This window comes from Lissotriton vulgaris, chromosome 5, assembly GCF_964263255.1.
Source record: "Lissotriton vulgaris chromosome 5, aLisVul1.2, whole genome shotgun sequence".
Classification (NCBI taxonomy): domain Eukaryota; kingdom Metazoa; phylum Chordata; class Amphibia; order Caudata; family Salamandridae; genus Lissotriton; species Lissotriton vulgaris.
Window position 1 is genome coordinate 396,338,027 of NC_141693.1, and position 144,179 is coordinate 396,482,205.

The window sequence follows — 144,179 nt, forward strand, 5'->3', positions numbered from 1 at the left end:
AAGCTTTTTTACATTTTTTATTAATAAGATGTTTTTTCAATTGATTATTAACATGTTAATTATGGAAATAAATGTAATAAAAAATGTTGAAGTGTTTTGTTATTGGTGTGGTGTTATAGGGTCTGAAATAAGATAAATACATTTATGTTTTACATATTTTTTTGTTTGTTAATATTTGCTACTTTTAAATAATTATTTCTTATAAATGAATTTATTAATTATTTTTATATATTATTTGTAGGTTTTTGTTATATGTAAATAATATTATAATATGTCTTCTTTTCATATATTTCATATATTTAAATTTATATTTTTAAAATATTGCTTTTTATTTTTATGATTTATTAAATTGTGTAATTTTTTTGCTTTTTTTCAACTGTTTAAGTATGATTCATAATTTTTGCCCCTACGCTATGCAACACTTTTCCTACTGTTGCACTCACTGGAGTGGGAATACAAAATGTTATCCCACTGCTATTCAACACTTATCCTACTGCTGCATTGAGTGGAGTGGGAATAGTAATTTTTACCCCTCCACTATCCAACACTTTCTCTATTGTTTCATTCTTTGTAGTGGGAATAGTAATTTTTACACCTTCACTATCCAACATTTTCCCTACTGTTGCCTTCACTGGAGTTGGAATAGTAAATGTAATCCCTCCTCTATCCAACTCTTACCCTACTTTTACACTCACTGCAGTGGGAATAGTAATTTGTATCCCTCTGCTATCCAACACTCTTTGCATTGGAATAGTAATTTTTTCCCCTCCGCTATCGCACACTTTCCCTACAGTTGCACTTACTGGAGTGGGAATAGTAATTTTTACCCCTCAGCTATCCAACATTATCCCTACTGTTGCACTCTTTGGAGTGGGAATAGTAATTTTTCCTCTCCACCATCTAACACTTTCCCTACTGTTGGCTTCACTGAAGTGGGAATAGTAATCTTCACCCCTCCGCTATCCAACATTTTCCCTACTGTTGCACTCAGTGGAGTTGGAATAGTAAATTTAATTCCTTTGCTATCCAACACTTACTCTACCTTTGCCCTCACTGGAGTGGGAGTAGTACCCCTTCGCTATCCAAACCTTTCCCTACTGTTGCACTCTTTGGAGCGGGAATAGCAATTTTTACCCCTCCACTATCCTACACTTTGCCTACTGTTGCACTCTTTGGAGTGGGAATCGTAATTTATTCCCCTCTATGATCCAACACTTTCCCTGCTGTTGCTATCACTGAAATGGGAATAGTAATTCTTACCTCTCCACTATCCAATACTTTCCCTACTTTTATACTCACTGGAGTTGGAATAGTAAATGTAATTATTCCACTATTCTACACTTTCCGTACTATTGTACTTATTGTATTGGGAAATGTTAGTTTCTTGTTTTTTATTTATAGTTTCTTGTTTTAATTTATTATAGAAGGTTTATTTTAGATTATATATATATATATGTCCACAAGTTTCCCAAGATTTGAGACTGCACTCAAAAAACAGGTGAGTTTCCACTCTTTATTTTCAAGGAATGCAGCTTTTCATCCCCTCCTGCCATCCCTGGGCTTACGCGTTTCAAATCCCTTCTGCTTCTCATCAGGGGCCATGTTTTCAGGCACTTCACGATGCTTCCACCATTTCCCCCCCCCCAAAAAATATATATATTTATATATATGCTGCAAAGCTCGTCTACTCCACAACTTCTCTCCAAAAGACTTGCAATGAGACGAGGTAGACCCAGTTTGGTGCTTCTTTTTAATTTATTTCAAAAAGTGCGACCACATCATCACAACGCTTTTTGGAAGCTCCCTGTCTTGATCACATGACAACAGTGTCGTGGGATACACCTCCTTTTAAAATGACAGTGCTTGAATAGACATAGAAGAAATATTTTACAATTGTTTATACTTCTTTTCCATTTTGATTTCAAAGCATTACTGTGCTACAAAAATACATGTAAAATACAGTTTCCCATGATTGCTTCGAATGCATTGGTAAAAAGGGTCCAGTTATGAATGTAAAATACATTGTTCAAATACCGAATGTTGGCTACCACATTTCGCATTCTAAACGGTATTCCATTTTCCGAACCCCGAAGTAAATCAGTCTCAAATGTTATTCTCCTAAATGTCTAGTAAACATAATACTACTGTGCATCCCCAGAACCCTAAACAAACTAATACTTCAACTGTGTTAAAAAGTAATGAATTAATAACCATAAACTTATATAAATCGTGCCCAACAATGACACCCTTAGTGATTACTTGGTTCCTTAACATATATCTGAAGCATTTCATCAACCAAAGGCAAAATGTACATAACAACATATTTGACGTAGAGACGGTATTCCCACAGGCTTAACTTGATAAAGGCTTTTTTCAACTTCCATAGAATGATTCCCACAATTGATAAACCCAGTATTCTATTAAAATACTAATAAATTCATTCATTTAGTTGTTAATATTCCATAAATAGTTGTTTTATAAAAATCCTATATTATATATAAAATTATATATAAAAATACCTCTCTCTAAAATATTCTTGAAAATTGTACAAAAACTATTAAAATATTTACATAAAGACATTTCATGATACTAAGAACATTATTTCATCAACAGTATATAACCACATTATCTTACGGTTTCCTTTGTGCAATCCCCATGGGAACTAATATAGTTTAACTAAAGGTTATTACTCCAAAAATGTATACAGATCCTCACTCATATTCAGACCTTTAGGCTGTTTGGTATCTAATGTTAGTATGTAATGTGTTTCTAGCCGGCGTAACATTCCTTCCCTGTCACCACCTCTTCTCTGTATTGGGACAGTATCAATCAAATAGTATCTTAAATCTTTGGGTTTTCCTCCATGTGCCTCTTGAAAGTGCCTTGCTACAGTGTAGTTGGGATCATTGTTGTTTATCGCCCTAATGTGCTGCAGGATTCTCTTGTGGCCTGGTAGCTTTTTGCTACCTACATATTTTAGGTTACAACTGCATTCTAGTATGTAGACCACATACTCACTTTTGCATGTTAAGTGATATTTTATGGTCTGAGGTTTTAGGCTAAAGGCTGTCATATAGGATGTTTTATTTACGCCATATGTACATATCTTGCAACTAGGGCATTTGTAAAATCCCTTCCGGGCTAATGACCATCCTGTATTTTCCCTGTATTCAGGGCTACTTTTTACCAAGACATCTGCCATGGAGGTCACCTTTCTATAGGTTATTGCCGGATATTCAGGGAGACATTCACCAATAACAGGTTCATCTTTAACTAGGTGCCAATTGCGCTGTACTATTTTGCGCAGTTCCCTGTGTTGTCGATTGTATGTCATTATTAATATGGGGGTATCATCAGGTGTTTCTATCCTTCCCTTGTTTTCAACCACAATGGTATCTACTGTCCCCAGAAGCTCTTCCCTAGACTTCAATCTCGACTGGATGATCGCTGCATCTATTGTTCTGGCACTATAGCCCCTATCCAGAAATCTGTTCTTACTTTCCTGTTGGTGTTTCTGCAATTCTCCCTCATCACTACATATTCTACGCAGCCTGAGCATCTCCCCATAGGGGATGCTGTGAATAAGGTGTGTGGGGTATGCACTAGTTGCATGCAGCAGAGTATTCCCTGCTGTTTCCTTTCTGAATAATGTGGTGTTGATTTCATTGCTATCTATATTGACTAGCACATCCAAGAAGGAGACCTGACAATTACTGATATGAGATGTGAATTTTAAATTCACTTGATTGTTGTTGATACATTCAATGAATGTCTCAGCTTCCCCTAAGGTGCCCTTCTACACTATTATCAAGTCATCAATGTACCTTAACCAGGATACAATCTTGTCCTTATAAGTGTAACTGTCCTGCCTTTTAAGGACCAGCTCCTCCCACCAGCCCATAAATAAACAGGCATAACTGGGGGAGAAGCTGGCCCCCATGGCAACCCCCTGAACCTGTCGGTACATTTGCTTGTTAAAAAGGAAGAAATTGTGCTCCAAACAGAATATTAACATGTCCATGAGCATTTTGTTATGCATTGTAAATTCCATTGATCGTTTTGCAAGAAAGTATTCCACTGCTCTTAATCCATCTGCATTTCTAATACATGTGTATAGAGACGAAACATCTATAGTTATTAAATAATAACCATTTTCCCACCTTACTCTGCCTATTTTAGATAAAAAATCTCCAGTGTCTCTTACATACGATTCCAACTTACACACGTGTTCTTGCAGAAAGAAGTCAATGTACTTAGAGAAATTTTCTAGTGGGCCGTCACATGCCGCGATAATTGGCCGACCTGGTGGTGTTTCTTTGTATTTATGGATCTTTGGTATGAAACAAATCACCAGCGTTTTTGGATATTCTTTTTTTAGATATTTGAATTCTTCCATATTTAGAAGACCAAGACTTTTCCATGCCAGCAACTTACTACACAAATCGTCCTGCATATGTTTATGTATATATTTATATATATATATATATGTCATGAACATAAAAGAGGGCTTTTCCTGCCACTACCCTGAAAACTTTATTCGTCCTCCTCTGAAGAAGAAGGCAGCCGCCTTCGAAACGCGTCAGGACACAAGACGTATCAGGCTTGCATCACCAACCCTGTTCCTGTGTTTCTCAGCTATCTAGCAACTATTGTGAGAATAAAGCCTTGCACAGAAGCCCGAGTGTGGTTGGTGTTTTCTACACTCTAAGCGCACATATCTGAAAGGTCCCATCACCTTTCTACTCCGCACCCGCCTGAGAAGAGTGTAAGACGTTCTGATGGGGATAGGAGCGCTGTAGTGAAACTGCATCACGTTGAGCACCGCCAAACAGCGAGATGGAAAGAGCCCGTAATGGTGAGCATCCAGCTTGTGGGGAGATGAATCTATCTTTTCCCCTGCTCAAATTCCATGACGCTGCCCGGCTGGCGAGGGGTTTCCAGTCCAGGGCTGTTTTCCGACAATTGTGAATCCAGGACTCGGACGCCATAAGCGACAAGGCATCACTTGCAGGAATACAAGTACCATAAGGCACGGCGCCCATCCAGGGGCGTGTCATGAACATAAAAGAGGGCTTTTCCTGCCACTACCCTGAAAACTTTATTCGTCCTCCTCTGAAGAAGAAGAAGGCAGCCGCCTTCGAAACGCGTCAGGACACAAGACGAATCAGGCTTGCATCACGAACCCTGTTCCTGTGTTTCTCAGCTATCTAGCAACTATTGTGAGAATAAAGCCTTGCACAGAAGCCCCGCGAGTGTGGTTGGTGTTTTCTACACTCTGAGTGAGCGCATATATATATATATATATATATATATATATATATATATATATATATATATATATATATATATTGTTTTTATATTTTTATATAATTTTAAAGTTTAAAAATTCAATAAAGATAATAGTTAATACATTATTTTAAGTAAATACATTTATATGTATAAATTATTATGCTTGTGTGTTTATATTTTTGTAATTACGTTTATTTGTTATATTGAGTTACAATGTATGTTACATTTAATTTATTTTGTTAAAAATAATATTAGTATTTAATATATTCAATATATATTATTTTATTTTGTATATATATTTAGATCAATATTTTTTACATCTATATTTTTTACCTCAATATTATGGAGTCAATAATTTTGTACTTACTTGTTAAGGTATCGGAGTCGATATTTTTGCAGTCAATATTATTTTCTTGATATTTATCAGTGTACCCTATTTGTGATGTACTGTCAGTTTGCCACCTGACAGCTTCTTGCCTTTGTGCCCGCAACGACAATCCGACAAGGGCCATGCTTCCATGCATCTGAGGGATCGGCTTCTTGAGATAGCACTGGTGCTACACATGCACTAGTGCTGTCTATATTACAAAAGAGGTCGCACAAGTATCCTGGCCCCTTCTGTAATACCAAAGTGACCTAGAGGTGTGCAAAGCAGGAGCAAACGCCCATTGCACCCCCAGGGCACTTCCGCAATACGTCCCCTAGTTGGGATGTCATGAAGGGTCAAGCCTTTGATACTCGCAGTGCAGGCTTGCTCTTCAGTACATTGTGTAGAGGAGTGATGTTGATAGGTCGCACTGAACTGTACAATAATTTAATCAATGTTATAATTTTCATGACTCGCTGATGTGTTCATTATGGCCATTTGACAATAGAGTTATACAACCAGCCAAGTCTCTGAGGTAAACAAGTTGGACTGTAAAGGTGCTGTAAACTGTCTCACTGCAGACAGGCAATGTTTTGTATCTGACCATAAAAAGTGAATTTTTTTAGATACCACGAACTAGCACTGTATCACACCAGCAGCATCAACCAATTCAGACCAGACCACATATCTGTGGATAAACCAAATTAACCACAGCAAAAAAGCAAGATGGATACATTTGGAAAAATATACAACGGCTGCCCAAAGCACATTGAACTCAAAGCCATCCTTGGTGCCTCAGAAATGCAGCCCTGAACCCAACCACTTTGACAGAATTGATACTACAGGATTGACCTTTGAGATGAAAATAGGACAGGTGGCTGCAGATATAGTTCCCCTGGGACAAGACCTGTGCAATGCAGTCAATCAGGTTACTGAGCCTGAAGGTTGCATTAGGAATTTAAGGACATAGTTAAAGAGCTACAATCCATGGTGGATCAGTTGGCAGAGCCATCCAGAAAACTAATATGAGGTGCACGCAACACAAAAGGATGCTGTTTGAGTAATAATCTTTGCTTGATGCAATAGAGAGCACCAGCCCAAAAATGTCCCTGTGGAACCTGAGGATGTCAGTTATAGAATTACAAGCGGTTTATTTAAATTCTTCCAGTCAGGCAACAGCTTTTTCTGAGTCAGGACTGACCACTTTTTATCCCCAAGAGCTACGTTCCACATATGTGAGAATGTGACTCTGGCTAGACTACAGTCTTTTTAGCTCAGTGGGTTACAGGCAGTGCTTAATTTGAGCCAGTGGTTTCCGGTGCCCGGCAGCAGCACTTAATTGGCAGCACCGACACTTATGACAGTCTGCCATATGGTGGGCTGTTTATCTGATTTAGAGTGAGTACAACAGCAGTTGTTTACTAATTCAATATACATAAAAAATTACTATTACCTGCCGCCCATGCTAATCTTATAGCTTGAGGGCCTGGAATAGTCTGACATGCCACACTTGTACGAGTGTGATGTTAAGTAGCAGTTTTGCTACTTACATTGGCAGCGCTGTCAGGGCACACAGGTGTTTACAAATTAAGCACTGGTTAGAGGGGAACGGATGCCACCATTACAAATAACCCTGGGTGAAGCACTACGCTACGCTCGCGGAATTTGCGAAGTTTGCGCAACTTCGCACTACGCGAGCTGCACGTAGCACAGTGCGAACACGCGTAGTGCAGCGTAGCGTAGTGCAGCGCTCTTTTTTTGCTTGCTCGCGGTCCTGAACGTCATGTTCGCAACCGCGAGCAAACAAAATGACATCCCGGCGAGGTTCTCAACGCGGGGAGGTAAGGTTTCTCATTGTGAGTGGTTGTGCATGCTCTTGACCGCTCTCAATGAGAAACTACCAGTTCGCGTTGAGAAAGCTGCAGCTCGAGTAATAATCCACTCGAGCAGCAGAAAACTACAGCTCGCACTGTGCAAGATGCCGTTTTCAATGATTGCACAGTGCCGGTCTCTTGTCTGCACTGTGCAATCATTGAAAACGCATCTTGCACAGTGCGAACATGCTACTACGCAGCTCGCGTAGTGCTACGTGAAGTTCCCGTAGTGCGAAGTGCACTTCGCGTAGCTTCGCGTAGAGCTACTTCGCGAACTACGCCCACCCTTAATTACAAACCAATACCAAAATGCAGGAACGGAAAGTTCAAGCACACCAAAAGACAGCTGTTTTCAATAGTTTCTAACTGACTGGCAAGAATTTGAGTGCCACAGTTAGGGAAGAATCATGTATCATGAAGTATCATGTATGTATTTAGGAAAGTATGTGACCATAAGTCGCTCTAAACAAAGTAACACTGCCGAAGAAAATAATTTTTCCTAGGTGCTAATCAGATTATCTGCTAAAAGATTACATTCACACACTCAGTTATCAAAGTGAGTGTTAGTGGTATGATTTAGCAAGTCATTTTAACATTCCCAGGACGTTCATGTCTAGTTTTTAAGCAACATAATTCACCTCTAGACAAAGGTATCCTTAGCAACAACAAAACTTTCCCAGAGTTACAAACGCCCAAAATCCAAAATGCTCAATACCTGTCGCAAGTGAGTGTCCTCTGTCTTCTTACAAAATGAAAAACTCCCCGTTTAGTTTCTAACCTATAAAGATATCTTTCATTCTCAGCCAACACGTGGCCTTGTCCCCTCCAAGGGAAAGGGAATCACAAAGCCTCCATGGTATTCCTTCTAAATTGGAGGCCAGGTATGTCCCATTGCTGCAAATCCTTTTTTTCCCAATCAAAGGCTGAAAATGAACATGCAACATTACATTTTGTAGGAGGGGGTGGGCACAATCTGTTTAACACTCCAGCACTCAATTTGCTCTGATGCAAGCAACACTTTTTTGGAGGATGCTGGAGATGCTGCCCAAAGTCTTCTCAGGTCTCAGTACCACTCGCTGGGTGCAGGTGTATCAAACAGAGCCCCTCAGCTCATTAGCTCAAGGGAGTTTTTTCAAATAGGAGGGAGGTGAGCGCACACTGCCTTACACTCCAGCACTCAGTTTGCCCAGATGCATCATAATAAATGTAGTGCATGATAACACTTGCCTCGGTGTCAGGCTTTTGTTTTTCACCCTTTGTGGTGCAGCCAGTGCTGTGTATTTCTAGACACGTGTTTCAGGATAATTTTCCCTCTTCAGTAGAGAGCTACACTTTTTTGCGGGGTGTTGGAGATGCTGCCCAAAATCTTCTCAGGTCTCAGTACCACTCACTGGGAGCAGGCGCATCAACCAGAGCTTGTCAGCTCGTTAGCTCAAGGGAGCATTTTCAAATAGGAGGGGTTTGTGTGCACAGTGCCTCACACTCGAGCAATCAGTTTGCCCCAATGCATCATAATAAATGCAGTGCATGATAACACTTTCTTTGGTGTTGGCTTGAGTTTGTCACCCTTCTTGGTGCAGCCAGTGCGGTGTATCTCTAGACACGTGTTTCAGTATAACTGTCCTTCTTCAGTAGAGAGCAACACTTTTTTGTTGGGGTGCTGGAGATGCTGCCCAAACTCTTCTCAGGTCTCAGTACCACTTGCTAGGCGAAGGTGCATTAACCAGAGCTCGTCAGCTCGTTAGCTCAAGGGAGCCCTTTCAAATAGGAGGGGGGTGGGTGCATACTGCCTCACACTCCAGCACTCAGTTTGCCCCGATGCATCATAATAAATGCACTGCATGATAACACTTTCTTCGGTATCAGGCTTTAGTTTTTCCCCCGTGTTGGTGCAGCCAGTGCTGTGTATCTCTAGACACGTGTTTACTGATGACGGATGATATCCAGAAACACGTGTCTACAGATTTACAGCACTAACCTGCACCAACATTGGTGGAATACTCCAGTGAAATTTGAAGTAAGCATGTACCATGAACTGCATTGTCCAGAATGCTAAGGAGTAAACTGTTCTCGGAGATGAAGCAGTGTGCTCCCACCCCTTCCTGTTTGAAGAGGCTCCCTTGAGCCATTGAGCTGATGAGCTTGTGGAGATGCACCTGTGAGCCTATGAGAGGCACATAAACCTGAAAAGATTGCGGCAGCCTGCTCAGCAACCCCAAATAAAATATGTTTTTATCTGTACTGATGACAGATGAGATCCAGAAACACGTGTCTACAGATTTACAGCACTACACTGCACCAACCTTGGTGGAATACTCCAGTGAAATTTTAAGTAAGCATGTACCATGAACTGCGTTGACCAGAATGCTAAGGGGCGAACTGTGCTGGGAGGTGAAGCAGTGTGCTCCCACCTCATCCTGTTTGAAAAGGCTCCCTTGAGCCATTGAGCTAACAAGCTTGTAGAGATGCACCTGTGCAACTGTGGGAGGTACTGAGATCTGAAAAGATTGTGGCAGCTTGCTCAGCACCACCCAAAAAATGTGTTTTTATCTGTATTGATGGCAGATGAGATCCAGAAACATGTGTCTACAGATTTACAGCACTAACCTGCACCAACCTTGGTGGAATGCACCAACCTTGGTGGAATACTCCAGTAAAATTTGAAGTAAGCATGTACCATGAACTGCATTGACCAGAATGCTAAGGGGCGAACTGTGCTGGGAGGTGAAGCAGTGTGCCCCCACCCCTTACTGTTTGAAAAGGCTCCCTTGAGCCATTGAGTTGACGAGCTTGTGGAGATGCACCTGTGTGCAAGTGAGAGGTACTGAGACCTGAATAGATTGTGGCAGCCTGCTCAACAACCCCAAATAAAATTTGTTTTTATCTGTACTCATGACGGATTACATCCAGAACCACGTGTCTACAGATTTACAGCACTAACCTGCACCAAACTTGCTGGAGTACTCCAGTGAAATTTGAAGTAAGCATGTACCATGAACTGAATTGACCAGAATGCGCTCTGTACAGCTTCATAATTGCCCCGCACACTCTGCTTTAGCAGAGAAACAGCTGTGGCAATGTGGAAAAACAATCCTATCCCTTAAAAAGAACACATTTTGCAGAGCCTCTTCAGTATTCTGTAGACAGTCTTGAGGCTCAAAGACAAGGGCCCTGATTCAGAACTTTGGGGGTAAATTCCAGTGACTACTGTAGAATAATAAGTTTCAACATTAACTGCTTGCATATATTACCACATCCTGAAATTATACGCTGACAGTTTCACAGAAAAAAATATCGACATTTATTTGTAAAATAGCTAGAGTAAAGGTCAAACACATGAACATTAGTCAGATAAATAATGATACTGCATGATATTCCACTGTTTAATTAGTCAAACCCACAAAGAAGCATTGATATTTCCTAGGTGGTATTTATCACACCTAGCAAATATACCCCACTCCTGAGTACGTTAATTTGCCAAGTGTCCTAAACACCACCAATTTTCTGCATGATACATATTTAGAACCCAGATGTTCAGAACAATATTTGCGGGGTACAACAAAAAGATGGATCACCTTGCAAACATATTTTGATGTGAGGCAGGTAGAATTAGACATGCTGGCCTTAAGCCACATATGCCTTAAATGCCTCCGATGACAATGGATTTAACCCAGATCTTTTGACTCGGGGAGAATGTTTGCATTGTCAGCATTCCATTCATCATTTGTTTGCTGTAACACTTTTTGCCCTAAGTGGGATGGGTATGCCCAGACATGGGTCCCTTGCTCACTGTGCCACAGGATTCAAGCTATCCTGGCTGAACAAGGGTGACATACCCTGAAACTGTTCCCAGGATGCTTGTTTCCGGTCCAGGGAGGACCTGGCCTGGCAGTTCGGTCTGGACTGTTCCCATGAAGCACAGGGTCAAGACTGATTTGCATATGGCTGGGTCCACCTGGGGTGGCGTACTGGGCAAAAGAACAATGGATTTAACCCAGATCTTTTGACTCGGGGAGAATGTTTGCATTGTCAGCATTCCATTCATCATTTGTTTGCTGTAACACTTTTTGCCCTAAGTGGGATGGGTATGCCCAGACATGGGTCCCTTGCTCACTGTGCCACAGGATTCAAGCTATCCTGGCTGAACAAGGGTGACATACCCTGAAACTGTTCCCAGGATGCTTGTTTCCGGTCCAGGGAGGACCTGGCCTGGCAGTTCGGTCTGGACTGTTCCCATGAAGCACAGGGTCAAGACTGATTTGCATATGGCTGGGTCCACCTGGGGTGGCGTACTGGGCAAAAGAACAATGGATTTAACCCATATCTTTTGACTTGGGGAGAATGTTTGCATTGTCAGCATTCCGTCCATCACTTGTTTGCTGTAAAACTTTTCGCCCTAAGTGGGATGGGTATGCCCAGACGTAAGTCCCTTATTCACTGTGCCACTAGATTCAATGTAGCCTAGCAGAAGAAGGGTGACATACCCTGAAACCGGTCCCACAATGCTTGTTTCCAGTCCAGGGAGGACCTGGCCTGGCAGTTTGGTCTGGACTGATCCCATGAGGCACAGGGTCAAGACTGATTTGCATATGACCGGGTCCAAACTGGGGTGGGGTACTTGGCTAAAGAATGATGGATTTAACCCAGATCTTTTGACTGGGGGGAATGTTTGCATTGTCAGCATTCCGTCCATCATTTGTTTGCTATAACACTTAAATTCCTCCGAAGCATGAAACAGTTGGGGCCTCATTTACAAGAGGCCTCTGCCGCCGAATCGTCACTTTTTATGACTCTCCGGTGGTGCAGCCCTCTCAATGAGATCTAGGAGGTAACTCAAAGCCACCCTGGGTGGCTTTGCATGGCAAGGTAAGGAGGCATTATTTGGGCATTGTGGTGGGTTTTCTCTTGCAACACCCACAGATTTTCACGCATACCCAGATTTACAAGGAGCTGTCAACCTAGGAATGCATCAAAACCGTGCGCCCCCCCCCCCCCCAGGTGAGAGGTACCAAGGAAAATAACTTTATCTATTTCCTTTTTTTCCTCTCTTTTATATGTGTGCTGCATACGATTTTATGTAGTTCCAGTTTCACAAATCTTAGTAAATCTGTAATTGCATGAAAAAGTCCATGGGTGTACTCCACCCATGAAACGCATTTCACTAAGAAATAATACAAAAGACAGCACAAGTTGCTAAGTTTCATTACATTGCATAACAAAAACACCCAAGGCCATGTAAACCAAGCTTTGTGTATCCTAAATGTGTGGCTGGGAATGGCTTGATAAACCCAGAGTAACACAATGCAGTGCAAATTACTGTGTTGTATCTCTCTGCCTGAGAGAGGCTTTCCATGGGGGTTCCCACATATCCACCCATGGATATTGGCACATTTACAGATTTACCATTACTGGTAAACAGGGGAATGCTTCAAAATGCTACACCTGCCCAGGTGGGACATTACAAGGAGAAATATTGTTCTTTCTCCTCGTTTGTTCCTCTTTCCATATATGCTGAATTATGCGACACACATAGAAAGAGGAAAAAGCCTCAGAGGATTCTTTTTGTGCAGGAAGGTGTCCTTTTCTGCACATAAACAATCCTATCTGCAACGGTGCAAGGGTGCCTGCATTGGTGCTAGTCATCCAAAGGGCACATGCACAAGGAAGGGACAGGAATGCATTGTATTATCTTAAACAGGTCACAATCCTGCCCTTTCTTTTTCACACAGTGCAGCAAGGTGAGTTGCTGCACTGCATGAAAACTTCCTAAATATTTCCCTAAGCAAATATCGGCCTAAATATTATCTTTGCATGAAGCAACAATCGAGATACGAGTTTTTTCCACAACCTTCTTGGAAATGGTATTTTGCATTTGCCAAGAAACACCTGACAAATAAGGATGTTTTGAGAGGCATTCACTCATACTGTGGCCTAAGTTTATGGTATGGATGGGAGTATAACAATGGTTAGTGTTTCATACCCTGAAACTCTAAAAATATTACCTACTCTAATGCTGTGAATATTGTTTCTATTCGATGCATCATTTGCCACCATAATATCAGAAGCATTAATGCAGCTAGCTAAACTTAACCCTCAATGGTTTCTTCATTCTGCTGGTATTCTGTACCATGTCTCCTTTAACAATTATGCATTAAAATTGCTTTTTTACTTTTAGTTGGCTGTCACATTTGTGAAAATGAAAATGTCCTAGGTTGTCAATTACTGAATATCCTGGGTAATGCATTATATATTTCATTTGTCCCTTGTGTAAGATAATTACTTAATGGCTTACCGCTGAAATTGAACCGTTGTCATCTGTCTAAAAATGCATCTTTGTATAAAAGGAGAAAAAGCAACTTCTCATCTACTTCTGTTACTTATGAGCAACTCTTTTAAGCATCACTTTATTTTATGTTTTCATCAAAGTGAAAATACATCTACTTTAGGAATATGTATGTCTCTGTCTTACTCACACTTTTTCTCTTTCTCTCTCCAGCTCCTTTTTTCTCTCTCCCTCACACTCTCCTTTTCTCTTGCCCTAGCTAAATTTCTCTAAGGCCTTGGAGTGAATTTAATTATGGCTGAGTAATCAAAGTAATTTTTGCAGTACTTTTTGACACAGAATTACCAATAATTACATAAATACACCATCTCGCATAAATCTAATTAATTTTGGGAGAAAATAAGCACAGAAACAGCATTCTGCGATACATGTAGTTTTGCATTTAGTGCACTTTTCTTAGCGCAAAACGAATCCTTGCCTCAATTTTGTATGCAAGGGTGCATTTGGCTGTAAAACAGCACAAAATCCGAAGACTAAGGGCCCCATTATGATGGCGGGCAGATTTTGTCCGCCCGCCACTGTAACGGTAAATGGGACCGACCAACAGAGGTGCAGAGATCCCGCTAGACCCATTAGGAAGCAAAATCCACCCTGGTGGTCACATTCCACTTATTTTACATTGTGGCAGGTGGTGCTGTAAGCAGCACCCCCGCAATGTAAAATATGCATGTTGTGCATTGGCATGAAGAACGTGACAGGCACCGTGCGGTGCCTGCCACCTTGTGTATGCCAATGAAGGGGGGGTACCACAGGTACCCCCCAAGTGCAACCCCTCACTCCGAGGGCACGTAACAGGCCCCTTTCAAATTGCACATCATGATATGGATGGCATTGCCTGCAAGGCACTGCCACCATATTGTCTGCCTTTTCCCCCCGGGCGGCAATACGACCGGCTGAAAAGCGGCATACGGTCTTTCCGTCCACTGCGGTACCCCTCGCCATACTAATATGGCGGGGTGACACAGGTATATTTGGCGGGCGGATCGCCAGCCCGGCGGTGGCGATCCGCCTGTGATCCTAATAGGCTCCTAAGTTAGGAAAAGAAATTGAGGTGATAGTCATGTTCTGTTTCATTTAGCGCAGTTTCTTAGCACAAAATGCATCCTCAGTTCCATTTTGGACGAATGGGGGCATTTTTGCGTTATGAAAGTAGAACTAAAAGCAAAAAATACTCTGCTTGTGCAATTCTGCGGAATCTCACATTATTGTGCAGTAATTCAGTGTAATAAAATTACAGATACAATGACAGAAAATTACCCGAGCTGCGTCCACCTTTAAATTTCTCTTGTTCTCTGGGTGTCCTTCTCTTTATCATTCTGTGTTTGTCTCTCTGATAATGCACTGCTGATGACGGCACATATTACATCACTCATGACTTGGTCAGTGACATCATTTTAAAAATATGTAGGGGGGCTACGCACGGCCATTTGATGTGCCAGCAACCACATCCCGCACACCCCGGCCATGTATTTATTTAAATTTAAAAAGGGACGGGGGCACTCCCTTAAAATTGCTCTCGCTTGCTGAAAGCAGCACAAAATTGCTTTTTGACAGAGGAAGCTGCATGTTCAGTAGCTCCCTCTGTCCAAAAGCAATGCCGGCTCCCACAGGACGCTGGCAGCCGGCAGGGACTGCAGGGTTTCCAGACTCCTCCTCCAGTCCCCAACAAAGTGTCTGGCTTCCTTGGGTAGGACCAGGGCTCCCAGACTAGAGCCTGGGCCCCGGAGGTAAGGGGCCAAAATCGACCCAAGAGGGGGGCCACAGGGCACCCCTCTTAAAAAATAAATAAATAAAGTGGCAGGCTCCTGGGATTGGGCCCCCGGACAAAAATCGCCAGGGTAGAGGTTCATGTGCCCCCCATCCCCATTCTAAAAATACCTGGACCCAGAGGATGGGGACCCCGGGGCCAATGTTGGCCCAGAAAGCAGATCCACTTTCCTAAAAAAAGTAAAATAAAAAAAACACCCAGCAACTCGCCGGCGGCCCTGCCTCACTCCACGCTCAGAAAATATGCCTCCTGGTGCTCTGCTGGTTGGGAGATGAAGTCTCCTTAGCTCTGGAGGGTCATTGGGGCAAAAAAGCCCTCATGTTATGTCCATTAACTCCTACATAGCGGGATTGCAGTGAGGTTGTAAGAGGCCATGCCCCCTTCTCCACCACTCTGCAAATGCACCTCCTGGCACACTGCTGGTTGGAGGATGAAATCCCTGTGGCTGCTGAGGGTCCTTGGGGCTAACTACTCCTACTGTTACCTACATTAACTTTCACACAGTGGGATTGCTGAGCGGTGTTTGGAGTCCACGCACGCTTTCTCCATCACTCTGCAAGCGCACCTTTTGGTGTGCTGCTGATTGGCGGATGAAGTCCCCTTGGGTACAGAGGGTCCCTGGTGCACAACAAGCCCTCCTGTTACCTCCAATAAGTCAGTCCACATAGCTGGATTGTGGAGAAGTCTTTGGAGGCCAGCCACGCCCCTTTTCCCACCACTCTGCAAATGGGGCTTTAGGTGCGCTGCTGGTTGGAGAATGAAGTCCCATAGATTCTAGAGTGTTCTTGGGGGCCAACAAGCCCACCTGTTGCCTTCAGTAAGTCCCACACAGGCAGATTGCTGAGAGAACTTCGGAGGCCACACCCCCTTTTTACACCACCCTGTAAACATGCTTTCTGGCACACTGCTGGTTGGGATGAGGTCCCCTTGGCTCTAGAAGGTCCTTGAGTGCAAACTACTCCTCCTGTTGCCTCCAGTAAGTCCCATACTGCAGGATTGCTGAGATGTTTTTGGGGGCCATGCCCCCTTTCTACAAGTGGGCCTCCTTGCACACTGCTGGTTGGAGGATGAAGTCCCCTTGGCTGTTGAGGGTCCTTGGGAGCCAGCTACCCCTACTGTTACCTCCATTAACTCTCACATAGTGGGATTGCTGCAAGATTGTCAGAGGCCTCCCTTTTTTTACCACTCTGCAAACGTACCTCCTGGCACTCTGCTGGTTGGAGGATAATGTCCCCTTGGCTGCTCAGGGTCGTTGGGAGCCAACTACCCTCACTGTTACCTCCATTAACTCCAACACTGTGGAATAGCTGAGAGGTTGTCAGAGGCCATATCCCCTTTTCCCACCACCCTGCAAATGCACCTCCTGGCACATTGCTGGTTGGAGGATAAAGTCACCTTGGATTATAGGGTTCCTTGGAGAGATGAACCCCTTCAGTTACCTCCAGTGAGTCCCAGACAGCGGGACTGCTGAAAGATGGGAGGAGGCCACGCCCCCTTTTCCTGCCATGCAGGAAACACAAATATTAGTTAAAAAAATCTTAGAAATTCGCTGAAAAAAACAAAACGTTACAGGGAGGTTATCGATAGGAATTAATATTTAAAAATTTTTTGAAATTCACAGAAAAAGTCAAAGGGTACAGGGATGTTATAGATTGGAAATAGAATTAAAAAGACATAGAAATGTATTGAAAAAACTAAAGGTTATAGGGACTTTATAGTTAGGCTCAGGTTTCACACATACAAACCAGTGAAATTCAGCAGTTATAGTTAGCTGAGTTGAATTAACTATAACTCACCCCTGCAATGCTCTGCTTATGAGCTCACATACTACATCTTTTATGACATGGTCAGTGACATCAGTGATAACATCACTGATGACAACTTTAAAATAAAAAGGGCAGTCCCCGGGGGTTGGGGGCCCCTTGGCTGAAAATGGTCCCCTTCTTTCAAATAAAATAAAAAAAGAGAAAAGAAAATGCTAGGACCCTGGGGATGGGTTCCCTGGACCAAAATCGGCATGGGCAGCCCCATTCCCCATTTTAAAAAGGCCTGGCCCAGGGGATGGGTTCCCAGGGAAAAACAGCCCAGGGCAGGGGGGCAGGTAACTATTTTTCTTAAAATAGAAAAATAATTAAGAAAAAAACCTTGGCAAATCGCTCAAGGACTCACCCTCTTCCCCACCACTTCTGGTGTGTTTGGTCCGAAGCTCGGCGGCCATCTAGGGAAACCTACAAAACTCAGACATTTCTGAAAACTAGACACCCAGGGAAGTCCAGGGTTGTGTGACTTTTGTGGATCCCCAAATGTTTTCTTACCTAGAATCCCCTTCAAACCTCAAATTTAGCTGAAATAAAACACATTTCCTCAAATTTCAGTGTGGAAAAGATGTGAGATCAGATCACTGCACCAGCACAAATTTCCCATCACCCAGTATTCCCCTGAGTCTCCCGGTAAAAATGAGACCTCATGTCTGGGGTGGAAGCATTACAATGCCCATTCAGGGCCGCCTCCACCCCTAAATTTACATAAAAATAAATTCTATTGTTTCTAGTGGGCTTCCTGCCCCCCAGCAGGGACAGATCGGGGGCTACTACCCCATCTGCCTCCCGGGGAGGTAGAAAGACTGAAAATGGCCAAAATATAAAGTGTGGAGCAAAAGCCCTGGCCCAAGGGGCCGCTCCCCCTCCCTGATGTGTAGTGGACGGACCCCTGCTTGGAATTTGCCCTCCTGTGGCACTCCCCAAGCAGGGATCCACTAGGGAAGGGTACCATTAGATAGGGGTGATTCTTATCTTTCCAACAATACTCCTTCCGTGTGTTTCTGTGCTTAGGGGGCTGAGATAGCCCCATGAGCACTGAAGCAGGGAAACTGAGATGAGCTGATCGGCTCATTTCAGTTTCACTTTCAATGTAATGACGTCAGCGTGCCATGTGCACTGATCGTCATTACACTGAAAATATAACTGCCTCGGATGGCTGGGAAGCTCTTACCCAGCTCCAGAGGCTAATGAAATAAAAATGGAAATCCCTTTGCTATTTACAGCAGCAGGATCTCTTGCTGGTGAGCAGAGGACGTAACGGTTACATCCTCAGCACACCAGGGCCAAAGCCAAGGACACTGTCAGGACTGGCCAGTTCAGCACAAGGAAACTAGTATTAGACCACTTTGCAGGCAGTAAGAATCCCTGTTACCTGTATCCAAGAATTCATAGATCTATTCCAGTGAGGCAGGTGGCCTTGTTTCTTCGAATGCTGACTGTGTTTGAAACACGGAATTACAAGATGGCCGCCCACTATGGTGGGTGCAGTTACGGGTCTAGTGTATCGGCAGGAGATTCTCCACAGCTGCCTTCGCGCGCACTTCCTAAGAGCGCTGCACACTTTAACTGAAGTTCCCACTGAAATGAAATGCCGGCATTTGTAAAGCACACAGCTACCTCCACCGGAGGTGTCCCGACGCTGCCGTATACTGCTTAGGAACCCTTCCTAGCTTTTTCCATGTGAAATGTCCACTTCTGGGCACCCCCGAAGTGAAGCCAGGCATCCCAGTGCTGCTGGGGCCGTTGTGCAGATTAAGCCAGCTATTGCCCAGAGTTGCAGAGAGGGACCCATGATTAGAATAGGCACGAGGCGAGAATTATCAGGTCCAAGGAAATTGAGCCCAAGACCCGCCGAGGCGGGTATTGAACCCTGGTCCCAGACCAGACCTCTGCATCAGGGTCTGCCGCTCTAACCATTTGAGCCACACTTCTCCACTGAGAAAGGCAGCATTTCCGGACTTCATTGCTTTCTCTCCTTTCCAAGGATTTTTTTTCGTTTTGACTGCGGAAGGAGTATTGCTCTGGAGGTTGTGTCACTCGCTCCAGTAACTGAGAAGTCTAAGAGTAAGGTCACAATTCGAGAATTAAAGAGAACAATGAAGTTTGCCACTTCCCGTCAGTGAGTACTTTCAGTGGTGGTTCAGTGGGAAGTTTGCTTCAGGGATTCTCAATCGACATCGACATTCTCTGAACTCGCTGAAGTAATTTGATGTAAAATAAGCTACGAGGACAGTTCATTTGAGCATAGAATTTACCTCAAGGTACTTATGAGCAACCTGAGAAAACCAATTAGAAGGACTTTACAGAGTACTTAAAGAAAGTGAAAGGTGAAGCTTACTCTCAGAATCAGGCTACATTTGCGAGTCAAGTTGGAAAAACAAGTTCTCTAAGAGGAAGATACATTGCAACTGAATTTCTGCTAAAATATATTATTCAAATAAGAATACATGCATGTAGACATAGTTATATAATATACATACATATATATATATATATATATGTATGTATATATATATATATATATATATATATATATATATATATATATATATATATATATATATATATATATATATATATTACCTACTGGCGGTCGCCAGTAGGTATATATAGTTAGGATTTTTTCTCTATGGGATTTTTGAAAATTCTATGTCTAATAACTTTGGCGTTTGAGGACGGAATTGGCTGAAATTTTCAGGAAAATGGAACATTTTGTTTCTGAGCAGCCACTGACAATTTGGGGGGGGTTTCATCAAGGGGGGGGCGAGAAAAAAGGGGGGTCCCAAAACGCATTTTTCCCATGTTAATTTCCATAGGGCGGTTGGCCTCACTTTTAGCTCGAACGGCTGAATGGATTTGCACGAAACTTGGCAAAATTGTAGGGACTGTTAGCCCGATGTGCCTTTGCTAGGTCTCAATATATGTGCTGCAGTGGATTTTGAGTAATTTAGGTTCAAAAAAAGATATATATCTGGGCGGAGCCTAACCACACATCTGATCTGATTGGCTGTCAGCACTTCATCCAAGAAGTGTTGGCAGCCATCTTGGGACCAATATACATGATAGCACCTCATTAAAAAGCATTGTAGTTAATAGAGGGTTTTAGGACTTTAGTTACATTATAAATCATTTGTTGATGGTACCATACTCGTTTTAGGAATTGTGGTGGGTTCTAAGGTGATTTTACCATGTGAAAAAACCTTCTGCTGTGATATCATGAATATTGTTTGAAAGAAAACTAATATCTCATGATTTTCCCACAGTGGTTTGGAAGGGGATCTATAAGCTAAACTGAAAGCATATTTTCTGTAAATTCACATTATCTTTCTCAGTCATGTGAAAATGAAGTCTGACATTCTCAGTAAAACATGTACATCCAACAAGGACAGAGACTGTCAGTTGATTCCTTTGTGTTCTACTGCAGCCTCCTAGAGTGTTCTAAAGAACAACTAGAGCGCTAACAGTCCTACTTATTACAAAGGTATGGCACACCTGAAGCCATCTTGATTGGAATAAAGTGGTAACTCTTAAAACATGTAATTTAAAAAGAAACAACATGAGGGGGTATATTTTGCCATAGAAAGTATGATTAGTGCTGCAGAATGAAAAAGTAGGGCACATTTTGAGTGACTTCTCAAATCCTTTTCTATTTCATTAAAACATTCTGACATGCAGTCTCCCAAAATGGCCACCAGAGACAAAAGAGCCCAAATGTAGCCCAAATATCACCCAGATGTAGCCCAAGTATAGCCCAATGACAGAATGTCCCAGAGTGTTCTAAAGAACAACTAGAGCGCTAACAGTCCTACTTATTACAAAGGTATGGCACACCTGAAGCCATCTTGATTGGAATAAAGTGGTAACTCGTAAAACATTTAATTTGAAAAGAAACAACATGAGGGGGTATATTTTGCCATAGAAAGTATGATTAGTGCTGCAGAATGAAAAATTAGGGCACATTTTGAGTGACTTCTCAAATCCTTTTCTATTTCATTAAAACATTCTGACATACAGTCTCCCAAAATGGCCACCAGAGACAAAAGAGCCCAAATGTAGCCCAAATATCACCCAGATGTAGCCCAAGTATAGGCCAATGACAGAATATTCCAGAGTGTTCTAAAGAACAACTAGAGCGCTAACAGTCCTACTTATTACAAAGGTATAGCACACCTGGAGCCATCGTGATGGGAATAAAGTGGTAACTCTTAAAACATTTAATTTAAAAAGGAACAAAATGAGGGGGTATATTATGCAATAGAAGGTATTATTAGTGCTGCAGAAAGAAAAAATAGGGCACATTTTGAGTGACTTTTCAAATCCTCTTCTATTTCATTAAAAAATGCTGACATGCAGTCTCCCAAAATGGCCACCAGAGACAAAAGAGCCCAAATGTAGCCCAAATATCACCCAGATGTAGCCCAAGTATAGCCCAATGACAGAATGTCCCAGAGTGTTCTAAAGAACAACTAGAGCGCTAACAGTCCTACTTATTACAAAGGTATGGCACACCTGAAGCCATCTTGATTGGAATAAAGTGGTAACTCTTAAAACATTTAATTTAAAAAGGAACAACATGAGGGGGTTCATTTTGCCATAGAAAGTATGATTAGTGCTTCAGAAAGAAAAATTAGGGATCATTTTGAGTGACTTCTCAAATCCTCTTCTATTTCATTAAAAAAATTCTGACATGCAGACTGAAACATGCACTTTGAATACCAGCAGCAGACGTCCCTGGTGAGCAGTAGCTTTACTACAGTGATCTAATGTGCAACTAGAGTGCTAACATTCAGAATTTATGGCAAATGTGTGACACATCTGAATGCCTTCTTGATGGAACCAAAGTAAACAAGCATTGAAAATGCAATAGATCTCGCCCTCGTTTAAGTTAAAGCCATTCTGTTTGTAATGAGGTTGCTTTTTAGCTTTGCTTTTATTAGTGTTTTTTCAACTTTCATGTAAATAACATGCATCTGTATGCATATAAGTATATGTATGCATGCATTTATGTTTGTATTTATATAGATATACAGATGATATATGTTTATATATGTATGTATATATATATATATTCACTGAAAAAACCATAGGCTATAGACCATATATAGTAAGGAATTAGCATTTACAAAACCTTGAAAATTCACTTAAAAAACCATAGGTTATAGACCATATATAGTTAGGAATTAGCATTTACAAAACCTTGAAAATTCACTGAAAAAACCATAGGTTATAGACCATATATAGTTAGGAATTCGCATTTACAAAACCTTATTTTACTCACACAAAACCATTGAAATTCCATATATAGTTAGTTGCACTAACTATATATCGCGCACCCGCAATCCACTGCTGATGATGTCACATATTACATCATTCATGACATGGTCAGTGACATCACTGATGACATCACTGATGACATCTCAAATGACATCACTGATGACATCACTGATGACAACATCCAGTGACTGTATGTTTCTGTAAAGTTAAAATATGTCTTACATATTGAAGAATGAGTGGATGTATAAGTGTCTGGATGAAGGATTTAGTAGGTGCATGACTGACTGTATGAGTGAGTGATTAAATGTGTCTCACTGAGTGCATGGGTTAGTGACTAAACTGTCTTAATTTGTGCATCAGTATGTCTGTTGTTCTGTAAACTGTTGCATGTGTTGATAAGTAGCTATATGAGTAACTATATGGGTTATTGATTGGTTGCCCAAGTTTTTGTATGGGAGACTTAGTATGTGTGTGGGTGGCTGGGAGGTGTATGACTCTGTGCATAGATGTGTGAGCAGTTGATTCACTAGATGTATGGTTTCAAAAGTGCATGTGGAAACAGCTGTATGTGCGGTTGACTGTGTGCATGAGTGTATTGGTGAGTGAATGGATATCTCAGTGCTACATGTCAAAGTAAGTACATATGTAAAACACAGTACATGTGAGAGTTGACATATATAAATAACTGTGCATAAGAGCCAGTGAATGTGTGAGTGGCTGTATGGATCATTGTGAACTTGTATCAGGGATTGTATAAGAGAGTAAATATGTGTTAGTATATGTTTGAATAAGTAAAGTTTGTATAACTGTATAGTTGAGGAAATGGAGGTGTGATTGATTCTTTGCATGACTGACTAGGTGTGTGAGTAACTCCATGGATGAGTGACAGTCTGTGAGTGTCTGTTTACACTGATTGTATCTAAGGTTATATTAGAGTCTGAAGAGGTTCATCGTATTATCACATGAATGATATCATCAGTGATGCGATCAGTAATGTCAAATGAGATGTCATCAGTGATGTCATTTGAGATGTCATCAGTGATGTCATCAGTGATGTCACTGACCATGTCATGAATGATGTAATATGTGACATCATCAGCAGTGGATTGCGGGTGCGCGATATATAGTTAGTGCAACTAACTATATATGGAATTTCAATGGTTTTGTGTGAGTAAAATAAGGTTTTGTAAATGCGAATTCCTAACTATATATGGTCTATAACCTATGGTTTTTTCAGTGAATATATATATATATATATATATATATATATATATATATATATATATATATATATATTACCTACTAGCGGTCGCCAGTAGGTATATATAGTTAGGATTTTTCCCTATGGGATTTTTGAAAATTCTATGTCGAATAATTTTGGCGTTTGTGGACGGAATTGGCTGAAATTTTCAGGAAAATGGCACATTTCGTTTCTGAGCAGCCCCTGAAAATTTGGGGGGGTTTCATCAAGGGAGGGCTGAGAAAAAAAAGGGGTCCCAAAACGCATTTTTAACATTGAGTTTTCCATAGGGCGGTTGGACTCACTTTTAGCTCAAACGGCTGAATGGATTTACACGAAACTTGGCAAAATTGTAGATATGGTTTGCCCGACGTGCCTTTGCTATGTCTCAATATATGTGCTCCAGAGGATTTTGAGAAATTAACGTTTTAAAAAACAGATATATCTGTGACAGCGCTCCAGTTAGCGCTCTGGTTCGCGTACCTGACGCGTAACGGAACTTTGCGAAGCGAAGCTGATTGGCTCTCCGGTGTCTGTCAACATTCTAAACAGTCTGGACCGGCCGCCATCTTGTCTCTCGGTAGGTTTGAGAGACAAGAGGAGTAGAAAAACGAAGGGGGAATTTAATCAAAGGGGGCAAGGTAGACCCCTCTTGACCCCCTAGGAATGATGTTGGGGTTATTAAAGGGTCCCGTGGGGAAAATAAAAAAAAATTGATTTTTCGCGGTAGAAGCACTTCCCGGTACGCGAACCGGGTCACTCACCGGTAGCGTAACGGGAGTTCGCCATTTTGTGTTTCGTTTTAATTAAATCACAAGATGGAGGAAAAACAATGTGGGAAATGGGTATAAGGGGGCACGGGAGACGTATCCTGACCCCCTAGGCTTTCTGAGGGTGGCTGAGGAGGCTCATATATGTTGGAATAAAAAAAAATTGAATTGCGCGGTTAGCTGCCTGTACGCGAACCGGGTAGCGAACCGGGAAGCGAACATAAGTGAAAATTAGTGAAAAAAGGTACATTCGAAATTTGGAAAGACTAATTATAGTTAAGGTAGCTCTGAAAAGAGCTTTTGTGTTCTGTGTAAGTTCTAGGTACTTATAAGTAGGTACCAATACACAGTCTTAAATTTTGTATGAAAACTCTGTTGCCCTCATCTGAAAAGTGCACACCATCTCCTCTGTAGATATCTTGCATGTTATTGTTGTAGATGGTGCCCATTCCATGGTCTCTCATATAAGCTGAAACAGACTTATTTACATGCTTCCTCGCTTTCTCAATTTATGGACAAAATTGATTGGACCACCTCCATTTCTGTCTTTGGCATATATTGGAATATACCAAGGCACTTTGAGGGAAAAGTGCCATTAATTGCTCAAAGGTGTCCTTTAAGAGCATTTCCAGACCTACCCCAGTCAAAGTGCCCAAATCATTTCCTCCACAGTGCATTATTATGAACATTTAACTTTTATTAGTTCCACTGCTTCATTTCTTTAACCCTCAGTTTCCTGCCTTTGCTACTTCCCTCATTCCTTTTTCTACTACTTTTTTTTACTCTACTCTTTCCACTCCTGTTCTCAGTCCCTCTTTAAACAGTATCTTTGTGTTACTCCCTCTAACTGTCTTTCTTTTAACATTACTTTCAGTTTACTTACTCTTCTTTTTAAAAAAAAATAAAAAATGTTGAGTTCGCTCCCGGTTCGCGTACCGGCGCGTGAACCGGGAAGCGAACAAAAATAAATAGAGGTTGTCAGAGTGCTAAACATTCTAGCAATTTCTTATAAAGGGGAGGTAGTTCTGAAAAGAACTTTTTTTATTATTTTTGTTGTTTTATATTTTTTTTTATAAATTTTCTGAACATTTTGGTTTTTTTTTGTATTTTTTGAACGGTTTTATATTTTTTTGTTTTTTTTGATGGGGGAGAAACAAAAATGATTCATTATGAAGGGCTCAACAGGAGCAACAAAAAAAAGATAATTTATTTCCCGGGACGTTTTGCACATTTGTGATTCTCAATTGCTTTATTAATTAAGTTTATGCTGCTCTCTCTGAAGCAAATGAGTTGTCCACAAAAAATGCAAACATGCTTCACACTTGCAAATTTCATTTGGATATTTGGGACCATCTCCCTCGCCTCTGGTCCCGACACTGCCTCTTCATTGGTGGATGTACTGGCCACAGGTCGGGGGTTATCCACCAGATCACGCAGTTGTGCAGCACTGTAATTTATAGGGTGCCACCTTTCCATATGGCGATGCATGGTATAATTACCAAAACTGTATTTCTTGTCTGTTCCTCTAGACAGTTCATCTTTGCAAACCAGGCAGGTAACATACCGGGCATTTACCTTTTTTTGTTCCGTGGGTATTGAAAAAAATTGCCAAATATAACTCTCTTTAACATGGGATCTCCTAGGCTCTTCAGGTAAAATCCTTCCTGTCCCTTGCTCCTCTTCCTCTTCTTCCTCCTCTTGTTCTAGGATGACCTGAGGAGTTGGTCCTCTCTTCCTAGGAGGTTGTGGTGGTGGTGGGGGTCCACCAGCTGCAGCAATCATTGAAGCCATTTCTCTGGTATTGAAAAAAGGTCTTTCTCTCATAAAAATGAAAGTCAGAGTGAGAAAAAAAGGTGGGGCTTTCATCATTTGGGAAAGAAAATGTTCTAAACCAATGAAAAGTGTTATTTTTAGGTCATATGGCCAAGCCTTCCATCATTAGGAAATCAAAAGTAAAATGAACCAATGAAAAGTTTTATAAACAAGTCACATGACCTGTTATGCTTACGTTAAGCGCTCCGCGCCGCGCCCCGGATCGCTTCCGGGGCGCTGCGCTTCGCGCCTCCGTTCGCGTTCCGGAGCGCTTCCGGGTGCACTAACATGGCGCGTCATAAGACGCATTACGCGGTAACGTAATACGTCGCGCTTACGCGACGCGACACGATGTTGATTTCTAACGCAGTAGTTGCGCTAACGGAACGTTTACCGATTCGCGGACCGGATCGCGGAACAAAATAAAGCTAACGGGAAGCTGCCCGGTTCGCGGACCGGCAGCGAAACAAAAAAAATAATTAAAAAAATATTAAAAAAATATATATTACAAAAATATAAAATATATTTTTGAATTAGAATAAGAATACATTTTACAGCTTTTGATATTTGCTATTAAAAAACCATTGAAATTCACTGAAAAAACCATAGGTTATAGACCATATATAGTTAGGGATTAGCATTTACAAAACCTTGAAAATTCACTGAAAAAACCATAGGTTATAGACCATATATAGTTAGGGATTAGCATTTACAAAACCTTATTTTACTCGCACAAAACCATTGAAATTCGCATATATAGTTAGTTGCACTAACTATATATCGCGCTCCCGCAATCCACTGCTGATGATGTCACATATTACATCATTCATGACATGGTCAGTGACATCACTGATGACATCTCAAATGACATCACTGATGACATCACTGATGACATCTCAAATTACATCACTGATGACATCACTGATGACATTTCATTTGACATTACTGATCACATCACTCATGATATCATTTATGTGATAATACAATGAACCTCCTCACACTCTAAAATAACCTCTGTTACACCCAGTGTAAAATACAGAGTATCATTTTTGGAACCATTGACACACCAATACCAGTTACTACATACGCACTCACTGATTCCTACGTCTACACACACATTCACTCATTCACCCATACAATCACTCATACATACAGTCACTCATTATTACAACACTATCATATGCACTCATACACCTACGCAGACACTCACACACTGCCACTCATCCATAGAGTTACTCACACACCTAGTCAGTCCTGTAAAGAATCAATCACACTTCGATTTCCTCATCTATACAGTTAACCACAGAACACCTTACTTTTTCAAACATATACTAACACATACTTACTCTCTTATACAATTACTGATACAAGTACACATTGATCTGCACAGAGTCACACACCTCCCAGCCAGCCACACACATACTCAGTCTTCCATACAAATACTTGGGCAACCAATCAATAACCCATATAGCCACTCATATAGCTACTGATCAACACATGCAGCAGCTTGAACAACAGCAGACATATTGATGCACACTTTCAGACAGTTTAGTCACTAACCCATGCATTCAGTAAGACACATTTATTCACTCACTCACTCAGTCACACACCTACTAAATCCTTCATCCAGACACTTATACATCCACTCATTCTTCAATATGTAAAACATATTTAAACTTTACAGAAACACATAGTCACTGGATGATGTCATCAGTGAATATATATATATATATATGTATATGTATATATATATATTTTTTTTTTCACTGAAAAAACCATAGGTTTCAGCCACGTTATAGTTAGGAATTAGCATTTAAGAGAGATTTCACACACGTTATAGTTAGGAATTAGCATTTAAAAAACCTTAGAAATTCAATAAAAAACTATAGGTTTAACACATGTTATAGTTAGCTGGATATTTCACTCATGCAAAACCATTGAAATTCCCCCGTTATAGTTAGTTCAGCTAACTATAACTCGCGCGCCCGCAATGCACTGCGGATGACGTCACATATTACATCACTCATGACATGGTCAGTGACATCACTCATGACATCACTGATGACATCTCAAATGACATCACTGATGACATCACTGATGACATCATCCAGTGAATGTGTGTCTTTCTGAAAAATAAATATGTTTTATATATGTTTTTCTAACGGTCGATGGAAGAATAAATGTGTAAATAAGTGTCTAAATAGATGTTTTTTTAAAAAAAAGATTGTATAACTGACTTATTAAGTGTATCTTAGTGAAGAGGTGTGGTGCCGCGGCTAGGGTGACTGACTCCGGAATCTGGGGATCACAGTTCAATCCCCGGCACCGGCGGCAGGTCAGCCAAGCACCATGTGACTCTGGGCAATAGCTTGCTTAATCTTCCCGATTAAGCAAGGGTCTCTAGGCCCCCAGGGCCTAGAGACCCTTACGGGTGATTTTGCACTTCACAAATGTGGATTATAATACATGTATTAGCGAGTAATGTTTAAATATGTAAATATCTGCATCAGTGTCTCACTTTGTGTATAAGTGGCTGCATGGGTTGGTGACTAGCTACATGAGTGTCGATATGGGTTATTAGTTAGTTTTTAGAGTATCAGTATGAGTGTCTGTATGGTTTGGTGGGGGGTATTACTTACTGCATAGATGCATGAATGAATGACTCACTGTTTGTATGTGTTTTGAAGACAGCATGTGCGCAGGACTGTATGGGTGTATGAGTGTGTGTATGGATGTGTTAGTGAGTGAATTACTGTCTCAATAGTAACTTTATGAGTAACTACATATGTTTTAAACTAGTATATGTGAGTATTGATGTATATAAGTGAGTATATGTGAGAGCTAGAGATTGTAAGAGTTCCTGTATAAATAAGTATGTGTTTCTGTAAGTGATTGTTTAAGAGAGTACGTATGTGTACGATTCTGTAGAAGTAAGTGTAGTGGTGGGTGTATAGCTGTATATGAAGTAAATGGATGTTTGATAGTTTATTTGCATGTGTGAGTATGTATGTGAGTAACTCTATGGATGAGTATTTGTGTGTAACAGGATGTATAGGTGTATGAGTACATATGATGATTGAGTATATGTATGAGTGACTATAGAACTGTTAGTGAATGACTGGATGTGTATGTAGATCTTGGAATTACTGAATAGGTTGTTCTAACTGATATTGGTATCTCCATTTTTTAAATAATTTTAGTTTCTATTTTTGAATGTGTGTATCAAGGGTTATGCGTTGAGAGGAGGTCTGCCACTCTTTCACAAGGATGATGTCATCAGTGATGTCATCAGTGATGTCATTTGAGATGTCATCAGTGATGTCATGAGTGATATCACTGACCATATCATGAGGGATGTAATATGTGACGTCATCAGCAGTGCTTTGCGGGCGCTCGCAAGTTATAGTTACCTGAACTAACTATAACGGGGGAATTCCAATGGTTTTGTATGAGTGAAATGTCCAGCTAACTATAAAATGTGTGAAACCTATAGTTTTTTAGTGAATTTCCAAGGTTTTTTAAAAGCTAATTCCTAACTATAACGTGTGTAAAACCTATGGTTTTTTCAGTGAATTTCTAAGGTTTTTAAATGCTAATTACTAACTATAACGTGGCTGAAACCTATGGTTTTTTCATTGAATTTCAAAGGTTTTGTAAATGATAATTTTTAAATGTATTAATTGTTATATTTTTTATACTGATTTCATACATTTAAAAAAAAACATTTTAAAGATATTTTATTTTTTAAATTACATTCCATACTTTTAATATAAATTGAAAAAAAGGTTTTTAAAAATATTGAAATTTTAATATTTTTTTGTATTTAATATTTTTTTTAATTAATATATATATTATATATCAGGCAATGATATCCTATGGAAGGAAATTCAAGTTACTGGTAAGTACAGTTAAATTTACTTTTCAGGAAAAGTAGTGAGCTAGATTGGGGATTTAATTCCTCTTCAATCCTGAAGTCCCCTGTGAGCCAACTAGTCCACCAGGTACCTCCAGTATGCGCCAGGCAGCTATGTTGCAGAGAGGTGTTCAAAGTGCACGCCCCCTTTTTACAACACTCTGCAACACAGCTCTGGAGATACCTGTTGGAGATACGTGTTGTACTAGTTGCCCCCTAGGTACCCTCTGGATTGAACAGGAATGAATTCCCCAACTTAAAACGCACCTCAGGGCATGTTTGCACTCACATCACCTCAAGCCCCGCCTCCTACCTTCACCACTGTGCAAACGCGCCCTGTAGAGTGTTCTAAGTTGGGAGATTAAGTCCCCTTGCATACTGGGGGTCCCTGGAGGCCAACTAGCCCACCTGGAACCTCCAGTATACACCAGAAGGCTGCGTTGCAGAGAGATGTAATGAGGCCACACCCCTTTTTACACCTCTCTGCAACTCAGCCCCCTGTCGAGTTTGCAGAGGGGGAACTAATTCCCTTTGCATATTGGTGGTCCCTGGGGGCCAACTAGCCCACCAGGAATCTCCAGTATGCGCCAGGGGGCTGCATTGCAGAGAGGTGTAATGAGGCCACGCCCCTTTTTACCCCTCTATGCAACGCAGCCCCCTGGCGTGTTTGCTGAGGGGGAACTAATTCCCCTTGCATACTGGGGGTCCATGGGGGCCAACTAGCCCATCTAGCCCATCTGGAACCTCCAGTATGCACCAGGGGGCTGCATTGCGGAGAGGTGTAATGAGGCCATGCCCCTTTTTACACCTCTCCGCAACGCAGCCCACGTGCACGTTTGCAGAGGGGGTACTATTTCCCCTTGAATACAGGGGGTCCTTGGGGGCCAATTAGCCCACCAGGAACCCCCAGTATGTGTCAGGGGGCTGTGTTGCTTTGCCCCCACACTTCTTTTTCACGATACCCCCGGGATTTGGTCCCCCCGGGGGGTAATTTGAAAAAAAGCAGACCGGGTTTAAAAAAAAACCATTTTGGGCCTTGGGGGTCCTTGTGGGACCACCTGAGCAGGCCTAGGGGGTCAGAGTGTTTCTACCCTGCCCCCTTTTTGCGTTCTACATGTTTGTTTTTCTGCTTTTTTGTGCCTTGGTCTACCAAGCACAAGATGGCAGCCAACTCTTTGTGGTTTGGAGTGTACACAGCCAATCAGCATGCAGCTCGTGCTCGGAAAGGTACGCGTACGTGCCTGTACGTATGAGGGCCCATACGCGGACCTCTACGCGTACGTACACGTACCCCGTGTTTTAAAAAAAATAAAATATTTGGGGCCTTGGGGGTTCTTGTGGGACCCCCTGGGCAGGCCTTGGGGGTCAGGGTGTTTCTACGCTGCCCCCTTTGCGTGTTTTGCGCACTTGTTTCACTGCGTTCTTGTGCCTCAGTCTACCGAGGCACAAGATGGCTGCCAACACTTTCTGGTTTGGAGTGTTGACAGGCAGTTGCCAGCCAATTAGCATGCAGCTCGTGCTCTGGAAGGTCCGCGTATGTACGCGGCCCCGTATGCGGACAGTACGCGTACGGTGCGTGCCTATAGATATACTTATGATTTTACTTATGATTTTCTCAGGAACTACTGAACGGATTTACACCATTTAACAAAAAGCTTGATCTGCGAACCGAACTCTACTTTTTGACCAAATTTGGTGTAATTCCGTTCCGCCGTTCGGGCTGTAGCCCTGGCTAAAGGTCCTATGGAAAATTGAAGGTGGAAAACAGGTTTTGGGACCCCGATTTTTTCTCGGCCCCTGCTTCACGAATCACCCCCAAACTTTCAGGGAAGGAGCAGAGCGGAGCAGGCCATTTTCTTGGAGAAATTTGCGAACATTCGTCCACGGGCGCCAACGTTATTCCAAATAGAATGTTGCGGATATCCTATGGAAACTAGGTCCTAACTATAACTACGTACTGGCGACCACCAGTAGGCAATATATATATATATATATATATATATATATTCACTAAAAAAACCATAGGTTTCACATCAGTTATAGTTAGCTGGAAATTTTACTGACATGAAACCAATGAAATTCCACGTTATAGTTAGTTGGACTCACTATAACTTGCGCGCCTGCAATGCACTGCTGATGACGTCACATATTACATCACTCATGACATGGTCAGTGACATCACTCATGACATCACTGATGACACCATCCAGTGAATGTGTGTCTTTATGAAAAATAAATATGTTTTATATTTGTATTTGTAAAGGACGATGGAAGAATAAATGGTTAAATAAGTGTGTAAATGGATGTTTTTTTTTTAAAGAATTGATTGGTTAACTGCCTTATTAAGTGTATCTTAATGAATACATATATTAACGAGTAATTTTTATATTTTTAAATATATGTATCAGTGTTTCACTTTGTGTATAAGTGGCTGCATGGGTTGGTGACTGACTCACTGTTTGTATGTTTTTTGAAGACAGCATATGTGCAGGACTGTATGGGTGGATGAGTGTGTATATGTGTGTGTTGGTGAGTGAATGCCTGTCTCACTAGTGTCTTTACGAGTAACTACATATGTTTTAATCTTGTATATATGAGCATTGATGTATATAAGTCAGTATATGTGAGAGTGAGAGATTGAAAGAGTTCCTTTTTAAATAAGTATGTGTTTCTATAAGTGATTGTTTAAGAGAGTAAGTATGTGTAAGTTTCCTTAGAAGTAATGTGCTAATGTATGTATAGCTGTATATGCAAATAAATGGATGTTCAATAGTTTATTTGCATGTGTGAGTATGTGTGTGAGTAACTTTTGTAAGACTGTCGGTGTGTAACAGGATGTATATGTGTATCACTATATATGATGAGTGAGAATATGTATGAGTGACTATATAAAACTCGGTGTATGAGTGGATGTGTATATAGATGGTGGAATTACTGAATTGGTTTTTGTAACTGGTATGGGTATCTCCATTTTTTTTTGAAAATGTTAGTTTCTATTGTTTGAATATGTGTTTCAATGGTTACATTACACTGAAAGGAGGTCTATCAGTCTGTCACAAGGATGGTGTCATCAGTGATGTCATGAGTGATGTCATTGACCATGTCATGAGTGATGTAATTTGTGACGTCATCAGCAGTGCATTGCAGGTGCGCAAGTTATAGTGAGTCCAACTAACTATAACGTGGAATTTCATTGGTTTTATGTCAGTAAAATTTCCAGCTAACTATAACTGATGTGAAACCTATGTTTTTTTTAGTGAATTTAATAGGTTTTTTAAATGCTAATTCCTAACTATAACTGGTGTGAAACCTATGGTTTTTTCAGTGAATTTCATTGGTTTTTTAAATGCTAATTCCTAACTATAACTGGTGTGAAACCTATGTTTTTTTCAGTGAATTTCAAACGTTTTTTAAATTCTTATTCCTAACTATAAGTCTCACTTTATAAATAAGACTGTTAGCACTGGGGGGAGGAGCCAAGATGGCGACCTGAGCGGACGTGCGATCGCTCGGCTCCGCCGGCTCTGAGGACCCGCGCCTCCATCCTGACTGTTATCCTGGGAATTCTTCCGTCAGAAATGTGCGGGACACGGTGCTGATCCGGACGGTGTCCCTCTGAACTCTCCGCCCGCCCGGAGTCGCGAGTTCTGGGGGGATCGTCTCTGCCACGGGCCACAGCCTGCTCCTCCGCTCCCGCCGGACCTCGCGAGCCCCGAGGGAAAACTCTGTTGCGGCGGCTGCCTACGACGAGGGAGTGCTTTCGCCAGACTGCAGCTTGGTCCATGCCTGCGCTCCTTGCCCTGCCGAGACCACACAGAGCAGCTCCGGCACGCACTTGAAAGGGTTCGTACGGTCCCCTTTGTTTGTGGCCGCCATGATGCCGGTCGGCTTCTTTCCTAGCTGGGCTGGATGCCGGTGAGCTTCACTCGGCCCCGTTTGCTTATCTTACCACCGGCTGCCCCTTGATTCCGCGGCGCACGGGAGGGGGTACAGTTTGTAGCAGGGAAAATGTTCATTTCCCGGTCGGGGCCCCGGACCCCCGTTTCTCCCCCTCCCTGCACCCCGTGGACTGCCGACAAGATGGCGATGCCTGAACACCAGCGCGGTGAAGATGGTAATGTGCTCCCTTCCTGGAGCGGCGAGCGCGAATTAGCACAGGGGACCGTGCTTGAACCTTCCAACGTGAGTGGTGACCCACGTGAAATGCAGCCGGAATGCACCTACAGGGACGTGATGAGGATCCTGTGTGAGGTGCGGTTGGAGATGCGGCGCACCTACAATGTGGTTTTTGAGGCACTTGATGCATGTGTCCCTGCTGAAAGCCGAGCACGGGGGGCTCACTCCCGACAAGACCCGGGACTGAATTTGTTGCAGCTTGCCAGCCCCTCGCTACCTCCTGTTGCTACTGTATCGATCGAGAGACCCGCTGCTGGAGCATCTAAAGATTTGTTGCCACTAGTCGATACTGTAGCTGCAACAGTGTTTCCCCTTTGTTCTTCGGCTGGCCGCCTGCCTCGTGCACCAGCCTTGCAGCGCAGTTCATCGCCAGTCTATTCACCTGCCCTGTCCCCTGCTCCTTCTTTGCACAGTATTAACTCGTCGTCCCGTGGCTTTTGTCACCTGTATGCCTTGGAAGTGCATTTTAGTGGGGGACTACCATCTACGGGGGACAGGAGAAGCTTCCTCAGCGCTGATGCACCTCCCCCATCCTTGAGGCGGCCATGTTTCCTCGTCGAAGTGGACTGCAACGGACTGCCAAATTGGTTGGGTGACAGTATACCTCCTAGGTCGGGCCAGGGGTAGGCGATCCCCTTGCTGCATTGCTATACTGGCGGGTGGAGGAAAGGAGAGACTTGATTGTGTATGGGACGCTGAGTATTATTTGCTGTAAAATGTTTAATGTGCCGGCGGAGTCCGAGCGTGTACAACGTGGCCCTCCTCCTTGATTGTTCTTTTATGGGAGCCCAGGGATGGACTTTTTCTCCTTACTCCCTATATCACTGGTGACTTTTTCTTCCTTTCCTTCTTTTCTTTCACTACTTTTCTTCCCTTTCTAAATTTCGGTTTTTTTTGGGCGACAGACACTCTGCTGGGGGGGGGGCAGGCCGTAGCCTCTGCATGTGTGTAGGGTGGGGGGTGATATTTAGTTTTCGTTAAGTTTCTATGGTGCCTATATATGATCTTCTTTTATAATTTTTCCTTTTTTCTGTCCTGAGTCTGCGATAAGGGTGTCGGGGGTGCGGGTAGTACTGTGGGTGGTGCGCAAATGCTAGCTACCTCTCCTGTTGTAATGTAATGTGCTGCCGAATTGGTGGGAACTTCCTTCTTATTGTTGTTATTTTTTGATGCTGCCTGCCCATGTAGTGAAGTAAATGTATGGACTCAGTACTCCTTGGTTCTATTCTTCGCTGATTTATTTTTAGACTAAAAATCTTAAAATTTTAACCTCATTGCTCCTTTCCCTAGCGACAGGACTCTGCCTAGTGTAACTGTTGTTAATTGACGCAATATTGCCTGCTGGCGCTGGGGTACCGTATTGTTTGCTTTCTGTGCACAGACGTATTGTGGCCGGCCCGACGGTTGTAGGCCCGTATTTGTATCATCCTTACTGCACAATAAAGGTTTAAAAAAAAAAAAAAAAAAAAAAGACTGTTAGCACTCTAGTTGTTCTTTAGAACACTCTGGTACATTTTGTCATTGGGCTACAGTTGGGCTACATCTAGCTGATATTTGGGCTACATTTGGATTTTTTGGTCTCTGGTGGCCATCTTTGGGCTACATTGGGCTACATTGGGCTACATTTGGGCTACATTTTGGCATATATATAGCCCAAAGTAGCACAATATATATTTTATCAAAGTTAATTATCGTAAAAACCACTTAAGAATAAGGCTACCAGTCCCTACAATTTTTCCCAATTTTTTTTTTTATTTTTTGCTTTGGAGCGCTCCCGGTGCGCTTCCCGGGAGCGCCCCGAAAAGCGTACTTTTATAAAGCGCCCCCGGGCGCGCTCCGGGGAGCGTCCCGTAAGCGCCAATATCGCGAACGAAAACATGATCATGACGTATCGCGTAGCCGCGTCCGCGTGATATGCACGGCGTAAGCGCACCCGGAAGTACTCGAGCGAATACGATCGCGCAACGTAAACATCCGACGCGCTTATGCTACGCGACCCGGAGCGCCCCCGGGCGCGCCCGGGGGCGCGTAGCGTAAGCGCGTCGGGTCATGTGACCTGCAAATAACACTTTTCATTGGTTCATAACAGTTTTAGTTTCTTAATGATGAAGCCCCTGGTCTTGTGACCTGAAAATAACTCTTCTCATTGGTTCAGGACAGTTTTTTTTCCAAATGATGAAAGACCCCACCTTTTTTCCTTATTCTGACTTTGTCCTTTGACTGAGGAAGACCTGTTTGTACATCTCTGTACCTTTTTGATCTTAATAATGGCTTCAGTAGCAGCAGCAGCTGGTGCATCTGCCCCACCACCACCACCACCACCACCAACAGGACCAGCTCCAGATTATATTGGTGGTCAAGAAGAGGAGGAGGAGGAAGAGGAAGAGGAGGAGGGGAGGAGAAGATGGCTGCCTGAAGAAAATACCCCATACAAACCCAAGCCACACATTGTATGGGAGTTTTTTTCAATCCCAGAGGGCAAGAAAAAAGTGAATGCGGCCAAGGTAACTTGCCTAATCTGCAATGAAGAACTTTCACGGGGCAACCCAAACAAAAAATATTCATTTGGTAACTATACCATGATTCGTCATATGACCCGAAAGCACCCAAACAACTACTCTCGTGCAGAGTTCAGGGAACTGGCCAGTAACCTCCCCCAGTCGTCAAGGACCACCTCTCAAAGAAACCAACCCACTTCATCGGGACCAGAAACATCAGAGATGATGCCTTGTATTCAGCCAAGATTTGCTGATTTTAAAATCACTTGTTCTGCATGTGGCAAGCTTATCGCCTATGGTGAAAAAAGCGTAAAGCTCATCGTCCTTGCAGGTGATAATCACAAGTGCCCCAAAAAGAAGTAATTTTTTGGGTTTTTTGTTTTTTTGCTCCAGTTGAGCCAGTTTCAATTCCCTTTTTTTGTTTCTCCCCCTAAAAAAATACAAAAAAAATATAAAACTGTTTTGAAAAGCCAAAAAAAGTACAAAATGTTCAAAAAACACAAAAAAATATAAAACAACAAAAGAAGAAAAAAAAAAGTTCTTTTTAGAACTACCTCCAATTTCTAAATAAAGGCTTTTTTTTATAAACTCTGTCATCTTTTTCCCTTATAGTACGCTCCCCGGGCCGCTCCCCGGTGCGCGTACCGGGCGCTACCCCCGCGCAAAACAAAAAAAAAATATTTTAAATGCCCCGCGGGGCCCTTTTATAGCCCCCACATCAAACCTAGGGGGTCAAGGGGGGTCTACTCTGCCCCCTTATGGTCATTTCCTTCTTTGTTTTGGCCACCTCTCGTGTCTCGATCCTACCGAGACACAAGATGGCGGCCGCTCCAGACTGTTTTGAATGTTTACAGACACCCGAGAGCCAATCAGCTTTTCGTGCGCACCTCGCATGACGCGCCCGGTGCGCGTACCGGTGCACGTACCGGAGCGCGGCTATAGATATATATATTTTTTTGAACCTTAATTACTCAAAATCCACTGGAGCACATATCTTGAGACATAGCAAAGGCACATCGGGCTACCAGTCCCTACAATTTTGCCAAGTTTGGTGGAAATCCATTCAGCCGTTCGGGCTAAAAGTGAAATCGACCGCCCTATGGAAATTAACATGGGGAAAACGCGTTTTGGGACCCCCTTTTATCTCGGCCCCCGCTTGACGAATCTCCCCCAAACTTTCAGGGAAGAACTGGAACGCCGCGAGGCCATTTTGAGGAAATTTTGAGGCAGATTCGTCAACCGGCGCCAAAGTTATTCCAAATAGAATTTTGAGATTTAACATTGAAAAAAATCCTAACTATAACTACCTACTGGCGACCGCCAGTAGGTAATATATATATATAAATATATATATATATATATATATATATATATATATATATATATATATATATATATATATATATATATATACATACATATAATTGTTCTTACCAACTAGAATAGAGCTCCGTTTTCTGAAAGACAAGAAGAGCAGAACATTAGAATTCAATTTTAAAGATGAGAAAAGTGAAATCATAAAGACAATCATAAAGCTGAATAATTGGAATTACAGGTAACAGGGATCAAATAAGAGATGTGATTCTCATTAAGTTAGTTACAGTATTTACATGTGTATTTTCGTTTCAGGAGACTATCAGCTAATGTGCAACCGTTCAGGGAGGTGCAGGAGACATCATTATTATTTCCAAATAGTCAAACATAGAGAGCAGCAAACCACTGTGGAAGTACAGGTAATTTAGGAAGTTACTAGAAGTGGGTTTTCAGTGTGCTTTTGTAGTTGTTACATGTTCTATTTGGTTACAGGATATCTTGAGGCCGCAGGACTCGAGGCCAGTCCAGGAACCATATGTAGTTAAATACTATTTACCGATTCTAAAATACCGAATTTTACCGATTCGGTATTTTACAATCGGTAAATGGTATATAGGAATTGATTCGGTAATTTTTACTAAATCAGTAAAATTCGGTAAATACCGATTTACTATTTACAGATTCGGTATTCCCCATTCATTCCCATGGGCCTGGAGGCCCATAGGAATGAATGGGAATTACCGATTCGGTAAATACTGAATCGGTAATAGGGGGAAGACTTACAAGGGTGGCAGGGTGTCACATTGACACCCTGTTGCACCCCTGAATAGTGTATGGGTGAACATGTGGCACATATACATGCACTAAGGGCATGTATGTCTGCAACATGGCACTTTTGGAAAAGCACAAATTTGCTTTTTCACAGGTTTTCGATATTTACCATCAACTTGTAGTTGGTGGTAAATAACGAATCCTTAAATGACAAATGCACTCACTTGAGTTCTCCCTACAATACGGATTCAGTAATTTTCAGAATCGGTATTTAAGAATTCAGTAATTTACCGATTCCTTAAATTACTGATTCGGTAAATTACAGAATCCTTAAATTAGGCCCCTACATCTCAAATGCCTAATATCGGTTGGTAACAGCCGAAATTCGGTAATTTCGGCAATTACTGACCAGTATTGGGCTACCTACATCTGGCCCCAGAAGAGGTGAAGCAGTGGCAGTCTCTCTTTTCTTCCCAATCCCCTTTTCCCGCTCTTTGCTGCTCATGAACCTTGAAGTTCGTGGTAGTGGAGTAGGGGATTGAGGAACTACCATCTGCTCCTGTGGAAAATCCAAGTTCAGGTTTTGGTACTTGACAGACATAATCATTACTTCCTCAGCATACAAGAGGTTAAAGAAATGGAAGCATCACAGTGAAACAATTTAATGGTGTTCAACAGTATCCAACTGCAGAAGTCAAGAAAGACAAAGAAAGGGGGAGGGGCACCTGATCTATAAGTAAGCCATCCCGAATTGTTACCTATATTGTTAGAAATGTTTACCATGAGATATCGTTATTTACTGGCTTATCATACTCACACAGACTATTGCAGTTTCAACCGCAAAGGTCAAGCAAAGCACCAAAGGGACACCTTGCTCGATAGGTAAACAACATCTGTTCGCTTGGTATGCTATTCAAAAACAGTTTGTCAAAGGATAGATACCATTCATAATAACTAGTTATGCTCTTGCACAATAACACCAAGAATTCACCAGAAAAACAAACCGAGCAAATAAAACATCAGATTGCAAGTTCTACTTACTTAATATACATGAATATGGTCACATTTCACATCAGGTGAGTTGAATTCTCGGGGTGAAAACTGCCAATTTCTTCAAATTGCTAATGTGAGCAAATTCCTTTGATACAGAAATTTGAATACAACATAAAAGAACGGATATGTAAGAACGTCAAAAAAGCTTACAGAAATAGTATGCAGGCCAATAGTTACTATCAGCTAAAAAAAGTTATTTGGTACAGATCGGATGACAACTAAACCTTCATGGCAGATATCTTTGATAAGAAGCCATTGCCCTCACCCAACTGATATATATTGTCTGTCTGATTGATGCAAAACCCACAAACTGTGTTTAAAAAAAAAACAAAGAGAGAAAAATGACGATCTAGCATGAAAAGTGTTAGGACAACTTTTATTATAGACACCGTGGGCCTCATTTATGAAAAGTGACGCATCGCTGCGTGAAAACAGCGATGCGTCACTTATCACTGCGCACTCCTTGCGACACCAATGATGCGTCATATTTAATGTATGACGCATCATGTCGCAAGGACTTACAGATACGTCAGTATTTCTGACGTATCTGTAAGCGCAAAAGTGACGCATTGCTGGAGTGTGTCACAAAAGTGACGCAACTCCAGCAATGGGTCCTTTCACATGGGGAAAGCCCCATGTGAAAGGGCTTGCGTCAGTCTTGCCCCTGCTGTGAGGCAGGCGCAAGATTTTGATGCAACAGCGTCCTAAAAGTGACGCAGTGAAATCTCATAGATTTCACTGCGTCACTATTACGAGGCTTTTTGCGGGGGAACGCCCCCTCTGCATACATTATACCTGACGCAGGTATAATGTGGCACAGGGGTTTAAAAAGTGACGCATCTACCTAGATGCGTCACTTTTTAAATATGGCGCAACAAGGCGCATTTATTACGCCACTGGTGCGTCACAAAAAGTGACGCATCGGCGGCGCAAAACTGACACAAGGCCTCATAAATAAGGGCCCGTGAGCTCATAAAAGCTATTGTTGCTTCAGATTCTAAAAGAAAATGTTTAGGTAAAGCATTTAAAAAAGATTTTGTTAGCTACATCCTAAGTGAATTAGGCAAAACATTTTAACACTAAAAGAACTAACCACAGCAATTACAAGGATATAGTAATTCAACAGAAAATTATCAGGATCGAACCCCAGAGAACATAGATCAGCGGTTAGGGTTACTTACTATTGCTCAATTCTAACTCTTCTTGTCCAACAGTGAAATTAATGAAGTTATTGCTTATAAGAAAATACCCATTGTCACTCAATATCAACGCTTCTCTCAGAAAGATTGTCTATAGATTGCGTCCCAGATTAGAATATAGATGTGAAGAATGATCATAGTAGCATAAGTCTCACAGATAGTGTCTGTATTCAGATGTATAAGAATATGCAATTGTTTTCAAAGAATTGCTAAATTATATATTTAGACAGTAGGTTCTAAGCATAAGTAATAGCCTCTGCTCTCTAGGCTTGAAGTTGTTGTCTAGGTAGTACTGTATAAATTAAGATGAAACGCTATCAAATAATAAAGTCATTGCGACTCCTCAAAGTAAGAATAAAATAAATCATATACATAGATAATAACCTATGCTCTCTTAGTTTTTAATTTTTAGTTTGGTAATATAGAATTTATGATGCTGAACTTCTATTGGGATGGGGCACATGGCCCTCCTCTCGAGGCAATTTTGGCCCCAGGGACCCCATTCCCTGGGGCCCGGCCATGTTTACCTGGGATCCCGGACCCACACAGGGCATCCAGTGTGCTTTGATGGGGACCGCAGTGGGAGACTGAATGCCCCAGCGATCCCTGTCATCTCCCCCCCTCCAGCAGTAGCCGGGATTGCTCCTGCACAAAGGAAGTTGCTAAACCGTGGACATCGATTCACAAAAAACCCAGGGGGTAACGGAAGTGACATCACACATCATTTGACCTTTTCTTTGACTCACATACACATGCTTACACTTACTAACACAATCACACAATTTCGCGCACATAAACAGACTCTCACATGCATACAACATACATTTAATAGCATTTTTTACTTACATTAGCTTCCAGATAGGGTAATATTCCAGCTAATGTACTCCATTTTGTATTACACTAATAGTGACAATTATTATTCAATATTTGTATAACAAAAAAATTGACAGAAAACCAGGCTAGTTGACCTCCAACTGCCATCCAATAGAAGAGCTGTCCCTGTGTTACAGGCACTGAATTTGCCACCTCTGAGGCCAGGGGTTGCAAAACCAGTGCCAGTGGTAGCAAGGGGGCAAGCCACAGATCGCAGCTGCGACCCCTGGCAACCCCTAAATGATGTCCATGTGCTAAATATGCAGATCCCTGCGTGCAGGACGCGCCAGATCAGTAAGGCGCTAGTGAGCGGCAGTGCGGCGATTGTATTTGTGAAACCTGCACCGAAATATACTTTTTAAAGCCTGTATATATTTTTAAAATTTCATTTTAAAATTGGTCCCTACCTGCTCCCCTCATTTCCAATCTGAGCCCGTTCCACTACGGCCTGTGCCGGTTGTGTGGAGGGCGTGAACAGACCTGTGCTCGGCCCCCCGAGGGTGTCGCACTTCCGGTAGAGGCAGGACCTGCGCCCTCATAGCCAGCATGCCAGCACTCCCGCAATGCGGACGCGCCACATCAGTAAGGCGCTAGCGAGCGGCAGTGCGGCGATTGTATTTGTGAAACCTGCACCGAAATATACTTCTTAAAGACTGTATATATTTTAAAAATAGCATTTTAAACTTGGTCCCTACCTGCTCCCCTCATTTCCAGTCTGAGCCCCGTTCCACCACGGCCTGTGCCGGTTGTGTGGAGGGCGTGAACAGACCTGTGCCCGGCCCCCCGAGGGTGGAGCACTTCTGGTAGAGGCGGGACCTGCTCCCTCTTTGACGTCACACCAGCACTCCCGCGCAGCGGTCGCGCCAGATCAGTAAGGTGCTAGCGAGCGGCAGTGCGGCGATTGTATTTGTGAAACCTGCACCGAAATATACTTCTTAAAGATTGTATATATTTTAAAAATTGCATTTTAAACTTGGTCCCTACCTGCTCCCCTCATTTCCAGTCTGAGCCCCGTTCCACCACGGCCTGTGCCGGTTGTGTGGAGGGCGTGAACAGACCTGTGCCCGGCCCCCCGAGGGTGTCGCACTTCTGGTAGAGGCAGGACCTGCGCCCTCATAGCGGACATCCCAGCACTCCCATGCAGAGGACGCCCCAGATCAGTAAGGCGCTAGCGAGTGGCAGTGCGGCGATTGTATTTGTGAAACCTGCACCGAACAATACTTCTTAAAGCCTTTATACATTTTAAAAATTGCATTTTAAACTTGGTCCCTACCTGCACCCCTCATTTCCGGTCTGTGCCCCATTCCATCACGGTCTGTGCCGGTTGTGTGGAGGGCGTGAACAGACCTGTGCCCGGCCCCCCAAGGGTGTCGCACTTCCGGTAGAGGCAGGACCTGCGGTCTCATAGCCGGCATGCCAGCACTCCCGCACAGCGGATGCGCGCCGCTGGCGTGCCAAAGGCACGCCAGAGGAAAGCCAGTCAGCGCCCGTCCGCGCCTGTCCTACGCCAGACACCAGAACCCCTGGTTGTTGGATGGCACAGATGCCCTCTTACTCCCGAGAGGACCTGCTTGCCCTTCGCACCTGGGCTCCTTGCCTGACCATCTCTGGCACCCAGATGCCCCACACATACGGTGCAACAAATGCGGGTTTAGGGCCACAGAGGTCCACCAGACACCTCCAGAGTCTTCTAAGCCTACAAATCTTAATGTATATAGCCTGAAATGTAGGTCCCTGGTAAAACACCACAAAGAAATACTCGAGCTCCTCATGGACCGTTCCCCGGACCTACTAACCGAGACCTGGCTAACCAGCGACTCGATTGCCATCCTAGCTCTGTCCCTTCCGACAAGCTATACAATGCTTATCCAGAAAAGACCCAGTGGTAGGGCGGGCGGGATAGCTGTTATATCCAAATCTGCCTACCCTTGCACTCTCTCCCCCATGATTATACCTGACTGCGAATGTGCTCTATTTAAGATCAGGATATCAGATAATTTCACTTTCACTGGGCTTCTTATCTACCACCCCCAGGGCCGGCGAGCACCTTTCAAGAAACCCTGACCCTAACCATCTCTACCCTTGCCTTGCAGACAGCCAACATTAGTATATTGGGAGACCTAAATCTACACCTGGAGCGCCTTGACTCACATGACATCACTAACTTCCTGGGAGACTTGGAAGCCTGCCAGTTAACCCAGTTAGTCAAAGGTCCATCACACCTGGCAGGCCACTTGCTTGATCCTGTGTTCTCCAACATTGAGGGAATCAAAGTCCGTGCCCCCCTTCCTCTTATCTGGACGGACCACTTCCTCATCCATATTTGCATCAGCACATTAACCACCTCTCAGCAGAATCCCTCCCCCCACTACTGGAGGTGCCCTTGGCATAAACTGGACACTCCCAGTTTCGAGTCCAGCCCTAAATCCTCTCTCCCAGATTGGCCCAGTAATCTGGAGGAAGCAGACAAAGCTTATTTATTTATTATTGCATTTCTTGAGCGCTCAGCTACCCGTAGGTTTCCCGGCGCTATGGGTGTGAAACAATATTAAAGATGAGAAGGGAAGGAAATCAACGAACTTACATATTAAAAAGCCAGGTTTTGATTCCCTTACGGAAGGTAAGGAGGCACATTTCGGAGCGCAGAGGGGGGGGTAGAGAGTTCCAAAGAGAAGGCGCCAGCAGAGCAAAAGAGCGACCACCCATTTTTGCTCTCTTGATGCGTGGGATCCTGAGCTTATTCTGGGTGGAGGACCTAAGTGTACGAGGTGGAAGATATTGCTGCACCAAAACAGATAGATAGGGAGGGGCTTTTCCTGTCAGGATTTTATGCATAAAACATAAAACCTTGAATTTAACCCTGCTCTCAATCCGTAGCCAATGTAGGTTACGCAGGTGGGAAGAGGCTGAGGATCTGGCGGGTAGATTGCAAATCAGGCGGACCGCCATATTTTGTAATACCTGGTACTTCTTAGTGACCTCCTTACAGGCACCTAGAAGTAAGATGTTGCCGTAGTCCAGGCGTGAGATGACAAGAGCCTGGACTACAGATTTCAAGGTGTCAGCCGGCAGCATCCATGAGATTTTCCTAAGCCACCTGATGATGGTAGTACAGGTGGCAGAGACTTTCACGACATGCTGCCTGAAAGACAATTGATTGTCCAGGAGGACCCCGAGGTTACGGGCAGATGAGGTTGGAATGGGGGGAGGGCCCATCTCCGGTGGCCAATGATGTGGGCCCCAGAGCGAGGTGTCGGAGCCAAACAGGAGCAGTTCTGTTTTCTCCCCGTTTAGTTTTAGTTTATGCTCCAACATCCATGCCGCAATCTGCTTTAGTCCAGTTTGGAGAGAAGAGAAAGGGAGATGTTTGTTGGTGGAGAGAGAATAGATGACCTGAGTGTCATCAGCGTAGGAGTAAATAGAGAGACCTGCCTGTTCCGCCAAAAAAGCAAGGGGTCTCACATATAAATTAAAAAAGAGAGGACTAAGAATAGATCCCTGAGGGACACCGTGCTTAGAGGGAAAGATAGAAGAGATGGAAGTAGAGGAAAAAACTTGAAACGAGCGATTAGATAAAAAGTTAGAGATCCAGGCCAGGGCAGCACCATCGACACCCACCTCTCTCAGGGTGGACAACAAGATGGAATGGGAGACGGTGTCGAATGCGGCACTCAAGTCAAGCAAAATGAGTGCCACCGTCTCCCCGTTGTCCACTTTCAGCCTGATGGATTCCGACACACCAAGGAGAGTGGTTTCAGTCGAGAAGCCAGCCCTGAACCCGGATTGTGAACCATGAAGAAAGTTAAAGGACTCCACGTGAAGATTAAGCAAAGAATTGACATGTTTCTCCAAAATTTTAGAGAAACATGAAAGCAACGAAATAGGGCGGAAGTTAGAGGGGTTGTTAGGGTCTAAGTTGGTCTTTTTTAATAATGGGACCACCATAGCGTGCTTCCATTCGTCGGGCACGATCGCTTCAGAAAGGGAGGCGTTCAAGACTTTCAAAATAATAAGGAGTAGGGAGGGATCCAAAGAACTCAGGATTTGAGGGGGCATAGGGTCGAGCGGAGACCCAGATTTTATATCCTGTAAATACTTTTTTAAAAGCGGAAGGGAAATGGGATCCCAGGCAAGAAGTTTGGGAGGCATGGGGGTACTACAGAAGGATGTAACAACTGGGGAGGTATCTACAGGTAAGACAACATGAGTGGGCACAACGGGAGAGAAGTCGAAAGTATCATAGATCTTCTCGATCTTTTCGACGAAGAAGTTGGCCAAAGCTTCACACTGGAGGGTGTCAAGAATGGGGGCCTTGGGTGCAGCAGAAGCCCCTGACAGCTCCTTCACGATTTTGAACAGAGCCTGGGGTCTATTCTGTGCTGTAAGAAGCGTGGTGTTCGCGAAGGAAGCTCTCGCACTATCACATGACGTATGGTAGATTTTAAGAGCGGCCTTATATTCTGCTTTCTGACCTGCATCATAATTGGAGCGCCATATGCGCTCCAGTTTTTTGCATTTAGATTTTTCTAGGCGGAGAGCGTCAGTAAACCAGGGTGCCGGTGGATGAAGAATATGTCGTTTGTTCTTTTGCATAGGGAGACAAGAGTCCAGAGCATTAATCAACCAGCATTTGATAGAAGGAAGTTCCTCTGTAGACAGGTTCATAGACAGGGGAGGCTTGGAATTAGAAAGACACAGATTGAGTTTGTCTGCATCTAGGCGTTTCCAATTCCTACTGTCTTTAAGGGGATGAGTGGGCATGAGGGGGTTAGAAGAGGCCATTTCGATAGAAAAATTTACAATAAAATGATCCGACCAGGGGACCTGTAATGAGGATTGATACGAAATGGTCGAAAGGTTGGAAATGATGGGGTCTAAAAGGTTGCCGGCCTTATGAGTAGGGTCAGAGTTGTGGAGATGAAGATCTAAAGCTGCCAGATCCTGTAAAAGACGTGTGGAAATGGCACACGAAGCAGAGTTGAAATGAATGTTAAGGTCTCCAATGACCATAAAATTATTGGATTGAGCCAAAAGTGGAGCAACAAGATCTGGGAGGGAGGAAGCCCAGTTACTCGCTGCGCCAGGGGGGCGATAGATCAATGTGCCGGTCAGAGTGAAATGTGGAGTAAGTGATAGCTTAAATAGACCAGCTTCACAATTGGGGAACTCAAGGTCTTCCCATTTGCAGGAGAATTCTCTCCTAAAAATGATGGCAATTCCCCCACCCTCTTTAAGAGGCCGGTTTCGCCCAACATAGGTGTAGTCATTGGGGAGAGCCATGGCGATGTCAGGGCCAGAGCTATCATTTAGCCATGTTTCCGTCAGAAACATGGCAGCTGGACTAACAGTCTGTAAAAGATCGAAAATGTCTCTTTTATGTTTTACGAGAGAACGACAGTTACTGCTAATAAATTTGAAAAAGGGGCCGGAGTTGGGTAATTTGGAAGGGGGAGAACTGCACGAGGAGGCAGGGTTCCAAAAGGTGGAAGACATAGAGTCTAACCGCGAGGGGCAGGATTCCAATAAAATATTACAAGAGGGACAGGGGGTGGATCAACAAGTCACTAGACCGCTATATCCCCCCAAAAATGTCCCGGCCCAAACACGAGCAGTCGCATCCATGATACTCCGAGATACTAGCAGCAATAAAAAAGCACTGCAAGATTCTCGAGCGTGCCTGGAGGCGATCCTACGACCCTCTAGCAAAGAACATCTATAGGTCAGCCACTAAAGCATACCACAAACTCATACAAAAAACAAAAGCTGAATTTTACACTAATACAATTAATTCCAGTCCCAATCTGTCCAAAACCATCTTTCCCTGATAAAAAAACATGACTAAAGTACCATGCAAAGATCTGGCCTGTTTCTTCATCAATAAGGTTGAGGGGATATACAACTTGCTAGAGTTTAGAAGGTCTACCTAGATTCCTGGCCATCCCTCCTGTTCACTTGACCCCCCTCACTCCCTACAATCCCTCCCATCCCTGGCCCATAAAGATCTCAAACTCCTGGCAACAAAGGTGAAGTCTGGGTCACCCGATGACCTTGTTAAACCTGACACCTTTAGGCAATTCCAGGACTCCATTCTGTATGAGGGACGGGAATTGATCAACAGATCACTCCAGTCATCTATAATCCCCAGGTCATGGAAACATGTTAAAGTTATCCCTCTGTTGAAGAAGCCCACTCTGGATTCTTCTCTCCCAAAAAACTTCAGACCCATTTCCCTTCTGCCGTACCTGGCCAAGGTGATGGAAGCACATGTGAACTCCACTCTGACCCGTTACCTGGAAGCTAATGGGATCCTAGATGAGTCACAAAACGGCTTCCGGGCTAAGCATAGCATGGAGTCCGCCCTCCTGGCAGTCATGGAACAACTGAGGGCCTCACAAGACCCAGGGAACACCTCAGCACTGATCCTGTTTGACCTGAGCGAGGCGTTCGACACGGTCTCCCACGAGATTCTGCTCAAATGTCTCAGTGAGATCGGGGTCAGCGGCGGGGCTCTGGCTTGGTTCGCGTCATTCCTATCCGACCGCTCCTTCCAGATTCATGCTCCACCCTATTCATCTAGTGAGTTCCCTCTCTATTGTGGCATTCCTCATAGTTCTGCCCTCAGCCCCACGCTGGTTAATGTGTATGTCCGCCCCTTGGCCCTCCTGGCTAAGGAACGAAAGATCAAAATGATCTCTTATGCGGACGACATGCAGCTTATTTTTACCTTCTCTAATAACACTGTGTTGAACCAGGTAAAATTCCAGGAAGACGTCCTGGCCATCTCGAACTGGATGACGGAGAATTATCTCCAACTTAATTCCATCAAAACGGAGGAGCTCCTGACTGGCAGTGACTCACAGAAGTGGGACTGTCAGTGGTGGCTCCCGACAATGGGCTCACCCCCGATACCTAAGGAGGTAGTCAGGAATTTGGGGGTCCTAATGGACAACTCGCTATCTTTTGAGTTGCACGCAAAAAAGGTTGCTGGTACCTGCTTCGGCCGCCTACGCACCCTCAAACCCATCTTGGGCTTCTTCGAGCCACCCACCCATCAAGTAATAGTCCAGTCCCTGGTCCGATCCCACCTGGACGATTGTAATGGACTAATGCTTGGAACCAACAAGACAGTTACTGAAAGACTTCAAAGGGCTCAAAACGCAGCTGCCCGCACTCTCTTTGCCCTACCCAAACAATGTCACACCTCACATCTCTTACTTGGCTGCATTGGCTGCCTGTGAAACAAAGAATTCAATTTAAAACCCTCTGTTTAACCCACAAAATCCTGCAGGGACTCTGCACTTTCTCCGTTCCCATATGTGCCTTACGCTCTGCAGGCCTCCACCTTGCCCGCACCATTAGGAAGCGCAAGAGCAGAGCAGGTGTTCGACACCGTCTCCCACGAGATTCTGCTCAAACGTCTCGGTGAGATCGGGGTCAGCGGCGGGGCTCTGGCTTGGTTCGCGCAAGAAAGGTTGCTGGTACCTGCTTCGGCCGCCTACGCACCCTCAAACCCATCTTGGGCTTCTTCGAGCCACCCACCCGTCAAGTAATAGTCCAGTCCCTGGTCCGATCCCACCTGGACTATTGTAATGGACTAATGCTTGGAACCAACAAGACAGTTACTGAAAGACTTCAAAGGGCTCAAAACGCAGCTGCCCGCACTCTCTTTGCCCTACCCAAACAATGTCACACCTCACATCTCTTACTCGGCTGCATTGGCTGCCTGTGAAACAAAGAATTCAATTTAAAACCCTCTGTTTAACCCACAAAATCCTGCAGGGACTCTGCACTTTCTCCGTTCCCATATGTGCCTTACGCTCTGCAGACCTCCACCTTGCCCGCACCATTAGGAAGCGCAAGAGCAGAGCTGGTGGCTGGTCCTTTAAGTCCATGGCCCCAGCTCTTTGGAATTCCATCCCACTTGAGGCATGCGCCACACAAGACCACTGGCTCTTTCAGAAACAAATTAAAACTTGGCTGTTCGCCTCCATTTAGGGAGGTCAGCACATCGGCTGCAATATAATGTTCTCACTTTGCCGTTCACCCTGCTGCGCTCCACCGGGTGGTATGTCTACAAGCGCTAGGACGCCCTGTTGCTGGGGCAGCCATGCGCTATATAAACAAAATTAACATAACATAACATAACATAACAGGAGCAATCATTCCCCATGACAGCGGGCAGGAAAACAGATGAAAACTCTACTTCCAGTAAGCAGGAGTGGTATGACAGCTCCCGTTTGCTGGGAGCAGAGTTAGTGTGTGTTTTACTTGGCGGGAGCTGTTACAGCTCTCACCAAGTGAAAGCAAACTGCTATGTCCCGGGGGAGGGCACCCTAGGACATAGCATGGTCCCTAGCGCCCTTAATAGCTTCAAAAGGGGTGAAGCATGGCTTCTCTTCTCTCGAATGGAAGCCAAGTCCCAATCTGGCTGCCAACACCTCATGGCTGAGTGTTGTCAGCCAATCAGATATCAGCATGGGGACTGTCAGATTCTCAGAGGATCCACGTCCCTAACTATACAAATGTGGGTTTCCTTTAATTTGACGAAAAGTACTGAATGGATTTACACCAGATAACACAAAGGGTGCTTTCTGGACCAAGAGCTACCTTTTGCCAAATATGATGTAATTCCATTCAGCAGTTCGGGCTGTAATAATAATAATCTTTATTTGGAGGTAGTCACATTCATATAAAATACATTAAGAAAAGTAGACAAGCCATAAAACACATCATCAATATAGCTAAATATCAATCTAAGTAATGTGCAAAAAATGCAAAATCCATTCAAGGATCAACAAATTTCTGGATCTAAGTGTTCCTCTTAAGAAATTCATGACTGCAAAGAGTGTATAACAATTAGGCAGCAGCTGCAGGTACATTAAGGCAACACAGGCTTGTCTAAAACTCATAGCTTTTAAAAGAGGTTTAAGATACTATCTCCTGGGGTAATTAAAATATTTACTTAGGCGAACAAAATGTAAGGTATCCTGTGGAGCTCTATTGTTGCAGCCAAAGGGACCTCTTGTCTCATCATGTAAAATAAAGCCAGCCGACAAAGCTAAAAGATGATTGGGTTAAATCTAAAAGGAATTAATAAAAAAACTACCCGAGGCATTTCTTAAAATACATAGATATTTCTCCATACCATGTACTGATTTTAAAAGAACGTGCCCTCTTACCGCTGGTTTGGTAAGCTCAGTATTTTCACAGGCGGCTGTGGTATATTTAAAAAATAGCTCCTTCACTGTACTTAGGTCCTGAGAATTCACTGAGTCAGGTTTTAAGAAAATATTGGTCCTGCCAATAGCAGAAAATAACTCTTTGACATAGCGTAGCCAAGGGATTTTTAGTGCATGGTCTACTGATAAACAATTTAAGACAACCGAATGGTTGAGGGCCAACTCATTGTTTGACCAGATTTTCACCCAGCAAGTCAAGGGTTTTACTGCCTCCATATCTGATATAAAGTTTAATCCTAATTCCTCATGTACGGAGAATGATGAGGTACCATGAATAACCTTCAGAATTTGTTTCAGAAACTTATTTTCTACATTTTGAAGTTTATTGGTAGCAATGTAACACCAGACCTCACTTCCATACAGAGCCTTGGACATGTAAAAGAACTGATAGAGCTTTATATTCACACCCGGGGACCAGGTACCTAGTCTGTGGGCATAACTAGCTATGGGTCCCATGGATGTATTCATATCGCCAAATTCCCCCTCTACCAACTGTTTCCAGTTTAATTTCTCATCAAATAAAATTCCCAAGTAAGGGAAGGACGGGCCGTGACTAAAGTATGGGCACCTGATTTGAATGTCTTAGAACGGGTGCCCCAAGGGCCAACTACCAAAATTTATGACTTTGTGCTGTTGGCCGACATGTCTGACCCATTCATAAAGGCAACAAATCCATCAATCCGGGCCTGTAGGCCCATTTGTATGCATGCCATCAACACTGCATCATCGGCATAGGGGTTGATTTCCTGCCCATTTGAGGGCAGTTTGTCTGTAAAGATGTCAGGGCCACCTCTAAACCATTAATATAGTTTGGGCTGTAGTCGTGATCAAAATCCGTTTAGGAATTAACATGAGAAATTGACTTTTTTTTTACCTCCCCCGTTTCTCGCCCCTCGCTTGACGGATTGCCCCCACACATTCCATGCACAGCTGCAATCACTGGAACACTTTATTTGGAATGTTACATGACGATTCGTCAAACAGCACCAAAGATACAGGCAAGTAAAACATAACTTTTTTTTAACTAAAACTATCTAGTGGCAACCACCATTAGGCTACTAGGTTGTTATAGTTAGGACTGCTTTTCCATAGAAGGAGTGTTTTTTGGTCTGCTAATAACTGTGACACAGTTTGACGTATCTTCACAAAACTTACTCCCCCAAAAATTCATCCTACTCAGCTTGTTCCTGGAAAGTTTCAGGGTGATTCGTCGAGCAGGCCTGAGAAAAAAGTTTTTCCCCCTACATTTTTTATTGATTTCTTTAAGTTATATTAAAAACTGCTGAATGGAATTAAGCCAAATTCAACAGCAAGCTGTATCTTGTGCCGCAGATTGTGCTTTTTGTGATTTGATGCAAATCTGTTCGGTAGTTTTGAGACATTACAGGTCCAAAATATTTGTGTATTTTGGCAGTTGGGCTTGGGAGAGTCCAGTGGGTGTTACATGAGAGCACAAAATCAGAAATGGAGTCTATGATTGGTTAAGAGGCTCAGGAGCTTCTCTATCCCATGAGCCACGCGAGCGTCTTGATTGGCTGGCTAAAGGATTGTAAAAAGTAGGAAGGAATAGGTGATGTTTGGATACACTCTGCTATACACATGTGTTACTGTAGGAAGGAGTCTTCCTGGAGATGATGTTTATCAGAGTCCACTATTTACGTCTGTCGGCTTGATAAGAGTTTTGAGAAGATTTAAGACCTAAAATGTATACTATATATACACATAGTAGGCCCAAACTCATCTGTGCACACCCATCATAAAAGAAAGGGGTGTTAGTGGGGAGGACATCACCTGAATGCATCATATTAAGCACACCTGTCATCTAAAAGAGAGATTTCAATAGAAAGGTGAGTCTTACTTCCCACACCCTACTATAATCTGAGTCTTTCCATACTGCCTACTAAGGCCACCTGTCATCTGCAAAAGAGGTCTGGAAGCAGAAGCTGTGACTACTAGCACCTTACTACACACACTTCGAATCTGAAAGCGAGGTCTGACAGGAGAGGGCAGTCCCTCTTCATGCACTACTATTCACATCCATCATCTGAGAGGTCTCAAAGGAGAGTCCAGTCTATGTACACAAACTGATATCCACACCCATCATCTGAGAGAAAGGTGTGAAAGGAGAGGCTAGTCCATGTGCACATCCTATTACGCAAAGCCGTAATTTCAGAGAGAGGTCTGAAGGAGAGACCAGTCCATGAACACGTTCTACTACACACATCCGTCATCTGAGAGAGGAGTTAGACAGGAGAGGGCAGTCCATGTACACACCTTAATGTGCATCCCCGTCATCTGAGAGAGAAGTCTGAAAGGAAATGCAGTCCCTCTCCACTCACTACTATGCATACATGTCATCTGAGAGAGAGGTCTCAGTGGAGTGGCCAGTCTTCCTCCACACATTCTACTATGTACATCCATCATCTGAGAAAGAGGTGTGGAATGAGAGGCATGTCACCCCCCACACATTACTACAGTAACCTATCATCTGAGACACAAGTCTGACAGGAGAGGCCAGTCCATCTACACACATTATTAAGTATGCCTGTTCTCTTAGAAAGAGGTCTGAATGGGGAGTCAATGCCCTCCCCACTAACTACTATGCACACCCATCTTCTGAGAGTGTGTCTCAAAGAAGAGGACAGTCCCTTCACACACCCTACTATGCACACCTGTAATGTGAGAGCGAGGTCTCAATGCATGGCTCTCAATATATCCCCACAATTCCATAATGGATTGCATTTTATAAAACTAAATACACTGTTACTATTCTTGTGTATATCAATTATACACACTACATCAGGATATATTCAATGCAAATGCAAAGTCCATTAATAAAGTACAATCTAGTGAGAGACTCATGTGAGCAAACCAGGAAAGACTGCTTCCTTGGACTGCACATAAGGGATTGCCTTCCTGGCTCTTGCCAGAGTCTTGCAAGAGCTTTGTAGAAGGCAAAGAAAAGGAAACAGAGTATAAACAACATAGACCATGAAACAATAGGGTAGATCTGAAAAGAGCAGTTTTTGTTACCGGTTTTCAACAAGCATAGCATTTATTTATATTTCTAGCATTTCTGTTATTTTGTTTCTATTTGAAAACCTTTTTAATAGGGCAGAACAAAAAAATACAATTTGAAGGCTGAAATGAACAGCAGCAAGAGCTCCTTGAAAACAAAAAGGAAAAGATTTTGGAACTAAACTGTTAAACAAAAACAACTACTGCCTAGGGGGCACTTGTAATCTTAGACAATCTTCTTCTGGGCAGACGTGCTTGTCTCTGATTAAAATATGATCTCTTTACAGAAACAGAAAAATAATGCCTCATTCAGGTTATTTTCTGCTTGTGCACTTAGAACCTGTGCAGGCACAGTATCTCCAGGAGCAAATGATGTGGAAGCCCCTACAGAGTTGTCTAGCTCCACAACTCAAGCCACGTCTGCCCATGCAAGCCTTTGTGGATGCATAGATCTGAAGTGTCTACATGCCTGTGATATTCATGCTATATTATTTATTTCTGGTCCCCCAGCTGAACTCCTTCTTACAAAGTTTACAGATGATGTACTTTGCAGAAACTTCCTTGCTCCCTGGCCTCATAAGAAGGGATTACGACACCAAGGATTCTGTTGGAGGCTGTGGTGGCTGTGCTGGTGCAGGTGGTCCAGGCTGCTCATCAGAATCTGTTAAAGACATTGTTGTGTTGAAAGACAACTAGGAAAGGATACTAAGCCAGACATACCTCCCCTCACAAAAATCCAGTAGTGAAATAAATAAAAAAAGGATGGGATCTTCTTCTCCGAAATAAAGATTTCCATATGAGCCAATCACAATGCTTCCTTAGGGTGTGCGTTCTGTCCCGGACATCCTATGAGAGACTTGTGGGTGTCTCACGAGATCGTAAAAAAAGTAATTGCTTTATATCGTCAATAGAACAATGCATAATAATGTTTTTTAATGTAATCAACATGTCTAATGTTGTACTTTTCTCAACATTGCAGGGAAACACTGCAATTAACTTCATTCTAAATGTATGATCTTGCCAGTCCTTTGCGAGAGCTGAATAGGAAGTACAGCCCTACAGAGTCCACATAGGGGATTGTGCATCCAGCTCCGGTGAGCGTCTCGCGAGAGCTGTCCATTTAAAAAGAAAAAGATCCAAACATTTTATTATTCATTATTTTATCATAGATGAGCATTAAATAATAAATGAGTACAAACTACTGTATACAATAGATTACAATTAAATTTAAAACTCTACATTCTTGTGAGTGTCTCAAAGGCTGCTTGGAGGCTCTTGCTAGAGTGATCACAACTCAAAAATAGATTGCTGATAACATGTCTCATTATGGGAATTACAAGAAATAAGGGAATACACAATCATAATGGCAGTTAACTACTATTTTACTTGTCTATGTCATTTTGTACAGCTTGGGTCCAGCTAATAGATGTAAGTGTTTACAAAACACATGTTCTCCAAATGCACTATAGCTGTGTAGAGATATTGAAGACATTATAAATGTTTGCATTAAAGAGAAACCATCTTGTAAGTGACAGCTGACTTGTATTCATTATGCTTCACACAATGTTTTGGTTCTGCAGAAAAATCTTCAAACAGGAGAAATATTCGAACTAGTAGATACTAACCTTTGTAAGGAGCCTTGAGTTATCAGAGAGAATCTTGTCACTTGATAATATAGGGCTTGATTACGATGTCGGTCAGAGTTGTTTCTGACCGACACCATCACGGTCTCAGACCGAACGACCTCTGGCCAGCGGTCCCGACACCACAAATGCAATGTGACCACACCATACCCCCATTTCTCTATGGGAGCTTGTGCTGCGACCGTAAAGCAGCTGTAGCAATAGCTTCCATAAAGAAATGGGAATATGTGCACATCCCTGCACCATGTGGCAGGCACCGTGAGTTTCATGGGGGCACCATAGGTGTCCCTTCGGGCCCCAAACAAAGGGCCCAGGGAGAAGGGGACCCTGCTAGGGGCTTTAGGACATGCTTTTTATGCCAGAAAGCTCGGCTTGGAAAGCCTGTTGAAAATCAACATCGTAATTCTAATGGCAGAAATGCCGTCATATGGGATTATGTTGTGGTTTCGAACTAGTCGACGGGCTCTTGGAGCTTGTTGCAATCCAACCAGAATGACGCCCCGGCTTAAATTTGAACCTCCTGGATTGTCGGAAGTGAAACAGAGATTGGAGACTTTCCAAATCACTTTGTAATAGGGCCCTTAGACTTAACATAGAGGACTGTGTGCAACAGGTAATAAGATATATATGTGCCCTAGTTTTGCTATAAAAGATGAGCTATTGGTAAAATATTCGCCACAGTATGACGGGTGCAGGCAGTATGTTCTTTAGCATCTTCAGATTATGGCATTTTTTTTAGCAGATAGTGTTTTTGGACAACGGTTGCAGAGAGTACACTGTTCTTAGTAGAGTTTTTTTAATACTCTGTGGTCTATTTATCATGAGAGTTTTACTGTCTGCAAACAGTTTGACACAGAGTAAACTCTTTCCATAGAGATTTTTTTTTTACTGCACTTGCTTTTCGGCTCATATCGACTTTATTTCATAAAATCTCTTCAGTGATTGTCAAAGGTATAATGCAAACTAAATCTGTATGTAGTGGGGTACTTTTTTTAACTGGCATTCACTATTTTGGTTTTCTCTCAACAAATGTATAATCGTTGAACATTGTAGTGAATGATGGTTTCCCATATATATGTGGTTGATTTTTAATACGATCTATGCTAACTCTACAGTGTATGGTAACAGGCTTAATGTTGCATATCATTCTTGGTTTTGATGCCTAAATGAGATGTATCTGGGGTGGTAGAAGTAATGGATGATAATCTACTGAGCTATTTTATACTTACTTTCAGACCTCTAATGGCATCGTAATTTATAGAGCAATGTTTGAGAAAATAAAGTTTGGATGATGTCATCAGTGATGTAATAAGTGATGTCATCAAAGATTTTATTTCAAATATCATCAGTAATAGCATAAATGATTTCATAGAACATTTAATCAATGATGTCATATGTGGGGTCATAAGCAGTGCATGGCGCGGTGTAAGTTAAAGCTAGTGCTGCTAACCATACCTGCTGAATTGCTGTGTTTTTTTAGTTCAAAACATTAATGTTGTCAAAGAGAAATTCACCTAACGATAAACAGTACTTATATATATGTATAGCAAGAACACAGGAGAGTTGAGGCAAAATATTGCACCTGTTGATACAAGTGGCTTTATAGTATAACAATGGTGCTCAAAAAACAGGAAGTACACCCCTCTTTACTTACAATTGAGCAAGAAACCAAATAACATCGAGACAAAATTGGAATTAGCACCTATCTGAAAATATCATAGCTCTTTTTAAATTCAGTAAGTCCAAAGAAAGTGATGCAAATAGCAGGTCCAGGATCCACTTGTAATCAAGATGCTTTCTTTATTGAGCAATCCAAACAATTAAAATCCAACCAGTACAAACACGATTCTCTTTTAGCCAAAGCGTTTCGTCTCAGTCGAGACTTCTTCAGGGCTCAAGAAACAAAATTTGATAGTTTGAATGTATCTCACTCTCAGTAGAATGTAGTTCAATCACATATATCAGTTACATATCAGTAATAATCTGTAATCGTCGAAGTAAGCGAAAATAACAAGAATGGGCGTGGTGGCCAGCAGCAAATAACGACGTGTATGCTCATGGAAAGTCACCAGTAGGTGTGATAGTTAGGACCTATTATCCATAGGAAAATCGTAACATTCTATTCCAAATAACTGTGGCGCCGGTTGACTAATCTTCGCAAAATTTTCTAAATTTATGGCCCGCTCCGTTCCGCTCCTATTTTGAAAGTTTTGGGGTGATTCGTAAAGTGGGGGCCGAGAAAAAAGGGGGTCCCAAAACATGTTTTCTCCATGTTAATTTTCATAGGAAATTTTAGACACAGCTACAGCCCGAACTGCTGAACGGAATTGCACCAAATTGGGCAAAAAGGTAGCCCTTGGTTCTTTTTGTTAAATGGTGTAAATCCTTTCAGTAGTTGCTGAGAAAAAAACAAAACATATTGATATATAGAGGAGCGGAGGGTCAGAGCATCCTGCCGGTCACGAGCTGCATGCTAATTGGCTGTCAACACTTCAAACCAGGAAGTGTTGGCAGCCATCTTGTGCCTCGGTAGAAACACCCTGACCCCCTTGGCCTGCTCAGGGAGTCCCAGAAGGACCCCCAGGGACAAAGAAAGCAATTTCTTTTAAATCGCGAGGTTCGTGCTGGATCCGTGGATCCGACCACAAAAATAAAGAAAACTAAGCTTGGGCTCCCATGCTTAGTTTAATTTAAGTTTCTGGGTGGGGCAGGTCCAGGGGGCAGGTAAAACATATGTGGGGGGGCCCCAATCCCCCCACACTCCGGGGACCACCACCCCCGGGGCTTTTCAAAAATATTTGCTGGGGCGCATGGCCCCCGCAGCCCCGAGGCTTCTATTTTAATCTGTGGGGGGTCTCTAAGGCCCCCCCAAGCCCCAGGGACCGCCACCAGCTGGGGATTCTTTTTTAATTTGTGGGAGGCCCCCCTAAGCCCCGGGGACCGCCACCCCTGGGGTTTAAAAAAAAAGATACTCCTGTGGGTGGGGGTGGGGGGGCTACACGCCCGGGACCGTCAACTCCCGGGGCACTAATCTTCTAATTTGTGAGTCCCTCCCTGTTTGCTGCTTTGCTTCAATGAAGCGAGAGATGGGAAACCTGCTCTTGCTTCAATGAAGCAAAGCAGATTGCTTTTCCACATGGGGAGCTGTATGTTAGCAGCTCCCCATGTGGAAAAGCAATGCCAGCTCCCACAGGATGTGGGGAGCCGGCGGGACCATGGGGGATTGGGGACCCCCCATGGTCCCCAACAGATAGGGCTGGCCTCGGGGGATGTGGTCCTCGGGGACATAAATGGCCCGGGAGGGGGGCCACATGGCGCCCCTCACCATTATAAAAAAAAACACTGAAAGGCCGGCCCCGGGGGATAGGGTCCCCGGGGCCAATCATGTCCCCGGGAGTGGGGCCATGAGGCCCTCTTCCAATTTAAAAAAAAAATAGGGGCCAGGCCCTGGGGTATAGGGTCCACAGGGCCAATACAATAGGAAAGGAAGTGGGGCCACACAGCCCCTTCTTAAAAAATTAATTTGAAAAAAGACAGGCAACATGCCGGAGGCCACAACCCCTCCCTGCAGCACTCTGCAAACGCGCCCCCTGGAGCGTTGTAAGATGGGGAACTATTTCCCCTTGAATACTAGGGGTGCCTGGGGGCCAACTAGGGACCTCCATTATGTACCAGGGAGCTGCGTTGCAGAGAGGTGTTCAGAGGCCATGCCCCTTTTTACACCTCTCTGCAACACATCTCTGTGGCGCTTTATGGAGGTACCTGGTGGGCTAGATGGCCCCTAGGGACCCTCAGGAATGAAGAGGAATTAGTTCCCCAACTTAAAACACTCCACAGGGCATGTTTGCACACGTCACCTCAGGCCCCACCACCTTCCTTCACCACTGTGCTAACGCGCCCCCTGGCAAGTTGTAAGTTGAGGAATTAATTCCCCTTGAATACTGAGGGTCCCTGGGGGCCAACTAGCCCTCCAGGTACCTCCAGTATGCGCCAGGGAGCTGTGTTGCAGAGAGGTGTTCAGAGGGCAGGCCCCTTTTTACACCTCTCTGCAATGCAGCTCTGTGGCGCTTACTGGAGGTGCCTAGTGCGCTAGTTGGACCCTAGTTTCCCTCAGGATCAAAGGGGACATAATTTCCCAACCTAAAATATCCACAGGGCATGTTTACACTGTGGTGAAGGGTGGGTATGGGGCCTGAGGTGACATGTGCAAACCTGCCCTGTGGTGCGTTTTAAGTTGGGGAAATAATTCCCCTTCAATCCTGAGAGCCCCTAGGGGCCAACTAGCCCACCAGGGGCTTCCAGTAAGCAGCACTGTGCTGCGTTACAGAGAGGTGGTCCAGGCTGTGCCCCTTTCTACACCTCTCTGCAACACAGCTCTGTGGTGCTTACTGGACATACCTGGTAGGCTACTTGGACCCAATGGACCCTCAGGATTCAAGGGGACTTTATCCCCCAACTTAAAATGGCCACAGGGCGTGTTTGCACACATTCACCTCAGGCACCCCTCCCTTCATCAGTGTGCCATCTCGCCCAGCAATGCACTGCTGATGACGTCACATAAAACATCACTCATGACATCACTGATGACATCTCAAATGACATCACTGATGACATAATCCAGTGAATGTGTGTTTTTCTGAAAATTAAATATGTTTTATATATTTATATCTTAAGTTCGATGGAAAAATAAATGGCTATATAAGTATCTAAATGGATCAAAAATTGATTGGATAACTGGCCGATTAAGTGTATCTTAGAGAATACATGGGTTAGCGAGTAATGTTTAAATATGTAAATATCTGTATCAGTCTCTCACTTTGTGTATAAATGACTGCATGGGTTGGTGAGTAGCTACATGAGTGTCTATATGGGTTATTAGTTGTTTTTTTGAGTATCAGTATGAGTTTGTGAGTATCTGTGTGGTTTGCTGGGGGGCAATACTTAGTGCATAGATGCATGAATGAGTGAGTCACTGTTTGTATGTGTTGAAGACAGTATATGTGCAGGACTGTATGGGTGAATGAGTGTGTTTATGAATGTGTTTGTGAGGTAATGACTGTCTCAATAGTGTGTTTATGAGTAACTACATATGTTTCTAAACTAGTATATGTCAGTATTTGTGAATATAAGTGCGAATATGTAAGAGTGAGAGATTGGAAGAGTTCCTGTATAAATAAGTATGTGTTTTTATAAGTGATAGTTTAAGAGAGTAAGTATGTGTAAGTTTCTGTAGGAGTAAGTGTGGTGGTGTGTGCATAACTGTATATGCAAGTAAATGGATGTTTGATACTTTGTATGCATGTATGACTATGTGTGTGAGTAAGTCTATGGATGAGTGGCGGTGTGTAACAGGATGTATAGGTGTATGAGTACATATGATGAGTGAGTACATGTATGAGTGACTGTATAGGACTGTTGGTGAATGAGTGGATGTGTGTGTAGATCTTGGAATTACTGAATAGATGTGTTGTAACTGGTATTGGTATGTCCATTGTTTTGAAAATGTTAGTTTGTATTTCTAAGTGTGTGTCAAAGGTTATATTAGGGGGACAGGAGGTCTGACACTCTATCACAACGATGATGTCATCAGTGATGTCATTTGAGATGTCATCAGGGATGTCATGAGTGATGTCACTGACCATGTCATGAGTGATGTATTATCTGACGTCATCACTTGCTTCAAACAAGGGTTCCCTGTCTACACAAATGAAACAAACCCCTAGGTCAGGGAAATTGCACAATGGAAAAAACAACCTAGGCGGAAGTCTTAAAATGCCTACACAATGGTTACAGGACACAACCAAGAAGGTAAGGGGGGGGGGGGGGAAGGTTAGGGCCGCAGTTTCCAATAAAAATTATACTAATTGTATATATACTAAATAGATTTTATTTTTAAACAAACAGTATAAAACCGCATATATTTCAATACAAAGTAAAAATGCAATTCATGAACAAAACAACGTAATAAAAAACACATATAGATTTCTTTTGTAAATTCCAAAAGGTGGTGTGTCAAGTTGAGTGTCAGTTATCTGACGTCATCAGCAGTGCATTGCGGGTGCACGAGTTATAGTTAGCTGAACTAACTAGAAGGGGGAATTTCTATGATTTTGTATGAGTGAAATGTCCAAAAACTATAACGCACCTTAAACGTATGTTTTTTCACTGAATTTCCAAGGTTTTTAAATGGTAATTTCTAACTATAATGTGCCTGAAACCTATAGTTTTTTCAGTGAAACTATATATATATATATATAACCTACTGGCGGTCGCCAGTAGGTAGTTATAGTTAGGACCTAGTTGCCATAGGAAAATCTTTGTTGATATCAGCTCCTATGTTGAAAGTTTGGGGTGATTCGTCAAGGGAGGCCAAGAAAAAAGGTGGTCCCAAAACGTGTTTCCTCCATGTTAATTTCCATAGGAAACTTTAGACAAGGCTACAGGTTAAACGAGTGAATGGAATTACCCCAAATTTGGCAGGGAGAAGGGTCTTGGTCTAGAAAGCACGCTTTTGTTTAGCTGGTGTAAATTTGTTCAGTAGTTTTTGAGAAATATTGAAATTTACAGATATCGATATTTGGGAATTCTGCCATCTGATTGGCTGAGGCGTTACGAGTATGAGCTTGCTGCTGATTGGCTGCGAGCGGTTGCAACTTCGAAGTGTTGGCCGCCATTTTGTGATTCCGTTGAAGCAAGTTAGGGGAAAAAGGGCAAAAATAGTGGGAAAGAGAACGATAGGAGCACTGTAACCTATGTGGGGTGTTTTGGGTGTGCTATAGAGGGGGTGGGAAGTGAAGTATTCACCCCTACAGGAGTGAACGTGTTGGGCTACAGAAATTAAGTGAGGTATTGCCTAGAGTCTGATGCTGCTAAGGTGAGCTGGTGCTGGACTCAGGGATTAAAGCATGAGCCCAATTTGTGTGTCTTATGCCGTGAAGTGATGTGCCGAGGCCATTGCACTACACTTGTGGAAGAAGTGTCAGCAGGTGTTTATTATTACTAGGACAAACTACTGACCTGTACTGGTCTGAAAGCCCTAGGGTACGGAAAATATGTGAGGTACTGTCTAGTGTCTCATGCTGCTAAGCTGAGCTGCTGCCGGACTCGGTGATGAAAGCATGAGCCCAAACTGTGTGTCATATTCTGTGAAGTCATGTGCTCTGGCTGCTGTGCCACATCTGTCCAAGTAGTGTCAGCATGTAGTTATAGCTACTCGGAGGAACTTTTGTTTGGAACATTGTAGCTTATGTAAGGTGCTTAGGGGTTGTTATACAGGGAGTGCGAAGGTACATTCGCTCGTATCAAAATAATTTGGTATTTGTGAAGTACAAACTAATCACGCCTACGGGTGTGATGACACTGGGAGCATAAGCTGAGCTGCGCAAGGAGTTTGGGGTAAAGTCACTGATCTACTGACCCTTACCAGTCTGAAAGTGCTGGGTGCGGAAATTAAGTGAGGTATTGCCTAGAGTGTCATGCTGGTAAATTGAGCTGCTGCTGGACACGGGTATGAAACCATGAGCCCAAACTGTGTGTCCTATGCTGTGAAGTCATGTGCTCTGGGCGCTGTGCCATACCTGTCCAACTTGTATATGGTGCTTAGGTGGTGTTGTATAGGGAGGTAAATCAATACAGTATTTTGTAAAGCGCAAACTACTGACCCCTATGGGTGAGTAAAGCCGGTGATCAAAGCGAGAGCTCTGTGCTGCAAAGTGAGATGGTGTGGCCACTGCGCCACTGCTGTGTGGAGAATACATTTTAGAGAGGGTCTGGGAAAACCGTTACCTAGCCCTAAAATAGCGGGGCTAAGTTGTAAGTTATAAGGTGGCTCTAAAAAAAGCCCTTGTGTTCATTAGTTGGAGCTACATATAAGTGAGGATGCACAGCTTCAAGTTATTCAAGAAAACTTGATTTCCCTGACCTGTGAAGTGTACTCCATCACTTCTGTAGATATCAGCCATATTGTTGTTGTAGATGGACCACATTTTGTGGTCTCTGAGGTACGCATGCACAGCTTTGTTGACTTTCTTCCTATATTTTTCAACCCAAGGACAATTTATTTTTACCATTTCCGCTTCTTTCTTTGGCATGTATTGGAATATACATAGCCAGTTTGAGGCAAAAGTTATGTCAATTGTTCAAAGGTGTCCTTCATAAGCATTTCCAAACCTACCCTAGTCAATGTGCCTAGGTCGTTTGCACCACAGTGCACAATCATGAGGTCAGGGTGTTGGAGATGAAAACAGGTTTTAACCAAAGGGAAAAATTGGTGCCACTTCAATCACCTTTGTGAATGTCCACATTTTGTAAACCTGGGTCTAAGTCAATACGTCTCTGTTCTGCATAGCTCTTGCACCAGAAAACATAGCTATGTCCAGTGATTCACACTAGCATTTTTGCAAGGTATGGCTGAAAGGTATGGAGAGATGTCTGTAGCTCATGCAGTTCCTTCATAGAATAAGAGATATGTTAAAAAATGGGGAACTCGTTTTTTTTCACATGCAAAATGATACCTGATTGGGAGATGAAAAGCATTGTTTTTTAAAAGTAGGGTGCACATTTGTTTTGTGGAAAAACATGTTTGTGATTGGTTAAGAAAAAGCAGTTTGAACGTGGAGTACATATTAAAGGATAAAATGTGCTCAACTCAACCACACCTTCTACTTGCATTTGGAAGGCACTGTTCGAACTTAAAACAATTATGAACTTTTAACCTGAATGTGCCGTTAAATGTTCAAGAAAATGTTGCAAAAAAATATGGTTAGGTTAAAAAATGGATGTACCTTTAAGCTGCACATGTTGTAGAATGTTCTAGAAAGTGTGTTGATAGAATATGTTGCACTGCTGACTTCGATGTGTCATTGACTATGAAAAAAACTGTTTATATGGAAAATTAAAAAGACACTAAAAGAGAGAAATTTTGAAACGTAAAAGAATCAAGGAAGTATTCTAATTTGTTTGTTACTTGTATTTATGTGTAGAGGAACAAAATTATAGAAAGAGCACCAGGAAGAGGAAGAAGCAGTGAGTGGGGAGACAGGGGGAGATGGGCACAATGGCACACATTTACAATGAAGTACAGCACAAGTATAGACAAAGAACGGCCAAAATGAAACACACCAACAAGGAGCATAAGTCACACAACCTGGGAACATCACACCACTGAACAAGCATAGAAGTGGAAACCACGCTGCATTCATACAGGATGTGTAGAAAGGCCGGTCGTGGGTGTTGTGGGATGTCTGCGACCGTGGTCATCATGGATAAGATGCCCAGCCCGTGGCACATGGGCGGGATCAATGTGTGATACGTTGCCAAACAGCTGCTCCTCTCTCCTGCGAGCCCCCACATTTTTTGTGCGGTGCACTGTTGTATCCCGTGCACAGCATTGTAATGTCTATTCTGGCATGTCCTGCGACATTCCAACTACACCATGAGAGTTCCGTTTGGTGGTGGTGTATCCCACTTTACAACATCATCTGCTGCGGCCCTTGTGGCAGGCCACACAAGAACACAGAGACACATTTACCGCACTTCCTGAACAGGGACATGTCCGATACACCCCGTTTCCCTTGCCGGGTAGGCACACCCCTGCGGTGACCTGTGTACACCGGACCAGCACATGTGTGTTGTGCTTGCAGGAGGATGCATGCATAGCTACATGTCCAGGGTCACTTCCAACGCTGAGGTGACATAGTAACGTCTGCTGAAGACAGCACACTATGATGTTGCAGGGCCTGTGCCTATCATGCTAACACAATGACCACACGAACACACTTGCTCAGATATGGGTTTGGGGAGCGTTGGTGGTCCTGGTGTTGTTACGATGAGCCTTGTGGCCTTCATGGGTATCCCTGTATCGTGCTCATTGACTCTATGGCACCTGTGGGTGTTCAGGTGTGTCTCTTCGCTGTGTTTCCTTTCATGCTGCAGGTAGTTGTCTTTCTTAACACCAGGAGAAAGCAGGTGTAAAATTCCTGGTGGTAACGTGGGTTATCGCCGGAATTAATTATGCATTGCAGTTATGAAAGTTGCAATGTCATTTTTTCGTGTGCAGAACAATATACGAACTGGGCAGTGTTTCCAGTCAAGATGCAGCACCTGACACATTATTACTAATCAATATAAATATAATGAAATTTCTTCATTGATTTTGTGTGTCCACTGTAAGTGGAGGCACTCCCTATGTGCAATTCAATCCCGGATTTTAGTATATTGAATAAATCCCAAAGGTGCTATTCTGCATTTCATTCTCAGCACTTTAATGCAACTAAAGTTGAGATAAATCTAATACAGTATTCAGAAGTTGGTGCCAACTGCAGAGATCACCAGTATTCCCGCGATGAGTGCTCCAAAATTTAACACCATGGTGGATACCAGCAAATAACATTAATAAGAACAAGAAAGAGTCACACAGCAGTTAAAAAAACAACCAAAAAGGTTAATAATTTTTTTTTGTCAAACTTTTTTTTTTATAAACATATATAAACCATAAACTATTTGTACTTTTTTTAAAATTAATATATATATAAAAAATAAACCAATAAACAAAATGTAACAAACATAATAGAAAGGAACAAGGTGGAAGAGTGCTGTGGGGACCAGAGAGGTCAAGGACAGAACTTGGAAAATAAAGCACAAAATAAGGACGTGTGTAATGTGCATATCAAAGGACAGAGAGAGAGAAACAGAGAAGGAAAAACAAGCCAGAGAGAAAAAGAGAGGGAAGGAAAGAAAGGGAGTGAGAAAGGGAGAAGGGAGAGAGAGATAGAAAGAAAGAAAGGAATGAAGAGAGTGAGAGAGAGAGAGAGAGAAGAGAGGGAAATGAGAGAGAGAGAGCGAGAGAGAGAGAGAGAGAGAGAGAGAGAGAGAGGGAGAGAGAGAGAAAGAGAGACTGCCGCCTCTGAGCATCCATGAGCAAATAATTACCAGGTGCAAGCAGAGTGTGCAGCAGTGGGCCAAGTCCACATGCCCCTCAAAACCCTGCCGATCTCAGATATGTTGCTGAGTCCTGATTCCTGAATGGCGGAGTCCACATCAGACACTCCGCCGATTTAAGATGTGTTGCTAAGTCTTGAGTCATGAATGGCAGAGACCACATCAGATTCTGAGCGGATCTTACAGATGTCGCTGAGTCCTTAATGGCGGAGACCACATCAGCTTCTTCGTGGATCTCCCAGATGTCGCTGAGTCCTGAATGGTGGAGACCACTAAAGCTTCTCCATGGCCCAGCAGATCTCACACATTTCACGGAGTCCTGAATTTTCAATGGCGGAGACCACCTCAGGGCTTGGTGACGCTAAGCCTGTGGAACTCAAGTTCGTGCCACGTGGTCACGTGCAGGGAAACCTGCAGGTGGCCCTCCTCCACCCGCAGGTTTCCCTGCACCTCATCCCTGGTGGTCCAGTGGACCTCTGTCTCCTTTCTCTCACTCTGCCCCTTCACTCGTTTTTCTACCCTTTCTATCTTTCACCCTTCTGAACCTTTCTGCATCTCTGCTCTTTTGTGCCTTATTTCTGCCCATTTTCCCTTTCTCTCCCTCTGCTCCCTCACTCGTTTTCACTCGTTTTTCTACCCTTTCTATCTTTCACCTTTCTGCACCTCTGCTCTTTTTTGCCTTATTTCTGCCCATTTTCCCTTTCTCTCCCTCTGCTCCTTCACTCGTTTTCACTTGTTTTTCTACCCTTTCCATCTTTCACCTTTCTGCCCTTTTCTGCATCTCTGCTCTTCTGTGCCTTATTTCTGCTTATTTTCCCTTTTTTCTTTATCCCTTCTTTCCTCCCTTTACCTTCCCCCACCGCTGCTGCCCCCGCGGCCCCTCCCCCCCAGCGCGACCGGCCCAATCCAGCTCCTCTCCCCGCTCCCGCCTCCCAGCTGTCCAGCCCTCCCCGACCCCTACTTAATGGCGGCGCACCGAAGGCGCGCCAAAGGCAACCACGACCAGCACCAGGAACCCTGGACCTCCGCCCCGCCAACGCTACGACCCAGCAGCACTCCATGCACTTAACCCAGGCTGCAACAACAACTGCAAGCTAGCATCACCAGCCGACACCCATGGACCCCTCAGCTGTCACCGCTGCCGGCACACCTGCAGCACCGCCAAGAACACCGATCCAGCGCAACCCACCCACAAGAACACAACCAAAACGAACACCCTGCAATGCATCCTCCTCAACGTCTGATCCCTCCACAAACACGCCACAGAAATCTGGGACCTCCTCGACAGCACAACCCCGGACATAGCATTCTTCATTGAAACCTGGACAAACCCCACATCAGGACCGGACATCGCCATCGCCATCCCCCAAGGATACAAGATCTACAGGAAGGACCGCCCCACCCATCCAGGAGGAGGAATCGCCATCGTCCACAAATCCAACCTCCGCCTGAGCACACTCCCTGACGAGTCCACAGAACTGATGGAACACCTTCACTTCAAGATACTGGCCAGCCCCACTACCGCCCTCCAAGGAACCCTCATCTACCGACCCCCTGGACACCGCGGACCCTTCGCCAACTCCATCACGGACATTATCTCCCCGCAGGCCATCACATCCACCAACTACACCCTGCTGGGAGACCTCAACTTCCACCTTGACAATCAACTGGAACCCAATACCAAATGCCTCCTGGACAACCTCCACAACATTGGACTCTGCCAGATCGTGACCGAGCCCACGCACTCAGCAGGACACACCCTTGACCCCCTCTTCACTACAGGAAACTCCATCACCTTCAGCCACACCACCAAACTCCCATGGACCGACCATCGTTGCGTCCACTTCACCTTCAGAACACCCACCATCCACAGACACCAGCACGTGCTTCCACAAAGAAACTGGACCAAAATCACTGACGACCAGCTCATCTCCTCACTCAACAACTCCACCCCAACCATTGTGGAAAACGACGACCCCAACACCGCAGCCCGAACCCTGCATAGATGGATCTCGGACAGCACCAACACCATAGCCCCCCTCAATAAAAACAACAATACCCATGCCAAGAAAGCCAGATGGTTTACCACCGAACTTCAAGAGTCCAGGCGCACATGCCGCCGCCTTGAAAAGGCCTGGAGAAACACCAAATCCACAAAAGCCCACAACAACTTCAGAGCCGCCTCCAACGCTCACCATCAACTCATCAGAGAAACGAGGAAAAAAGCGATTGAAGACAGAATCTCCACCCACGCACACAACAGCAAGGAACTCTTCAGCATCATCAAGGAGTTTGCCCAACTCACCAGCGAGTCTACCGACATCCCTCCCTCACATGACCTCTGCGACAAACTCAGCACCTTTTTCCACCACAAAATCAAGAGCATCTACGACAACTTCAACGAAGACAACCAACACACTGAACTCTCACCAACCACCCCCGACACCCGGAAACCAGCGATTGATGACTGGACAGCCCTCACCACCAAAGACACACTGAAGACAATGAAGTCAATCCACTCAGGGGCCCCCACGGACCCCTGCCCTCACCACATCTTCAACAGAGCCGCTGACACCATCGCACCCATGCTCTGCCACACCATCAACCACTCCCTGGCGACCACCTCATTCCCCGATGACTGGAAACACGCCAAGGTCAACCCCCTCCTGAAGAAACCCTTAGCGGACCCCACCGACCTCAAAAACTACAGACCCATCTCCCTGCTCCCTTTCCCAGCGAAAGTCATCGAGAAAGCCATCAACAGCCAACTCGCCACATTCACTGAAGTACACAACATCCTCGACTCCTCCCAATCCGACTTCAGAAAAAACCACAGTACGGAAACCGCCTCCTCGCTGCAACAGACGACATCCGCACCCTACTGGACAAAGGCGAAACAGTAGCCCTCATCCTCCTAGACCTATCAGCGGCGTTGGACACAGTCTCCCACCGCACCCTAATACGCAGACTCTATGACGCAGGAATCCAGGACAAGGCCCTCGACTGGATCTGCTCCTTCCTCTCCGGCAGGATGCAGCGGGTCAGACTCCCCCCTTTCCTCTCAGACCCCACACCTACCACCTGCGGAGTCCCCCAGGGCTCCTCCCTCAGCCCAACGCTCTTCAACGTCTACATGGTTCCACTTGCCCCCATCGTCAGAACCTACGGACTCAACATTGTGTCATACGCAGACGAAACCCAGCTCATCCTCTCCCTATCCAATGAGCCCAACACCGCCAGATGCAAATTTTGAGAAGGCGTGGAAGCCGTTGCCAAGTGGATGAAAAACAGCTTCCTACAACTAAACACCAACAAATCAGATGTACTCATCATGGGCCCAAACCCCGACGCCTGGAGCGACACCTGGTGGCCCACCGCCCTCGGAAACCCGCCAACCCCCACAGACCACGCACTCAACCTGGGAATCATCCTGGACTCCGAACTCAAAATGGACCGCCAGATCAACTCTGTCTCACCTTCCTGCTTCCACACCCTCTGCCTCCTTTGTAAGACCTTCAAATAGATCCCCCTCGAACACCGAAAGACAGTCACTCACGCCCTGGTCACCAGCAGGCTCGACTACGGCAACGTACTCTACGCCAGAATAAACAAAAACCTCATCCGAAAGCTACAGAACATCCAGAACGCCGCCGCAAGACTGGTCCTCAACCTGCCAAAACACTGCCACATCTCCCAGCACCTGCGCACACCCCACTGGCTCCCCGTCGAGGCGAGAATCACCTTTAAGATGCTCACCCACACACACAAGGCCCTCCACGGCACCAGACCAGCATACCTGAACAGCCGGCTCAAATTCCAACCACCCCAAAGGACCCTACGATCAGCCCAGCTCTCCTACGCCGAGGTCCCCCGCACCAGAAAGACCAGATCGGGAGGCCGCTCCTTCTCCTTCCTCGCGGCCAAAGCATGGAACGTCCTTCAGCTCCACCTCAGACAGACAACATCGCTCCCTATCTTCGCAAGAAACGTCAAAACCTGGCTCTTCGACCGACCCCCTCCTTAATGGAATAGAACCTGCACCCCCCCCCACCCCTAGTGCCTTGAGACCCTTACGGGTGAGTAGTTGCGCTTTTACAAACTCCTGATTGATTGATTGATTGATTGGTGGTAAGCTCCTGATGGCCACATGGGTTTGGGGTGGCACTAACCCTATGCATATGAAGTCCGCGCCAGGGGGATGGTAGGCTGCTGACGGGCATACAGCTGAGGGTGCGACTAAACTTCTGAGCAACTTTTTATTGACTCTTTATGGATGAGACCTGTGGAGCGATCACCAGCTAGTCAGCACCGACAATAAAGGATGTGACGTTGTCGATCTATTATATTTGCTTGGTCACATGGCCTATACCACATGTGCAGGATGGGTGTGGTGTGTGTGCAACCTGCCCTCAGGAAGTATCCGTGAGATTTTGAGAAATAGACTACTGAACTGCACACCAACAAGCAGTACTTCTGCGACAGGTAGCTATGCGGTGGCCAATGCTGGTACATAATCAGAGTGGTGTGTCGTGGAGTGGCATACAACGTAACAGGGCAGGGACAGCCACAATGATGCAGATGACTCATAGTACTGCGTCTGTGAGTTGAGCGGACATGCCACAACTGTCCTTCTGCGAGCCTGGGTCCGAACTGTTCATAACTCACACTATATAAGTATTGAAAAACCATTTTGTGATTCAGTCTGTCAGCTGGCATCTGTCCGAGGCATTTGTGAAAACATATCGGAGTTATTTCTGTGAGTGATACCCCTTTGACGTTCCCTCTCCCCACATTAGCAGGTAACGTACCCTCTTCCCACTTTATCAACATACCCCCAACAACCTTCTTGGGCCTGGAAGTGTCCCTGTGCGGTTGGAGAAAGAAGAATCTTAGTCATGTATAGATTTACATATAAAAATGTATTTAATGAAAGAACAACAAATAAGACTGAAGGGAGCCTGGTGCTGTGGTTGCTGCCACGAAGTTGAGGTCACTGTCATTCAGGACACTGTGACACACGTGGGATTGGTTTGTGTTAAAAAGGGTTAGTGGTACTAGAAGCATTGAGACTGTGTGAGCCTCTGATAATGGTTGATGTGGACGGGTCCTACTGGGAGCAATATGTCTTGCCTACTGGACTGCGTCATGTGGAATGGGGACTGTATCTGAATTGTGAGGTCTGCTGACTGTAGTGTAGGCCAGAGGTAGCAATGTGGAAGGGCCCACAGTCATAGACATTGAGAAATCCTTTTGGTCACTTCTTCTTGACAAGATCTGAGGACATAGAGTACAGTTCTCTGTGCAATTAATAAATCAAGGCTGAATTCAAGTTGTGAACCCTGCTGTCCGCAGTGTAGATCAAACGCAGTAGTTAGCATAGACATCAAGGAATGCTTTTTGTCACTTCTTCTTGACAAAATCCGAGGTGTAGATCGAAGACAGTAGTCAGTACAGACATAAGTCTGTGGTGCTGTGCCGCTGGGTTCGCTGGGGGCTTGTGTGGAGGAGGCCCGTGGTCATGGCGGCAGCCACGTGCCAGGGTGAGTGCCTCGGCTCTGCAGTCTCGTTGGTCTTCCCAGAAGTGAACCACGCCCAGGGCCTGGTCGATTTATTAATACACCTATGCTGGAGTGACGTACATTGGACCAGCCCACTCCGCTTCCATTTCCAGGGGGAGACAACACAGCTACATGACCGAGATCTTCCCTACTGTTTGAGGTGACATGGTTGTGTCCACTGTGCACTACAGTACAAGTATCAATAGTATATCTCCACATGGAGAGGTTTGTTGTTTGCATAGTGTGGTCTGTGTAGCACATCAGCGTTACACTTGGCATTGGGTGCATTAATATTGATGGGTGACTTTCCTTCGTAATAGATAGTTGGTTGCCACATCTTCCAACATGTAGCTATTGTGCGGCTGAGGTGGCATGATATTTTGGGAAGGTCCGTTGTCCGGTTTTGCGCTGCTTCGGTGGTAGTAAGAGGGGTGGTCCAGGGGGAGGTTGTGGTGGTGGCGCTGGGTGTTGTGGCCTTGTTGGGTGTCGGAGGTGCATGATCAGTAGCTCTAACACGTGTTGGTCTTTAGATGTGGCTGAGAATTGGGTCTAATTCACGCAGTAGATAGTCGACCTCCTTACACCAGTTAAAGGTTGATGTTAATTTGTTACTGGTTAGTCGGCTTATCGTCTGCTTTATAGATCACATTGCAGATTTGGCTGGTTGTTGAAAATATGGGGAAGTGGTGTTTTCTTGTTTTTTTTGCACGGGAACATATCATTAGCGTTAGTTGTGGCTCTCGGTTGTGGCGATTTTGTTGGCGGAAGGTATCGATGGAAGAGTGGTGAGATTTGCAGTTTTCACCTGGTTGAGAATGGAATGATAGTTAAAAAACACAGAAAAAAAGATATGTTTAATGAACATAATAATTAGAAATTAGCATTTAAAAAACCTTTGAAATTCACTGAAAAAACCATAGGTGAGTAACTCTGGATGAGTGGCGGTGTGTGAGTGTTTGTATAGGTGTATGAGCGCCTATAATAGAGTTGTATTGATGAGTCACTGCATGTATGAGTGACGGTATGAGTGAATGAGTGGATGTGTGTGTTGACCTAGGAATCAGTGAGTGCCTACGTAATAACTGGTATTGGTGTCTCTATTAGTTTGAAAATTGTAGTCTATATTTTAGAGTGGGTGTATCAAAGGTTTTATTAAGGTGTGAGGAGGTGCATCAGATTTTCACGTTGATGATGTCATCAGTGATGTCATTTGAGATGTCATCAGTGATGTCAATGGCCATGTCATGAATGATGTAATATGGTACATCATCAGCAGTGCATTGCAGGGGTGCGAGTTATAGTTAGCTCAACTAACTATAACAGTTGGATTCTTATCATTTTGTATGTTTTTTTCTGTGAATTCCTAAAGTTTTTTTGATGCTAATTCCTAACTATAACGTCTGGAAAACCTATGGTTTTTTCAGTGAATTTCAAAGGTTTTTTAAATGCTAATTTCTAACTATAACGTACCTGAAACCTATGTTTTTTTCATTGAATATATATATATATATTTTTTTAATGTATATATATTATATATATATATATATATATATCCACAACATTTTGCCCACAGTGAGAAAGCCCTCACGCCAACGTGTCCGATACCGCGAGGTTTGCAGCAGGCAACAGTGCTCCACAAATCATTATAAAACTTCAAGGGCTGACGCGTTTCGGAGTTAATCCTTCTTCTAGAGCCCCAAACAAGTAGAACAGCAAACAGCATGGTTTAGAACACCTGCATTTTATTTTCACGGAGTCCCGCCCTTCCACGAGTTCTCCCGCCCACCTGGGCGTGTACCACTTGGTACCCTGGTCTTTGCAGTCTGAACCAAAATACAATGAAAACCCCAGTGGGTGCTGTCGCTGTCGACTTGTGAAAAATAAAAGCTCAAGTGAGTAAATGTTTTTGAAGAGTTCTTGTGCCTGCTGCTGTGAGCAGAACTCTCGCTTTCGAGCGTTGGTCGTCCTTTGTGCGTGCCGAGGTCATCTCAGCCTCACGGGACAGCTTTGCTGCAGAGGGGCTTACTCGCGACCTGAGCCAAGCCGCTAAACATATCCACAACATTATGCCCACAGTGAGCAAGCCCTCACGCCAACGAGTCCCATACCGCGAGGTCTGCAGCAGGCAACAGTGCTCCACAAATGATTATAAAACTTCAAGGGCTGACACGTTTCAGAGTTAATCCTTCTTCTAGAGCCCCAAACAAGTAGAACAGCAAACAGCATGGTTTAGAACAGCTGCATGTTTTTTATTTTCACGGAGTCCCGCCCTTCTACGAGTTCTCCCGCCCACCTGGGCGTGTACCGCTTGTACCCTGGTCTTTGCAGTCTGAACCAAAATACAATGAAAACCCCAGTGGGTGCTGTCGCTGTCGACTTGTGAAAAATAAAAGCTCAAGTGAGTTAATGTTTTTGAAGAGTTCTTGTGCCTGCTGTTGTGAGCAGAACTCTCGCTTTCAAATGTTGGTCATCCTTTGTGCGTGCTGAGGACGCAGTGAAAATAAAAAATGCAGGTGTTCTACACCATGCTGTTTGCTGTTCTACTTGTTTGGGGCTCTAGAAGAAGGATTAACTCCGAAACGCATCAGCCCTTGAAGTTTTATAATGATTTGTGGAGCACTGTTGCCTGCTGCAGACCTCGCGGTATGGGACACGTTGGCGTGAGGGCTTTTTCACTGTGGGCAAAATGTTGTGGATATGTTTAGCGGCTTGGCTCAGGTCGCGAGTAAGCCCCTCTGCAGCAAAGCGGACCCTTGAGGCTGAGATTACCTCGGCACGTACAAAGGACGACCAACGCTCGAAAGCGAGAGGGAGGATTAGCTATTTAGTGGAAAAATCTTGAAATTGATATCTATAGCTGAGTCCAAACCAGCAAAGTGTGAGTTGTAGTGGTTATTGTCAGTGGCAGATGCAGCAGGCAGGAAGCCTACTCACATTGTGTTAAAAAATAAAGTAAAAATAGAGGGAAAAGAAAAAGCAAATGATATGAATTGGCCTTAAAAAGTATGAGTATTAATGGTTTTATCCTATATAATGAACTTTATAAGATATGTATGATTGATCATACTAAATCAGGTTGTCTTTCATTGTTGTCATAATAATTGTCAGGATTCATCGAGTAGCCACTGTAGCTTCCTCAAGACTGTTATCCAAATCCTTGTCATGGCCCCGTTCTACACGATCTAATGTGTGGTTCCCTTGCTCCTCTGGCAGACTGAGAAATTCCAGAGGTAATCCGAGTCATTGAACTAGAGAACTGATAAGATTGTATATAGTTCCCCTCCCTAAGATGGCCGCTCAATGTTCCATTTAGAGTATTCGATAGATGTGCCCTCTACTGGGCTTCTGGAAGGCGCGCGCTTCTAACTGCGCACTTCAACGAAGATTCTGTTCGAGAAGCTTGTTCTTGTCGCTGCTCCGCGTTAACTATTCATGGCGGGAGAATAACAGCAATTATAGAAGATATTCAGCGTGTCATAGTAATTGGGTTTACAGAGACGTTTGTAAGAGAAATCCCTATCGAGCGCTCTCACAGCTCAGAGAGGCACCTCAGTCCAGACGAAGTTCCCGGCCGCTGTCCCAGAGCGGTGAAAACTGTCATCCAGATATCATAGCTGCTCTTCATGAGAAGACGTGTGTCTTGGAAGACTTGACCAGACTCGACGAGGTTGAGTATTCAACTGAAGAGATTCCAGAACTCTACAAGTAAGGTGTTACATCTTCTCGTCAAGCCAGCAAGTACAAGAACTGTATTGTCAGCATTCGTATTTACCCCCCCCCGAACATTCCCCCTTGCGTTTTTCCTTTCCTTTCCTCCCCCTTGTACCTTCCTGTATCCTTTTTGCGTGCTACGGAAATTCTGTTGAACTCTTTCTTGCACAACTGACAAGAAGATCAGCTCTTCATAGAACCCCCAAGACCAAGTCTGACAAAGGGCTTCACAGGTACTAGTTCAGTCAGAGAGAGAGAGTGAGCGAGTGTGGAGAAATATTCTGGGTAGAGATTTTAATGTTCATATATGTCTTCACTGCAGGAAGCTCAGTCAGATAACAATCCACAATATAGAAGAGAGGCAAATACCTGGGCAGAAACTGGTAGGACAAGTTTCGTTTACCATTTAAGAATAGTCTGCATAGTGAAGGAAGGTTTGTGGTATATTCTCTGCTTCTTTCCCTTCTGTGTATTAGGCACCTTCAGAGTCGACGGCGAGACATATAGCAGTCACTAGAATTAAGGGGTGCCAGTCGAAGTACAGGTATTCTCTTCTCTGTCCACTTCCCCTTTCCCTGCTGCTGGTGGTCTTGCTCTTGAAGCGAGGGTACCGGTGGAAGGGTGATCGGGACATTCGTCAGTACTGCCCCTGCGAAGCGTTGGAGCACCAGGACATCGTGACAATAATAGTTTTAGCATGAGAAGGATATTTTTATGAAAGGCATGTAGCACTTTATTTGACTATGTTGCACACATTAGTCATTCAGTGTTATAAAATTGCCTGTAGGTACATTTTAGATTTAATCATATTAAGTTAGTGGAGCAAAGTCCATGGTCAGTAAGATTTGAATATCAGAGCTCTCATCACTAACTTCGAATCGGTAAAAGGTATTTGGATTACATTCATAGTTGATGGTTTGCAGCTGTGGATCATTATTACAGGTCATTTGATTTAGGTTAACAATCTCTCATTTTGAGGCCAATGAAGTTAACTTTGGGGGTTTTAATTGAGTGAAGATGGATTTTATGATGTTATTTATTGAGGATGTCCCATTTGGTGATTACATTGTGTTATATTGTAAGTTTCAATTAACGTTTATTTCTACGACTTTACTTCTACTACCAAGTTTAAATACGAATAGATAATCAGAAAAATGAAAACAAAAAAAATGAACAACAACTGTATTCAAGGGTTATGGAATTGTATAATACACCCCAATGGAAAATAAAGCAAAATGTCAAGTGGATCATGTGCAAATACAAATGGTTAGATAAAAGTTACTGGTTGGGAGCCCAAAATGACAGTAGATGTTTGATTGCTGAGCTACTCATCTTCTGCAGGATTACACACTCGCCCGGTCCAAAGTTTGAGCTCTGACAAGGCAAACCAGAAGCCCATCTTGGCCCGCAGTCAGATGGGGCATGGGATTCAATCACCCAAAAATGCATATATAATGGTAGGCTAGAGAGAGCCCTTGAACAGTTGCAGAAAACAAACACTGATGGAATGGCTTCATTGCTGGACACTGTGAAAGATATACAAGGCCTCCTAGCATGCATGGACAGACGTGCCTGGAAAAGGAACTGGTGGCCAAAATGGGCTAGAATACTCGCAGCAGCTGTCTGAATCGAACTTTAGTATAGCCTTGTAAAATTCTCTGCATCAGGGTGGGTGTATGGTGCCACTGCCAACACCGGTAAACCTTTGGTTATATTTTGATTCGAGATGACATTGGGGTAGTATTTGTTGATGCTTCGTTATGTTTATTGTTGGGAAAAGGTGAATGGGAGGGGGCAATGTTTCGCACTTTGTTAGGGATGATGGCTTATTGAAAGTTGGGGTTTTAATTGAGTGAAGATGGATTTTATGATGTTATTTATTGAGGATGTCCCATTTGGTGATTACATTGTGTTATATTGTAAGTTTCAATTAACGTTTATTTCTACGACTTTACTTCTACTACCAAGTTTAAATACGAATAGATAATCAGAAAAATGAAAACAAAAAAAATGAACAACAACTGTATTCAAGGGTTATGGAATTGTATAATACACCCCAATGGAAAATAAAGCAAAATGTCAAGTGGATCATGTGCAAATACAAATGGTTAGATAAAAGTTACTGGTTGGGAGCCCAAAATGACAGTAGATGTTTGATTGCTGAGCTACTCATCTTCTGCAGGATTACACACTCGCCCGGTCCAAAGTTTGAGCTCTGACAAGGCAAACCAGAAGCCCATCTTGGCCCGCAGTCAGATGGGGCATGGGATTCAATCACCCAAAAATGCATATATAATGGTAGGCTAGAGAGAGCCCTTGAACAGTTGCAGAAAACAAACACTGATGGAATGGCTTCATTGCTGGACACTGTGAAAGATATACAAGGCCTCCTAGCATGCATGGACAGACGTGCCTGGAAAAGGAACTGGTGGCCAAAATGGGCTAGAATACTCGCAGCAGCTGTCTGAATCGAACTTTAGTATAGCCTTGTAAAATTCTCTGCATCAGGGTGGGTGTATGGTGCCACTGCCAACACCGGTAAACCTTTGGTTATATTTTGATTCGAGATGACATTGGGGTAGTATTTGTTGATGCTTCGTTATGTTTATTGTTGGGAAAAGGTGAATGGGAGGGGGCAATGTTTCGCACTTTGTTAGGGATGATGGCTTATTGAAAGTTGGGGTTGGGTATTAGTTTGTGGAAATGGATTTGGAATAAGGAGGGGGGCGGGGCCCATGAAACTGACAGCTCACTAACAATAATATAGAGATCAAAATTTTAGTACAAAAAGATTAGGGCACGCAGAATTTGACTTGACATTCTAAAAACACGGTTGAACTAATTGTAATCTTATACAGTGTGAACGGCCTCATGGCGCATCTAAATGGATAGGCTTACGACATGAACGGTAACAGCTAGGCCCTGATAGTTGCCTCTTATATAAAACTCCTCAGGTGGAAGTGGACCAGTGGCTGCCGAGGTCAAAGGAATTGCCGGGGCAATGTCATTGGCACAGAGGACATCAGCTGGCATGGCAATCCTTCTCTGCTGCAATTTGGTTAAGGCAACATCAAAGCTCACCCCAAATAGTAGCCTCCCCTTATGTCACCAACTAGAGTCTACAAGCCTTCCTTATGGACACATAACACATGTGATGGCCTGGGCTTAGTGTCCCTTAGTGGTAGGTGGTGATCCGGTCCAGGAATGGTACCATCAGTAGAACAGAAAATCATTATGGAGGTACAGCAGTGCTCTCCAATACAGGGAAAATGGCTAGAGGATATAGGCTTGATAGATACTTGGAGACGAGACACTCGATTAAGGTCGGCTTTTTGCATTATGCAGAAGCTCACAAGATTTATGCCAGTATTGGTGTAAGAACCTATAAATCATTCTGATCATGGGTCAATATGTTATAAGATTGATTAGCCCTTAGGCCCAGTGGTAAAAGAAATTTGGTACCTGGAGACTTAACTTCCCTTTATAAAGACCCATTAGTGTTGCATAATATACAGCAAAGCAATGGGAGGGACATGTTACTAGTTCATTCCAATAATAAAAGAGACTCCTTCATGCCAATTAGCGACTGCCCTGATCATTTTAATTAAACAATGTTTCTTCCATAACTACTTAATAAGTATGACCACCTGCAGTGAGATTTGTTTTTAATTGATGCACTGAACTACATTCCCATCATAGACTTCATGACTACTTTTGTAACTTGTTCTATGTGTGGTCCAAACTCTTTCTCATGTTTAGAGTGGACCCTTCAGTTCATACTATATCAGTAAGAATGTGCGTTTGGACCACATAAACATCAATACTATGCGAGACTGAGTCAACGCACACCAGCAGGATAAGTTGGCCTTAGTCCTGGCTAGCTCACAGAGCACTATCTGATACAAGGTACCAAATCGTATTTGCAACCTCAAAACATGACAACTCTGAATCCCCAAGGAAATCGTGGAAACTGATCTCACCCTTTCATTAGTAACTTATGCATGCCCAAAGGGAGACACAAGAATCACTTCTATTGGCATTTACTGAAGTAATATGATTCTTGTGTAAAATACGTGAACTGCAATCTATATCTATACTAATATAATAAAGAGAGAGCCCAAACCTTTGAGGCGGGTAATCTCAGGAACCACAGAACAATCACAACACCCAATACAGCGTTGGAAAGGGCAGGTGCAGCAGTAAGACATAGGCTATGCAGACGCCCACCATATACATTTAAAAGGTAAAAGAACCGTGCCAGAAAAGTAGTCCCTTGTGGGCGTGTCTGCGTTGTGCTGTGGGCGTGTGCTGGGGGCTTGACAAACGCTGGGGGCTTGTAGTACGTTCCGCCCTTCAAGCCATGTCTCATATTGTGTGCTAATCCCACCCTGCTCTCTTTAAATACCCATGCACCCCATAATCATAACCCACCCTTACTCCTTAAAATACCGCAACACCATTAAACACTAACCCATCTTAACCCTATAAATATACCCTGTACCCCAAAACCCAAACCCATCCCTAAACCCTAAAAATAACTCTGTACCCCCAACCCAAACCTAGCCCTGAACCCTATAAATACCCCTGTACCTCAAAGCCCAAACCTACCCCTAAACCCTAAAAATACCCCTGTACCCCAAAACCCAAACCTAGCCCCGAACCCTAAAAATACCACTGTACCTCAAAAACCCAAACCTACCCCTGAACCCTAAAATACCCCTGTACCCCAAAACCCAAACCTAGCCCTGAACCCTTAAAACACCTCTGTACCCCAAAACCCAAACCTACCCCTGAACCCTAAAAATACCCCCTATACCTCAAAACCCAAACCTAGGCCTGAACCCTAAAAATAACCCTGTACCCCAAAACCCAAACCTACCCCTGAGCCCTAAAAATACCCCTACACCCCCAAACCCAAACCTAGCCCTGAACCCTTAAAATACCCCTGTACCCCAAAACCCAAAACCTACCCCTGAACCCTAAAAATACCCCTATACCCTAAAACCCAAACTTAGCCCTGAACCCTAAAAATACCCCTGTACCCCAAAACCCATACCTATCCCTAAACCCACCCCTGTGCCCCATAACCCAAAACTATATCTGAACCCTTACAATATCCAAACACCCCAAAACATATATCTCAGTACCCCAAAGCATATACCCCTATACCCATACTTACCTTATCCAAACATTAAAAAAAACATGCTTTTACCATTCATGCATTTACAACGAATTTCGTTGTAAATGTATGCGTGGTAAAAGCATATAAAATGTAATGCAATGCGTTACAATGGCACTGCAGAGTCATGGTACTTTCGTAATGAAAGTATGCTGAGTGATGGTATGCGGAAAGAAAGTTGCTGAATAATGGGTGTTTACCCTCCCCCGGTAAGTACATTGGTGGCACGGCGGCCCACATCTCCAACAACATACTCATATTTTTTCACCACCCATTTGAAAAATGCACAGGTCTCTCTCATTGATGGCCAGCACTGACATACACTTTTGGAACCACCTCCCGCCACAAGTTCTAGAATTGCGAATTTTAGAGCTGAGGAGCTACGTTCGAATCTCGGCATCAGCTCAACATCCTGTGATTCCAGGCAAATCGCTTTGTTTCCCTGTGCCTACCACAAATAAATGTGTTCTTCTGTAATGTAAATGGTGCTCATGCCATTTTGTCGAGTTTGCGCTATATAATATTGCAAGGAAAAATAAAGTAGGGAAACTCGAGTTCACACACTACTGAACGCGCACTCTTAAGTGTATCAGCACTGCACTGGGAATCGGAGCCTTTCACAGGTCTGTCACAGATAAGAAATGCTAAGAAAACAAAATCCTACAAAACACTATACTACTGGCCGGCAGCAATTCATACCCGGACAGCGTCGGGACGGGCTGCTAGTGATTAATAGAAGGAAACAGAACAGAGTAATCAGCATTACTAGAATGGCAAAAAAGATAACCAATTTAACCAGTGTGCCGTTACATTGATTATATGCATTTAAATATGATCATATCTATACTCCTACCTAGCACACCTAACCTTATGAGTTAAAGGGGTGCAAATCTACCATAATACCCTAGGGTGAGCTAACTCCCCAGTTACCTGTGGGTATGTTTCATCTGGAAGCTGTTCTTGTGCAGAGAAAGCCATCGTCCTTCTCAGGAAGATGACAGGATTTAGCTGGGCTGGATTACAGCATGGGGCAACCTCGACAGTGACAGCAAAATGCTCCTCTGTCAAAACCAAGGATTGGATAAAATAAACATCACCCATTTTACCATGCCGTAGCTCTAGTTAGGCCATCAATATTGATTTTACCCTTGACCAGCTGTCGCCGGAAAACAACAAACACCAACATTTTGCGCAGTGAACTTAAACCTGGTGCAGAATGTTTAAGGCCCTCATATTATGTATAAGAAGAAGTATAAATGTAAACAAATCCATTTCAGGTAATATTGGCCCATACGGACGCGAATGCAAATGTGTGTCAAGAGAAAGCATTTAGAAAAGATGTCAACTTTAAACGTGAACATGTAAAATGGTGGTGTTCCTCATCTGAGGACTATGCAACCACATGATTCCCACTCATTGGACATAAGGCAGCTAAAAGCTTCCTAAAACATGTTCCAAAATATACGTTAAAATCTGTCATTTAAACCTAAAATCTCAAAATCAATGTGCTCTTTAAAATTAAAGGCATGAAGAACACAAGAAATGTATTTAAAAGGGAATATAAAAAAGCGCATGAAAATACTGCATTAAAAGCAACTTTGAAAGTAAAAACATTGCGAAATTAAAAACCTAAAAATCTTCATTACTCAAAACTGCCAGTTTGTTTAAATGTTCCGAGTCCCAGACAAAACAATACTGTTGTCAGCTGCCACAGATGGCTTTTCCGTTGGCACCCCTTTCGCAAGTTCCAATGAACAAACATGGCCGAATCCACCACCTTAGCAGCCGTTGAAGGTGTGACAGCCAGTAATGCTCTTCGCACCAAAACTGGCTCTTACAGGCAAGACAGACCCTTAAAGAGGCTCTCTGTGTTAATTTGTTGGCTCGCCCACCTCTACCAAAGTACTGTGTATAAAAGTTATTTGAGTTCCCGCTCTCTCGGTATCTCACACTGTGGAGCAATATCTTGAATTCTGAGATTCTAGAAAGTATTTTAATGAGTCTCAGAAGGATAACTATTCCTACTTCTGGTTTTAATATGAAGTAGTGAGCATTAGTAGCCCCAAGAAGGTGTCTAATTTTACCTGTGCATTACTTTTTATCATAAGATTAAAAAACAATGTTCAAATCATTAATTTTCCCAGTTACAGTACTCTGTTCAAAGTAAATGTATATTCTTTTATTAACTGCCATCACCTGCCCTCCACTCATCAGCCTGAATGCAGTGATTACTGTGACTTTCCTATTATCAGAAGCCACACAGCAGCATGGGCATAGCTTCTTCTTCGACATCTGCTGGTGAGAGGATGCCAGGGTTGAATGGTATATCTACCGTTACAAAAGTGAGGTTTGCACTGCTCAGTCATTCGGTGTGTGCAATAAGGCCCTCGTGGTGCCCCCACAGATGCTTCAGTAGATTGTGCTGCTCAGTATCTGACTCCTGCAGGTGAGTGAATCAGATGGAGCTAACAGCAAGCTCCCAAAGCTGTCAGCGCACTTTTGGCCTTAGGAGGGTGTAATGTTGGAACAATGTTCAGACTAATGGTGCCAACTTCAACGTTACATCATTGAACTCATAGGGAGTATGAAAAATCCAAACATCAAACAAAGAATAGGTGTTTTCAATGAGCCACACCTATTCAGCAGGAAAGTGGTATGTGTGACATATGTAACTGGTGTTGCATTTTGGAGCACCCTGTTACCAGTGGCAGCTCGTCCGCTATGGCAAAGCAGTGTCACCCCACTGCTTCCCCGCAGTGCGAGAAGCAAAACCATAAAATGGTTTTACCAGTTATTACCATTTTATGTTTCCTTTGCCGGCAGGCGGGAAGGTGGGTCAGCCCTGCTTATGGATTAGGGGAGCAGGAGCAGGGAAGACGCGGGGGCCTGGCCTCAAGGTAAGTGGTTTTTTATCATGACCCCTCATGCGCAAACCCCCTCCCCCCACGACCTTCCTCTCCCCTGTGTCCACCACCCGCGAGCCATGCCGCCCGTTACTGACTGTCGCACATATATTACTAAAGCATGGTGGGAGACCCTGTATTTTACAAACAATACATTTTCCATTGAATTGACCACTAAATTTGCACAGACATACCATATTACTGGTAAACTATATAGCGTACAAACGTTCATGTGTGGAAATTTGGTTTCAAGGAATATTTGTCATTTGTGCATCACAAAGTAAAGTGTCTTGATTTGTTTTGACCCTATTAAAACCTTTGTTTCCATCACACTTCAGATTTTAAAAAGATGCCTTCTTTGTGCTTTCCCTGTTATTTTTGGAATATGTGTACAGTTCATTTGTAAGTAGTTATATCGTGTTGCATGTTAGAAGAAAACTACAGCCTACCTCCTCTCCTTCCACGCTACCAAGATTTTCACTCAGTTCAGTTTACAAAATCCTCGCACTTTGCAGTAAGGGGGCGGTGGGGGGAATTAAACACCAGTCTTGTGTTAAAAGAAGACTACCACTGACATTTGACCTCTGTCTTGAACACACATCAAATGTGACAAGATAAAAGCAAAAAGTAAAGTCACCTTTAACGCTCGTTCACATTGGTAATCCAGCATGGCTTTGAATTTACTCTCTCAGGGCTCACGGGCTGGTATGATTGGCCCCTTCCCACCTCTGCGCCCCGGTGCATTGCACCGGTTGCACCACTGGTAGCTAGGCTCCTGACCGTACCAATGCGTTCAATAAGCAGGAGGCACATTTTGGGAAACCAAGCGCTTAGCTGCAGTGTTCGATGAAAAGATGCCTTGCACACTGGGTAAAACGTTCTGCAAGTTACACATGAATATGTCCTTTAAACTAATCAGGAAACTCGTTGTGGATGATTTCATTTCTCTATTCTGGTCATTGGCAACATTTCACAAACAGGAAGTCAGGTCTTCCATTTCCTTCCTTATCAACTCATTTCCCAGATGGTTGAACAGCGCAGCGAGGTGAACGTCCGAAGCTGATGTATTTGTTTACTTGTCACAGGCTGAACTCAATACGGGCACTCTCAGCGGCCAGGTCGATAAAAGGAAGAACATCTACGGTGAAAGGGCACGAAGACATTCCGTTTGTGGTTTGCAGTGGCTATATAAAAACTGTCAATTATCCAGCATACTTCTTTTGTTCTCCATCGCTGAAACCAGTCTAGGAAATGAACCTTTGTTGAATACAGCACAGCAGGCGTACGTTGCTTCACCTGAATAAAGGACGGTGTTACCCCCACATGCTTACCATCCTTACAAAGGCATTTTGAAGTATGTAAAATAGTATTCCTGTTGTCATCTTTCATGTACTCTCAAATGACTTTGTGGATTTGCCCAAAAACATCTGAAAATGAGAATATTCATTGAATATTCAAATACATTTGTATGAATAGAAAGAACTGTGCTCTTGCTGCACTTTCACTAACCAGTATTGGGAAGTTCCGATGACGAATAATGGACATTTAAATGCACTCCTTTCTGTACTCATAAATGCTTTTGTAAATTGCCCCTTCCCGCTTATTTGTCCTTCCTATGCAAATTGATTTAGAAATCCAGTGTGGTGCATTATTTGGGCCCCTTTATTGGAATAGGTAAAACTTTTCTCTCAAAACAGAGAGGTTAATTATTTTGGTCTAATTGGATTCTGTAGCGTAGCCATTTGCCTAAACGGATGTATAATAAATGTTCAGTTCCAGGAAGCACATAGAAATCAACCAGTTTGTATAAACCTGCGAAGACTACTTTGCCACATAATGCACAGCGATATATTTAACTAACGTTCACACATTCAGCCTTTCAGTCCATGCACACAATGCACTCACCATGTACCCTCAAAATAACACAACACTCCACATTCACCCACACACTAACGCACACCAATGCAACAATAAAACACACAATGAATCCTCCCTCTATACAAATAAGCAATGGCTGTAAGGTGCAACTCAAAACAGTTCAATATAAGGGGTATACACCTGTTACAACACAACTTTTACAACTACCTACCATTACAACGCAACTTTTACAACGCATACCATTACAACGCATTGCGCTGGAGGGCGCTCTAGGATAGGGAATAAGTTTAATTTACTATCCAACACCTTCTCTAGTGTCCACGGGGACTGGAGTTGGAATAGTAAATTATACTTACCACTATCCAGCACCTCTAAGCGCTATGCGTTGTAATGGTATGCGTTGTAATGGTCGCGTTGTAATGGTAGGTAGTTGTAATGGTATGCGTTATAACGTCATACATCCAATATAAGGAGTTCAAACAAATAATTAATGAAAAGAAACACAGTGTGTAGAATACAAAATAAAAAATGGACCTACAGTATTATCAGGGGTGGCACCTCCTAAAAAACGGAGGAGCGTCGCCCCCGCACTCGACCCCCCCCTCCCTCCGCCCCCCAGCACAGCAGGCAAACACTAATAAATATTATGGCATGTTAATGCCGGTTTATTTTGCCATTGCTCGTGCTATGTACAGTGCAAGGGTGGAAGCGTGGCTGAATCCTGTGATTGCAGGATGACTGCTACCCCTGCCAGTGCCCATGTCGGATTGGCCAGCTGCCTTGTGATGACCAGCTGAGCACACGCATTGTAGAACCAGCATTCCAATGGCTGTAAAACTGCATGGGGATTGCTGGCACAGGGTCCCAGCCTCAAAAGGAGTGCTGGGTTAGCCTGTGTAATCAATACTGGAGCAGTTCTGGTGCTGTAAACAGCACACGAGCAGCTCAGTATTTGTTGGATCCGTGTTCCACTGGGCAGGAAGAAGTCCTTTCCTTTCCTGCTCGTGGACACAAGGATCGCTGGCAGAGAAGTGCCACAATGGGTGGGAACCACGTTTATGGTGAGTCGTGCGCCATCAGCTATCTCGCCTCACCATATTTTATATTGCTAGCCGCCACTGATATTATTCCAGGGAAATATAGGAGTCATACAATATACATGGAACCCCAGAGTTACTGTCACTGTGTCGTTGCGGCTCCAACCCTGAGATCTCTTATTCTTTCATTCTACAGATGCCACTCACCTTCTGATAATCTCATCTGACCTTCTTGCACATCCGTACCACCCATATAACTTCCACCTGTGGCTTTACCTAGTGAATTCCAAGCACGTTTCTCAGTATACCAGTGGCATCAAAAGAATAAACACCCTATCCTTCCTTGCATTCACTTCAAAATGAAGATTATAGTAATTAATATTCTGGGTGCACACAACATAGCTTTGACTGTTGTATGATGAAATATCCCCAACCACTTGGCAGCTGCTAAGGTAGACTGGCCAGAACCTTTGTCAATGGCTGGGTTAGTGAGGACTAGGGGCTCGAGACCTTCCACATGCAGCGGTGGCCAAGGTGAAATCTGGAACTTTGACTGTGAACAGAAACATAATTGGAGTGTCTGAAATATGGCCACTGGATTTGCTTAACTCTGCTACCACTTTTGGCTAACGGTCTTGTCCTACTAAAATCATTGAGCACCAATCCCAAAGTGTTGCTGCTGGTGTTGGCTTAAATGGAACAGCCAAGTTGGGGCACAAAATTGTTCTGTGTAACGTTGGGTAAATTTACAAATTCTGGAGAAAGCCTAAGGTTTTCTGCACAACATATTAAAAAGAACCTCCTCCATCATGGCAAGAAACTTAAGCTAGAAGTTGTAACTCACGAGGGGGGTGATTTTCCACCTACGAAAGAATATTTACAGACTACACAACTGTTTCTAACAATACCAAAGTTGATGATTGGTGCCAATGTGTAGGTGGAGAAGTGGTAAACCCTTTGAGTCTCTGCGCTGTTGGTAATCTTTCATCAATCACCATGTATGAACAAATGGAGTATACTATCTTACATCAGTCTGTAAGTGCTCAAAGAAGAATCCAAGAAACAGAGGACACCTTAACTTGTGATGAAGAAGTGGAAACTGAAATCGAAAACTGTAATGGAAAACTCCCAAGACTTGTGTTGTCTGATGCTCTTAAAGAAGACCTTAAGAGAAATTTTACTGGGGGACTAACTAACAATTTTTTGAGTTGAGTCTCTGGAAGCCTCTACCGAGGCTTGATGCAGTCAAGTGGCATACTTAGTTGCTGAAGACCCACACACTGCTGCTATGACTTCATCTTTCCTGCAGCTAAATGAAACTTTGTCCAGAAAGGTGAATGTATAACAACATCTTCAACCTTGATGTGGAACAGCAATCATATATATATAGGATGTTTACCTTGCTTTTGGTAACTTCAGGAGAATGGAAAGCGAAGCAGTGCTTTATATCTGCGTTACACACAGATCAATTTGAGCACATAAACACCCGACTCCATGAAGCAAGCCTCTCTTGCCATTTGTATTTTGAGGAACAAAGACCATTTTAGTCTATATTGCTAAAAGTATATGCTATTTTTTAAAAGCCCTTAAATTTAACAACACTTTTCTCCTCTCCTTACTGTCTTTCCAAAATAATTTTTATGTTCATGCTCAGCTTCCCTTCAAAATGTGATATTGTGAATGAATCTAAATGAGATAAAAAAAATAATAATACCGCCAGCCAAAACATATGTGACAAAAATATCACCCAAAGCATATCAAGGACACAAATATCAACTCTATATGCATTGTATGTAAAGTTAAAAATACCAACTACAAAAATATAGACAACCACCATATCATTATAAAATAGGTAAGTAAAGTAAATTTGAACAATTATGTATAATAATAATGTTAAAATAAATAAAAACAAAAATAATATTGCATTACACATATATACTTATAAAATCAAAAATATATAGAAGTTATAACTTAAAAATATAAAATACAAATATCTAATTAAAAATAACCACAAAAAAGTATAAACATACATTTTTTTATTTATTTAAACATAAATAAAAATATTATTATGAATAGTACTTAATTATAATTACAAACAATGTTCAGACAAATACAATATTAAAACAATAAAATGAATATTACTGCAAAATATATATTGAATATTATTTTTCTCTGGCTCTACAGCAGCTCTGCTGACCTGGTTCTCTGGCTCTAGAGTAGATCTGCTGACCTGGTTCTTAGGCTCTAAACAGCTCTGCTGACCTGGTTCTCTTGCTCTAGAGCAGCTCTGCTGACCTGGTTCTCTGGCTCAAAAGCAGCTCTGCTGACCTGGTTCTCTCCCTCTAAAGAGCTCTGCTGACCTGGTTCTCTGGCTCTAAAGAAGTTCTGCTGACCTGGTTCTCTGCCTCTAGAGCAGCTCTGTTGACCTGGTTCTCTGGCTCTAAAACAGTTCTGCTGACCTGGTTTTCTGCCTCTAGAGCAGCTCTGCTGACCTCGTTCTATGGCTCTAAAGCAGTGATGTCATTTGAGATGTCATCAGTGATGTCACTGACCATGTCATGAATGATGCAATATGTGATATCATCAACAGTGCATTGCAAGCGCACGAGTTATAGTTAGCAGAACTAACTATAACGGAGGAATTTCTATGGTTTTGTATGTGTGAAATGGCCAGCTACCTATAACACCCCTGAATTCTATGTTTTTTTCTGTGAACTTCTAAGGTTTTTTAAATGCTAATTTCTAACTATAGCGTCTCTGAAACCTACGTTTTTTTCAGTGAATTTCAAAGCTTTTTCAAATGCTAATTTCTAACTATAACGTCTCTGAAACCTATGGGTTTTGTCAGTGAAAAAAAAATAAAAAAAATAAAATATATATATATTTATATATAAGTAATGCCCTTTCAGGGTTAGAGTGCTACAAAAATGATAAATTGTGAATCTGCTCACCTCAAATCTCTGTTTTTCTAGCAAAGTTTTTAATCATAGGATTAGCACAATGCCATCCATGGCGAACAACAAAAGGGAGAAACTATTTTGCCCTTTGTACGGCAAAATCATAAAGCATAGGATTAGCACAGTGCCATCCATGCTGAGCTATAAAATGACAAAATCATTTTTACACTCCAGGCACAGTATAACAGCTTTGGAATGGTAAAATACCATTCAAGCCAACCTGGAATGAATAAAAGCAACACCTGAAACATGTTGCCCTATCAATATAGCTCTTCAGATGGTTTAGCTGTGTGCAGACACAAGGGAGCACCCAGTATCAATCAAAGCAATACTCTTTAAGAGTTAGAGTGCAGCATTATTTATGCAAAAAAGAGGCAGAGAACTCTGGGTAGTTCCCAAGTTTAGGTGGAGAGCAGCTCCTGTAAAGAGCACCCTACAACACCAGTGACACTCTGAATCTGCTCACCTTGAATCTCAGTTATTCTAGCAAAGCTTTTAACCATAAGATTAGCATAGTGCCATCCACACCAAGATAGAAAAGGGACCCAGTGGCATATTTATAAAAGATTGATGTAGGGCAGGAGTGCACTGTATTTACGAGACACAGTGTATTCATGTCCTTTCAGCAAGCGCCGGCATACAATTTGGTGCCTAGTGCCAATGCAGGCACTGTTGCACCATGCTGCTAGTGTGTCTACATTGTTGCAGGATTGTTTTGCGCAGAAAGGAGCACCTTCCTGCACAAAAACAACCCATGGAAGTGTTTTCCTTGTTCTATGTGTGCTGCAAAATGCAGCACATGAGGAATGAGGAAAGAATGGGGAGGCATGAGGTTCTGGCACTGCCCCAAGTTTAAGTGATTTTGTTAATCTGAGGCAGCGTTGAAATTCATGGGTGTCGCGAATGGAACACCCACTGCAATGCCCATGGAACACCTCCTTGACGAAGAGAAAGGCAATGCAGCACTTTACTCAGAAAACCTGAGTAAAGAGAGACATCCATTCTCAGCAGCGATCAAAGTAACCCAAGTGAAAGCACAGGGGTTGTACTCACAGAGCTGTGGGTCCTCAAAAGACCACCACAGAAGGCACTGGGTGCATTTTGTACAACTCAAAGAGCATCAAGCAGTTAGAAGGCTCCTATTTTTACACAACACCAGATTGGCGGCAACAACATAAATGTCAGCACACGGCTATTGCTTGAAGAAGGTCCCAGTCAATGTGGTCAGCCAGCATCGCTAGAGCTCTTGACAGTAGGAAGTTCCACAGGATATGATGCTACTGCTTTCCTCAAAAACCTGCTTCCAATCGATACTGCCAAAAAGCAGGAAATTGGTGCCTTATGGACTGCCTAGATGAAATGTTTTGATGATTTCATTGATGCACTGGAAGAAGCAGATAACAAAAAGATTGTCAAGTATCTCAAGAATCAAAAGAATTTTGCAGGTAAAGGAGTAAAGAAAGTAATAATGAAAATACCATAAGCTGATGAAATCTCATACCATCAAATCAAGGAGGCTCTAAATATCAAGTTCAATCCAATGGTGAATGTTGATTACAAAAAATACATTTACAACCAAGAAAGGCAGAAAGCTGGCGAAAAGATTGATGAGTTTGTCAAAAGACTTGATACACTCAACAAATTTTGTAATTTCAATGAATTCTATGATGAAGTAGCCATACGTCATAGAGTCATAGATGGATGCCTTTCTGATTCATTAAGATGACAAATACTGAGAGAAATGCTCGGTCTAGAGTGAATACTTATGGCTGAGAGAGATGAAGTGTAGTGTAGTTCCTATATTCATTAGCTCTGTGCATTGGAATAATATATCCTATAGATTTGACGTAGGACTTAGGTCAATAGGTCTCTATCGAATATACTACACTTAATTGTGATTGCCAGCTAGCTCAGAGGTCACTAGAAACTTTCCCGAATACACAAGAAGGGATTAGATTCTGACAACTGCATAAACATGACAATTTTGTTTCTCAGGACTGGAAAATATCTTCAGAGTCGTAGAAACAAGAGATAACTATTTTACCTAGTCAATCATGCATGATTCATATCTACAGAGTTGCAGAGAAATAGTGAGACAGGCGTTTTCAATTAAAGGTTTATTGAACAGTCTACTTTCTCATGTAAAGAAAGGTGAACTGCTACAATCGTTAGACAGAATGCAAAGTATAATGCGTACAGCGAGAATAGTATTATAAAATAATACGGTAATAGCATTGTATAGTTTCTAAGCCATATAAAAATACATACATAAATAACACAGGCTAAAATACTCAACTGGTGCTTCTAAAATACGCCTACCCGAATGGACTTAACCTAGGTCTAGTATGAGGGAAGAAGTAAGTATTGTTTAGCATAGCTTTAGTTCTGCCAAGAATTGCCAAAGGTTTCTCTAGGTTCTAATCAGCTCCATACCTTAGAATGAAGGAAGTTGGTATCTCTGTCTCGGGACTCGATTTCCCAACACCCCACAAGGGCAGTCAGAAACACTGGAGCAGGATTCTCAGCAGAGGAGGACAGCTTCTTGTCAGTGCGTCAGCTGGAGGGTCGGCTTCCTTCGGCACTTGCTCTAGCGAGTAAGGGCAAGTAGGTTGTTGAACTGCACCGAACCACACCGTGCTTTGCTATAGCAAGTGAAGGTATATTTATACCTTGAAGGTGTTTAGGAATTACAGCTTTGACGTAAAGTCGGGCATATGGATGAACCCCTAAGGAATAGTTACTTATGAATAATAATGAGTTTCTTGGAGAAATCAATATCCAGGCTAGGGGAAGTACCTTCTACTTAAGAATCTGGTTTTCTAAGAAATTGTTGTGACGTTTGATGAATGGATGGAAGTAGCCATGCCTGTATTTGGGTAGCATGGGCTATGCCTAAATAGGGGCTTGATTTCAATGCCTATATAAGGGCACAGTGGATTTTACCTATATAAGGGCATGATTTGGGAAAATTCATTTGGAATCTAAAGCGCCAAACAACAACCACTCCACTTTCTTATGTATGACATTACTAAGTTCTAAACACGTTAAACATATCTAAACATGAAGTGTTAAAACCCACCAAAAATTACATAAAAATGCTTATGAACTGGTTGTACACATAAAAAATGCATTTGTGCTGTACGCATTTAAAGCAATGTTCAATTCGAAGCATATATGTTGACCTTTGTAAATGCGATCTGAATGAATCATGAAAATATACATTTATGAAAAGGCTCGTAAATACAGGCCGAAACCATTTCATGTCAGATTACATAAACTGTAGGTGTATGTAGACAAGGTCAAATATTTTCTCACAAAGTTTTTTTTTTCCAAAGAATTCTTGTTCTCTTTGAATAGTTCTACTTTAAGCAGATTAGTTTGTGCCCAAAAAAAGTAAAAATACAAATTTGGAATAAGAAAAAGTTAATCATAGAAAAAAAGATTCCCAAAGTTAGAACTCTGTTTTGAAAAAGGAAGGTCAGATTCAAAAATCTCTCAGAACACTGTGTGCCAAATCAAAAGTCAGTGTTATTGGTTGGAGAAAACATCAAATCTTCTAAGTAATTATAAAAGTCGTCTACCATTGTACGTGAAAGTTGGATTACCTCGATTAGAAGATTAACCACACAGAGATGTGAATCATCGCCTAAAGCATTGGTCGCATTAGCAATGTTTGTATTGGATGATACCTGTGCGCCTGTTTCCTCTCGTACCTCACCGTCAGCATTTTGCGTCTGTGAGATCTCAATGAATGCCATCATCAGAATTGGTATCCCCTGGGGACAACACTGCGCATGTGCCGTTACCGGTTCAAGAAAAGTATCAACATCCGTTGGCATGACTGATGGGAGTGTGAGACATAGGTCTAACACGCACTCTCTTCCGCATAGCAGGCAGCGTAGAACAGGTAAGATGCAATCTTGCCAGATTGGTCTGAATGACAGAAACCATGAGATATTAAATTCTCGTAAACGAGTTAATCCCAAAATGTGGACGATGCGCTCACAACATTTCATCGCCAGTAAAGTTGTCTCCATGGAGAACTGGGTATCGCTGGTGAATTGGCTTGTCATGTCGCAGCAGCAGGAGCAAAAATAGTATCCCTGCAATGAGTCCCAAAATGAGAGGCAGTCCGCCAAACACTGAGCACACGAAGTTTGGAAATATTCCTAGGACAGCTTCAAAAGGTGCTAACAGACCAGAAAATACAGTCTTAAATACATGTAGAATACTGTATGTATAAGACATGTTTAAGATACGACTTAACATTTCTGAGAAATATACAGGGCAGTTTGTAGTTAATAGGGCATGTATCTCGGCAGAAGTCCTTGCGACTTGCAGATCATAGGTCTCCGTGGCGGAGGTCAATGGCACAGTTTTTTGCAAAAGAATGGCTTTCATTCTATTTAAAGTATCAATTCGTATAGAAGAGATGTTCAGTGAAGGCCATAAAGGCGACTCCCTGTCTGTATTGGTCTTTGGAAACAATACTTGCACACAGCAAGTGACCCTGGCTGACACTGTTACTAGATAGGTTGGACCTGGCAACATGCCACAGCAGCTGTGATCGTTCAACATGAGGTAACTTCCATTAGAAAGTTGCCCAAAAATTGGATCAATCACGTCAGCTGGTGAACCTTGCAGGTGGTAGGATAAGTTGGTAGAGGAACAATCGCTGTCCCTGTGTAAATTAATACCCTGACAAAGGAGAGAACCGCTAAGGAAGGATTACTTTTTGTGGCTGCTGCTGGATATTTGTATTTGAGGACTTTTTTGACTTTGGAGTTTGGATCACTTTTGGATTTGAGATTTTACAAGTAAGTTGGTGTTGTTTGTTTGGGGCATTGCAGTTGCTGCAAATAACATTTTTAAACTTTTTCACAACTTCAAAAAAAATATATTGTGGGTAGCCACAGTATACAGTAGGCCCAGGGTTAGTCATGGGTGCATGATTCAACTGTTTCTGTGAGTTTTTTGGAACTTAAATCTCATTTATGTCATGGAATTTTAGCTCACTCTTATATGTGGATTTTTTTGGGGGATTCCTGTAAAGCCTCACTAGCCAGTAGGCCCAGGGGTAGTGAGTGCTGCATGGACCAAGTCTTTCTGTGGGGTGTCTTTAATTTAAACATCATTGAGGGCATGGATGGCATTGGATTGTGGTGATTTTTGTGTGTTTTCACTTTTTGGGGTGTTCTTGGGGCCTGGACATGTGGGTGGGGGCCATTTTGAGGCCTGGTCCAGGCAGGGCCTGGCCATGTGGCTGGGGGACAAGGGGCCATTTTGAAGCCAGGCAGTGTGCTTTGAGGCATAGGCCTGCACCCACCCTGCCCTGCTTTCACCGATTATGCCCAGGGGTAGTGAGTTGTGCATGAACTGATGCTTTGTGTTGGGCCTCTTGAATTTAAACATCATTGAGGGCATGGATCGCATTGGATTGTTGTGTTTTTTGTGTGTTTTTTTTACTTTGTGGGTGCTGTTGGGGCCTGGCCATTTGGGTGGGGGATATTTTGAGGCCTGGTACAGGCAGGGCCTGGCCATGTGGCTGGGGGACAAGGGGCCATTGTGAACCCAGGCAATGTGCTTTGAGCCAAAGGCCTGCATCCAGCCTGCCCTGCTTTCACCCATTATGCCCAGGGGTAGTGAGTGGTGCATGGACCGATGCTTTGTGTGGGGCCTCTTGAATTTAAACATCATTGAGGGCATGGATGGCATTGGATTGTGGTGTTTTTTCGACTTTGTGGGTGCTGTTGGGGCCTGACCATGTGGGTGGGGGCAATTTTGAGGCATCGCCAGGCTGGGCCTGGCCATGTGGCGGGGGGACTAGGGGCCATTTTGAAGCCAGGCTGTGTGCTTTGAGCCATAGGCCTGCACCCAGCCTGCCCTGCTTTCACCCATTATGCCCAGGGGTAGTGAGTGGTTCATTGACCAACGCTTTGTGTGGGGCCTCTTGAATTTCAACATCATTGAGGGCTTGGATGGCATTGGATTGTGGTGATTTGTGTGTGTTTTTCGACTTTTTGGGGTGTTGTTGGGGCCTGGCCATGTGGGTGGGGGCCATTTTGAGGCCTGGTCCAGGCAGGGCCTGGCCATGTGGCTGGGGACTAGGGGCCATTTTGAAGCCAGGCAGTGTGCTCAGGCCTGCACCCAGTTTGCCTTGCTTTCATCCATTATGCCCAGGGGTACTCAGTGGTGCATGGACCAAGTCTTTCTGTGGGGTGTCTTGAATTTAAACATCATTGAGAGCATGGATGGCATTGGATTGTGGTGATTTTTGTGTTTTTCAACTTTTTGGGGTGTTGTTGGGGCCTGGCCATGTAGGTGGGGGCCACTTTGAGGCCTGGTCCAGACAGGGCCTGTCCATGTTGCTGGGGGTCAAGGGGCCATTTTGAAGCTAGGCAGTGTGCTTTGTGCCATAGGCCTGCTGTACCCAGGCCAGTATGCCTTGCTTTCATCCATTATGGCCAAGGGTACTCAGTGGTGCATGAAACAACTCTCTCTGTGTGGTCTCTCTTCTATTAATGTAAACATCCATTTCTTTTTAGAAATATATTAGCAATTTTTATTTTTGGTCTTTCCGTTTTGGCGTGTGTTGTAATAATATAAATGCCTAGTTGCAAAGTATTAATTGAAGCACGACATATGCTACATTTATTTAACTGATGTTCCTCTGACTTTGTTTGCTTTTAGGTGCACAAAGACAAATCAGCCTCGTCGTTCATCATCAGTGCCAGGAATAAGTCCTGCTGCGGTGTTTGCAGCACAACGTCACGTGTGGCCACAGACAACTCTGCAACTCGTGCAACTGCGGCCTGCTTTTCTGACATCTGAATAAGATGGGCCCATAAAAAGGTGGCCATAGCTCCTCTACCAAGAAAGTTGCCAGTAAGAAGGAGCAGAAAAAGCAAGTGGTGCCACAAGGAGACTGGTGTGCCGGCCGGCACATTTTTTGGGGTAAAAAAACGATGCCTGCAGTATCGGGGTCCGCCGGGGACCAAGCTGGGAGCTGCACCTCCGCTTCATTGGGCTCAGTGCCACCACGCCAAGTTAGGTCCAAGTCCTTAAGTGCTGCAGAGGCAGCCACTGTAATAATTGCTCAATCACCATCGACCAGTGATGGTGGCTCATCGCAAGAAAGTAGCATCCAATGAATGCAGGGTGTAACTCATCTGACGAGTGTTCAACAACCACAGCCGCAACAACAACCACAGGTGCAACTAGTACAAGCTCAAGTACAAGCCCAAGTACATGTGCAAGAGGCGCAAGGACAGGCACAAGGACAGGCGCAAGGAGAGGCACAAGGAGAGGCGCAAGGAGAGGAGCAAGGAGAGGCGCAACTAGAGGCGCATGGAGCGGCACCACTGCCTACAATGCTTGTTCCTGCAGAAGTAGGGGCACATCAGGAAATCGAAATTCAAGCAGAGGTATCATCCGAGGAAGCCACTCCTCCTGATGATTCATTGTCTTCCAGATCCCCAGCAAGAAAAAGATCAAGGAGGGCTACTACAAGTTCTTCTTCAAGCCCCCTTCCTTCTGATGATCTTGATGTGGATTGGAACCCACCACCAACAACAATGCATTCTGAGTCTGAGAATGAGGCACGCCATGAGCCGACAAAGGTAGCTAAGCCTAAAAGGAAGGTTCACGTAAGGCTTTCAATTAGGGGTGATGAAGACGAACAAGAAGTGGTGTATTCTGCTGCTTATGAACAGTCTGACGACGACCCAGTCATCACAGACGTCACTCCAGCCCCAGCGGGCATGCAGCAGACAGACATTTTTACCCTATCCCGAATTGCTGCTGACCGGGATGTGGGCGGCGTGGCACTGGTACCACCACCAACGCAATTAACTAGTAACCCAACACCACCTACAGCTTCCATATTTTCTCGTCAGAAGGGCCGGCAGGGACTTCCATCCAGCTCGACCTCCATTACCTCAAGTAGTGGTGCTGTAATAAGTGCACAACAGAGTAAATTTCAGCAACGCCCATCCTCCACTTCATCTGGCATTAAAACTGAAAGTAGCACATCCACCACCAGCAAACATCTCCAGTCCCCAGTTTGGGACTTCTTTAGTGTTAGCACAAAGGCGGAAAACATGGTCGTTTGTTCCATTTGTAACCAAGTAGTTAGTCGGGGTAAGCTTGGTACCAACTATGACACCAGAGGCCAGAGAGGTCATCTCTAAAAAACACCACACTATTGTTTGGGATGTGCACCTAAGGAAGATCCAGGTAGCCAAAAGTACAACAAATCCAAATGTATCCATTGATATTGCATCTGATGATGATGACGAGGGGCTTATCATGCAGGGGGGGGGAGTGAAGAAGCGACAGACATTTTTTCTGGTACAGCCAGTACCCCTGGCAGCAGCACACCCTCTACCCCTGCAACATGTATGAGGCACACTAAGAGTCTGGGAGAGACACCAATGCGAAAAAGTACATCAATGAGCCTAACTGGTTTGAAGAAGTCTGCATCATCATCATCATCATCACGTAAAATGGTCCAGACCACCATTAGCAGAATGTTTTGGTTGGATGCGCCATTTGAACGCAACCACCCAATGGCACACCTGTATAACGCAAAGCTGGCTAAAATGCTAGTACTGGACTTTCTCCATTTTTCTTTCGTGGAAGGGGTGGGTTTTCTAGAATTTGTAGCAACAGTCTGCCATAAATGGAAGTTCCTAGCTGGTCCTATTTTGCCAGAGTTGCTGTTCCAGCACTACATCAAGATGTGCTAAAGGTGATTGGAGCAGCTATTCGGAAGAGTGCTGTTCACACTATCCACCTGACAACAGACATGTGCACCAGTTGCTAAGCCCTTGATTACATGTGCATCACTGCACACTGGGTCTCTTTTGCAGGCGTTAAAGACAAGTTAAAAGCAGGTGTTGACACAGACAGTTTTTCAAGCTACTCGGATACATGCAACAGTAGCCATGTTTGCCATGGAGAAATCTCATACTACACCTAACCTTTTGAAAGAGTTTGATAGGAAGGTCTATGAATGGCTGCATCCAAGAATTTGCATGATTGGTTATGTTTCCATGGATAATGGGAGTAATATAGTTAAGGCCATGCAGCAAGGTGACTATTTCAGAGTGCAGTGTTTGGCGCACAGTATTAACATTGTTGTGCAAGATTTCTTGAAAAAAGAAACCACAGTCAGCAACTTACTGACCACCTACTGAAGAATCTGCACACATTTCAGCCATTCTTTTAAGGCCCGGAAGAAGCTGAGGAGCATTTAACATGAACGTAGATTGCCAGTCAAAGTACTCATCCAGAAGGTTGCAACACATTGGAACTCAACCTTTTTCATGCTTGAGTGTCTGTCTGAGCAGTGGAGGGTAATCAATGAGTATGCCTATAAACGGGGTTCTACTATGTAATACATGAGGCTACAGTTGGAGGAATTAAAACTATTTGCAAGCCTGACAGACATGGTTCGTCCTTTTGAGGTCTTCACCCGTGAAGTCAGCAGGGAGGACTGTTCTTTGGGCAAAACTATCCAATTGTTGTGCATGCTAGAGCACCAACTGAAGGCGGTGTTTTCAACGTTCCGAGATGATGCTGAAAAGCAAGACGCATATCAGTTGGCGGAGAGGTTATTAGGCCGCCTAGTTGACAATGAAAGGCTTTAAAAAAATACATACAGAACAACATTACTTTTGTGCCACTATTCTGGATACACGGTGCAAAAATGCAGTGGCCAGAAAAGCATTCATTACTTTTAATGAAGCAGATATTTCAAAGTACAAACATTGACTAGCTGTGTCAGCCAGTCGGTTCTAAAAAGAGCGGCAAAATCTTGAGGGAGCCGGAAGAAGTACTACTGAATCAGCAGGCCATCCGGCGTCAAGTTCCACTTCTGAGTCTGTGGCCGAAGGGAGTTACTTTCCCTCACAGCTGTTAATGACACCAGCAACTGTATCATCAACCTCACCTGCACCAGGCCCAGTCAGAATATTTTCGGAAGCGGATTGGCTAACTCATCAAGGGTTTGCTCGTTCCAGTGATGCAAAGACCACAGATGGTACGCAAAGTGGAGCAACCCTGGAGAACCTTGAGTCGATGGTGCAGGCCTATCTGGATGAGACAACAGAGGTCTTCCTTAAACAGAACCCATTGCTCTATTGGTATAGGAAAAGGCCTCTATGGCCACTGGTCACCAACCTGGCTCTAAATTATTTGTCTTGCCCACTCGCAAGTGTGTCTTCTGAACGTGTTTTCAGTGCTGCTGGTACCATTGTGAATTCAAAAAGGACCCGCCTCTCGCCCAAAATGTATAGAGGTTAACAATGATCAAGATGAATCAGCACTTCATACCACCAGATTACAAAATACGTGAATGCAGGCAGGAAGAATGTCCGGGTTCCCCTCATAAGTACCAGTTTCTTGTGGTGGGTCCTCGCAGAGACGACACGAACTGTCAACCCCACACACACACTACCGTGCTCTGCTTAGGTAACAAGACCAGGAATAGGATGCAAGTGAGGATGGCAGCCAAAAGGTCTGGGCAGGAAAGCTGGGTTTGTAGGTGGGGGGCGGAGGTCCCTCTCGTGTGTAGTCCCAGGGTTTTAGCTGAACGGGGAGACAAGGGAACAGTAATTAACCACCGTTCTCTAGCTTGCAACACAACCACAAAACTCATATGGGACACAGCTTTCCTCCTCATAGCTACAGCTGCCCTGCTGCTATCTTGGAAAATGAAAGGAAGGTATCCACAAGCTCTCCAGGAAGTGAACACAACAAAAATCAAGCGCTCCTGCGCTGCAATCAAGGTAGGTGCCAAGCGCTCCTTGCGCAAACACAAAGGAAATACCAAGCGCACTTGCGCTGTGAACAAAGGAAAAAGCCAAGCACTCCTGCGCTGTAAACAAAGTACCTGCCAGGCGTTCCTAGCTCTGCCACTGGTCAAATGTCTAGCGCTCCTGGCGCTGCACTGGTCAAATGTCTAGCGCTCGATGCTCTATGATAGTTAATTGTCTAGCGCTCCTGGCGCTGCAAAGGTCAAATGCGATAAGCGCTCCTAGCGCGGTCTGAGAATGAATGCGGATGTGCTCATGCGCTATCCACACAGCGATGGAAGCGCTCCTAGCACGGTCTGCATCCGGGAAAGATACACGGCGTTCAGCCAGGGAACGGACTGTAGCAGTACACGAAGCGCCGAGCTCCGGGGAGTCGCGCCTGATAAGCGGCCTTCCCCGGAAGCCCCAGTGACGCGGTTGCGCTTCCGGCCTGCGACTGAACTGCTAACAGCCGAGACCGGAAGTGAGGATCCCTGTACCCATACGAGCGCCACACAATCATACGGACAACAGGCAAGCGTGGAGAAGGGAGGGGGGAGATTGAGGAACCATGACAAAGAAGAGGACACAGACTTAGGCAATGGAAGTTCATCTCTGTTACCTGACCTACTCCCGTCTCAATTCATAGAGTTTGAGGACAAGCTCTACTTCCCTGACACCGAGGCCTGAATATGACTTCCTTTTTTTTCGTCCTTATTCACTTTTATTCCTGTGTGTCTTTCTTTGTTTTGCAACTTTTATCACAACAAAACTCTAATCACATAATCACAACAAGTCCATCAGCAGCACTGTCTTCATCTTATTTCCTCATTGATTTGAAGGTGCGCAGTCTGCATTCCTGAGCTTCACAAGTTCACAACTCAATCATGCTCCTCTGTCCTCCTCCTCCAGACTCCCCCTATCCATTTCCCTCAAGGCAGATGGCTGGATTATGCAGAATAAAGAAACTTTGTCTTCGTAGACGAGTCCCCTCAAGCGGGACTGGAATTACTGACTACATACTTGCTTATTGCTGACAGTTACTTCTGAAATTGACAGGAGAGGCTGCCCTGTGGTCCCTCAAGAAGATGTGGACAAAAAGTGGAACAGGTAATGAATAATGAGAAGAAGATGGCATGCAGTGGACAGCAATGGCTGTCGAGCTCTGATGAAAGCAATTGCTGTTTGTTTGTTGTGCATGAAACGAATCATATGTTTTCTGTTATTATTTATTCCTTTACACACTAAATGTAACTCAAGTCTACTCTACTTTTTTTTTAGCTTGTTTAATTCAAATTGTACTTTAACTGCAGGGGCCACTACGTTGCATTTTCCAATATGCAAAATGTCCTTGGACTTACTGTTTACCAATATACCATGATGATTGATTAAATAATATATATTTTTTCTTTACAGTCAGTCACTGGGATGGATGGATCATCAGTGTCGGTTTACAGAAGAACTATGGCCAATTCATGAGTGGCAAACAAGTAAACCAGTCTACAACAAATACTACAGCAGAACTACATGTCTGTCTAGTCGTGGTATGGAATGGTCGAGGCAGTGTAGTGTTGTTATGCCAGTCAGAGTACAGACAGCAGTTCATGTAAAATTGGGGCTATGTGGATTGCTGCATACAATTAGATATGCTTTGTCTGTCTGTGTCAAAGAGCCTAGGTATGCTACATAAGGTTGCTTCACTCAGTGGTGCCTGCCTTGACCTTCTGCATGGCCCTGCCGCAAGCATGGGCCAAAAATCTGTTCCGCTGGCGAAATTTGCTGTTTTTCGGCAGCAATTTCACAATCCGCGAACCTTGCAAAATTGACGAATATTCGCAAATTCTTTAGCATAACGAATTTTTGGCCCATGCTTGTGGCAGGGCCATGCAGACGCTCAAGGCAGGCACCGATGAGTGAGGCAACCTGCTGTAGCATACCTAGGCTCTTTGACACAGACAGACAAAGCATATCTAGGATTTAGGGTTCAGTGCGGTTTACTAGGGTTTTTGGGTTTAAATAATCTGGTAGGGTTCCCGGAGTCTAGGGCTCAGAGACCGATGCAGGCTCGGTCATAATGCTGTTGGCAAGGTTTTAGGGGGGTTTGTGGTTTTTTGCTCCAGAATTGGACACATTTTGGCCTTTTTGGTGTTTTGCGGGCATGTGTGTTTGGGTGAACTAGTCGTACACCTTCCAGTGGATCGATTTTGTTCTGCCTTGCTGGGATTCTTGGGAATCACTGGAACAAGTGTCCTGGTAAGTTTCAAGAGGATTGAAGTAGTGGAAGTGCTGAAAACAGCAATTTTCTGTCAAGTCGCGATTTCCCATTTTTTGGGGATAGCAGTATTGCATGTTTTTGTGGCTGTTTGTGGGTGTTCTAGACTTTTGGGGGTGGGTTGAGGGGTCTGGGAGAACTGCTGGGAAGGTCTAATTTTGAATTCAAGTGGTTCGAAGAAAATCCATGCTGGAAAAGGGGGGTTTGGGCCTAGTTGCAGAGAGCGTTTTGGCACGATTGAAACTTAGGCCTAGCAGTATTGCATGTTTTTGGGGGGCTGCTTGGGGGGGTTCTAGATCTTTGGGGTGGATTGAGGGGTCTGGGGGTACTGCTGGGAAGGTCTAATTTTGATTGCAAGTGGTTTGAAGAAAATCCATGGTGGAAAAGTTTTTTATTTTAGCAGTATTGCATGTTTTTGGGGGGCTGTTTCGGGGTGTTCTAGATTTTTGGGGGTGGGACGATGGGTCTGGGGGCACTGCTGGGAAGATCTAATTTTGATTGCAAGTGGTTTGAAGAAAATACATGGTGGAAAAGGAGGGTTTGGGACTAGTTGCAGAGAGCGTTTGGCACGATTGAAACCTAGGCCTAGCAGTATTGCATGTTTTTGGGGGGCTGCTTGGGGGGGTTCTAGATCTTTGGGGGTGGGTTGAAGGGTCTGGGGGCACTGCTGGGAAGGTCTAATTTTGATTGCAAGTGGTTTGAAGAAAATCCATGTTGGTAAAGGGGGGTTTGGGCCTAGTTGCAGAGAGCGTTTTGGCACGATTGAAACTTAGGCCTAGCAGTGTTGCATGTTTTGGGGGGATTCTTGGGGGGGGGTTCTAGATCTTTGGGGGTTGGTTGAGGGGTCTGGGAGCACTGCTGGGAAGGTCTAATTTTGATTGCAAGTGGTTTGAATTAAATCCATGGTGGAAAAGGTTTTTTTGGGCCTAGTTGCAGAGAGCATGTTGGCACGATCCGCAAAAATCGCCCATAGTTACTAATTACTATCCTTGAAAAGGAAACTCAGAGTACGCACTTTCGAAATGATGATTATATGTAATACTGTCACCTCTGAAACTGAAAGTGTTATTTTTGCACTACACAGCGTACCTTATATTTTTTCTCCGTGGTGTTTTAATATCACTTCCTGTTTTGCCATCAACAATTACTGGTCACCAAGATTGATCGACGGAACATCAGATGGGATGGAGGAGTACCGCGAATAAGAAGAATGGCTGGATGCATGCAACTTCTCAAATTCAACAGGACAACGACAACATACAGTTACAGTATCCTCTTAACTTCTCCTTATCTTTTAAATGTTATTGTTGTGAACTTGAACTTCTATGAGTGTGCGTTTGTTTGCTCTCTGCTTCAAATTCATCCCTCCAGCTATTTGATACGTTTCTTTGCTATTTCTAAAACTAATTTAATGTACTAATAAGTGTTTATTCTCTCTGAGGGCAGAGACGCAAGTAAAATTGCATAATTATAATTATTACTGCAGCCCTGTACTGTCAAATTGTTTCTTCATAGTTACTAGTAAGTTGTAGTAAGTACTACTTTTCAGTAACCTAACCATCCATTTAGCAAACAACTTCATGCATGCAGTAGTGCACTTCCTTTATGTCCCTTAAAAGATTTATGGATATCTTCGAATCCAAAGATCTGTTTTTCTTCATTTGTTGCTTGTCCATGCTGTGTTTTTTTTCCTCTCTCCACAAAAATTTCCCCCAAACCCCCATTCCCATCCAATTTTCAAACCCTAACCCTCTTCCCCCGGGGCTGTGTGGTTTTTCTTTGAGGTGTGACTAAATGACAACAATAAATTCCACACACATGCTGGGAGGATAAGGTCAAAGCAACCGAAAAATCATTCTTATCAGAATTTCATGTGCACCATCTTGGATTGATCATCAACAACATCCTCCTCCTACACGTCACAAATCAAATGCTCAATGCTTATGTTGCTTTGTCCTTTGCCTTAATACTATTGCTTATAGTAGCATACTCCACGCAACTAGTACTTAGTTATCTTTTGAATACGTTAGTACTGCTTAGGCTACAATTTATGGCACTGTTCTCTACCGTACTATCTATCGTACTGTTTCTAATGCTATACGCTCAGGCCACTCAATGTTTCTTTTCCTTTTTTTTCATATGCTGGCACTGCCAGTGTGTACCACTACTACCAGCACAACAACGATATTTCAACAATCCAGGATTCAAGTCAACACCCTACCTTAATCACCATTTGCCATGCAGCCAGCCCTGTGCCTAGCCCTATTCTCAAACACGAATCACAGGTAAGATAAGCATTTTGGGGAGGTAAAATAATGGGCTAGGACTCGGAGGAGAGGAGAGACTGGCAGTAGTACTAGTAAAGTACTAGTAGGACAATTGAATTCACTAACTCTGCTAGTGGCACTTTTGTACATGTTTGGACGTTTAGATAATTCATGCTGGTAAGTTTGAAGAAAGCAAACATACAGTAACCCCCGCCCACCACCACACAAAATAATATGAACGTGTATACTATGTTCAAGTTTGTACAATAAATGAATATATTTCCTCTAACAAAAATAAACTAACCCAACTCACCCCATCCCTAAACCCAACCAATGTCCAAATGTCCTTCAAGTTTCTTTCCCCAACGCCCAATTCCCACCCCCCCAACGGTCTTTAAAAAAGAGGCAAGGGAAAGTCACATCCTCTGGCGATGTAATCCTGTGGACAGGTCCCGCACATCTTTGCGGAGGTCCCGGAGCTGGCGCTGTTGCTTCTCTGTCAATCGCTCCAGGTAGTCCACTCGCTTTTGGAGGCAGCGCAGATGTGCCATCCAGGCTCTGGGGGGGCAGCTGTTGTTTTTGCCGGCGCCATTTTCGCTGGAGGAGGATGCAGTAGTCGCCGTCTCCTCCTGCTTCCGAGCCCACAGCCGCCGATATTCAGCGCAAATGGCCTCCAGCTTACGTGCCCTGGCCCGGGCAGCCATCTCCTTGTGGGTGAGCTTTTTGGAGCATCTATATGAAGAAAGAAAGAAAAATACTGTAGCCATTAGTCTTTAACATTAAGTCAAAATAATTCAACAGAAAGTTGTCCCACAGTAACACTAGCAACTTGCAAGCGCAGTATAACGTTTTGGCATGTATCTTTCCGCAGTCTTTGTAGGCCTGTGACATTAGTGGGAGTTTCAGGAATTCTACTAGCAGCACTATGGACTAACTACTACATAGTCAGAGAGTCAGAGACTACACCAGTCTTCTTCTTTTTTCTCTTGTTTTGCAAAAGAAATTACTTGTACGTGAACTTGTGGTAGCCGGCATAATGCCAGCTCACTCAGCTTGCACCCAAGAAAAACACACACAAGCCATGATGACACAGACTCGCATTACTTTAAGCAGTACATGCAGGTGGGGATAGGAAGTTCTTACTTTTATATAGGGGTGGAACTGGCCACACTCGGTTACATCAAGGGCTACTGCTCAATGTAATTTATATTTCGCACTGCCCCCCAGGGCCTTGACTACTACAAAAGGAAAATGAAGATTATTCATTTCTGATCATATATCCTGCCGATCACATGATCTTTGCTTATATGATGGATGACTTCAGGTGCTTTGTTTTGATAGATTGAGTGAACAACAGCAATAGTCCACCCATGACACAGCTGAAAGAAAATTATTAACATAGGGAGTGAGTGTGGTACCCATAATTGCCGGAGGAATAGACTTGACTTGATATAATGTCAACTATACAATACATACACAATATATGCTGTGCTTGCAAAGTAAACTACTGTACTGTTAGTCAAGGGAGTATTTAAATTTTTGGAAGAATCACAACTTCTAGTATTTGGAATTCCTCAGGTTTGCTACTCTGGCACGGACATGATGTGCAATGTAACACTGTTCATCCGCTGAGCGTCTGCTCTACTGCATACACCTCTGCTATCTATGAGGAAGAAGAAGATACCATCCAGGCTTCCAAAGTAAACGTCTATCATTCTTCCTAATGTCTCAAGTTGTCCCAAGTTTACTTTTTCTCAACAACCAACACCTTTTTCATTTTATTTTGTAAACCACCGTCTTGACTTGCATTTGAGTTTGACCCAAATGATATATTGCAATGCACACCACACATGCATTTTCTGATTCATCCACACAGGCAGTCATCTTTTCTTTCTCCTCTAACCATCCTTGCTTCAAGCAGCTATGCATCTGATTCCTTTCTATCAGCCACCTCTGCCTGCATTCCAAAATACGTACCATTCTTTACAGTCATAAATGTTACGACTCGCTCGTCTTTCCTTTCACCCTTCTTTCCCTTTTTGTTCTTCACATCCCTCAAGATCATCTGATATGACTTGCCTTCACGATAAAAATGTACCAGCTGAGTTGAAGTCAAATAGAGGGGGCCATTGCGTACCAGAGAACAACCGCCACTAATGCTATTACTAAGTCAAGGTTGACTGTCTTCTCCGTGATTGGCAAAAATGTAGTTCTAAATTAGTAACTGTTCTTAACAGTACAGTGTACTCTTGTACTAGTGTACTGTCTACTGTACAGTACATCATACACTCCTTTGCGAGCCTACTCTAAAATGTCAAGAAGTAAGGAGTATAATAACTTACCACCGTCCGCCGCTGCTGAGCGATCCCTCTCTGCTCCTCCTGGTGGCACTTGTGGCGCCGCCGCATCCGCCCCTGGAGTGTACCCCTCCGTGCTGCTGGCTCTGGCTCTGGTGGTGGAAAGTGCCGCATCTGATGTTGTGACGCCTAGAAAAACATGTCATATTTTTTTAGATGCCATACTCCACCCCCTATTTCGTCTCGTAATGGAAGAGAAAATGTTAATACATAATATATACAATTTTTACATATTGGGACTGAAGAAAAGTCACGGTTTTGGGGAGGGTGTTAACTTATATGCTTAGCCATAACATGCAACACTTTTTGGCACAAATAAATGTTACGACTCGCTCGTCTTTCCTTTCACCCTTCTTTCCCTTTTTGTTCTTCACATCCCTCAAGATCATCTGATATGACTTGCCTTCACGATATAAATGTACCAGCTGAGTTGAAGTCAAATAGAGGGGGCCATTGCGTACCAGAGAACAACCGCCACTAATGCTATTACTAAGTCAAGGTTGACTGTCTTCTCCGTGATTGGCAAAAATGTAGTTCTAAATTAGTAACTGTTCTTAACAGTACAGTGTACTCTTGTACTAGTGTACTGTCTACTGTACAGTACATCATACACTCCTTTGCGAGCCTACTCTAAAATGTCAAGAAGTAAGGAGTATAATAACTTACCACCGTCCGCCGCTGCTGAGCGATCCCTCTCTGCTCCTCCTGGTGGCACTTGTGGCGCCGCCGCATCCGCCCCTGGAGTGTACCCCTCCGTGCTGCTGGCTCTGGCTCTGGTGGTGGAAAGTGCCGCATCTGATGTTGTGACGCCTAGAAAAACATGTCATATTTTTTTAGATGCCATACTCCACCCCCTATTTCGTCTCGTAATGGAAGAGAAAATGTTAATACATAATATATACAATTTTTACATATTGGGACTGAAGAAAAGTCACGGTTTTGGGGAGGGTGTTAACTTATATGCTTAGCCATAACATGCAACACTTTTTGGCACAACTGATGAATGCTTGCTTTTTACCTTGCAACATTTTTCTAATTACAGACGGAACCACCTACTCCTCTTCACCACCAGGAGGACTTGAAGTTCCAACAAGGTGAGGGCTCCCAAGTCCCGCAACAGTTACTTCTGACTGAGGTATGTGGAAAGTCGAACTGCACCTATCATCAACAATGTCCTACTTCTCTTGTCCATACGTATGTGCAGAATAGTCCCTGAAACACTAGCGGTATGGTATGTGCTACTATCAAATCAAAAAGCCAACTACTAGCTTATTCTTGGTTGACATTGACATTTTGTAGTTGGAAATTGTCAAAGCACTAACATTAAGAAGACTGGAATACACAGCAAGGGCAATCCAGAGGACTGCACTCGGTGCCTCTACAGCTATTGCTGGATCAGAGTTTTGTTTAACACCGTTTGCCAACTGGGCAAGCTTAGCTACCTACACAGACCGACTCATAATAATAGTAAATAGTAGTAGCACAGAGAGTGATGGTAGAGAGGCAGGATTAGAATATAGAAACAGTCTACAAGAAGATCAAAGACTATTTAGTAAAAAATAGAATTAGTAAACATTTTGGAATGAATAGGAACTGTAAAAGGTAGGGAAGTATAATTATATTAACAACAGAACAACTTACTGGGACCAGCAGAAGAGGCTGCAGAGGACCATTCCTGCCCACATTCTTCAGCCGGAGTCTGGGGTGTACTCTTCTTGCCCCTGGGAGGTGCTGAATGTGAACATGAAATAAATACAAACATGGATGATTGTTTTTTTGAAATATTTTATTTCTTTGACCACAATCTAAAATTATCTCGGGGAAACAAATTACCAACAATTGCACTACATGTATTGACCTATCTGATCTGGTCAACTAGGAGGATACTAGTACAGTGTGGCTGGATTCGCAGACCGTCTACTTGGAAAGTTATGTAAATCACTAACTAAACAAACAACTACAAAAAGGTTCTACTACGACTGCCAGCACTCAGCAGCACACGACGTGACAGACACAGTCCGTCATCATGATTGCAGACCACTAAAACATTTCCTACTACTAATAACAAGTCATATTATATTCAACCTATCAATCCACCACTATCTCTTCTTCTTGGTGGCAGCAGGAGTACAAAGGAAGGACTAGACTTGAGTCTCTAGACTCTCTAGCATTACGCAGTTCTGTAAAGTACTGCACTCATACATATTCAGGCCAAATGAGCACAAAGTTGCAAACAAGTGCTGGAGCAGGGTGAAGAGCAAAATTTTGTTCTAACCTGTGAAGATAATCTCCCATAATATATAACTTGACTAATAAGCATGTGGTGAAAAGTATTACTCAACTTAGCTTAAAATTGCAAACATTACACGCTGGATTAACTAATGTGCTTTATGTTGCATACGCGAATAAACTAACTTTGTCTATTGTCTTTGTCAGTATTAAATGCGGCTGTTTAACCCCCTTTTGTACTGTTTAACTAATGGCATGTGCTTATTATATGTGCTTATGTTATGTCTTTTGTGACAAAAGCCTTTGGAGTTTGTGCAGTTCCTGAAGAAAGAGAAAAAAGTAGATATATATTGCTGCATTTGTGTGCTTCTGCTAGGTAACATAATTAACCAGGTTCATTATTAGAAGGGGGGCGGGTAACAGAATGGGTCTCAAATCTTTAATTAATTGATGTCTTGTGTTTGTTTAATAATAGTTTCCAAAGTGAGGCCTAAAAAGTGGCTCAGAAAAATATGGCTGACAGAGATGCAGACGTGAAAGAAACCTTGTCCAGAGTGGAGCCTTGCATTACGTAATGGTGATTTTTGCTGCATAGAACATTATTAATAAAAGGAAAAAGACTTTTGCTCGAATAAAATGTGCTCTCTGAAAGAAGGCCCAAGGACAGGATTTGCGATTGTCTGCCAAGGTTAGGAAGTAAAAAGTACAGTACTCGAAGAGAAAAGATACACTTTTGAGGAAGCCAAATGTTGTGGAAGAAAAAGACAATGGGCTTATGAGAAGCCCGGACTTGGTAAAATTCAATGATGATCTAATGGTGGACTGACATGGCTCAGCCAATGAAAGACCTGGATTTTGTTGAAAGAATGTAGAATGTAGAGAGATTTGGATAGGGAAAAGGTATAAAACCTGACATCATGAGCAGGGCAAAAACTCTTGCTACCCGATTCCTGAATGACGTACTGATGGACTTTTGGCGCACGTAAGGACAGCAGTCTATAATTAATATTTTTCTTTTCAGGTGAAGCGAGAAATAGACAGGAAAATAGAATTAGGGCAAGGAAACTGTTATTTGCTAATACTTCATGTTTCTGATTTTGCTTTAATAAATGTCCGTTTAATAATTCATTTCCTATTAAAATGCTGCTTTCTTATTTGATTTAAAATAAAGATTCTAAAACGTAAATGCTCTTTCTTTATGAAGAATAAAGTCAATAAAAATGAGATTCGAAAAGACAAGCTGGTCTTGTTTATTCATTGTCTAGTTACTATCAGTTGATCCAATCGCCATAAGAGGTTTGGTTTAATAAATAATAAATGTTTTTAAAACCATGGTAAAGATGATAAACTGCAGTTGTATATAAAAGTGTAAATGTTAGGTGAGTGAATTTATTAACCAGACCACATGATTCAGTTGCTCAAAAATTGTCTCATTGGTGTTATGGGCCTGTTTGAGCGTTTCATAATTAATGGTGAGTATTGAGATGATAGGTAGCGTTTGTGAGACAGTTTTTCTACAGGAGCGCTGGATCACAAGTAAGCATATTAGCAACGCCACTGAGGAGGCGAGCACCTGCAATCACAGAAGCTATTTAAACATTATTTTACCTGCAATGTAATCGAATCGGCAGCATTCTTGCTCTTCAGGAAAAACATGTATTAGCAATATAACACAGAGCAGAAGAAAACAAAGTAGTTCTAAAATAGCTACTCACCAAGCCCAGTGATCCCCACGCCTAGCAGGTGGACCAGGTCCGGCTCCCAGTCAAGGCTGTCTGCCCACCGGTGCGTCGCTTGGTCATAGGTGTGCCAGACCCCCGACTCCCTACGCATGGCCCGGTACACCTCATCCCACAGCTGGCGATGCTCCCGGAGGCCATACCCTTGACCGGGCCTGCCCCCTGCTGCCACGGTCTTTGGGAGGTGGCGCTGAACATAAAATATAAGTGCGGCCACCTCCACCGCGCTGAAAACCTCCCTGGCCACCACATCCTCCCCCCTCAATCACCCGCAAGGGAGCCGGGTACGGGGTGCGGGACCCTTCCCCTTGCTCTTCCCGGCTCCCTTTGGCATGGTCCTGGACAGCTGGAAAAAAAAATAGGAAAAAATAGGGAAAAAGTAAAGAAAAGAAGAGTTAAAAAAGTAAGTTTAAAGTAACCAAAAGTAGAGAAAAACACAAAATATAGATGTAGAAAAAGAGAGAGATAGATAATGAGTAAAAAAGATCCCAAAAAAGTTCAAAGAAACAAAGGATTGCAAAGATTAGGGATAGGATTGAAAAAGCATGCCCAGAACCATAGCAATGACTGAAAAACAAGATGGTCGCGTCCATTGAGGAACGCGTTGGTAAGTTTGTGCGATATTTCCCCCGCGAGCACGCAAAAACACATGCGAACACTTAATCGCGCCCCGCACACAAGGCGAGCATGCAACTAGCACCCGGAAAGGGAAATACGCAACGCGAACAAGATGGTCGCGCCCATGTACGACCGCATGGGTAACTTCGCGGTCGATGCGCTGCAAGCGTCCCGCGAACACGCAAAAAGCCCCATGAACACGCAAACAAAATCCGCATATTCGCACAAATTTGTGAATATGGCAGATCGCGAATTCACGCATTTTGCCCATACTTAATTATTACATTTCTAGGATTTGCTGATTTGTACAAGAAATGGGGACCATAATGATCATAACAATACATCTGTTCATAGTCCAATGAACTTTCTAAATATTCATGATTTGTGAATGCTGCAGACATTTCTAAGTCTTACATCATATTATTAACAGTTTTGAAGTCCCAATCATCAGAAAAGGTACTAGATGAAACAAAGTCATTCAAGGAAATCTTGAACTGGTGTGGAATCTTCAACAGCTCCGACAGGCCAAAAATGTCATAGTCAGTTCTGTCCCAAGCTATACCACCAGGTTTAGGAACGGCTGTGATGTTTACTGTTGACTAGTTTCTTTGTTTACGATGAGATGATTTTTGTGTTTAAGGAGTAAGTGGATGTTCTTACTTGCTCTGTCCTTTTTTACATATCTTCCATTTATCAGCATTCCCAAAGTTATCAACAGAGTCAATCAAAGTAGAAGAAAAAGCATACTTAACACAATCCAAAATTCCATCCATGGTGAAACCAGATAAGTCTTTTCCAGGTGATGAAAAAGGTCTGTTCCTTGTTCTTTGCAAGTTATTTTTGCTGGCGTCGTTTCAGGTTCGCTTGGTTCCTCAGAAAACATATCAAAGTTAATGAAATCGCCAGAGGCAGTTCTGTCAATTGTAGAGATTGTATCAGGATTCTTTGAAATCGCTGGAACCACTTGATCACTTGTTACTTCATTGTAGACAGGTGTTTCTTGACAAACTGTTATTTGGGTTTCAAGAGGTACAAGTTCCATAGCTTAATTGCATAGTCCTTCTTTTCGCACTTAAGATTCTTCAAAGGTGATGAGTCTCTTTGAACCTCGTGGATAGTAGCCAGATTAGGGCGTCTGCAACTTGGTCGGAGTCCACTTGGCCTACTGCTTATGATCGGCCACATGATGTGGTTTGACCAGGTCCATTGACACAAACCAATCCAATCCAAAAGTTCTTTATTTCGGCCATCAAGGCCATAAAAGATGCAATAAAAACATTAAAATCATCCAATCATGAAAATGCAAAAAAAACATTAAGATCATCCAATCATTACAATATTGCAAGGAGATATTTTATAAGGAGATGTGTAGCCCGTAAAAACAGTTAGTTGCATTATATATGTAAAATGTGTATAATCAATATACTATGCACTGATAATTCATCCTCCAGTTAAAAATTAGCTAAGCAATAATTTTTGCCTTGTCATCCACATAGCTAGTAAATATTTAGAGACTGCAAATACGATACAGCTTGAAGTGCTCATCTTTAGGATTCTGAAAGAGTGTAAACAATTTCTGAAGCCTAAATTCCTATAGAGTGGTACCAGCCAGTGCATCCTTGATCTGCTGTAAGCAGGGCAAAAGAAAAGCATGTGAATTTCATCCTCCGCGCTACCGCTGCATCCTGGACAAGATTTGTCGTCCGTAGCAGACCATTTACTTGTGAAGACTTTAAGAGGCAGGGTACCATACCTCCATTGAATTAAGAGTTTCCTTATAGTGATAGGATAAACAACGTCCATAAAATCTTCAAACTTAAAGAAACTTTTGGAAACCAAATATTTCTCAGTTAGGGTGCCGGCTTTTGGAGCACACACAGCCATGCTTAGACTTTTATCCTTAAAAATCCTGGTCAAGGTTTTGCGGGAGACCTCGGAACAACCCCGTTCGGGGTACTCCCACAAAACAGCCAAGCCCAATCGTAAAAATTCTCGCTTAACAAAGGCCAGCCAAGGCACAAGGTATTCTATCAGAGCAGTTAAAGCTCAGCACATGCTTCAGCTCTTGCCTATAGTATGACAGTTCTGTGGTGGAACATAGCCTATGCCAAAACCTCAGTGGTTTCAGTGCTAACTCATCTCCTATAGATGGGAGACCCAGATCTAATCTTAAGAGTAAGAGTGGGGTGCTTTGTAGTAACGACAGCAACCGTCTAATGAAATTTGTTTCTACCTTGGTAAATTCAGTGCTACCTTTGTACCCCTACAGCTCTCCTCCATAGAGAGCTGCTGCTCTGGCTTGGGTTTTATACATCTCCAGTGCTGGACTTACTGGCTTGAAGGTTGAGGAGTTGGAAACCTTCAGAATGCCCCCCACCAGTTGCAATAGCTTTAGACGGGATCTTACTTGCTGTGGTCCCCAAGACAAATTTACGTGCAAAGTTACCCCAAGATATTGGAACGTCATAACCATATCCAACCTGTCCGACCCTAGTGTCGGATTTGGTCGGGTAGTTGCCGAGGGATTGAATATCATAAACTTTGTTTTCTCTGCATTTATCTCAAGGCCGTGGATTCTGCAGAAGTCCCCAAACCCGTCCAGTATCCGTTGGATCCCCATTGGGGATTTGGAAAGCAGGAGGGTGTCATCGGCAAACATGATTGCCAGAACCCTCCTGCTTGCCAGTCTTGGGGCGTCATTGTTGGGGACACTGTCAAGGTGTGATATTACACCGTTGACGTAGAGGCAAAACAGGGTCGGTGCTAAGACGCAACCCTGTCTCACCCCAATGCCAACTGGAAACCAGGGTGACAGTGCCCCATCCTTTCCACATCTGACCTGGGCGAAGTTCCCTTCGTGGAGCCTAATCAATACATGCAAAAGCTTGGGCGGGACGCCCAATTCCCTGAGAACAGCCCACAATTTCTCTTGCGGCACCAAGTCAAATGCGGACCTGAGGTCCACAAACACCATTTAGAGGCTGCCACCCTCAATCTTTGCAGTTTTCCAGTAAAGGAGAACGAGGCGAAAGATCTGGTCCATGGTGGATGTGTTCCTCCTAAATCCTGCCTGAAGGGGACTTAGGATCTCATTATCCTCCATCCATCCCAAGAGGTGATCCAACACAAGACAAGCAAAAAGTTTTTGGGAGACATCTATAAGGCTGATCGGCCTGTAATTGGCTGGGAGCAGAGGGGACCCCTTTTTGAAGATTGGAACTATCTCTACGCCCAGCCAAAAGTAAAATTGAATTAAAGATAATAAGCAAGTAGGGGGCCCAGATCTCAGGTTGGTGCCTGAATAGATCTCCAGGAAGTTTATCAAGACCTGGAGCCTTCCCCAATGCGAGCCTCCCTATTGCGTTATGGACTTCCCCCAGTGTAAACTCCAGTGAATCATATTGTTCAGATGGAGTTGGAGAGTCAGCCTCAATAAGCGCAGTGGGTCCATCACAGTATAATGCACTAAAATGGGATTCCCATACTGAGGCAGCGATATTTGGTTCTACAGCCGCTCTCGGATCCCCTGATCCTGTACTTACTAGCGACCAGAATTTTCGTGCATCCCTTGTTTCCAGGGCCATTATTAGATTATGCCATCTGTCCCAGTCTCATTCACTCTTTGCATGTGCCATTACCTCTTTATACTGCCGTCTAAGCTTATGCATTTTGTGTTTATTAGTGCCAGACTTAACCACTGAGATCAACTCAGCCTTGGCCTTTCTGCATGTAGAGTTGTACCAGGCTGAAGTTGGTGTCCTCTTCTTCCTTCGAGTGGACACAGGGTATAAGACATCTCCCAGCCCATCAACTAGGTCTGCATAGATATGCCCTCGTTTCTCGTTAAAATCCGCAGCTATGGGTTGATTGATCAAAATGTCCACCTCGGTGAATCATGGAAGGACCAGATCATACATTTTTTTCGCTACATTCTCTGGGGAGTCTACTAGTTCCCCCATTTCACCTGTCACCTATTATTTGATAGTATTAACGCCCCTGTGTTACAGTCATTTGTTTCAGGGATGGAACTTTCATTAGGCCCTGGAAAAACCATTTCCAGACAAAGGGCATTATAATCACTATCAGCCCTTGCCTTTACACTAAAATCCAGACCTTGGACCACATGCTTGTTTCCACTAAGATATAATTTAGGCGTGATTCATGACCCTCCCTGTTGAAGGTACATGTTGAAGGGCTGTCGGACGGAGTACCCCCGTTGCAGGCCCTCAAGGCGTTGTTCATGGTAAAGGACATAATCTGTATCGCCAAGGGAGACCATGCTTTTGGACTTGGCGATTGACATGTGGGAATCCCCCAGTAGTTGTCCTCACCCATGAGGGCACCCTCCTTTAATCCCAGAAATGGCTCGAACTGGCAGTTGACATCCCCTCCAACCAGAAGCTTACAGTCACCTGGCAATGACCCTAGAAAGTGGGATAATTCATCTATGGTGGGTGATTCCATTGCCAGACTGACTGGACGTGAATACAATTTCACAACAGCTAGTTTGTAAGCATTTGGCCATTTGAGGAGTACGCACTGGACATCTTCCGAGTGCGTTAACATATTCTCTGCGGTACAGCCCAAATGGGTGGCAACCCAGATTGCAAGGCCACCTGACGGCCTCCCTTGTCCACCCCACCTGGCAGGAACATAGAACGTTGCAAAGCCCTCCCTGGGGTAAACCCCCCTAGCCCATGTCTACTGAAAAAGACAAATGTTGTTGTTATCCACTAGGGAACCCCAGTCTGTGGAGTCAAATTTATTTGCTAGGCCTGCAACATTCCATGATAGTATAGTCATCCTCTTTGGGTCCGGAATGGCTGTTCTCCCCACCTGGGATTCCTCCTCTCATTCTAACTGAGTGGAGGGCACCCCATCTGGAGAGGCTGGCCCAACCAGATCCTCTGAATCTGATACCTGGTCAGATCCTGTAATGGCTGCATGAATATCTGTCTGAGAACTTAGGGAATCACTCTTTAACCTCTTTAATGCCCTGCCTTCCCCCGTTATGTTTCTAACTTGGGTACTCATTTCTTCGACCCGCTCATTGCAGTCTCGTCAGTCTACCGCATCCATGCAAGTGAACCTGTTCTGAAGGGCTGGGTAACTCTGTGCGGGCATCTGATCATGCCTAGCCCCTTCTAATCTAACCCCATGATGGTTTTGCACTAAGTACCATCCACCTGCCCTATCTTGGAAATTGGCTGGTGGGTAGAAAAAGGATAGTGGGTAAGGCGGAATTGTTGACCCGTTCCTGTTGTGACTCAGTTGCAAATATGCTCAACAGTGCGGGGATTCCTAAAATTGACCAAAATGCAGTCGCCCACTATAGTTTTGGGCCTGCGTCCCACCCATGAAGCCATTCGTACCATCATTAGTTCACTCTTGACATGAGAGGGCAAAGGTCTATTTACATTTAACCAATGGGTTACTTTATTTTTTAGGGACCTGTATGATTCCTTTTGCGTGATCCTTCGTTCAGGAATACCAGTCAGGATCACCATGTATGGACTAGTTTCCGGTGGCAAATCAATACTAGGAATCGCCTTAGATGCTTCCGGGGACCGAATCTGACCATTCTCCATTTGTTTTGTCACACCCAAGGAGCTGCTTTTACTCAGGTTTTCGTAGTTAGGGGCGCAGAGGTCTAAAGTACAACCCAGGGGTGTGTTATTATCATTACTAACACCAACAGTTGGGGTGGGCGATTTATGCACAGAAGCGCCCTCACACCTAGTGTTCACAGCTAAATTCCCCTGTTCTACTACCTTGGGCTTTCTCTTTAACATAGTACCACTTTTAGCCTGGTCAAGTTGGATAAGCCTATGCTCAATGCGCCCTAAGCTATCTTCCAGTGGTCCAAGCAAGGTCTTAAGCAGATCTCCTAGTATAGTTATTATATGATCATTAGCTACATTAGAACCTACAGCCTGCTGGACCACATCCATAGTACTTTGACCAGAACCCTGTTGGTGCAGTGTCTCGGTCCCCTGAGCAGCCAGAGCATTTCCAACACAGCCTCCCTCGTCCACAGGTAATATGACACTTTCAGTCACAGCTTTAGCACGCTTCGATTTCCATCTGCCGGCCACACAAGTTACTGCGCGCTTTCATTTTGAATTACCCCCCTCTTGCTGCCCTGAACATGTGTAGTTAATGGTTCTTCATAGAGGTCGGCCCGGTTTGAAGTATCCACAGTCAATGGGGGGTCCACAGCTTGCTGAGATCCGAATGAAGATATATGCTCCTCCACATGGAAAGCAGGCGAGGTGTGGACAATGGCTGAAACTAACATCGTGCCTGGTAGTCGCTCGCGTTCAGGTGTGCGAGCATTAGCAATTTGGACCATCGAAGAGCGTTTCGCCATGGCAAGGTCCTGCGATACACTTCGCTCCATCAGAGTTATCCCCTGGTCAATCACCGAATTAGCCCTTATAATAAAGTTATCCAGGGTACCTGTAAGCTGGCCCCTGGCGGCCATGGTTTTATTTTTTAGTTCCCGGGCGGTCATTCCTGATTAATTTTACAATGGCCAGCACCCAGATAAATGCTCATACAGCCCTCTTGAATTGTTAGTCTTACCAGAGTTGAGGCGTAAGAGGGGTAGCCCGGTCCGGTCTCTTGCGGTCTCGAACTGCCTAAAACGGGCCTGCCTTTGGCTCGGTCTTCGCCCGGCGCCCACCCGCACGCGTCCCGCGTCCTGCATCCCGCGTCGCGGGTAGATGACGTCAGTATTATCCTTCTAGGAAAGGGGTGTGTGCGCTGAGGGAAGAGGCTCAAGCTGCGAGGGGAAATTGCCAGCTGATCCTCGCAGTCCCTCCGTTAAAGGCTCCAGTCCCGGTAAAACACACACCTCAGTGAGCCGCCCCCGCGGAGCGCGGGCCGCGAAAAGTACTAAAGAGTCCAGGCAGGGGGCGTGTGCGCTGAGGGAAGAGGCTGCAGCTGCGAGGGAAATTGCCAGCTGGTCCTCGCAGTTGAGGTTCCGTGACGATTGTAAGTGGTGTTTTCGACTCGCACGAATATGGTCGAGTCTAGTATCTATGAACCGCAAATGACGAGTTTTGTAAGTGTGCGCAGTTTCGCTGTGCTAACTTAAACCGTTCGTTTGTTATGTGGGTTTGTCATCTGTACCCACGGGTTCCATCTTAGATACGGCATCCATTTTGTCTCTTGCCCTCAAGTAGCCAGCGAACGGACGCTGTCCGCTTCGCGACCCTGGGACTCCCAAGATATGGCGGAAGACGCATGTTCTTTGTAAGTGTCTTTATGACGAGGGGGATGCTACTGTAAGGCAGATGGCGCCGCTCGAGGCTCATCTTGCCGCACGGGCTTATTGTCTCAGCCGTGCATCTCATTAGGCACGTCCCTTTGATGCCTGTATCTCGTGCTTCTCGACACTCCCCTTTTACACCCTTTCCAATCTCCCCACTGTCTCCGTCTTCCTCTGCACCTGTCTTCGTTCCTATTTCGATCTACTTTACTGCTGATTGGAATTTGCTAATGGTGGGAAGATGGGTTTTTACAGTTGGGAACCGCCAAATGTTTCCGCACTTATGTTCCGGACCTTGTGTGTTTTAAAACGACCAAAGCGACCCCTCTGGGAGCTAGATGTGGGAACTGAGTTATAAACCTTTGTGTTCAATGTTAGCCTATGGGTAAAAATTGTATAAAAGGAGCGATCCACAAATACAATTTGAAGCAGTCTCCCCAAGTTGCACGTGTTGTACTTGTCGTGACTTCTGTGTTCCCTGCAGTAAATAAACCTTGACTCTTTGACGCCGAAGGAAGTGTCCCGTGTCTCTGTGACTTGTACGCCGGAGCAGGTTACCCACGAAGGTTTCAGGTGTTGTGCCCTGGCACCGCTGGGTCCAAAAGAACCCAGTCCTTCAGTTGGCGCCCCACGTTGGGCGCCAACTGAAGGACTGGGTTCTTTGGACCCAGCGGTGCCAGGGCACAACACCTGAAACCTTCGTGGGTAACCTGCTCCGGCGTACAAGTCACAGAGACACGGGACACTTCCTTATCCTTATCCTCCTTATCACGCTGAAACTGCTCAGCTTTCTTCACTATAGTAGCAACATTATCTCGCTCACTGCGTTTATTTTGTCTGATCTCTTTCTGTCGGGCTTCTTTGCGCCACAACCGAAAGGCATCAAACATGGCCGGCCTTGATTTACGTTCGAACAACTTTATTTCCAAATTATCTAAGATCGACGCTTCGAAGCTACCGTGAGGTGGCCAACGAAGATCGCCGTCTTTCTTTGTATATTTTATCCAATAATCGTTAAAAGCAATCGGGCCTAGCCCATGTTTGCTATATAAGTCATATGTAGGAGTTCCAACCGGAGGTATCGGACACGAGTCCTCCAGCAGGGAATCCGCACCACAAGGTCTAAAGCAACTGAACAAAGTACTGCGACCAGGCATCTTGCACACTAGCCGAGTTTCACAAACTTCAAGGGTTACGGGATTTCGGGATTTACCAAGTCCCAGCAAAGACAAAACCCTCGGTCTTTGGCGGCTGCAGTCGTCAAACAAATACAACAACAAAGTACGCTAGCAAAGTGTCACCGACAAAAACACTCACACAGCGTGTACAACAACAACAAAACACTAGTGTTTACAACAAAGACACTCGCTAAAGTGTCTACAACCAAGGATTCTGGGAGCGACCCACAAATACTTAACTCAAAGATCAATGGCGTCCTCAGGAAGGCCCGTCAATCGTCTCGCTATACCAAGGTCTACGCCAGGCGCCAAAACAGGTCTACAGTCAGGGCAGCAGTCCGTCGCAGCCGTTAGGAGGCGGGAATCTTCGCGGAAAAGTCTTCGGGCCACTTATTTCGACAACAGGATCGATGAAGCGGGGTGCACCTTCCCTCGGAGATTTCACACGAAGTTCCTCACGATCGTCGGGCTTGGACCGGTACCACTGATGCAGCCCCACGTTGGGCGCCAACTGAAGGACTGGGTTCTTTTGGACCCAGCGGTGCCAGGGCACAACACCTGAAACCTTCGTGGGTAACCTGCTCCGGCGTACAAGTCACAGAGACACGGGACACTTCCTTCGGCGTCAAAGAGTCAAGGTTTATTTACTGCAGGGAACACAGAAGTCACGACAAGTACAACACGTGCAACTTGGGGAGACTGCTTCAAATTGTATTTGTGGATCGCTCCTTTTATACAATTTTTACCCATAGGCTAACATTGAACACAAAGGTTTATAACTCAGTTCCCACATCTAGCTCCCAGAGGGGTCGCTTTGGTCGTTTTAAAACACACAAGGTCCGGAACATAAGTGCGGAAACATTTGGCGGTTCCCAACTGTAAAAACCCATCTTCCCACCATTAGCAAATTCCAATCAGCAGTAAAGTAGATCGAAATAGGAACGAAGACAGGTGCAGAGGAAGACGGAGACAGTGGGGAGATTGGAAAGGGTGTAAAAGGGGAGTGTCGAGAAGCACGAGATACAGGCATCAAAGGGACGTGCCTAATGAGATGCACGGCTGAGACAATAAGCCCGTGCGGCAAGATGAGCCTCGAGCGGCGCCATCTGCCTTACAGTAGCATCCCCCTCGTCATAAAGACACTTACAAAGAACATGCGTCTTCCGCCATATCTTGGGAGTCCCAGGGTCGCGAAGCGGACAGCGTCCGTTCGCTGGCTACTTGAGGGCAAGAGACAAAATGGATGCCGTATCTAAGATGGAACCCGTGGGTACAGATGACAAACCCACATAACAAACGAACGGTTTAAGTTAGCACAGCGAAACTGCGCACACTTACAAAACTCGTCATTTGCGGTTCATAGATACTAGACTCGACCATATTCGTGCGAGTCGAAAACACCACTTACAATCGTCACGGAACCTCACAGTCCCTCCGTTAAAGGCTACAAACCCGGTAAAACACACACCTCTGTGAGCGGTCCCGCAGAGCCGGGGCCGCAAAAAGTAATAAAGAGTCCAGGCGGGGATTTCATGGTCGTATTTATTGATGTCCATGACTACAATTTTGTCGCCTTTGCCTGCTGGTTTTATGATGATTACATTAGGTTTTTTTTTAAATTAAAATATTTTATTAAACAAAAGCAGAGGAAGCGATCAGTTGACAGTCATGAAGTACAAAAGTGACATAGTAGGCATACATTACAGCGGTACATTACAAGTACAAGTGCGGGGGGGACCATTCCGGGTCATCGCCATTTCGGTTGTAGGGGAAGTACAAAGTTCACCTTTATAAATATTCCAATGCCCCCATTTCTTATTCCAAATTCCAGGACATCCCCTGACTTTGTATACAGTTTTTTCAGATAACATACATACATCCATTGCAGCGACCCATTTGATCAAGAGAGGTTTAGTTGGCGATCCCCATTGCATTGCAATTTCACGTTTTAGCAAGAGAAATCCTAGAGCCGCCCATTGTCGTTCTAGTGCAGTGAGATCCGTGGGGTCCCATACATTAAGGAGTCCGCCCTTGGAAGACAGGGTAACAGGTTTTCCCAATACATCTGACATCTTGCGGACAACTCGCTCCCATAGGTCTTGAATCACTGGGCATTCCCATATAGTATGGTAGAAGGTACCAATCTGCCCGCAGTTACGGAGACAGAGATCTGTCGCGCGCCTACCAATTTTGGCTAGGAGGGGAGCGGACATGTATGTTCTGTGTAGTATCTTTAACTGTATAAGCCTAAATCTGTGATTGATAGCTGATTTGCGCGGGGACATCAGTGTCGCCTGCCATTCAGTATCTTCCATGGTACCAATGTCGCGTTGCCATTTGTCTCTCAGGAGCTGGAAGGTGTTGGGCATGTTATTGCAGAGCTTGCAGTAGGTAAGGGAGATCACCTTGGCTGGAAGCGGTTCTGATAAGAGTCTATCCTCGAGAGGCGAGGATTGTGGAATAGAAGCAAGATCAGGGACATTAGCGAGTATGGCATGCTTGATTTGGAGGTAGCGGAAGACCTCAGATTAGGCTAATTCATATTGTTTCTGGAGCTCAGCGAATGTCAATAGTTTGCCCTTGTGAAGCATGTCTCCCAGGGTATAGATGCCGATCATGTCCCATTTGTCAAATCCCTGATAGTGGCAAAGGGAGCCTAGTAGATGTGAGGTCCAGAGCGGAGTGGATAGTGTGAGAGTGTTGGACCAGCCGAGCCGCCTATTTGCCCGATGCCAAATTGTCAGTGTCTGTGACATCAGGCCTATATAGCGGGTGTGGGAAGGCTTACCATACAAGACCCCAAGGTAGCCCTCTCGGCCCGTCTGATATTGTTCAAGATGGAAAGCAGGATTTGTCGTTGGACAAAAAAGGCAAGAGTTAGTGGTAGTCAATTGAGAAGCCCAATAGTAGAGTCGGATATTGAGCATAGCAATACCGCCATCGTACCACCCCCGCGTGAGCGAGGGAAGAGCGATGCGGGGAGAACCACCGTCCCAGAGGAGGAGGCGAAGGTCTCCTTCAAGTTTGTTAAAATAGGAGTCCGCAATGGGAAATGGGCAATTCTGCAAGGCATACAAAAAGCGAGGGAGTGCAAGCATTTTAAAAAGGGCCGCCCTGCCCGTGAGAGACAGAGGGAGTGATCTCCAGTGTGATATGTCGCTATGAAGTCTTTGTAATGGGCCCTTAAGGTTACGGTCATAGAAGATTTTGGGGTCTGGGGTGACAAAGATGCCAAGGTACTTGAATCGGTCCCGGGCCACATCGATGGAGTATCCCCTCGGAAGTAGAGAGAGTGGGCCGTGCAGCCGTATAGGACTGATTTGGACCAATTGATGGAAAAGCCTGAATATTTGCCAAAATTAGTGATAACGTGCAGTAGGCTATTGATAGAGGATTTAGGGGAAGAGACGTAGATGAGGATGTCATCAGCGTATAGTGAGATCTTGTCAGTTGTATCCTCATTCCACCGGAGGCCACGGATAGAGGTGTCAGCTCTAATCCATTGGGCCAGAGGCTCCAGGGTAATGATGATTTCATTGTTGTTCTTCAGGGTGAGCAGGGCTTTTTTCTCGACTAATGGAAGGTTGTAGGGAATGTATTGAAATTCCGATTTTAGCTCAGAGACATCTCGTAATACCAGTCGTTCAAAGGAGAAAATTTCCGATGGCATGGCAGACGAGGGCGGATTAAAGGTGGAAGGTCGATGAAAGGGAGTTGGAGTAGAAGGTCTCGAGTCAGATTTGTCATGAAAGAACTGCTTAAGTCTTATGCGTCTGAAGAACTTGAGGAGATTAGACTGAAGTTTGAAGAAATTGGTACGTTCAGTAGGGACAAAACTGAGTCCACATGCTTTTGACACTTCTAAACGGAAAGAGTTACTTTTTGTAGACCTAATTTTTGATGGATGATTATTATCAAAGATTCCTTGCCTTGTGAATCTCCAAAGGAACCAGTGAGGATCTTGAAAACCCTTTACAATAGCTCCTGTACAATGGTAGGTGACACCATCGGCCTCCATCGCAACTCTGTTCCACCCATGACACAATGACAATGAGTCACAAACAGGCACTAACATCAGTTCCTCCATGCCATCCAATGTGCTTTCAGAGACCTGCACATATTGCTTTTCACTTTTGCTCTTTAGAAAATGTCCAACCATGTGCAGGAATGTCTTCCCTTACCTTGAAAAATGACAGTGTGTAAGAAGTGCAGCATAATTTACAATCAAATGTCAGCCACAGACCGGCACATCATTTACCTTTTGTGTCTCAGTGCCAAATACGACTCAAAGTCCTGCAACAAATGCTCCCTGATGCATTTGATGGCCATCAGGGAAATAAGGGCGAACTTTACATCACACAAGACAAAAAGTGAGGCCCCTTCCACTTCAAGTTTTGAGGTTGTTACTAGGGGTTGGCAGTGAACTCATAGAGTTTGGAATGCAGAGGTTGGCAAAATCTCTGCCAACCATTGGCAGAACGGAGTTTACCTGCAAGCTCGGCGCTCACCCCTAATACCAGGTGAAAATGGAGCAAACTTAAAAGCATGTACCATTCAACTTCCACATGCCAAGCAGCCAAGATGGCTGGCCCTTATGATGCATCCATTAAAATATAATGCTAGTTGCGGTAACCAAGTGCATCATGCTGTGTGTACACAGCTCACAGATGTCCTGCTGGAACCAGCAGTGTGCGTGTTTAACATGCCTAAATTACATTCTGTAGCCGAAGGGAGAAAACCTTGCTCAGCGGCTTGCATATGTACTACATAATTTAGTGGCAAATTTAAAAAGTACAATACTTTAACCAAGCATATAGGATACCCACCCAAAGAGAACATTGACTTGGTAGCTCATTGTAAACAACAGCTATTGTCTCTGCTATTATATGCTTGCCCAAACAGGTGGAGACGTCAGCATGGTAGTTGCTCTAACATTGCCACCCGTCACTGATCCAGCAAATCGGTTCTAGAATTACTACAGTGTCAAGTCACAAACTGTGGTTAGAAGTACCACTATTTGTTCTAAGAGCAGAAATGGGATCATGGTGGGCGTAATCCCCTTTCAAAGTAGTTTGTCGGAAAGTGAGGTTCCTCTCCTAGGATTGAGCGGAAACTGCATGGAATAGGTTGGCATTGACTGAAAGTAGAGAGCAAATTCAGTGAGTCTTTATTAATGTTATGACTTTTGTCTGCATTAGCTAAACATCTTGTTCCCGGTCACTGGCTGTCAGAAGCTCATTAAGTTCTATGAGAAGCACATGGCCACCGAAGGAAGGTGAGAAAAGAACATGTTTTTTTATCCGCCTTATGTAGAGATGCTAATAACCCTAAAAGAGTGTGTGTGTTGTATATTTGTGCTTCTTTCAATATGGCTACTTGGTGTCTGTAGCCCTTTCTTTGTGTTCCCACCTACCCAACCTCCCATAGTACCTATGAGTGTTCTATCTTGCATGTGGAAGTTCCAGCATTGGCAGTTCATGGTCTGGTCAGCTGTGAGGTGTAACGCTCTGCTGTGATAACTTAATAAATCTTTCTTAATAACCTAAAGACGTGTCCTGGTATTTACCTAAGCTACTTACAACAGTATGCAAAAGTAACTTGAGCACAGAGGGTTCGGTTGGCATTTGAAAATGTGTAATTTAATTTTTTTTTGTTAACTGTACACGCAACATTCTTACTAACCGTTTGAAAAGGCAATAGATTGAAAAGCTTCTTGTAGAATGAAAACAGCAGCCGCATGGTCAATTTTCATATGAGACACCTGGTAGCATGTTTCCAAATCGAGATGTTGCTTGCTGAGACTTGTTGGATAATGATTAAAAATATCACGATAAACTACATGTCCCAAAATGTAAAGTGGCGGAATTAGGGTGTGTTGTGAGGCTACCTGCTGACACTCTATGGCCTTTTCGCAAGGCATTCCTGCCACTCAATGGTTTTTCATCTTCACCTCAAGAGTAGGGGGTTGGACCTTCCTTTCCTTCTCAGTGATCTTGGGCGTCAGACTATCCCTGACTCTATGATCTCCTCTCGGGCACCCTCTGCATCTTCACTTCATTTTGTGGTGATTTCTGGAGCAGGGGGAGGGGCCTGTCACTGTTTTGCAAAGTTGCAGCTTTGTAAACGGTGCTCCCTGCCAGAGCTCTGTCATTTTGTCCCGGTGCACCCTGCTTCCATCTGACACCCGACTGCTGGTTTGATGCTCCTCAGCAGAGAACCGACCCTAAGGCCATGGACACCAGTGACCTGTATTTATGACTCCGAGCTGCAAGAGGTTTTTCGAGTGTGTTGAGTGGGGCTTTACAGGTGGAGAAGGGGACGGCTGCGATGTTCACAACTGATTTTACTATAGGAAGCTGACAAAGGGTAAAGTTAATCAAATATGTTCATGTGACTTTCAGCACTTTTACTTTCTTGTGTTTGCTAATGACTTAATTGTTTATGCTCATGTATTTTCCCTATTAGGCAGCAGGATACTGACTCTGCCTGGTTGCGGAAATCCGTGAAATCTCGCTAAGTTTTTCGCCAGATCCGTGGAAGTCTGTGGTGTGAAACTCCGCGAGCTCCTCCCAGGCCTAGTTGTTACTGGTCCTTTATGTGTTCACCATCTTCAGATAAATCCATGACAAAGTCAAAAGACAAGTACAAAAGAAAATATAGAAAGTCCAGTGAAGGCTCTTAACTTCTCCAATGCTCTTGTTCTAGAGTAAAGTTGCACAGTCAACATTCAAAGGGGCAAAGTCCTTCTTTGATGTCCGAATTAGACCCAGTTTTGATTCTGGAGCTGATGTTCCCCCGAGTTTCCCAGGTCATTGTCAACTCCGCAGCAGTTTGCAGCCTTCAACGAGCCCTTGGTGCAACTTTCAAGTAGATTCTGTATTCCTTTGGTGCATCTTTGGGAGCAAAAGATCTGGTAGGGCTTCCAGTTTGACTTTTGCTGGTGGGGGCTTCCCTGGCACTGACTGATCCTATTCAGTCTCAGACCTTTCTGATTGCAACTATCTCCTCATCCAGCACCTAGAATTGCCTCAAACCCCTTGCTGCAGACTATGCCAGTGCTGTCATTTCGGTGCTGGATGATACTAGTTTTGGGTTGCTGGTTCAGGATGGACTTTGCTTAGCAGTTCGGTCTGGAATGTTCCTATCCGAGCAGGGCAGGACTGAATTGCATATGACTGGGTCTAATCTGACTTGGCATTGTTGGCAAAATAAAGATGGGTTAGTATGCCACCCCAAGTGATTGAAAGTGGTTAGAATTATTGCAAGCATTTTCGCATCATCTTTTGTGTGTTAGATGTAGTGCCATAAATGGCCTAGGGTATGCCCAGGCGCGAGTCCCTGGCTCTCTCTTAAACGTAGTTTTAATAGAGCTTAGATAAACCTGATGTCTTTCCTGTAGGGGTGATCATTCTGGATGCACTCTTACTTAATGCTATCTGGAAGTGTGACTTGATTAGCCTTTTGTTAACTGCATGCCAGGATTTATTGGAGATTGGGAAACGTGCCAGTTTACCTGCACTCTAAATTTAAAATTATTTTTCTTATATTGTTAAACAGGCCTGCCTTTTTTGTCAGAAAAGAAAATCGTCATGTGCCATCAACAACATCTGGGAGAAGGACCAGTCTCTATGTACTGTCAAAAGAAAGATTCAAAGGGGCATAAGGGCATAAAGAGGTGGTGTATTCAGAATAATGCTGACTAGTGACTGGGTAGCAAACCTTAAGCGATTATTGTTGTGGACATGATGAGCATAGGAAAACTTGATTTATTTGTTGCTAGGGTTACCAATCATTTAGCATACATGAAACCGGTTTCTTGTAGTGTTATGGCACTGGCCTTTAGTTAATGGCACTTACATCAGTCTATGTCTGTGACTCCAAGACCTTGTGCTCTATGTTTCTTTTAACTTTCAAATAGTGTCTATGGGCGGGCGTAACTCGTGTAGTTTGCTGTGGTGTCATTACTCTAAATTACAGCAAAATCACGTTTGATTTTGTGGAATTACAGTAGGAATGCAATTCAGCATTTAGTGCATTTATCTTAGCACAAATTCACCCTTGCATCCAACATGGACACAGGAGTGCATTTTGTGCTATGAAAATAGCACTAAATGTAACAGAACATGAAAAGCAGCGCCAGTTGCTGTTCTAAGCGCCTAGTGACAAGAACATGTAAGAGAGCGTGGTACTGTCACCGGGAACATCTTCTTACACCCCAACCTAAGAATACCATGACAAGAATCCCTTTCGTCTTTACCTTCAACCCTTGCAGCAATCAAGTCGCCAAAATCATCAAGCGCAACTGGCAGGTGCTACGTCCACATGAACCCTTCAAGTAACCTCCCTTGTTCTCCTATCAAAGGGGAGACAATCTAGCTTCGCACCTTGTCCACGCCATTACCTGGCAAGAAAAATCCACAGATAGGAATACGATCACCGCAGCATGGGGATTAGCGCCAGTTTTGGGACACTACAAATGTCAAAATTGCAGTGTCTGTGAATTGACAGTCAACACAAAAGAATTCAAACACAACAACAAAACCTATGGATTAAAAAATCATACAAACTGTAGATCCCAGAATGTCATCTACATGATCCGTTGCCCTTGCGACCTTTTTACATTGGGCAGACTATTAAAATGGCCAAACAGCGCATTATCCAGCATAAATGCAGGATTAATTGCAAAGTGCTCACGGCCCCCCTGGTTACCCATTTCTTGGACCGTCAACACAGCGACACAGACTTCCGCTGGCAGATCATTGACAACCCGACACTTCTGATCAGAGCAGGCGACATGAAGGCTCTTCTCAACAAAGCAGAATGCAAGTGGATGACGATATGTGACTCAGTAAATCGAGGCTTGAACACGATTGATGAGTGGAACAGCACTATATCTGTTTAACTGCCACCCTTGTTCACTTACTCTCCAATTTTGGCTCACTATTGATTCTGTACCATTACGTGACACTGGCTCCTTTTGGATCTTCAGATAAGGTTCACCTAATGCTATACTGAACTTTCTAACTATAACTATAATTTCTATGTCAGTATTACCCAGTCATTTATCTCTTTTGACTATATGCCATATGTTTGTCTTCAAATTATGTGATATTAGTTCCAATTGTAATATATGCTCCAGACCCTTGATAATTTGTACCCCTGCACCTCAGTAATAATCATGTCAAAAATGCCAAGTGTCCTTATAACATGATATATGAGTACACGTGCTACCCGAAGGAGCACCAGCTTTTATTCATATCCTTTTATTGCAATTAGATGAGCACACTGGTTATCTGCTCATTGACTGTTCTGTAATTGTCATTCCTTATCGAAACAGTACAGACTTGTTGTAATGATTTGATAACTTAATCCACCCTGAACTCCCTTCCGGGGCCATCTCCTTTCCTTCCCTTATTTTTCCCACCTTTTCCCTTCCCCCCTCCCCCAAAACCACCCCCCCTTCCTTCTTTCCTCTTCACACACCCCCCATAATTTTCTTCTCTGGCCCGTGTTGCTAGACAGACTCTGTGGCCGTCTACAACTTTCCTTCTCTCGGCTCGCATTCGCGTCTACGATACGAGATTACCATAGCAACCCAGTTGCTCAGGTAGACGTCAGGTTCCTTCCCCTAGGGCGCATGCACGTTTTCCGCGACGCATTCCCCTCCAGGACCAAGCCCCTGGCTGTCACGCCTCCGCGACCACACGGACGCGGCTTCATTAATACTGCCTCTTGCACCCGGCTTTCTATATGCCTTCATCCCGCACATGACGATGGCGGTGATTTGACTGAGCTGCTTCATTCAGCCACAGGTATGTGCCTCCCCGGTTTCAGGACCATGACCATCCATTTTGACCATTAGCACAGAGCTTTCTGCCTGAGCGCAGTGCCTGATTAGTAATTTTACCCCGCCTTCCCCCTTCAGACTCACCCGGATTCTTCACTGGATTCCATGGACGCTGATTGATGTCCCTGAACCCTAGTTACGCTTCTCCAACTACAGGTAATTCAAATTTCAATCCTCCTGTCCCCCCCCCTTATTGTACCCTGGCCAGGACCCTTACTATTCTAGTTTTTCCTCAATAGGGTTTCCTATGCAGGCATTCAGATCCTGTTCCAGGCATTCGCATCCTCCACCATTGATTCTCTTCTGACGTACTGGACAGGTACTTGTTTTATTCCCATTGTAGACCTTCCTGGACCCTCTCTCTCTTCCCCATACACAGTCTATCCTTAGACTTTGACATCAAGGTTTTGACCTTTCCTTACCATTGGCCCACCAGTTTATTACTTCGTATTCTTTAGGCCGCACAGTGGTATCTCCGCTCCCCTTCTTGTCCCCCCTTTTTTCCTTCCCCCTGTCCTTCACCCCCTCCCCACCCCTACCACCTACCCCTTTTTCCCCCCACCCTTGCGCTCTCCAGTGCTCCCCGTTCCCTTGACCTGACCTCCCTTTCCTTTTGATTTGCCCTGTACAGCACTGCTCCTACCAAAACAAACTCGGCCTGAGGATGATCCTAACCAACCAGGATCAAAACGTCGTCGACTCCCCAGATCATTAAATGGCGCAGGAACCGCATTGGCTCAAAAGAAATGTCTCAAGATATTTAAAAAAGTGTATAATTATATGAGCCACTCGCCTCTCTAATTCACTGTATACAATTGCACTATTTGCACCTCACGCGCTGTCTTAGCTGGTTCTAATTGTCACTTGCGTCGCTACATGTATGTCACCCTTCACATACTTTGCACCAAGTCCAATTGGGTTTGTTTCCTTTGTACAGTGCTGATACTATTGCTCTTTCCTTAAATACCTTTTTGAATACATGATGCTTTAAGCACTTATATCAAATAATTGTGAGTCTCTTTCTTACTGTTCGTGTAATGCGTTTGCATACAATGGTAACTGTCTCCTATTAATACCAGTGGGGTCCTTGTTGATTTTCTACAATTAGACTCTTTGAGGCATATTTACAAAAGAAGTGAGGGAGCACGGCTTAAGCCTTGTTGCCTTATCGACGCTCTCCGCCACTTCTGAAAAGCAGGGCTGCACCGTATTTACAGGAATAAGGTATTGCAGCCCTGTGTTTCTCCCTGCGCTGGTGCTAAATTTAGCAGCCTAGCACCAATACAGACACCCTTGCACCATAGTGCGTTTGTTGGCATTAGGCACTAGTTCCAATGGCGATAGGGGCTTGTAAATATGCCCCGCTGTTCCTCATTTTGAGTGGCCAACTAATTGCGATAGGGCCAGCAGTTACCAGTTGACTGGTCAGAAGTAATAAGACCTGAGATCAAAATGTAATGGTGGACCTCTGAATGCTTCTTCATTTTTGTCAATTGACAGAAGCACCTGATTCTGTGTATTAAAAAATACACGTCCATTTTCCAGGCAACTCGTAAGTGGGATGTTGTAGAAAACTAAAATGGCCATTTACACTTGCACTGTCCGGACTGAAAAACGACCAGTTTCATCAGTTTCTGAGAAATGAAAAGCTGAGTTATAGAAGTCGGAAAATAAACTCGTAACTGTCACATTTCCAAGAAATATCTGCAGCTGAATTATTACACCACCGCGTTCTCTTAATGGAGTTGCAGCTTGTACCGAGCTGGAGATGTACAGACATAAAAACACACACGCACACGCACACACGCACCCATACACATATCTACAGCAAGCATTCAATCGACTGACCTATTCCACTAAACTGGAATGTATGATTTGCATGGGTTATGTGACATTACAAAGAATGCCTTTACCATGCATGCCTTTACCACTCATCCTTTACATGCAATGCCTTTGCCACGCCCTCAATCCAAAACGTGTGTGAAAGGCATTACATGGTAAATGCCGCGTTGTGTAGGCTGTTTCTCCTTGTATGTTGCAAATGAATGTCTGCCGCTGTTCCTAAGCCACAAAGCTGTATACACGGATTAGATCTTGTCATCTGCAGGTTAGACTCAGATCTTTGCATCTGAAACATTAACTCACAAAGGTTTCTTATCATAGCGTTTAGCCGGCTGTGGTGGCTTAGATGTCCCTTGAACTTTTATCCATTGATCTCAACATTCTTATCTGCCAACCTTTTCTTTTTCCAGACACTGTCTCACGGTCCATGAGTAATGGCTGGCAGATTGTGAAGCCACGTGAAACACACATATTGCTTATAAATCTTTTTGAGAGAACCATAACGATTTTAGCAATGGTACCCCACTTCATGAATAATTTGCGAGAAAACAAATAAAGAAACTGATCGTTTATAATATTTGCAACTGTTTTTGTTTCAAAGGTAGAATCAGTCAGTCAAACAAAACTTTATTTGATTTGTTAAAACCTTAAAAGTACATTCCACATTCCGTGATAAGAGAAAGGACAACAGCAAAACATGGTAATATTCAACAAGAAAAAGAGCAGCAGCATAACAAGATAATATTAAAACCACAATTACACCTCAAGATACTTGAAATTAACTTCTCTTGTTCCTTTTAAAACGGAGTATTATAACATTTATTTGTTAAAATCGCTAAAATGTCCTATATATACCTACTTCAGAATGCAGTTTTTACTACTATTGTCCCTTAGTATCTCTACCTTTATTCAGGGATAAGGGCTACACTATACATGTTCTTCTGCGCATTTGAGGAACCACCTAACTTTATTCATATATTTCCCCAACGCGCAGGCTATATCTAAAGTCTCCATTTCCACCAAAAGAGTGGCAGCTTGCATTCTGTGCGTAATCTTATATTTTTTAAAAATCGGACATAAAAACTCCTTTCGAAAGTCTAAAAATCTCGTACAATCTAATAAAATATGTGACATATCACAGGTGGTTCCTAAAGTGCAAGTGCATTTCCCATTACTTCCTATCATTAAATTTCGAACCCCGTTATTTGCATAGCATGGGTTTATGCCAATTCGCATTTTCAGGACTTCTCGCCTTAGACTATGGCTGGGTAACCGGTCCACGTAAGGGAAGTGTTGACTGCTCTCCCAAGCCACTTTCATGTGTGCTACCGAGGTCTTTTGAGCAAGGTATTCCCGGTCATAACTACGGGACATATTGACCCCCTGAGTCTTTAATTCTTTTTTCCCAAATATTATGGGGTCTTGCGGCAAACATACCTTCAAATCTAGCGCCCCATAAGCCTTACTTATTGAGGCTCTTACCTCTTTTGCCCAGGGGAGCTCACCATGCAATGCCTTTGCCACGCCCTCAATCCAAAACGTGTGTGAAAGGCATTACATGGTAAATGCCGCGTTGTGTAGGCTGTTTCTCCTTGTATGTTGCAAATGAATGTCTGCCGCTGTTTCTAAGCCACAAAGCTGTATACACGGATTAGATCTTGTCATCTGCAGGTTAGACTCAGATCTTTGCATCTGAAACATTAACTCACAAAGGTTTCTTATCATGGCGTTTAGCCGGCTGTGGTGGCTTAGATGTCCCTTGAACTTTTATCCATTGATCTCAACATTCTTATCTGCCAACCTTTTCTTTTTCCAGACACTGTCTCACGGTCCATGAATAATGGCTGGCAGATTGTGAAGCCACGTGAAACACACATATTGCTTATAAATCTTTTTGAGAGAACAATAACGATTTTAGCAATGGTACCCCACTTCATGAATAATTTGCGAGAAAACAAATAAAGAAACTGATCGTTTATAATATTTGCAACTGTTTTTGTTTCAAAGGTAGAATCATTTTACAAATTTGAAAAGTTGAGTGAATATATCAGATCCGCTTCTTACATAAGCAACAGAAAAGTATTAAAACATTTTTATCTCACGGTTTGTCCTGGTACTCCATTCCATATTACACAAACTGCAAACTGACATAAATGGTTCTGCTCCGTATGGTATTTTGCATCAAAGCGATGTTTATGCAATTGCGACTGGCACTTGAACGATAATATTTATTTGAAAAACACAGCACGAGAAATGGACGCATGGAATGGACAAAGAATGTCATATTCATTCTGAAGTTTTTGTTGTTGTTAATGTATATAGAAACCCTGGTTTTTCAAAAAGATGTTGGTGCTTTTTAGGTCCTCATCCACAGTGTTAGGTGCTGGGCGATAAATTACTGGTACCCGGGGACACCACCACCACTGGCCCCTTCACAGCCGTCCTGCCAAACCTAGCCTATGGTTGTATGTTTTTTCATCAAATCATCTCCTGCTTCCACGTGAGAGCTGCTCCAAGTGAAAAAGAATAGGGAAAGCTTTTCAGCCTACCACGGTGGATGAGTTAGCACTTTGTTTTCTTAAGACACGCCTCCAAAGCAATGGTTTATTCTTTAATAAAATGTCCTGGAAAGGCTCTGAGTTTTCTCCTCTGAAATTGCCACGAGCTGTGTCTTGAATGCCATGCTCACCAGCAGTGCTGTATTGACAGAGATACTTCTGTAACAGAAGAAGACTTGATAAAGGGAAAACATTTTATATTAGTTTATTCCCTTGTTTGTCACTACTTATCTCCAGGGAAGACGTGAACGCCCCTATCTTCAGTACATCAATACTGTGTGGCAAATGTGAGAAGAAAGACGTCACAGGGGAGGAGACAGATCCCCACATATATTTTATCCTATCATCTTTCTCAGTGGGAAATACCCTCTTGTGATAATAATAAAGAGTATGTTAGATAAAGGATGCAGAATGAGCTGGCTTGTTTGGAACTAGAATGTGAATCACCATGGATAGACCCGAAATGTTAACATAAATACATAAATGTTCTGGAGAATTGTGGCTCAATGGTTAGAGCGGCAGACCCTGATGCAGATACCAGGGTTCAATTCCCTCCTCGGTGGGTCTTAGGCTCAATTTCTTAGGACATGATAATTCTCGCCTCGGTGCCTATTCTAATCATGGGTCCCACTCTGGCCAATAGCTTGCTTAATCTCCACAATGGCCCCAACAACGCTAGGATGTCTGGCTTTACCTTGGTGGTGCCCAGGAGTGGGCCCTTCACAGGGAAAAGCCAGGAAGGGTTCCACAGCGGTATGTGTACAATCGCCGAGATACCCCAGCTGGGCTCGATTTGTGCGCTATACAAAATACACTACATTTACATTATTGTATTTATTAATTTGCTTGCTTTGTTTAATTGAGACATTGGTGAACTGAAATATGATATATGATGTATCAAATGTCAATTGAGAAAAAACTCTAAATGCACTTTTTATGTGATGTTTTTTAGATGAGTGTGTTGGGAGACGCTAAACTGTATTTGTAAGCCTGAAGAAGGTGGTGGATCAAACTATACCAACGAAACGCATTGCTTTGTGTTGAAAACGCACCCAAGCAGCACCAGGTTCTATCAGGAGAAAATAATTCTATAAAGTGTAGAACCAGGGGGGCATATTACCAACAACTAGCAATAATTATCACTATGTTGGTTTAGCGGCAATATTTTTATTGCCGAGCTGCGGCGATTTTTATCGCTTAGGAACCTTGCTATTATCAAGGTTTATCTCCTAAGCGATAAAAATCGGCCAAAATGCATGAATATCGCTGAAAAGTTAGCGATATTCATGCATTACCGAGCTAATGCTCTTAGCCATGTTATCCACCTATCATTGGAGAACATGGCTAAGAACTGCTCAGGGGCAGGTGTTAGCTTTTGGAGATATCCACGCTTAGCGCGAATATCTCCAAAAGTTGGTAATAGGAGATAGCGATGTTAACGACTGTTTCCAGTCGCTAACATCTTGGCACGCCCACTTTGCATGTCATTAGTGATAAATATCACTGGCATGCAAAGCGGGGCCCAAGATGGTCGCTATCTCCTACTAGACGTCGCTAACTGGTGTTAGCGACAGCTAGGTAATAGGGAGATAATTTTATTTCCGCTTTCTTGGCTCTTAAAGCCAAAAAAGCGGAGATAAACCCCCTTGATAATATGCCCCAGGGTTATTAATTTTTGTTTCATGTACTTGGTGTGCTTACTTGATTCATCGGGTTCTGACTTCACTATTGCTTGTTATACTCTCCTAGGTTTTCTGAATGCCATGTTTTTAACTTATATAAATATTTGTTGTGAATTGATGATGTATGTTTTTAAATCTCCTTTATATATTTTGAATCTTACAAGGATCCTGCTAATAAAAACATTTTATGTTATTTTTTTTGTTTCTATTTACCTGTTGGTGATTAGGCCGCGTGGGTATGCAAGCAGTGTTTATTTGTATGCTCAAAAGAAACCCAAAGGGATCTTGTTTCTGACAAAGCAGATAGCATTCCATACAGTACTGCAAATATTAGGCTATGGGTCTGCCCCTTTCTCATGATTTAATGGCTTTGTTGTTTACCTTAGTTCCCACCTCTTCACTAGAAGACTTTCCGTTCCAATTTTTTGGGGCTTGGCCCAACCCTGGAATTTTTAATTTTCGCTTTGCATTTGATTGGATGCATGGAATCCTTCCACCACTGATGTAATGAAACAATGTTTTTAATGTTTCTTTTCTAATTTAGCACTCCCTGGGCATGCGCATCCTGCTTCTTCATATGTTTCTTGTGTACATAGAGCACTATTTAAATGTTTGCCTCTCTTCATGTACACTTCTAGCATGCTCGTTTTCTTTACTGTCTTCTCGAGGCTCAGTAACCCACTTCTTCCCTTTGACCCAATGTATTAGTTCTGAGGCCAATGATGCATTTGACTCTGCCAAGGCGTGCCAGACCTTGTATGCAGGTTTGAGAATGTCAAGAGGTTATCAGCAGCATTCGTGCACATCTTGGAACCCCTTTATTACAGTTTTTACACCGATTGACCCACTCTGGCTCCATGGTGGCAACCACTATTGGTTTTGTCAATGCTGAAGATTTTAGACGTGTTGGCAATGACAGTTCCAGTAGCACTGATTGCCTTCTTAAAATATTATTTCTCATACTTTCAAGATGTCAACCACATTGCCTGATGCAATGTGATGTGATGCAATGTGGTGGCTATTTTGAGAGCACAAAAACGTTATTTTCTATACTGTTAAAATGGCCACCAATTGCGTTACTTTACATTGTGTCATGCAGCCAAGTGGATATGTTCATTGTGATAAATCTGTGCTGACATTTGTCCGGTTTTCCCCATTCAGAATAACACACATTCTGAATGGGAAAAAGGCATCATCTGAGCCATGCACAATTATCCATAGAGCAGAGTTTGGCATTGTTGGACAGGCCACATGAAGGGCTCGCTCCCTCCCCACCTGACAGGGCCCGGACACCGGCTCGCCAGGTACGACCCACCGAAGCAACTCGCAAACCGTCCCCTACGGGACTCCTGCCCCCGGACATCTCTGTATCACTGGCCCGGGCCACCGGCAGCACCATTGCCCGGCCCAGCCGCCATCTTGGACACTGCACCACGAGGCCGCGTGGCCTCAGTTCGACCCCAACCCTGGGCCTGGCCAGGCCCCGACATCCCGGCACCACCATCCACCCAGGAGGTGAACGGACCACTTGGCAGGTCAATGGGAGGAAGAAGTGTCGATGGCTCTCCCCCGCCAGGTGCTGATCGCCCCCAGCCTCCCCGGGTGCTGGCTCCACCCCCCTGCTGGGTGTCCGGACTCCCTCATCCCGGACCTCCCGACCTCCAAGTGCGAGGGTCCGGACATCAAAGGGCGCCAGATCTATAACTGGGGCAGCTCCAGAGCAGGAAGGCAGTTGTATCTTGGAGTCGAGAGACACCGTGAAGAACTCATCCTTGACGCACTGCTGGCGCTGCCGCAGCCCTGCCTTGTGAACTATCGTCCTGCCTGCTGGCGCTGCCGCAGCCTTCTGAAACCTTCATCCTCGTTGGAAATGCTGGCGCTGCCGCGGCCTTCTTGCAACCTTCGTCCTCGTCGGGACCTGCTGGCGCTGCCGCGGCCCGTTCCTATCTACGAGCACCTCGGGACCTGCTGGCGCTGCCGTGCCCCGTCCCTCTCGAACGCCGAGCTCGAGGATTGTGAGCTACCATCATCGCATCGCAGTACCAGATTGGTAACAAAGACTGTCCCGCTACCCCTTTCCCTGTCAAGAGACTAGAATTAAGAGGATCATCGTGTCCTGCTTCCATTGTATCGTATCACCGTACTTCAAGAATTGCTTATAAAGAACGTTAACCTTATCCCTGTGTGGTGTCCATCTGTGGGGGGGAAGTTACTTGTCTGTACGATCGCTGGAGACGGCCCTCACCGGAGGCCTCTCCCCTTGTCCTCGGCCGACCCTCCCGGTCTCCGTCTAACATTGGTGGCCAGCGGCGCGATCCGAACCAACGCGTAATCGTACAGAAAGCAACTCACCCCACGACTAAACCACAATGTCGACCAAAGAGAGCGGATCTACAGAGAAATTCCAAATGGAAAAACTGGAGGAGTACAGCCATCGAGAATTAAAACAATTTTGTATGGAACTGGGCATTGCTACCACCGGTCTGAGCACAAAAGATGACTTTAAACACGCCCTAGAATCGTGGGCAGAAGCAAATGCCGCCGGTCCCCGGGACCAACACGTCGAAGCACCGGAGGCGAGCACCGCTCCGTCCGAAGAAAGGAGAGCGGGTCTCTCCCGGGAAGAGATCCAAGAGCGAGAAAAAAGCAGACTGCACGAATTAGAGTTGGCACGTCTTAAGTTGAACGGAGAACTAAAACTAGCGGAACAAAAAATGAACCTAGAACACTTACGGCTCCGAGAAGAGCGGGAAGAAAAGCAAAGACAAAGAGAGCTCGAAGAAAAAAGACTGGCATACGAACACGAGCGCAAACTGGCAGAGATAGAACTACGGAAGCAAAACAAAGACCTGGGGGTGCCCGAGCAACCGCACACCCCAGGAGCTACAGAACCAAAGGTCCACATCCCCAAAGATGTCGTCCGAGAGTATTACCAAAACAACGACATACAACAGTGGTTCAAGGCCTACGAGATCGCCATGACCTCCCACCGGATCGATCGAAGTGACTGGGGAGCCGGTCTATGGGGGAGGTTCGTCAATGAAGGCCGCGATGCCCTGTTACAGCTCCCGGACCATCAAATGACGTCCTATGACCACATGAAGGCCGCCCTCATCACTCGATATGGGCTTACACCCGAAATGTACCGCCAGAGGTTCAGCGACTGCACCCGAATCCTGGGTACAACTTGGGTGGAATATGTAAACTATTTCAGCCGAGCCTTCGAGGGATGGATCAAGGGGAGCCGCGTAACGACCTACGAGCAGCTTTTTAACCTCATCGTGTGGGAGCACCTCTCCAACAACTGCTTCATCGAGCTCAGGCAGCACCTCCTCGACAGTAAATTGACTGATCCACGGCAGCTCGCCGCCGAGGCTGACCGATGGGAAAGCACCCGAGTGGGCCGGGGTGGGCCGAACGAGCAGAACAGGAACAACCAAGGTCATCACCGTCCCCGAGAAGGAGGAGGAGGCCAGGGCCGGGGGAAAAACGCCGTCCAGGCCGCTCCCGCTACCAGCACACCGCCCCCGGCCGGCCGGGGCAACCCCCCGATGCGCCCGGGATTCAGAGCCAATGTCACTTGTCACCGATGCCAGCGAGTCGGCCACTACGCCAATGACCCGAACTGCCCAAAGAACCAGACTCCGGGGCCCCGCCAGGTAGCTGCCGCCGCCCTAGGAGAAGAGCAAGTCTACGAAGAGCATGAAGAATACGAGCAGGAGCAACCAGAGTGGGAACCGGCCGCCATGGTCCTGGCGTGCCTAGGGGGAAGAGACATGATCCCGCGGGCCCCCCTAACCGCCAACACCAGAAAATACAGTCAGTGGGTGAATATAAATGGGCACAAGGCTGAAGCCCTACGTGACACGGGGGCCAGTGTGACGGCCGTCCGCTGTCACCTGGTGACCCCGGAACAAATCCTACCGAACGTTCTCTGCCCCGTCCGTTCAGCCGACAATTCCGAGAGCCTGTGTCGAATGGCCTGCGTCCCATTCGAATGGGGAGGAGTATCCGGCATGCTGAAGGTGACGGTCCGCGATGATGCCCCCGTGGACTGTCTCCTGGGGAACGATCTCGAGAGTTCCCCGTGGGCCGCCGTGGAAAGAAGAGAGCACCTGGGGATGTTGGGCCTCCCGGACTGGGCGTGCGTAACCACCCGGTCCATGGCAGCCCGCGCCATCCCCCGACCCGAAGAACCCGAATGGCCGGCCCCTCCTCCTCCGATCGCTCCAGTGGGGGACGCTGACCATGCCGACCCCCCGGAACAAACCCAAGAAGGGCTCGCTCAGCCCCAGGACCTTCCAGACCTGGCTCAGTGGCGTCAAGAAGGGGGACCCACCCAGGAACAATTCCGTCAAGAGCAAAAGACCTGTCCTCCCTTGAGGGACTACGACAGCAAGCCCTCGCCCAGAGCGCGGGAGATACCGCCGGGGCCCACTGGATCTATTGGGACAATGACCTATTGTACAGCGAACAAAGAATCGCAGAGTTGGGGGCCAGTCGAGTGTTGGTGGTGCCCCTCCGCTTTAGAGACTTCCTGTTGAACTTGGCCCACGATGTCCCCCTGGCTGGACACTTGGGACAGGACAAAACCTACAACCGCCTGGTGACCCACTTTTACTGGCCAAAAATGAGAAATGACGTCCTCAACCACTGACGGTCCTGCCCCACTTGCCAGGCCAGCGGGAAGAGCGGCCGCAAACTCAAGGCACCCCTGCAACCATTCCCGGTTGTTACCACCCCGTTCGAAAAGGTGGGAATAGACATTTTGGGGCCCCTGGACCCCCGAACAGCACAAGGGCATCGATTCATCCTGGTACTGGTGGACCACGCCACCCGCTATCCCGAGGCCGTTCCCCTTCGAACTGTAACTGCACCGGTGGCCGGCCGAGCCTTAATGGGGATCTTCTCCCGGGTGGGCTTCCCCCGGGAAGTCGTCAGCGACAGAGGCACAAACTTTATTTCAAAATATATGAAATCCCTCTGGCAGCAGTGCGGGGTCACCTACCGATTCACAACCCCCTATCACCCGCAAGGAAACGGACTGGTTGAGCGGTTCAACCGCACACTCAAGGGAATGATTATGGGGTTGGAAGAGCCCCTCCGCCGCCAGTGGGATGTGCTACTCCCGTGCCTCCTCTTCGCCTACCGAGAAGTCCCCCAGAAGTCCCTCGGCTTCAGCCCCTTCGAACTCTTGTACGGACACCCTGTTCGAGGGCCCCTCAGCCTAGTCAAAGAAGGTTGGGAGATGGCCCCCCTGAAAACCCCTCCAGACGTCTACAAGTACCTCCTGACCCTACGCAATCAGACCAGACGATTCAGAGAGATCGCCAAAGCCAATCTTGAGGCCAGTCAGGAGGACATGAAGAAATGGTACGATCAGAACGCCTCCTCCATAGAGTTCGAACCTGGCCAGCAAGTATGGGTGATGTCCCCCACCGAACCTTGTGCCTTGCAGGATAAGTGGACAGGGCCCTTCAAGGTGGTCGAGCGCAAGAGCCCCGTCACCTATCTCATCGACATGGAATCTCCCACGGAACCCCCTCCGGGTCCTCCACGCCAACAGACTCAAACCCCACTTTGTGCGCTCGGAGCTCAGCCTACTGATGGCTACAGACAGTGGAGCGGAAGAAGACTCCGAGCCCCTCCCTGACCTACTGAGGACCCGTGAAAAAGATGGTTCAGTAGACGGGGTCCGACTCTCAGATGCCCTAACCCCGGAGCAGCGCCAAGACTGTCGGGCCCTCCTGCGGCAATTTGCGACCCTATTTTCCCTCACCCCAGGGGTCACCCCCTGGTGCTTGCACGACGTGGACACTGGGGACAGTCCCCCTATCAGACATCGGGCGTACCGTGTAGCAGATCGGGTACGTGCCTGCATCCAAGAAGAAGTGTCAAAAATGCTCACACTCGGAGTCATCGAGCCCTCGGACAGCCCCTGGGCCAGCCCAGTCGTGCTGGTCCCCAAGGCTGCTGCCCCAGGCACCACCCCTGAGCTACGATTCTGCGTTGACTATCGAGGTCTGAACGCTGTCACCCGAACCGACGCTCACCCCATTCCCCGCGCAGATGAACTGATCGACCGCATGGGGGCTGCCCGCTACCTCAGCATCTTCGACCTGACAGCGGGCTACTGGCAGATCGGCCTCACCCCCAGGGCCCAAGAACGATCTGCTTTCTCCACCCCGGATGGCCACTACCATTTCAAGGTGATGCCATTCGGCATGAAAAACGCTCCAGCAACCTTTCAACGACTTGTGAACCAGGTATTGGAGGGCCTCGAAGAGTTCAGCGCCGCCTACCTGGACGATATTGCTGTGTATAGCCGCCACTGGTCAGACCACCTCCACCACCTCCGAGAGGTCCTGCAGGCCCTCCAACAGGCCGGCCTCACAATCAAGGCCAGCAAATGCCAGATTGGCCAGGGGTCCGTGACCTACCTCGGACACCAAGTGGGAAGCGGTCTGGTGGCCCCCCTCCAGCTCAAGATCGCTGCCATCCAGTCCTGGCAGCCACCCGTCACCCAAACCGAGGCCGGAGCCTTCTTGGGGCTCACCGGATACTACCGGCGGTTTGTGAAGGACTATGGCAGCATTGTGGGGCCCCTCGCGGCCCTTACATCCAAGAACCAGCCAAAAAGAGTCGACTGGACTCCCGACTGTCAAGCGGCCTTCGAGAAGCTGAAGGCCGCCATGTGCACCGCCCCTGTGCTCCAGGCTCCCGACTACATCCGGGAGTTCATCGTCTAGACTGATGCCTCCGACCATGGCATTGGGGCCGTCCTCTCCCAACTGAACCCCGAGGGAGTCAACCAACCAGTGGCCTTCATCAGCAGACGCCTACTGGCCCAGGAACAGCGCTGGAGCACCATCGAGAGGGAGGCCTTCGCAGTAGTGTAAGCCCTCAAGAAGCTCCGGCCCTACCTCTTCGGTACCCACTTTCGGGTGCAAACAGATCATCGCCCCCTGCAATGGCTAATGCAGATGCGGGGGGAAAATCCCAAGCTATTGCGATGGTCCATCTCCCTGCAGGGGATGGACTTCACTGTGGAGCACCGCCCTGGCCAGGATCACGCCAACGCGGATGGCCTGTCACGCTTTTTCCGC

The 144,179-nt window shown here is 44.3% G+C and overlaps 1 pseudogene; it reads left to right on the forward strand.

The window, feature by feature from the left end:
• Window positions 1-51,863: 51,863 nt before the first annotated feature.
• Window positions 51,864-116,518, forward strand: LOC147710939 (uncharacterized; annotated as a pseudogene).
• Window positions 116,519-144,179: the final 27,661 nt, after the last annotated feature.